The sequence below is a fragment of the Lepidochelys kempii genome, chromosome 2 (assembly GCF_965140265.1).
Source record: "Lepidochelys kempii isolate rLepKem1 chromosome 2, rLepKem1.hap2, whole genome shotgun sequence".
In the NCBI taxonomy this organism is placed as follows: Eukaryota; Metazoa; Chordata; order Testudines; family Cheloniidae; genus Lepidochelys; species Lepidochelys kempii.
The window spans coordinates 31,811,385-31,955,563 of NC_133257.1; the positions used below are offsets into that span (position 1 = coordinate 31,811,385).

At 40.0% G+C, this 144,179-nt stretch overlaps 1 long non-coding RNA gene across 1 annotated transcript; it reads right to left on the reverse strand.

Annotated features, from left to right (window-relative positions):
- Positions 1 to 25,965: 25,965 nt before the first annotated feature.
- Positions 25,966 to 87,621, reverse strand: LOC140905855 (uncharacterized). The gene is made up of 4 exons (XR_012156965.1): positions 87,578 to 87,621; positions 30,272 to 30,327; positions 29,907 to 29,978; positions 25,966 to 26,334 (listed from the first exon to the last, which is right to left on the reverse strand). It is a non-coding gene; the product is annotated as an uncharacterized lncRNA (long non-coding RNA).
- Between the last annotated feature and the right edge of the window lie 56,558 nt (positions 87,622 to 144,179).

The following is a 144,179-nucleotide window of genomic DNA, read 5'->3' on the forward strand; positions in this document are numbered from 1 at the left end:
TATTTCTCCATGTGACACATGTACATGCCCTTGCAGAACTCCCTTGCCTGAAGAGAGGCCTATTTTTATGAACTTTCTTTTGACTTGGAGATAGAAAGTGGCAACTTCTGTGAAGAAGAATTAATTTATTTTAAAAACCCATGGAAATGTCTCTAGGAAAAATTCATTATAGCTACAATTCACAGCTGTCAGAAAATGGCCCATGCCCCTGGTAGAGAAAACAAAAACTGACAAGTTCTAACACAATTTCTGGGTATTAAGTGTACTATTTAATTCCTTTCTGTTCAGAGTAACTGATATTATTTCAAAAGATAATAAAGACCAAGACTGTTATTTTGTCTCTTATGCAAAAATAAAACAAGGGATATTTTTTGCAGATGATCCAAGCTTAATAAAAGGAACAAAAATGTAGCTGTATGGAAGGAACACACAAATCCTTATGTGTAAGAGGCAGGTTGTGTTCTGAGTAGTACCTTACTCTATGTGTTGTTCCACTGAAGACAGGAGCTATTCAGTGTGAGTAAAAGAGGCAGAATCTGGCCCTTAGACAGAGAAAAATAGTAATCACCCCTAGACTGGAGCATGTCTGAAGCAATTTCACTCTGGAAACGTGAGCATATATTCATGAATGAAATGTTATTTATCATTCACTCAGCACTATTAAAATCTGATCTAATTCTCCTTGAAGTCAACAGGACTCTTTTTCACTCACTTACATGGAGCTAGATCAGGTTCTTAATTATGATATTTTTTTAAACAAAGCTGTCTCTTATCCTTGATTTTCAATTCTCTTAAGTGTTTGAATTTCAATATTTTTCAAAAGCTTTGTTTGAAAGTTATTGCATTTTAATATTTTAGGAGATCGTTTGTCCTAAATTTGATATTTCAACAAAAAAGCATATGCAAATATGAGAAACTTGTTCCTGAAAAAGCATAGTGAAAGGAAAAAGAAAAACAAAAAAACCCTTCAAATTGAACATCAGAGAGAGCAGTCCAGAAACTGTTTCACTTTTAATTTCCTGTCATGGAATGATTATTCATATTTACTATAATATTACAATCCTACATTCCCCATTTTTTTACTGTTTGTTGTCTGTCTTAGCTAACTAACAGTCTTGAAATGTTTTCTGTATGCTTTTTCAACTCCAGAAACTGCTGAATAACTACACAGTTACCCACTATTTTTATGATGTTCAATATTTAGTTTAAACTTTCATTTGTTGAATGCATGAATGATCTTTCACTTTTACAAGAGGGTGATAACAAAGACTACAGGAAGTAGATAGGGGATATCAATAAGAATTTTACAGCCCTAATGACCCAAGTCATTTCAAAGTGTGATATCAGTGAAAAGTGAAAACCCACGTACTTTTTATATTTCATATGCTGAAAACCACTGTTCTGTATGCAATGATTGACCAGATAGAGTGAGTCGTATATTTGTAGTAATATTTATAATGACAATTTTAAGTTCATTAGCTAATTCATCAGACCACACTAAAATTAAAGGAGAATTTGTTGGGATATTGATCACATTATGGTCTATAGACTGTTGCACTCTTAAAATATCAGCTGAAGTAGTGGGTAACTCGCTAATGACTAAAGGCTGTTTGGTGGCCAGTGACAATAATTATTGGTGATCTTGATGCCCGTTCCAAATAAACAGGTGAAGTATCCAGAACACAAAAAGTACAACAGGACCTTGCTGTCAGTCTCATTGGATAATCCACAGCTTCAATGAGCATAGTGTATGAACTAGAATCTCCACTCAGAGGTAGTTCTCTTAGGTTTAGGTTAAGGCATGGCGGTGGGTCAGCATGAAGCTTGTGTTCTCCACTGTCTATGCCACATCTGTTTTATGGGCAAACAGAGGACCATCAATGCAGAAGCTTTCACATTAATACATATTTCTATGCTAAAATAGAAGGAGAATATCTTAGCTATGATTACATTCAATCCTATTTACAGCTAAGGTCCATTGTATGTTTCATTAGAACCCCAAAATAATGTTGTTTCAGTTGACACAAATGTATAAAATGTTGTCAGAAATGCATTTGTCCCTGGAAACCACTAATATAAATCAATATTCTAGAATCAGCGTAACAATCGTCTGCCAGATTTTTTGCTATAATATCTTCTGTTTCTTAAATTCAACTGCTATGTGCTCAAACACAAGAGGGAAGCCGGTTGCTTAGTGGGACAGCATGGCTTAACATAATGATAAACCATTAGCCCTGCAGTTACATTATGAATAACTATTTAAAAAATGAAAGCCTGTACCTATGCATTGATATTATTTCAAATGGAAACCGAAGAGTAAACTATCTGTCCAACATGCCAATTTTCCACTTTCTGATGTTCTAAGAGGCCCAAATAAAGCTGGTAACCTTTTCACATTGGATGGAATAAAGATCTCTCTACTCCTAACTAGAGCTGTGCAAATAAAATGATTTTTCAGTTTGCTGACCAAACCGACAAAAAAGACACAAAAATTTGTATCAGTGAACCCGAACACATTTTTGGCGAACCAAAACAAAAAGTAATAATTTCAGGTCAAACAACATTTTGTTTAACCCGAAACAAAATGTTTCCTTTTGGTTGAGTGGTGGTATATTTTTTGTTTTTTTTTTAAATAAAATTGAAGTAGAGTTTGAAATGAAAATCTTTTCTACTAATAAAAAATGAACATGGAACATTTCATTTTTTTTCCCCCATCCAAAACCATTTGGTGAATTCACAAGTTTTTGGCCAAAAAAAAAAAATCCCTCCCTCCCTCCCCACAGTCTTCATATCCTTCTCCTTACCTCCCTGAAAGTCCCCCCACAAGTCACCTCATAATGTTTTCCTATGGCCTGGCAAACTCCACCCAATCAGCTCCCTTATCTTTCCAGATCCTGCCCTGAGCCCAGAAGTTCTGTCATTTTCACAAACTGATCTGGCTTACCACAAACTGAATATTTTAAGGCATGCAGTGAGCTTTGGGACATTTGGTCATAGGAAGAAGTTGAGAGGTCACTGGAGAAATCCTCAGTATGTTAATATGGTGTGTGGCTGTACTTTGGTATAAGAAATTTTGTTAGTTACTATTCACACATTTCCACATTTAATTTGTTCAGCTGCTTAATACAGCTTGCTTATACCACAGATAAGTTGTAAATGTATGGTGTGACCTCTTATTTAACAGTAATGGCCTCAGAGGTTTTATATTAGTCATGATTATATCCAACTGTGTTTAAATTAATAACGAAACAGATATGGTACTGTTTATTAATGCGCCTAATGGTCAGACTGGTTTCCTGCAGTTTAGACTATTTCAAAGCATGCTGTGATTTACCAACTTCAGAGTCAGGAACTGGAACATGTCCTTGTAACCTGTTTTTATCATTTCCTTTTTGCAGGAAACTTTGACTGATCAGTGAGCTACAACAGGAAAAGGCAACTAACTGAAGTTTTGTTTTTCATTTAGATCAATGATCAAGTTTGCTGGCACAAGCCTCTCTTTCTAATGCAGAACATGCCTGTAAATAGAAATACTACAACCACCATCTTAAATTAAACCAACAGGTAAAAATCATAGTTTTATCTTCCTCGCCCATATTAATCAATATTCTGTAAATCACAAACACCTTTAATTTCATATATCTCAGCTTTTCTGCAGAGGCTTTCAGGGTGTTATGCAAAAAAAATCGCACAACACTCCTGAGAAGAATTGCATTATTTACCATACTCTTTTTTCACAAATGTATAAAGTGAGCCCCAGCAAGGATAACAGCTTGTTCAAAGTCACACAGGGAGTCCACACAGTGGCAGAGTCAAGAGTCCGGATTTCCAGGTTAAGACTCTAATCACAGTCCTTCTCCTCCCTTAACCTCCTCCTGTTGCTGCTCCTCTGTGTCCCCCTGGCACATATATATATAACAAAACCTCACATCTAATAGAATCTTTCACTAGCCCCACAAATGCTTGCTATGGTGTTAAGTTTCCCATCTGTCTTCACTTCTGATTCACTGGGGCAGAACTCATGAGGGCATGTCTATGTGGAAACACTCAGGAAAGTTAAGGTGAATCAATTTAAGGTGTGAAGTCAATGTTCATAGATTAAAGCTCATTCCAGAGAAGTGGACTTAAATTCACAGTAATTTAATCCTTCTCCATTTACAGAAAAAATCCTTTTGGGATTTAGGAGAGTTAATTGTCTTAATCAATCTCCTAACTGCCATGTAACATCCTGACATCCTTGGTTTTTCAGGACTATTTTGTCACAAGGACAGAAATAGTAATTAAAACTACTCAGTGGACTTGACATTTTGATGGGATATTATGAAGGATAGGTAGTTAGTCCCAAAACCAATGGATAAGGAACATATACATTCTCCTTCATAATTTGATATACTTTAAGGGGAACGTATATGGGTTTTATCAGTAACTAATCCTGGCCAACCCTCCAGGTGCGCAGAGGCTGATTAATTGGCATCTCAGTGTTAACCCTTTAAAAGCATGTTTTGGGTGAACATGCCATCATAACAATGCTCCAAAGTAACAATTCACATTTGTTTTAATTAATTAGTTAATACATTTCACCCATTTACTATTTAAAATAATTTTAGAACATTATAGTGTTCAGATTCTTAAGACTGTTTGCTTCAATTAGGTTAGTTTTCCTTCTTTATTCAATATTTGGGAATGTTCAGACGAAAGTTTCCATTTGCATAAGTGTTAAATGTTGCTCTTCATACGAATACCAATAATCTCATGTGGACAGAGCATTTCTGCATGGAAAAGAGGAAAATTTAAAAAAAAATCAGAACTGTCTCAAATGTTTCAATTGTATAATCAGAAAAAAACAGTGTGATAAGTGACCAAACCCACACTTCTAATAATGGATAGATAAAGTGAACAGGTCAGGTGGGAATTTTTTTGCACAAACTGTTTGCTGAACCATAACAATGGGTGAATAAAAAAATTCAAAGGATTTGCATCATCACTGGATTTTTCACTTTTTGGCTTGTATAACTCCAGTGATTTCAATGTTTTATTGAGAACTGGGGATCCTATTACCTCCATCATCTGTTAAAAGTGAGGTTTTTAGAAAGTGCAGCTCATCTATAAAATTCTCCTCATATTCCTCCTCTGCACATCTGCAGGTTATATGGCAGAAGTTTGTTTTCAAGTGTAGGTAGTAAAGTATGTATCCAAACACTGTGGATAATTTGTGTATTTGTGTTTTACAAGGTATATTTGGATTTTAAAGGGTTCCAGGCACCTTTAATGTATCTAGAAAATGCAAATCAACTTATTATGGCCCACAGAAGACAATGGCAAAATTTTCATTGACTTCCATGGGAGCAGGATTGAGCATCTAGACAACAAAAATAAGCAAAGCAGCTTCTCTAATCCAAAAAGGAGAGAAAAGACTCCTATTCCAGCCAATGATCTCAGCCCTCAACATATCCATCTCATTCCTCAACTCCCCTCCCCCACTCAAAAAGCATAGCTAGATATAGAGTTTAAGGGGTGGTCCTACAATTGAAAGATTAGGCCTATTGTGGACCAAGACAAGGAGTGAATTACAAAGATTCAGAAGCTATTAAGAAAAGCTTCTCAGGAGTACCAAAGTACCTTTAATTATGGCATATGTGGCAGTAAGACATGGGTATAAGGTACAAGGAGAGGAAGGTTAACCCAGTGGTTTAGAGTACTAATTTGGGATTTAGAAGACCTTGGTTTGGTTCCTTCCTCCACCATACATTTCCTGTGTAACCTTGAACAAGTCACTTGGTCTCTTAGGCCCTGATCCACAAAGGTAATTAGGCTCCTAACTTCTACTGATGTCTGTGGAAGTTAGGAGCCTAAATACCTTTGTGGATCTGGGCATGAAGTTCCCATCTGTAAAATGGGAATAACTATACTTTCTAGTTCACAGTGATATTATGAAGATAAAAATATTAGAGACTGTGAGGTGCTCAGGTTGTATACACTGAGGGCCATGTGAGTACCTTTGATAGGTACATAGGTTGCTCCTCTAATTTCAGCATTATAGATTTTATCATTTGAGAGTTTCCCCACAACACAGAATAGTATGCAAATACAATAGGGCAGGTCTATGTTAGAATATTTATTTCAATCAAAATACAGCATTAAAGGCAATTATAATAAAATTAACCATCAAATTAAATGAAATGTTAAACAATAATAGTTGTGTTTTCCTGTCAGAGGGGAAAATAACATAACAATATTTCAAATGACAATTAGTTTATATGCACCTGAACCCATTATACTTGATATAAAGTGACAATTGACAGCAATTTGTATTGACAGACCTTGATTGAATATAATTACTTTAACTAGGAAACATTCTGAATAAATTAATCACAGTGTAATGCCATTTCAGTGTTACAGAGCTCCAATATTCAGAAAAAAAGAAACCATCACATTTTTAATTAATACATTTTACCCTTTTGTTTACAAATGTTGAACTATGTTTGTTAAATTAATTGAATTTTAGCTCTTCAATAAGTGATACACTGGATGTTAATTAGGCATTAAGGCAGTTACAACACCCCTATTATTTTAATTATATTCAAACTGAATTGTGAAGACTGCATGTTCTATACCAGGACTATAAAGTCTATTATTGGGTCTACTCATACGTTAAAAAAAGGATCATGGGACTTTACTTATCTTTTTGGTAGGAAATTCTGAGGTACTGTACCTTCAGAGTACAAAACAGTTTGGAGACATTTCCTAAAGCATTGACTCATAGTGTTACATCCTGGAACACGACTTTGACAATTAAGAATTATAATATATTCTTATAATATAGGAGTCATTTGACCTTTTCTACAGGTGCCATTGTGGGGTTAACCACACACCCCGAGTATGAGACAGCACGTAGTTGTGCTGCTCCACAAGCAGATAAGGGACTGAATTGCAACTCAGAACAATTCCGTTCCTGTCTCCCTTGCTCCAAAGGGGGAAGTAATCTTTGTCATCCATTCACCTGGTGGAGTCTAGTTCTATCTCCACACCAGCAGCACTCTGCTAGCCAAGATATTTGGCATATGGAGTCAGGGCTTGGCTCAGTCATCACTCCTGCCTACCCCTCTCCCCACACACCTGCCTGGGAAGGTGGAAGAGGATGATTATCTTACTATTGTAGGAGTACCCTGTTCAGGCACATGTGGTGAACCACAATCTCACCCACATTTTGCTATTAATTACCATAGCCAATGGAACATGGTGGATATCTCGCTAAGTCACAGTAACATTATTTCAGCAAAAGTAATATTCAAAATAGTTCATTCCAAAGGTTAGATATAAGGGAACTGAACTGCCACAGTTCTGGGGTGAACTGCACCTCTGCCCCTGTGCAGTCTACTCAAGGGCACCTCTTTGGGACTCACCCTCCAGCCATCACCTCTCTAATGGCAGGGAGCTGTGTCCTTCTCCCTTCAGACCGAGGATTTAAGTTTGCAATTCACTGTGATTATCCCTGCAGATCTGGCCTTAATCCATCACGTTCTATTTGCTCTTTCTCAAAAGACAGTGACAGCATTTGTCAGTGACCAGCCTATTTTCACAGAACACAGTATATTTATTTTTAGGGCAAAAACATTAGAGAAAATCTATCAAAAAACAACAATCTACACATATGCTAAGCTTATCAGGTGTCACCCATCTTCCATGTGGAAATCCTGGCTGGTTCCACTCCTTCACCACCTTCCTGCAGGTTTTGCCATCTTGGTTACAGTCCCATGTCAGCATTTGGATCATGAGGGACATTCAGCCATTTCAGGATGACTCTTTATACCACAAGCTCTCTCTTTGTCTTCTCACCTCTTGAATTTGATCTCAACCAGGGGCAGTACTTTGCTGAAATTGTTTACCTTGCCCAGGATCTGCAGAAAGTTCCCACCCCACACACACTGATTTTAGTTTCTAGGGAAGCTCAGTACCCCCCACTCCCACCCCCACATGGGATTAGATTACATCCCCACACTCCCAAGACCACAAAGATACATATAACATTTATAGATACAAAAGTTTATGACTAAACCCTGTGGGCACAATGCAATATAATAGTCTATCCACATTTCCAAGACCTTGCATTCATCACACATACCAGCAATTCCACTTCTAAACAGGCAAATGACACAGGAGTTAAGAGCATGGCTTTGATGTCAGATAAGGCTTTTCATTCCATATGCTGTGTACTTTTGGGCACAAAAGAAGTTTAACCTATTTATCTTTTTTCTTCCACCTGCCACAAGAAAAGGCCTTCAAGTTCAGAGGAGCTAAATGACCACCTAAAACGAATAACAGTGTTTATCAATCTATATGACAGCCCCTAAAGAGATCAAGAATTTTTCACACCAAGTATTTATTGCAGCACCTCTTGCAAAACAGATTATGTCTCAAAGCACTGAGTTAGAACCCAATCCTGTCATGTTCTGAGCTTTTTCTATGGAAGTGGAGGAGGCTCAGCACATTGCAGGACTAGGACCTAAATGACCATTATATCCTTTACAATCACAAAGCACATTTGGCAGGGATAACATCTGAGCTCCTTTATTTCATTCTTGCTGATTCTTTTAAACGGGTACACTTTCTCTCTCTCCCTTTTTCTTCCCTTTTGAAAGAATTTGCTGTTTAATTCCAAAGGAGAGCATAATGTGCTCTAAATAAATTGAGCATAATACCAAGTTACCTTATGAGAGATACTGTTTTTCAGAGTTGTTGTGTATGGGAAGTTTTGGTTCTGAACCTTTAAGTACTAAGGGCCAAGATGCTTTATTATCTGAATATACTGGATATTGGAGTTCATCCTGACTAGAACTTGCCAGAAATGCAGAAAGAGGACAAAAAACTTAGGTTAAAACAAGCCCAATCTGAATCAAGAAATAGGCAAACTATTAGAACAGAAACCACGTAAATATAAAACTACAAATGCTTCAAATATACCAAAATAAGACTTCTGTCAACAGACCCACATAGATAGATCAGCACTTCCTCTCTCATTCTACAATCTATCTAGATAGATAGATAGATAGATAGATCAGAATCTCAAAGAAACAAAATCTTCTTTGAAAATTTATTTTTTAACATCAGCACAGGGGAAAAAATAACGCAAACTCTCCAGAGCAGACAAACTACATTGAACTAAACATAAAAATATAAAGGAATATTATAGATATCTCAAAATACCTAAAAATAGGAAATCCCCAGTGTAAGGCTGAATAGTGGAAGAATTAATCAGAATATTCAAATATTATACTCCACATACAGAAATTATACAGCAATATTATCTTCCTTCATGAGTCCTTTATATTAAAATCCAGGTAATACCCCAACATGTTTGAAAACTAAAGACTAAAAGATCACTACTAGACTAAATATAACCATTATAATAAACAATAAACCCAGACCAAGTGTGATTTATGGTAGAAAACCTCACAGAAAATAGCTGACTGCTGTATATATAAACAGACACATATAACATGGGAAACTCAAAAGCAAAAATAGATCCAATAACAACATCCTGTAATGAAGACAAGGCTTTTCATAGACTTAAATTGGAGAATTTACAGTGACTGTCACTATTGGATGTTTTTGTGGATACAGACTAATACGGCTACCCCCTGATACTTGATACCATGCAAGGCACTAAATTTAGCCGTATGGTGTGGAAATCCCATCAACCTCAACAAAAACTCGCACAGATACGGACAGACATCATCGTCCTCTCCAAGTGCAAACAGATGGACATTGTACCAAACGGACTGAAGGTAAAAAATCCATTGCAATCAACATACTGCACTGGCTATGGTGAGAGACTGTGCCACACATTCTCAAAGAAACTGAGGAACCACCTGATCAGCATCTGCGCAGCAGACAGGAGAAGATCAAGAATGAGCTCTCAAAACTGGAGACTCTCATACAAAACCAACCTTCCTCACAAACTTCCACGCGGCTGGACTTTACAAAAACTAGAAAAGCCATTTACAACACACACTTCACTTCTCTACAGAGGAAAAAGGACAGAAAACTATCAAAACTCCTATATGCACAGGGAGCTACAACAGTGGTACCCTCAACTCACCTAACAATAATGTTACTCTATTCAACCACACACTTAGACCAGCAGAAGAGTCTGTCCTATCTCGGGGACTCTTTCTGCCCCACCACCCCTAAGAATATGACACAGTTCTCTGGTGATCTGGAAGCCTACTTTCGTCCTCTCCGACTTAAGGAATATTTTTAACACACCCACTGAACAGTGCACTGACCCACAGGAACCCTCCTACCAACACTACAAGAAGAAGAATTCTGTGTGGACTCCTCCTGACGGTCGAAATGACAGACTGGACTTCTACATAGAGAGCTTCCGCAGACATGCACAGGCTGAAATTGTGAACAAACAGCATTACTTGCCCCATAACCTCAGCCGTACAGAACGCAATGCCATCCACAGCCTCAGAAACAACTCTGACATTATAATCAAAGGGGCTGACAAAGGAGGAGCTGTAGTCATAATGAACAGGTCGGATTATGAACAGGAGGCTGCCAGGAAACTCTCCAACACCACATTCTGCAGGCAACTATCCTCTGAGCCCACTGAGGAGTACCAAAAGAAACTACGCCATCTGCTCAAGAAACTCCCTGCTACAGCACGGGAACAAATCTACACGGACATACCCCCAGAGCCCCGACCAGGGGTATTCTATCTGCTACCCAAGTTCCATAAACCTGGAAACCCTGGACACCCCATCATCTCAGTCATCAGCACTCTTACAGCAGGATTATCTGGCTATTTGGACTCTCTCCTCAGACCCTACGCTACCAGCACTCCTAGCTATCTTCGAGACACCACCGACTTTCTGAGGAAACTACAACGCATTGGTGATTTTTCTGAAAACACCATCCTGGCCACCATGGATGTAGAAGCTCTTTATACCAATATTCCACATGAGGATGGACTACTAGCTGTCGAGAACAGTATCCCTGATGAGGCCATGGCACACCTGGTGGCTGAGCTTTGTGACTTTGTCGTCACCCACAACCATTTCAGATTTGGGGACAACTTATACCTTCAAGTCAGTGGCACTGCTATGGGTACCCGCATGGCCACACAGTATGCCAATATCTTTATGGCTGACTTAGAGCAACACTTCCTTAGCTCTCGTCCGCTAGCACCCCTCCTCTACTTGAGCTACATTGATGACAGCTTCATCATATTGACCCCCGGGAAGGAGGCACTTGAAGAATTCCACCTGGATTTCAACAGTTTCCACCCCATCATCCACCTCAGCCTGAACCAGTCCACACAAGAGATCCACTTCCTGGACACAACAATGCAAATAAGTGATGGTCACATAAATACCACCCTATACCAGAAACCTACTGACCGCTATACTTATCTAATGCCTCCAGCTTCCATCCAGGACACATGACACAATCCATTGTCTACAGCCAAGACCTAAGATACAACCAAATTTGCTCCAATCCCTCAGACAGAGACAAACACCTACAAGATCTTTATCAAGAATTCTTAAAACTACAATACCCCACCTGGGGAAGTGAGGAAACAGATTGACAGAGTGAGACAGGTACCCAGAAATCACCTACTATAGGACAGGCCCCACAAGGAAAATAACAGAACACCATTGGCCATCACGTACAGCCCCCAGCTAAAACCTCTCCAGCACATTATCAACGATCTACAACCTATCCTGGAAAATGATCCCTCACTCTCACAGACCTTGGGAGACGGGCCAGTTCTCGCTTACAGACAGACCACCCAACCTGAAGCAAATATCACCACACCACAGAAACATTAACCCAGGAACCAATCCCTGTAGCAAACCTCATTGCCTGCTCTGTCCCCATATCTACTCTAGTGACACCATCAGAGTACCCAGCCACATCAGCCACACCATCAGAGGCTCATTAACCTGCAGGTCTACTAATGTTATATATGACATCATGTGCCAGCAATGCCCCTCTGCCATGTACATTGGCCAAACCAGACAGTCCCTATGTAAAAGAATAAATGGACACAAATCGGACATCAGGAACAGTAACGCATAAAAGCCAGTGGGAGAACACTTCAATCTTCCTGGAGATTCTATAACAGGTTTGAAAGTAGCTATACTTGAACAAAAAAACTTCAGAAACAGACTTCAAAGAGAAACAGCAGAACTAAAATTCATTTGCAAATTTAACACCATTAATTTGGGCTTGAATAGGGACTGGGAGTGGCTGGCTCATTACAGAAGCAGCTTTCCCTCTCCTGGAATTGACACCTCCTCATCTATTGCTGGGATTGGACTACATCCACCCTGATCGAATTGGCCCTTGTCAACACTGGTTCTCCACTTGTGAGGTAACTCCCTTCTCTTCATGTGTCAGTGTATTTATGTCTGCATCTGTAACTTTCACTTCATGCATCTGAAGAAGTGAGGTTTTTACCCACAAAAGCTTATGCTCAAATAAATCTGTTAGTCTTTAAGGTGCCACCGGACTCCTTGTTGTTTTTATGGATACAGACTAACACGGCTACCCCCTGATACTTGACATTATTGGATGTGTTTTTAAGAGAAGCTTTTGTTCCTTAGCAAAAGTAAAAACCATTAATGTTTGGATGATATTCTACAAAAATTACTCTAATAGTGAAAGAATGAAGATCACCTTATCGTTCCTCACAGCCACTACCCGTAATATGGGAGTCTGGAATTTTGTTTTTTGAGACACTGAAACTTGCATTGATTAAAGCAGATTGGAAGTTTGTATTGGTTTGTTTTTCTAGCTATGTTTAGCAATGGATTCTCTGTTCATCTGATTTACAGATACATCTGGTACCATGAACTATCATTCCACCTCCACAGAAATTCATATTATTAGTTGGTTTAAAATAATTAAAAGTCTGTGCAGCTTCAGCTACACAGGTGTTCTTCTTTGTTTTGCTTTGTAAATAATAAATTGTCCATGGTTTACTTCTAATTAGATTTCTATTGCCTTGAGCATGTCCTTCAGCAAGTGCAACCGGCGTACTGGGAGACTGTAATGAGCAATACTCAAACTGATGGGCATACTACCGTTAACTGTTCACAAACCTTGGTGTGAGTGAAATTCTGGACATGCAAATGTTCCTGTGAAAACATTTCCAGTCTAGGCCTATTTCATTCCAGCAAGGAGATCATTCTCAGAGCTCTAAAATGAATTCTGAGTATTTGAATAAAATGTGTGAATACTCATTTTGATGAGTTCAGGGAAAATCCATAGCTCAGATATGTTTGTAAAAAATATTGTGACATGCAAGTCAGATTCTTTCGATCCTCATACGGGATCTCATGATCATGTTCTTTCAGGACCCAGTTTCACTAACAGAAGGAAGCAGCATTTGTCTGGGAAGTGGGATCCAGGAAGATTCCTTCAGTTCTTCAAGGCAGCAGAGGTAGGACAGGTCAGAGTTGTGCAAAGGAACTAAGCAAACTCATCTATCAAATCTATCTCCCTGTCAATGCAGGATTTTTTTAGATTTTGAAAACCAGTTATTCTTTCACTTATACAAGTTTTACACCACTGTAACACCATTAAGGTCAGTACAGTTATTCTTGATTAAAGGTGGTGTAATTGAAGGGAGAATCACATCATTGATCTCAGACAAGCATGTGTGCATGGTTAACATGGATATAAACCTTCATTGTAACTGAATACGCTAGTAAATATTAACAAAAGTTGTATTTTTGCCAATAAAAATTAACCTTCCTGGTGCTTCTTCCTGGATGAGCCAGTGGACCTTTTTTTTAAAAGAAAGAGATATGCCCTTTGGTTTTCCATAATGTTAAGGGATGCCTTCCCATTGAAAGACTGTGAATGGCTAGCCAACTACAAAAGCAGTTTCTCCTCCCTTGGTGTTCCCACCTGAACTGCTAGAAGAGATCTCATCCTCCCTGATTGGAACTAACCTCGTTATCCCTAGCCTGATTCTTGCTTCCATATTTATACCTGCCTCTGAAAATTTCCACTACATGCATCCAACAAAGTGGGTATTCACCCACGAAAGCTTATGCTCCAATACATCTGTTAGTCTATAAGGTGCCACAGGACTCTTTGCCGCTTTTACAGATCCAGACTAATATGGCTACCCCTCTGATACTAAACATTATTATGTACTGCTGATTATGGCTTCAGGAGCTTGGAGGATCTGGGCCTGCATGAAGCCTGAAACCAAGTCAGTGTATTTTGCAGAGCATGAAGAAGTATGTTGCTGCTCCCTGTATTCCTTTTAACCTGGTTGTATTAGTCAGTATTTCAATCATGAGCAAACTGGAAACTTAACTTATTATTGTCAAAATCTGAAAATGAGAAAGACTTTGCTTAATGTATAGTTGTGCTGCTTGTTCTGGAAAAATAGCAATAGTGAAATGGTCAGACACTAGCTTTCCATACTTCAAAAATTCTCACTGCGTGCCCAATAAACTTGGTTTCAGACATAAATTCAGAATGCTGATACAAATGATACATGCTCACCCAGTTACATGGCACTGACAATCCTGTTCACTAAAATTACTTACAGGGAATCAGACATTGATGCACCCTATCAAAAGTGTTATTTACAAACTCCTAGGATTATTATTAAACAACATCAAAGAATATAAAGAAACTCAGAATAAGCTACCCACTAAATATTATGCAGGTGCTATTCTACTTGTGGTTAAAAACCATCACCACAGGCAATGCCAACAATACTCAGTATCACATTAGAATTTGTAACTATATCCAGATACAAATCAAAATTGCTGTAGTGATAAAGCTGCCACCCAGTGACATTAGTTACTTCCTGGAAACTTAACTAAAACTCAAAAGCTTTCAATGACTTGTTTATAAATCAGGCTGAATACAGGCCTAAGTGTGTTTTTGAAAGATCATCAGACTTACGCCTTTAAGGGCAACTCCTTCCCCATCCTGTGTGATTGTGAAAGTGCCATTTGGAATGGAACTGGTGTGATTCTACTTGCAAAGAAGATCTTGAAGTGAGATGACCAAGCAGGGGATGCACACAGCAGCAAACAAGGTGCAGAGCAAGGGCAGGCTGGGAAATGGGAAGGGATGGGGCATCCACCATTACACAGATCCTCATATCTGCCCTCTGCTAGACAGCTGTATAAAAGACATAGGAAGGTATTGTTGATGGGGCAAGGCCAGATGGATATAGAAAAGTAGTGGGAGATAGATATATTAGCTCCAGGCTAAACAAATCCCTGGTACCAGGATAAGTGAAATGGCAGCTGCTCCAGGTCAATTAAGACACCTGGGACCAATTAAGAACTTTCCAGAAGGCAGGGAGAATGCTAGGTTGATTGTGATACCTGAAGCCAATCAGGGGCTGGCTGAAACTAGTTAAAAGCCTCCCAGTTAGTCAGGTGGGTGTCCATGTCAGAAGCTGTGGGAGGAAGCCTTGCTGTTGGAGAGACTGAGTAGTACACACCATATCAGGCACAAGGAAGGAGGCCCTGAGGTAAGGGTGAAGTGAAGCTTAAGGAATTGAGGGCTGCTGTGGGGGAAGTAGCCCAGGGAATTGTACATGTCATGTTTCTAAAAGGTCAGCTACCATAGCTGATACTATTAGGGTCCCTGGGCTGGAGCCCAGAGTAGAGGGTGGGCCCCTAACCCTTTGCACCCTGATTAATCACTGAGACTGGGAGACAACAGAGACTGTGCAAGGACAGATAACTTCTCCTCACCTCCCTTGCTGGCTTATGATGAAAATGGCTCAGTAGACTGGGACCCTTGTCTCTAGAGAGAGAAGAGTTACTTGGAGGGTCACAGTGAGCCTCTGAGGCTAGCGAAATCCACCAGGAAACACGGGACCCACGGAGGCAAGGACAGAACTTTGTCACAGTATATAAACAGGTGCTGGAATGAAATAGCACTTCTCAAGTGGCTCTGCAGCCAATTCACAGCTTGCAGGGGAGAATTCCTCTCCTGCTTTCCCTGTACATCTCCCAAGCACTCAGCCTGGCTACTTAGGCTAGACATTCTTTCCTCTGAGAGTGGTATTCCCAGAAACAAGTTTGGGAGGAGACTCTTTGGATTCATTTACCTGCTTAATGCACCACAGAAAATTAATACCAGAGTGAAAAAAGCTACCTCTCAACCAAAACATGACCATTTGTCTATGTCTGTGTTTTCTCAATTAACAGTTTTATACCAGCTCATTTTGTACAGTGAATCTCCATCTCTCTGTCCAATCTATACACTCTAGACAAGAAAAATGACCTACAGTGCACACTGTTGATTTTTGTTTATTTATTTAAAGGGCTTTGTGAATTATGTTGATGTTGTACTGAACAAAGGGTATGGATGAATTTCTGCCATAACTCATTGATTGTTTGGTTTGTGGTGAGATTAGCTTCACGTACAAACAAGCTACACAAAAGGGCAAGCCTGTACTCTTTACTCAGACTCCTCTGAAATTCAGTGGAAGGTTTGGCTGAATAAAGGTGGATGGATAGAATGTTAAATATTATCTTATATAAGAGATTTTAATTTCACCTTCTCATCTTCCAGAACCACTTCAACAAATATGGGGAGCAGTTCATTTCATAATTCTGAAAGATTTGTGGATGGCACATACAGAAATTGATACATTATCTACTGAAATATATCTTGCTATATAAAAAGAATGCACTTCACATTGAAATAGGCTGCATGGTGACTACAATTAATAACAAAGAGTGAAAAATATTCTTTTGAAAAAAAATCACTCATTGGTATATTAACTATTTGTTCTAATTGAAAATGCCTTCACATTTAGAGAGAGTTCATCACGTATGGATGGATCCTGCACCCACTGAAGTCCATTACAAAACTCCCATTGACATCAATAGATGTATGATAAATCCCCGCTCCCCTCAGTGTAGCTGATCACTTACTGAATTAGGCATCATCCTTGTTTAGCATCTGAATAACACCACTACTGGGCTAGAGGCCTTATCCAACTCTTAAATGAAACCAATGGGAAATTTTCTTTTGATTGCAATGGGAGCTGGCTCAGGACTTTAATGCTTTAGAGAGGAAAGACAATATAAGATCAAATTGGAGTGGCTGGGTCCTGAACAGTTTGAAAATTTGGCAAATAGTCTGCTGTCCAAAGAGCTTCCAAATAATCATAGAATCATAGAATATCAGGGTTGGAAGGGACCTCAGGAAGTCATCTAGTCCAACCCCCTGCTCAAAGCAGGACCGATCCCTGACTAAATCATCCCAGCCAGGGCTTTGTCAAGCCTGACCTTAAAAACTTCTAGGGAAGGAGATTCCACCACCTCCCTAGGTAACGCATTCCAGTGTTTCAACACCCTCCTAGTGAAAAAGTTTTTCCTAATATCCAACCTAAATCTCCCCCACTGCAACTTGAGACCGTTACTCCTTGTTCTGTCATCTGCTACCACTGAGAACAGTCTAGAGCCATCCTCTTTGGAACCCCCTTTCAGGTAGTTGAAAGCAGCTATCAAATCCCCCCTCATTCTTCTCTTCTGAAGACTAAACATCCCCAGTTCCCACAGCCTCTCCTCATAAGTCATGTGTTCCAGTCCCCTAATCATTTTTGTTGCCCTCCACTGGACTCTTTCCAATTTTTCCACATCCTTCTTGTAGTGTGGGGCCCAAAACTGGACACAGTACTCCAGATGAGGCCTCACCAATGTCAAATAGAGGGTAACCATCACGTCCCTCGATCTGCTGACAATGCCCTACTTATACAGCCCAAAATTCCATTGGCCTTCTTGGCAACAAGGGCACACTGTTGACTCATATCCAACTTCTTGTCCACTGTAACCCCTAGGTCCTTTTCAGCAGAACTGCTGCCAAGCCATTCGGTCCCTAGTCTGTAGCGGTGCATTGGATTCTTCCGTTTTAAGTGCAGGACTCTGCACTTGTCCTTGTTGAACCTCATCAGATTTCTTTTGACCCAATCCTCCAATTTGGCTAGGTCCCTCTGTATCCTATCCCTACCCTCCAGTGTATCTACCACTCCTCCCAGTTTAGAATCAAATTCTATTACAGAAAATAGTGGGAAATACCATTTCCCTTTCCCATCTCTGCTCACTTGTTTTGTCTGCTCTTTTCTTAGCCCTTTGTCACAAATCTCGATTACACTTGTACTTATCTTCCTCTTATTCCTCCGGTGTCTGTGTTCCTTCTCTTCTTTCTTTCTGTGGCTATAATACATTGTCCCAATAACATTGTCAACAAGTGTTAAAGATCTTGTAATCCTTACATCAAGTTATGTTTACTCTTTCTAAGAGTATACTCCAAAATAAAGTATTTGGGATGCACACATGTATTTGTGGCTGACAGTCTGGGTGTACACTAATGGTTGTATATATCAAACGTGTTTCTTTTTCAGCCATGCTACAGCTGAAAGGCAAGGGTGTGACATGCCTGTTCTTGGACTGACATTCATGCTTCATGATATAAGTGCTGTAACCCTTTGCTAAATTTTGCATAAATTTCTGAAGAAGAGCTCTGAGAAGCTCAAAAGCTTGTTTCTTCCACCAACAGAAGTTGGCCTAATAAAATATATTACCATAGCCATCTTCTCTCCCTCATATTTTGCATACACAGTTTTCATTTTCTTATGTTTTTCTATGTTGTTTATATAAGATGTCTTTTTTTAAAAGACTCATTATGCTTCTTTCAAAATCAAATTCTTAAAGATATTTCTAAATAAGTAATATATATTACAGTTATTTGGAGAAGTGATTATCATTATTGGAATTTTCTCTGTGTTGGCAAGGTAAATATGTACAGGTTTCCTTTAGATTATGAGATTAGGATGATACCTGTCCCAAACTGCCTAAAATAAATTACATAGATCTAAATCTTTGGAGAATTCCCAAACCCACAGAAGTAGCTTGCGTGCTAATGTTTGGAGACATGTATCCAGCCACCTTCCCTGTGGCAACACCTCCAAGGAGGCTACTGTCCATCTGTTACTCTCCCTATAGGCTAGATTAATTCTCTCAATCAAAATGAACTTTTAATGTGAAGTTATTTTATACCTAAGCGAGAACCAGAAGAACATGCATTAGTAGGAAATAGGATAAAAATGTCTCAACTTGTGCAAAACTATGCCTTCCCTCTACCATTCTGCCAATGGGACTATAATTAATTGGGTGCAGTGGTCATTCTTAAAACTTGCCAGTTGCCTTATATAATTAAAGGTACTTTCTGTTCAGACCAGAAGCAGGATTATCATTAATTAACCATATAGGAGAGGACTAGAAATTTCCAAGAAGTACCCCTTGCTACCATAATCCATACAGAGGCGGTTCTAGGGTCAGATGAGCAGGGCAGTCCCTTCCAGGGGCCGCCATTTCACTATGTTGGCTGGCTTCTTCTTTCTTTTCTTTTTTTTCCTTCCCCATCAGATTGGTTGGCTGTTGGTAGGGTTCTTTTTTGTTCCCCTCAGATTGGCCAGCTGTTTCTGCCCTGGGGTGAGGGAACCAAAAACATTTTATATCTGGCCTGCAAAATGGCTAGGGCCACTCGTGGATTAAGAAGTTATTCATTTTGTGCAATAATGATGGTTTGAGATGTATGTGTCTATGAGTGCTCCACTGTAGGTATGCTTGCATCACTGAACTCGTGGGCAGAGAACTTCAGTAACAGTGTGTCCATTAGGCCTATAAATGCGCTGTCTCTCCTCATACCCTGCCATGAGGCTAGTCAGTGTGTGCAGGCTAACCCCCCCCCCCAACCTTCCCCACCCCGTTCTCTACTGCAGAGTCATTGACAAGAAGTCCTCTCAAGTAGACAGGAGAAGGGTGGTTGAGGAGCACCCATAGGGGACACATCTCCAAGAACCATCATTACTCCACAAGGTGAATAACTTCTTCTTCAAGTAATATCCCTATGGATGCTCCACGGTAGGTGAGTCCTGAGCAGTATCCCCTCTGGAAGGATGGGATTTCCGAGTTGGGTCAGTTACAGATGACAGAACTGTGGAGCTAAAGATGGCATTGGAGGTGGAGTCCCCAGCGATGTCATGCATTAGTAGGACCTCAGTTACACGGTGGTCCCTTGAGTGCCAGAATACTGGCAGTGCTGACTAGCTCGGAGCCACGGTGGGTGGAGGAGAGAGGGGGGCAGGATGAAGATCTCGTCCACACCAGTTGTTCAGGTACCAGATGAGGAGTTGGTACAGATGGACTTTGCGTACCGGTGGCACCTGGGAGTGTTTGCTCCCATCCTTTTCCCTAGGTGCCGTTGACTTGGTGCTTATGCCCATAGGGTGGACACAACAGCAGTACCTGCCACTGTAGTCTTCCTTGAGCCATGGTACCAGGCTAGGCCTGTCTCAGTGCCAATGGTATGAAGGATACCAAGCGTGCAGGGGATCATTTGTAAATGGCTCTTGGTTCACTGTGCGAACGTCTCATTTTCTTTTTGATTTGTGAGAGGGGTGAGCATCTGATTTCTTCACCCCCTGGCCCTTGGATATTATGGGCTGTGGGAAGACTCACATCTTCATGGAAACTCTTAGTGTGGGTCCGGAGAAGGTCTGAGAGCTGCCTCCATGAATATAATCTTTTGCCTCAGCTCTCTGTCCTGGAGAGACCAAGGTCTAAGCTGCTGGCAGAGAGTGCACTTTTGAGGAACATGTCCTTTCCTGAGGCAATGAATGTACCGTGACTGCATGTCTGCAAGGGTGATAGCCTCATTGCAGATGAGGCACTTCTTGAAGCCGGGAGAACCAGACTTGCCCTGGTGGAGGGAGGGCGTGAAAGAGCTCACAACGAGAAGGGTAGAAAGAAAGTACACTAAGTATATTTTGTGTTTTATTTTTTGAAATATAAGGATAAAAATAAAAGATACTAGACTAACTACTACTAAAAACTTGGTTCTAGACTTCAAAGAAAGTATGATGCAATAGTTATTAATGTATCACTAATAGTGCCATCTCTAGCCAGGGACAGCTGAAAAGGTAAAGGAGGTGAGCCTGCACACGCTGATTAGCCTCAGGGCAGGGCATGAGGAGAGGCAGCGCATGTGCAGGCCTAACAGACAATGCTATTGAAGCTCTCCAATCAGCAGTGCAGGGACTCAAGCAGCACATCTATAGTGGAGCACCCATAGGGTCACTACTTGAAGAAGAACCATAGTTTGGTCACCTATAGATAGAACTACTTTAATGAGCTCTACACAGGGGCAAAACTTCCATTGACTTCATTGAAATCTGAATTTCACCCTTTCAGTCAATCTGGAAACTTTAGCTACTTCAGAAATTGATGGCTCATGTGGTAAATTGTGTATCCATGGAAGTACAAGATACCAGTTAGAGCTGAGTGAATATTTGCTTTTTAGGTTTGATGGCCAAAACAAAAAATCCACCCCTACCCCGCCTCCAAAACTATTTTCCTCCAGTTTTTCTTGCTGAAACAAACAAACAAAAAACTCATTCTGATGAAACAAAATGTTTTGAATGTTAGTTTGAAATAGCACTTCATTTAGAAAATTCAAAACTAAATGCTGAAATGGTTTGTTTTGACATTTCCAAAACTAACCATTTCGACATTTCTGAAATTTGTTTTCCAGGGGTTTTGTTGTTCTTTTTGGATGAATTCCCTGAATTCAAACCTGAATTTGGCAAACAGGTTTTGTGCCCCTGGAAAATATTTTTTGGCATATTTACTATTTGCCCTCCCAAAAAAGGGTGCTCAGCTCTTATACCAGTTCTCCTGTCTGTAGTGACTGCCTGTTTGTTTCTGGTTCATATATAATGTATTGATTTCTACCTACATAGCACTTGACAGCATAGAGCTCTACTACTTGAGTTAAACGAAAATCAGTGTTAGATGCTAGCGACAGAGGTGGGAGGGTATTAAAATAACTTCTTAGATTTATTTGCTTTTTTAAAAAATCCCCTTTTTTGCATTCCTCTTAGGCTTTGTCCATCTTTCACTTACATTCTGAGAGAAAAATTTTTATTTTTGTGTGAGCTAATGATAATCCTAGTGAGGAAAATCACACAAATATGTATGCTAATGGGATCATAGGTGCTGACTCCATGGGTGTTCAGGGGCTGAAGCACCCTCAAACAAAAAATAGGGGGTGCTCAGCACCTAAAGGACTGGCCAGGGCTGCTGCCCCACCGCCCATCAACTGTTGAGTGGGGCCACCCATTCTTCTCTGCCTCCTCTTCGTCTCAAGGCAGGACGGGGCAAGAAAGGAGCGAGCAGAGGGTGAGAGGTGCTCCGGAGATGGGGAGGAGCTGGTGTGGGGCACCCACCAGCAAAACCAAAAGTTATCACCTATGAATGTGATCCTAACAGAGAAGACTAAAAGAAAGTCACCATAACCTTCAGAGAATATTAATTAGGAAAGTGTTCATTCATATATAAGGCTTTGTTTGTTTTAATAATAAATAACACTTCATACTTATATTGTTTTATGCAGTGTAGTTCTAAGATATTGGTCTCATGATATTAGAGAGAAGAGGTGGGTGAGGCAATATCTTTTGTTGGACCAACTTCTGGTGGTGAGAGAGACAAGCATCCAAGTCACACAGAGCTTTTCTTCAGGTCTAGGAAATGTACTCTGAGGGTCGCAGCTAAATGAAAGATGGAACAGATTATTTAGCATAAATAGTTAGCACAAAATCCAAAGGACCGTTCAAGGCAGAGTGGCCCTTTTAACACCACTGCAGTGTAAGACAAAAAGGGGGTTTAGCGGGTTACAAATTAGTAGGTGGTGGTAGTGGTTGAAGTTGTGGTGGAAATCTATGAGGAAGTTTAAGATGTCTGTCTAGGGGATGAAAATATCATTGATGTATCTCAGGTAGTAGGCATCCTTCAATCTCGAGAGACCATGGGTATCTGCCCCTGAGAGGTAAAGAATTTATTCAGTTGGTTTTATGGCAGCCATGGCTGTGGCTGAAGAGACACACTTGAGAGAGACGATGTCTGCCATATCTGTCACATTTAAAGGTGATGTTTTGACCCTTTGCACTCTGCCTTCTGAGAGCTTTTTTCTCCTCTGTGAGGCTGGACTGCTTCCTCTCATAACTCCAGAGACCTTTGTTAAGCTCTTGTTTCCAAAGGCTGCGGTCTTGAGTGTGACCTTCCCAGTTGTTCACATCCATGTGCATTTCTTTGAGGTCTTGCTTGCACACATCCTTGAAACACAATTTTGGGCATTCTTTGGATCTTTTTCCAGAGGCCAATTCGCAGTAGAGGATGTCCTTTGGGGTGTGCCCATCATTGATTCAGCACACATGCCAAGCCAGCAGAGGCATCTCTGTTTGAGGAGTGCTTGCATGCTGGGTATGCTGGCCCACTTGAGCATCTCAGTATTGGTGACTCTGTCCCTCCATGAGATGCCAAAGATTCGATGAAGGTAACACATATGAAAGCTGTTGAGCCTCTTTTCCTGATGAGTATAAGGTCCATGTCTTGCTCCCATACAAAAGTGTGATAGTAACACATGCACGATACACACAGATCTTTGTGTGTTCTGTCACTTTGTTGCTTTGCCAGACCCTCTTGCTCAGTCTAGATATTGTTATGGTGGCTTTTCCAATGCGGATGTTGAGTTCTGTTTCAAGATTGACTGTGATAGTTGACCCCAGGTATGTGAACTCGTTCACCACTTCAAGTTCCTCAACTCCTTGGCACACTGTTAGACTTATTTAGGTTTATCATAAGCCCGAAGTCTTGGCAGGCTTTGGGAAAACTGTGCATGAGGTTTTGGAGATGAGCTTCTGTGTGTGTTGTCACTGCTGCATCATCAGCAAAGAGGAGGTGTTGCATAAGGGCCTCCTGAGTCTTGGTTTTATATCTGAGTCTTGCAAGATTGAACAGTTTTCTATCAGACCTTGTGTACAAGTAGATTCCCTCAGCTGAGGAACCAAAAGCTTGTTTCAGTAGCAAGGGGAAGAAGATCTCAAACAGAATTAGGGCAAATACACGGCCTTGTTTAACACCTCTATGAATCCGGAAAACCTCGAGACTGAGTTGTTGTATTGAACTGTCCCATATATGTTTTCATAGAAGGATCAAATCATGCTGAAGAGCTTGGGGGGAAGTCCAATCTTTTCTAGACACAAATAGTCCACTTCTACTGATGAGGTCAAAAGCCTTTGTGAGATCGATGAAGGCTATGTAAAGGGGCTTTTTGGTTCTCTTCATTTCTCTTTTAGTTGTCTCAGTGAAATCATGTCAATGATAGACCTTTTTTTTTTGTTGCCTCCATTTTTTTTGTAGTTGTTTGCTAAAAAATTCCAAACATTTTTTGAACCAAACTGAATATTTTCCCTAATTTTTGTTTGCTGGCCAAACCAGAAAACCAGTTATTCACTGAGCTATACTAGTGAGTTTTTCTGGGATCTCTGTAGAATTTTTACTAGTCCCAGGCATATGAATACAACACTCAGATGTCCCTAAAAATACCATTGCTTATTATATTTAACTAAGGGCTTTAGAAGTTGATATACCCCAAAATATTGCTTGGTGCTGAAGTGTGGTGAAGCAGTCTACAGTCCTGAGGTCCTCTAACTACCTTTTAAAAGGTAGGTGAAAAGTCCTTCAGAGTAGCAGCTGCTTTTTAATAATAAGTTACCTGTTTTTATCAATGGCTCAGCTACTTCACTGTTTAGTTCCTTCTGAAGCCTCAGGTGAATATCTCCTGTTACTGATGATTTTTTTGTAATTTAGTTTCTTGAGCTGTTCCATCAGTGGAATTTGTGATACCGCTAACTCTGACAGTAGCTCATCTTCATTGCCTGAACAGTGTAACCCCCAGGTAGATATTTCCTCGTCATTGTCTGTGGAGACAAATGATGTAAACTAAAAATCATAAAGCTCCTCTGCAGTTTCTTTAAACTCTGATTGCTCCCTGTGTTCCACAGTGGTCTAATGAAGATTGATCTATGAGAGGAAAACCACTCCCAGTAGGCTATCAGCATTGTTTTGTGAGGTCATTATGGGATTCTTCCCATTCCTTACAAGCACACTTAGTGCTCAGAGAATTTGCCACTCAACTTACTGTTAATCTGAAGTGGACTGAAAGAAAAACTGATCACAGGAGCACTCTGCCTCTGACACCGAGTAACATGGACTGAAAAATGAAACTTCTTGTTTAAAGGACAAGAGAAAAAAGTACATGATTCTTCACTTCCTGATTCTCCACTCAGCCTCATGCAGGCCTGTCCAGATGACACCAGAGTGGCAATAGTGATCACAATGGAGCTCTCAGACACCAAAACTCTATTTACTGGAGCGTATGTCCAACTGGCATGAGAGACTGGTCAAACAGGAGCAGAATTGGCATGCAGACAGTATATTTAGACCTAACCTCTCTTTCTTTTTAATATGTATTCACACACTTATTCTGTTTCCACTCTGTTGCTGGCTTCACACTTCCTTTGTTCCCTTTTACACTTTTTCTACCTAAATCACTTCCCTCATCCCTCACCAGTAACCTTATCACACCAGTAGAATTACTCTAGAATTCACAACTTTCCATGTCCCAAGATAAAAGCTTGTTTCATTGGTAGGATAATAGGGGAAGAGGAGACATGGGTTGCATTCCTGGTTTGGCTACTGATCCCATGTGTGACCTTGAGCAAAGCAATTCGCTTTATGTACTTCAGTTTCCCCTCCCATTCTTTGCATCACCTATTTAAACCTCTTTGACCGGAGGGAGTGTCTCTTACTATGTGTTTGTACAGGGCCTAGCACAATGACACCCTGATCTTGGTTGCAAGCTCTAGGTAACACTGCATTATAAATAGTAAATAACAACAATAAAGTAAATCCTCGAATAGCAAAAAATAGCAATTCTGAAAAAAAAAAGAAGCTACAAAACACAAACACAGCATTGTTTTTACTTCCCAAATGGAATTCTTTTCAAACCAAACTATTTTAATATGGACTCACTCTGTCACACAGTCTTAGAGCCTTAGATAATAAAATGCATTAAAGAAATTTTAAAAAATTCAGCAGCTGGGATCAATTTTAGAAATATTTTGTGAGGCAGGTTCCCATCCCCAAATCAGCTATTCCTGTTTTCTGCAAGAAATTTAATATGCTTCTCTAAGCTTCAACTATTTTACTCAGAATCATTTTTATCACATGAATTAAAGCTACACTTTGCATAGATATGAATTGTCATTCCACAAGAAATTATTCTGGACAAAATGCTTTGCATTTTCCAAATGCGGAGATTGAGAAGCTTTTAAGTGTAAGCTGCAAGGCAGAAAATGACCTTATGAATCTCTCTATTCAGAACTCCATGACATCCTGAATGAGTTCAACAGCATGCAGATGAGAGCTGTAAAAAAGAGACAGTTGATTACAAAGCTTTTAAAGGTTACCATGAAAAACAAATATATAGTCCATTTATTTTTAAAAGTACATGGGCACTTTCAATGCTGCAGAATGCCTTTCTCTTGTTGTGCTTCATATAGCACTGCTATTCTAGGCAAAACATGTCAGGCTATAGAGTAAAATGCTGAGTAAATAAGTTTTGACACTCACTTCAAAATGTGTGGGGAAAATTTATGAAAATCATAGTTGTAGTTATTATTTCACAGTTCAAACCATTTTATTGCCATAATGTAAGTAATTTCTGTCTTTTCCAGAAAAAGATTATGCTTTATTGCAGTTCCACTGTATGTGTGATTATAAGTATGTGATTTGTCTTACAGAACACATTCCAAGGCCAAAAGGGACCACTGTGATCATCTAGTCTGACCTCATATGTAACAGAAGCCATAGGACTTCCCCAGAATAATTCCTACAGCATATATTTTAGAAAAAAAATCCAATCTTGATTTAAAAATTGTCATTGATGGAGAATCCACCATGACCTTTGGTAAGTTGTCCCAATGTTAATTGTCCTCTCAGTTAAAAATGTACACCTTATTTCCATTCTGAATTTATCTAGTTTCAACTTCCAGCCATTGGATCATTTTATACCTTTCTCTGCTACACTAAAGGGCCCATTATTAAATATGTGTTCCTAATATAGGTACTTATAGACTGTAATCAAGTCATCCTTAACCTCTTTGTCAAGTTAAATAGATTGAGCTCTTTGAGTCCATCACAATAAGGCATGTTCTAATGCTTTAATCACTCTCGTGGCTCTTCTCTAAATCTTCTCCAGTTTATCAACATTCTTCTTGAATTGTTGACACCAGAGCTGGACATACTCTTCCAGCAGCAGTTGCACAAGAACCAAAGACAAAAGCAAAATAACCTCTCTTCTCCTACTCAAAATTTACCTGTTTATTCATACAAGGATTGCATTATCCATTTTGGCCACAATATCACACTGAGAGTTCATGTCCACCTGATTCTGACACATACACCCCAATCTTTTACAAAGTTATTACTTCCATGGATTGTGTCCCCCATCCTGTGAGTATGGCCTACATTCTTTGTTCCTAGATGTATTTATTTTCAATATGGCTAAATGTAATGTATTGTTTGCTTGCATTCAACTTGCCAAGTGATACAGATCACTCTATCAGTGGGCTGTTCTCTTCATTATTAACTGCTCCCCCATTTTTTGGATCTTCTTGTACCCAATAGAGATAACTTTTGCATTTATTTTATTTAGCAGCAACAGAAGGAAACTACAGTTCTGTATCCCTCTGAGACATTGTCTTCAGCAGTCACCATAAGGCTTGAGACCTATGAACTTTGGCACAGATAAAAGACACAATGCTCCTAAGTTTTGGGGAACTGGGAATAGAGTTTAAGAGAAGTTTGTACATAATGACAGCAGGCAACCACAGAAATATTAACTACCACCAGCTTTTGGATATTTTAGTATAGAAACATCTGCAGATGTCAGAACACAAGAGTAAGATGGTAACTAATTGATGTATATGATAATAAATTGTGTTCATTAAAATACTAATCTACAGGAGAAGAGCACCCCTACATTAGTAGGGTGAGGAAATACAAATAAGGAAGAGGGGAGAAACTCCTACTTAATAGGCATTAGGCATAATGGTGTCGGTGTAACCTATTATAAAAGTTGTATCCCAGCCTCTGGACTTGAGGAGGGAAAAATATAGCTCAGGGGTGCGGGGCAGGGTGCGTGTGTATGCCAGAATGATGGCTACTGGCATAGGTGATGAGGAAGATAATGGCTAACATTTCAGGCTGTTTTTCAAGGATAGTGTGAGTAATTGGATGTTCAGATGAACATTCTCTACTATCTCTATCTACTTTGCTGGGTTGCAATGTTTGTGACTTTGCTAAACCTATTAATAACACTATTGCAAATACAGAAGGGTTCGCAAAGTGTGAGTGTGGTAACTGTGCACATTGGGTTCCCAACTGAAGAGTAATTTTAATAATACTGGGCCTGCTCTTGGAACAAGAACTTGTCAGACCTCAGAGTAATAACTGGGAATTCTTCCGTGAACAATATAATTGATACACAATCCATAGATCAGGTAACATTCTGACAACTTTACCAGTGATGGTTTTATGTTTTTTTCCAAGTCATTGATAAAAATGTCAAATAGCACAGGTCCAAGCAAACCAATTCCTGTATGAACCCGCTAGAAACATACTCACTCACTGAGTATGCATCCAATTAAGTGAGCTGTAGCTTATGAAAGCTTATGCTCAGATAAATTTGTTAGTCTCTAAGGTGCCACAAGTACTCCTTTTCGTTTCACTCAATGACGATTCCCCATATACAATTATATTGAGACCCATAAATTAGCTAGCTTTTAATCCATTCAGTGTGTTCCATGTTGATTATACACTATTCTAGTTTATCAAAATGTTGTGCTGTACCAAGACAAATGCCTCATAAAAGAAGTCTAAATATGTTATATCAGCACTATTACCTTCATCAGCCAAACTAATCATCTCATAAAAAATATATTAGGTTAGTCTGACATGATCTATTTTCCCTTTTCCCCTCTAACCCAGATAATTTTTTAAACCAATATTGTCATCTTCCTCATTTGTAGGATTGTAACTTTGGAGGCATGTAGTAAAGTGTTGTGAGCTCAGAGCTCACAAAAACTACATCGGACTGTGGCTGGGCTGCTCATGAAAATATTTCCTATGAGTTTTTGTTCTCATTAAAACCAGTTGCCTCACTTCTGTTCATGGTCCTTGTGTTCACTTTTCAGAAATTTCATTCAAGCAATTATCAAACTGGCAGGAATGTTCCGCAACACAGCTAATTGTAAGTGATTAGTACAATATATTCATAGAACGTGAATTTTCAGTATGTAATCATGACTATTTACAGAAATTCTGGTTTTAAATTGACAACATCAACTGGAGTATCAGCTTCTAATCAAAAAATTTTATAGCTGCTTTTGTTAGTAACTCCTAAAATCACCAGAGCAGAAAGACTGTAAATAGTAAATAGTAGATCAGTAAATATATTTTTCTCCATTTTTCCTGTGTAGTTGCATATTTGAAGTCACCTTTTTTCCTGTAGTCAGTTTCACTTTTTTGTTGATGATGAACTACATCCATCACATGCATTGCTCTAGCAAAACCATCCACATAGACTTCCCTAGGTTCTGACAACTGAAATAAGGTGAAATTTCCTTTTAAAATTTCACAATGTATTGTCGTGTGTTTTTCATATCACCACAAGAGGCACAGATACTAACTTTGATTTGTGATGATGTTTCCTATGTAAGGAATTTTGGTCCGAAGAAAAATTTACTCTCCCCCGCCCACCCAAAAAAAAAAAAAAAAGTACTATGTTTACCTCATCTCCTGAGTTAGTTTGTCCATAGTTCAGGAAAGCACTTGCACATGTGTTTAAGATTAATCATGAATTAGGATGATTTCTTGCATCAGGGCACCACTAAGTGAAATAGTCAGCATATATTAAGTTACTCTCTTCTTGCTCACCTCATCATCAAAGAATGATGCTTTCAGATCCACAGTTGTAATTAGTTGTATTTGTGGTTACAAGTAGCCTAACTTGCAGTCAAAGAAATGAAAAATCATTAGAAACAGAGAAGTATATTTTCACAATGTTGCAGATGTGCTATTCCCATTTTAAGAGTATCAGTATTATTTATGAATAATGTTGGTTAATGATTTTATATTTTCCAGTGAGAGAAAAAAGGATTATAGTGACATGAATTGGTCAGTGCTTTTGTGTACTATTGTCCTCAGTTGTTTGTCATATATCCTATATTACTAACATCTGACTTTATTTTTATTTTGTAGCACACTATGCTTTCGTAGCAGCAGAATCAGTTACAACTCACCTGTCACGGTGTAGTTCAGAGCCATGATATGTAGCAGAAAGACAACTGTCAGTTTCCTAAGAGATAAGGATCTGTTTGTTACCAAACATTTAATTTGTAAAATCATGAAGAGAAACTGCATCATTTCAAATACATTCTACATTTTAAAAACTAACCAGATACAAATTTACACTAGCAGCGGTGTTAGTCTGTATTCGCAAAAAGAAAAGGAGTACTAGTGGCACCTTAGACACTAACCAATTTATTTGAGCATAAGCTTTCATGAGCTACAGCTCACTTCATCGGATGCATTCAGTGGAAAATACAGTGAGGAGATTTATATACACATAGAACATGAAAAAATGGGTGTTATCATACACATTGTAAGGAGAGTGATCACTTAAGACTGGGAGTGGATGTGTCATTACACAAAGTATAACTATTTCCCCACGTTTATTCCCCCCCCCCCCCGCCACACTGCTCCTCAGACGTTCCTGTTAACTGCTGGCAATGGCCCACTTTGATTATCACTACAAAAGGTTTTCTACCCCCCACCCCCCTGCTGGTAATAGCTCATCTTAAGTGATCACTCTCCTTACAATGTGTATGGTAACACCCATTTTTTCATGTTCTGTGTGTATATAAATCTCCTCACTGTATTTTCCACTGAATGCATCCGATGAAGTGAGCTGTAGCTCACGAAAGCTTATGCTCAAATAAATTGGTTAGTCTCTAAGGTGCCACTAGTACTCCTTTTCTTTTTAAGTTTACTCTCCCTCTCTCATGCATCTCTATTGAGGAGATCTGGAAGATCTGAAGCTTGTCAGAGAGAACAATGAGTTATACCGTCTAATCAGGCACAGGATTAGCAGGGCTCTATGGGAACCCAGTCCAACTGCTAAATGGAGAATAATTACAATAACAGTATACACTTTTCTAGTGCCTTTTCTCCAGGGACCTCAAGGTCCTTTACAACCATTAGTTAAACATCACAATATGAGTTTGAGGTAAAGTAGATAAGTCCTACCGTACACCTTTTACAGATGGATATACACTAATTGTATGGGCCCCATTACTGTAATATTTGAGCCCATCACAATCTTATTTGATTTAGCCTCACAATACTCTGTGAGGTAGGAGAGTGCTATTATCCACATGGCGATGTGAGTCAGAGAGAGATAAAGAGCTAGATTCACAAAGAAACCTGGGCATGGTGACCCTGTATGTTTCCACATCTAACTTCTAAGTGACTAGAAAATCACTGGGATTCACAAAGTCTGAATTTGGCACTTTGGGTCCAATACAACGTATGGAGAGAGATAGGAACTTCAGAATAGGATTCACAAAAGCCAGCATGCTAAGCAGCTCCTCACTTTAGCTACCCAGTGGGGAGATGCTAAACCAAGGGATGTGCACTCAGCCCCACCCTCTCACAGAAACAGGCAACAAAGACCATTCCACAGGGCAGGTCTGTCCTAAGGATTAATGGGGCCCTATGCAGTATTATTAAACTGGTGCCCCTATGCCTGATGGCAGCCTGGGCTCACGTGTGTATTTTAGATTAGGGTGGTCTTTTGAAAGATTTATTTTAAAAGTATGTCTGAAGATCCAAGCATTTAAGGCTAAAGATGAATACTCAGTTTGTGCATCTAAAAATGTATGCAAGGATTTTTTAGAGATGTGATTTTATAATCTTCAGCAACACACTAATGAAATATTTTTAAAGCAAATTTTAAACTAAGGTTCTGTAGACTAACATGTTCTGAGTAAATATGATAGTAATGCACTGCTGTTTTTGTCAGTAAATTCAGAAACTGACAGTATATACCTGGGGATTGGCAAATGCCTGTTAAATGGCTTCATTGGCTCTTTAACAGTTTCAGTGTTGTTCTAATAGGTCTGGCAGGCTGGAAGCCTTTTTCACTTTTAAGTACTAGATCCCCTCTGGAGGAAGACTTGCCAGGCTGCAGTAGCTAGCTGTGGTGGGAGCCTGCAGGAAGGGTCAGAACAGGGATAGGAAGAGGCGGAAGGGTGGACACTAAGACCCAGGGTTGCCTCAAATTTTCAGGTGCCCGATGCAGCCACATACCTTGTGTATGTCTAAGGAGGGGCCTGCCACAGAGAGGCACCTCCCTCTGTTTGGGATTCTCAGTATCAAACCCTTTCTTGGCATTAGGTGCCTACATCATTCTGGCAAGAAGCTAGGTGCGAGTAGAAGGAAGAGCACCTCCCATATATCTTTTATCCCAATAGTTAGGGTGCTTACCTGGAATATGGGAGACCTGCCCCCCCCAATTCAATTCCCTCCTCCCACATGAGGGGGAGACAAGATGTGAACGTAGACCTGCCACCTCTCAAGTGAGTGCTCTACCCACAGGGATATGAGATATTCCAATGGCGAATTTAAACAGTTCAAGAATTCAGTCTTCCTGCCCCAGTGGTCTCCACCACCTATGGAAGTGCTCTAACCATCAGGCTACAGAGTCTCATGCTTGCATTATCTCTCTCTCTGATCTAAAGTTTTGTGCATTATTTATCCACTGTGAAACAGCTTCAACAGGAGAAGGGGCTGCAGTGTGCATGCTGAGAGGCAGAAACATAGGTGCCTAGGGAAGTGTTGCTGCAAAAATGTAGGCACCAAGCATCTTTAGGCACCTACAGAATGTGGGAGCAGCTTACTGGGGGCTTTGGGAATCCCATTGAGACCTGATTCTAGGAGTTAGTTGCCTAAAGTTTTTAAGTCACCAAATTAACTTACCCTAGGTTACACAGGAAGTCTGGGGTAGAACAGAGAACTGAATTCAGGTCTTTCACCATGCAGGCTACTATCATAACCACTGGACCATTCCTCCTCCCTAGGATTAAATGAATAAACAGAGATAGAGAGGTTGTACAAAGTCAATGGCAGAGCTAGATAGAAACCAGGAGTACCAGTGCCTTGGTATAAACAGTAGGCCATACTACCTCCTTGGGTAGACCTAAGGTTAGTGTACAGGGTGATGGGATAATTTTATCTATACACAGAGAAAAATAAGCCTAAAAGTCACACATCCAACCTGGAGAGCCTGATGTGCAGGCCCTAGGTTTCATAAACTGACTAGATTCCCCATCTTCCTAGCTGGAAGAGTCACAATTAATGCTTGAATGAACATGGGGAAAGCTGAAATGGAAAGCAATGGAGTGGAGAGCAAAAAAGAGAGACTTTAAATGCTTAAGATTCTATCTTTGGGGATATGATTTCCACAGAATATCAGTTCACAACAAAACCATGAAACAAATCAGAAGAGACAATTTACATTTAAACTAATGCAACCTGAATGTTAGGGATATGGAACAGGTTAATTTCCTTTTTATTTCCATCTGCCAGAATATCTGTGTAAAATTGAATAGTGCCGTCCATCACCATATTATCTGAGCATATTCCACATACAATCAACAGCAATAGTGAAGTCTCCAGTGGGCTTCAAGGAGTCTCTGTCACTTTCCCTTTTGGGGGATAAGAACTCTGCTTGGGGTAGGGATATTCTTTTTGATATTTTAGTGTTTACCTCTTTTGTTCATGATGCTTTGTCAGTGAGAGTAAGAGAACATGAGATTATATGGGTGGAAGGGAAGGAAGGAATAATAATCCCTACCTCTATCCTTCATCTAAATGAAAGTGTTGGTTTGAAGCAACAACTGCTTTCTTATTTTGAGCTAATCTCAGATCATCCTAAATTTGTATTGGAAGTAATGAGTAACAGTCCTTCTTTCTGATTGATTGAGTCATCAATACCTCTCTATTTATTTTTATCATGCTTTTCCAAACACTAACAGCAAACAGATTTTCTCAATCAGAATTTAGAGTAAGAAAAATTATCAAAGCAAGAAAGAACATAAGTAAAAACTCCATGGGGATGTTCCAAAGTGCACTGAAGCCAAGAGAAAGACTCCCATTGACTTCAGTGGGCTTTAGATCAGTAACTATAAGAACACACACTGTATGCAAGTCTCCTGTGGAACAGTAAGTAATAAATTGAACATGAAATCAATACCTGTCTCTCTGTCAAGATTAGCCTAAAGAACTTTAAAAGGTAAAGTATGCAGAAAACAAAGATATAAGAGTTGCATGGCTAAATATACCATACTTTGTGGGATAGCTTGTGTCTGCTTTTGACTTGTGTATTTGACAATCCTAATTAGTGCACTGTATGCTAGAATATTTCCCATAAACTTTTCAGAGTTCTTTATTAGGTTAACAACCTTAAAAATACATCAAAGTAGATATTACAATCCAAAATGGACACAGATGGACAAAGTTCCTATTTAAGGAAATTGTTTGGCAGGTCTTAAAACATATATACTTTAGCTTACCTGAGACGTTTTAGGAAATCAATTTCAGTTCTCTAGGTTTTACTCAAATTACTATAGAATCCTATCTGTTTTATCCCTATTACATTTGATAGAACTTTTCCATAAGTGATATGTAGGTAACATATCACTTGGTAGCTCCCAATATACATTTTAACCTTTAGTCCTCTGTGGTACATTGTTCCTGTATACTATAGACCTCTTTTTTACACTTGAAACAGGTGAACAATTCTCTGAGGTGTCTCAAAGATTGCTATGTTTAGAAATAGAGGACCTTGAAGGGCTCCTGATGTGTCTGTTGCTGAGAATATAAATTCTATATCTTCATAATTGGAATGAGGTTTCAGTACAGATATTTTTCCACACAGTTATACATTGTTTTCCCATAAGGGAGGCATAATGCCATGTGTTATTTTTATGGCTAATGCCATCACCTTCTAGGGTCAAAGGCCAGAGTGGTATATCACTTAATATACAAAAAAGTATGTGAACAAGTAATCTACATGAGTTTATGCATGATATTTTAAGTTCTAAATTATTAAATAGGATATGCTACATAGATGTGTATAAAGCAAGTCTTTAAATCTGTTTATAAAATTTAAGATAATTTATGTTTTTTACAGTTTTTCTCACTGAGAGCCAAATCATGGTACTTACTTCTTTACTACAGTAAAGGACTTCAAATAGAAAAAAAAGGTGAGGAAGACAGGAAAAACAAAAGTGGAAATTTAAAAAAGCACTAAACACAAGGCACATTTCCCAAGAATCCAAACTCAAGTGTTTTAATGACTGCTGCTGGAAAATCCTCCCTTTAAATGACAACTATGCACCCACAAAAATAAAGCAAAGAATACTTCAAGAGATGAGCTCACTTTCAAAAAATAAACTATTAAGAACGAGCTCCTGACTGCAAGTGAATAGCTGGAGATAGGCAGGGATAATGTAGGCATACCAGAAAGGAAAAAGAGAAGGAGTACTAGTGGCACCTTATAAACTAACCAATTTATTTGAGCATAAGCTTTTGTGAGCTACAGCTCATTTCATCGGAAAGTATCTGTTAGGACTGCAAGTGAAAAGAGATTAAAAAACAAATCACATAATGAGTGTTGATTGGCTACATCCCTGCACCCTTCACCATGCCCCAGACTGAGAGGTCTCACAAAGTTCAGAACATTCTCAGCACTTCCTTTTTCTTGTAAAATCCACAGGTTTATCATCTTTAACTCCTGATAGATTTTTTTGTAATAGTAATTGAAAAAGATTCTGTGTATGAGCTAGCAAAGGAAAACTGTAACCAGAAAACAAGATCACCTACTCTTGGTAAAAAGTCCCCAAGTTCAGCGTAGTTCACACTGAACATAGAGTAAAATGCCACTATCCAACCCTCTGGTGCCTTTCCTGAGATGGCAAATTACAAGGGAAGTGCTCTACTTACAGTCACAGTCGGCATCCAACATGATAGCACCCACCAACCGAAAGCAAAGCTGGATAGACAAAATACACAATAAAATATACCCAGCGCATAACCAAAAGTCTCAATAACATTCTAACAGATCTGTGCCTGATGGCATCATTGGCTATACATCTATGGCATGTGAGACCTCAGACCAAGAAGCCTGATTCTGCTCTCACCTGGGTATGAAAGAGGTTTAAGTGAAGAATCAGGCCCAATGGCTTTCAATTTAAAAAGCAAACATACAATAACCAAAAACAGCACTGAAACAGAACAGCTAAACTAAAGACCTGATCCAAAGCCCATGAAAGGCTTCCACTGACTTCAGTAGGCTTTTGACAAGGCCCTAAATCCCAGTTTACAACATGTGATTAATTATGAGTTGGTTGAGTTCAGGATCCTGACGCAGGGAAGAAAGGTAAGCAGCAGGATACAGACCCTGGACTTCAGGAAAGCAGACTTCGACTCCCTCAGGGAACGGATGGCCAGGATCCCCTGGGGGACTAAATTGAAGGGGAAAGGAGTCCAGGAGAGCTGGCTGTATTTCAAGGAATCCCTGTTGAGGTTACAGGGACAAACCATCCCAATGAGTCGAAAGAATAGTAAATATGGCAGGCGACCAGCTTGGCTTAATGGTGAAATCCTAGCGGATCTTAAACATAAAAAAGAAGTTCACAAGAAGTGGAAGGTTGGACATATGACCAGGGAAGAGTATAAAAATATTGCTCGGGCATGTAGGAATGATATCAGGAGGGCCAAATCGCACCTGGAGCTGCAGCTAGCAAGAGATGTCAAGAGTAACAAGAAGGGTTTCTTCAGGTATGTTGGCAACAAGAAGAAAGCCAAGGAAAGTGTGGGCCCCTTACTGAATGAGGGAGGCAACCTAGTGACAGAGGATGTGGAAAAAGCTAATGTACTCAATGCTTTTTTTGCCTCTGTTTTCACTAACAAGGTCAGCTCCCAGACTGCTGCGCTGGGCATCACAAAATGGGGAAGAGATGGCCAGCCCTCGGTGGAGATAGAGGTGGTTAGGGACTATTTAGAAAAGCTGGACATGCACAAGTCCATGGGGCTGGACGAGTTGCATCCGAGAGTGCTGAAGGAATTGGCGGCTGTGATTGCAGAGCCATTGGCCATTATCTTTGAAAACTCGTGGCGAACCGGGGAAGTCCCTGATGACTGGAAAAAGGCTAATGTAGTGCCAATCTTTAAAAAAGGGAAGAAGGAGGATCCTGGGACCTACAGGCCAGTCAGCCTCACCTCAGTCCCTGGAAAAATCATGGAGCAGGTCCTCAAAGAATCAATCCTGATGCACTTGCATGAGAGGAAAGTGATCAGGAAAAGCCAGCATGGATTCACCAAGGGAAGGTCATGCCTGACTAATCTAATCGCCTTTTATGATGAGATTACTGGTTCTGTGGATGAAGGGAAAGCAGTGGATGTATTGTTTCTTGACTTTAGCAAAGCTTTGACACGGTCTCCCACAGTATTCTTGTCAGCAAGTTAAGGAAGTATGGGCTGGATGAATGCACTATAAGGTGGGTAGAAAGCTGGCTAGATTGTCGGGCTCAACGGGTAGTGATCAATGGCTCCATGTCTAGTTGGCAGCCGGTATCAAGTGGAGTCCCCAAGGGTCAGTCCTGGGGCCGGTTTTGTTCAATATCTTCATAAATGATCTGGAGGATGGTGTGGATTGCATTCTCAGCAAATTTGGGGATGATACTAAACTGGGAGGAGTGGTAGATACGCTGGAGGGGAGGGATAGGATACAGAAGGACCTAGACAAATTGGAGGATTGGGCCAAAAGAAATCTGATGAGGTTCAATAAGGATAAGTGCAGGGTCCTGCACTTAGGACGAAAGAATCCAATGCACCGCTACAGACTAGGGACCGAATGGCTAGGCAGCAGTTCTGCAGAAAAGGACCTAGGGGTGACAGTGGACGAGAAGCTGGATATGAGTCAGCAGTGTGCCCTTGTTGCCAAGAAGGCCAATGGCATTTTGGGATGTATAAGTAGGGGCATAGCGAGCAAATCGAGGGACGTGATCGTTCCCCTCTATTCGACATTGGTGAGGCCTCATCTGGAGTACCGTGTCCAGTTTTGGGCCCCACACTACAAGAAGGATGTGGATAAATTGGAGACAGTCCAGCGAAGGGCAACAAAAATGATTAGGGGTCTAGAACATATGAGTTATGAGGAGAAGCTGAGGGAGCTGGGATTGTTTAGCCTGCAGAAGAGAAGAATGAGGGGGGATTTGATAGCTGCTTTCAACTACCTGAAAGGGGGTTCCAAAGAGGATGGCTCTAGACTGTTCTCAATGGTAGCAGATGACAGAACGAGGAGTAATGGTCTCAAGTTGCAGTGGGGGAGGTTTAGATTGGATATTAGGAAAAACTTTTTCACTAAGAGGGTGGTGAAACACTGGAATGCGTTACCTAGGGAGGTGGTAGAATCTCCTTCCTTAGAGGTTTTTAAGGTCAGGCTTGACAAAGCCCTGGCTGGGATGATTTAACTGGGAATTGGTCCTGCTTCGAGCAGGGGGTTGGACTAGATGACCTTCTGGGGTCCCTTCCAACCCTGATATTCTATGATTCTATGATCACTTTGGAGCTAAAAGAGATACCCATATTTGAAAACTGAGGCCAGTTTTAATAATAGGAGTTTTAGCATTTAGAGAGGAATGACTAGTGTACACTGATTCATCTACTGATCTTAACACTACAACTGCTTTAAGGATAATCCTGTGAGACCTATCTCTATCTGACAATGATCAGGCAAATTACACCTGTATCACGTGGTGTAAAAAATATCTGACAACAAAGGGCAAATTGAGCCACCCAAAACCCTCAGTTTGGAAGAGAAACCCACTGGCAAATGAAACCATTGACCATTACGACCTACAGTAGAACTTCAGAGTTACTAACATCTTGGGAATGGAAGTTGTTCGTAACTCTGAACAAGATGTCATGGTTGTTCTTTCAAAAGTTTACAACTGAACATTGACTTAATACAGCTTCGAAACTTTACTATGCAGAAGAAAAATTCTACTTTTCCTTTATTTTTTAATAGTTTATGTTTAACACAGTACTCTACTCTATTTGTTTTGGTTTTTTTGTTTGTTTTTTGTCTCTGCTGCTGCCTGATTGCATACGTCTGGTTCCAAATGAGGTGTGTGATAGGCTGGTCAGTTCGTAATTCTCCTGCTTGTAACTCTGAGGTTCTACTATATGTAATAAGTAAGGCTATGAGTCAGTCATGAGTATTTTTAGTAAAAGTCATGGACAAGAAACAAAATTCATGGGCCCCTGACCTGTCTATGACTTATATTATAAATACCCCTGATTTATACCCTGGGGAGCCGCTGCTCCAGGGGGGTGGGGTCAGTGGCACCTGCTGTTGGGGGCCATCCCAGGATCACCGCCGGGGGCTGCCGAGCAGCAGCTGCTCCAGCCGCCCCCCAGGACCACTGCTGGAGGAGTGAGGGGGGCTACTGATTGGGGTGGGGGACCAGGGAACTGCTGCGGTGGGGGCAAGGCCAGCGGCACCAGATGCCCAGGGCAGCCTCAGGACCACTGCTGGGGGCCGCTGAGCAGCACCTACTCCAGCCACCACCCCCGTCCCCCAGGACCACTGCTGAAGCAGTCCCTGGGGCCAGCTGCACCAGCTGCTGCTTGTGCTGTCCCTGGGGACGTTTAGGTCTGTCACAGTTCTCCAACAAAAAACTTCAAAAACAGACTCCAATGAGAAACTGTAGATTCGGAATTAATTTGTAAACTGGACATCATTAAATTAGGCTTGAATAAAGATTGGGAGTAGATGGGTCATTACACAAAGTAAAAACTATTTTCCCATGCTAATTATTTCCCCCTACTGTTACTCACACCTTCTTGTCAACTGTTTGAAATGGGCCATCCTGATTATCACTACAAAAGCTTTTTTTTCTCCCGCTCATAATAGCCCACCTTAATTGATTGGTCTCATTACAGTTGGTATGGCAACACCCATTTTTTCATGTTCTTTGTGTATATCTATCATCCTACTGTATTTTTCACTGCATGGATCTGATGAAGTGGGTTTTAGCCCACGAAAGCTTATGCCCAATTAAATTTGTTAGTCTCTAAGTTGCCACAAGTACTCCTTGGGTTTTTTTGCTGATACAGACTAACACAGCTACCACTCTGAAGTAAGTAATTAGTAAGTAGATGGCACTTCATAGAAATAATATGCCAGCATGAAGCTTTTGAATTATAGCTTTTGAAAACTCTCTTTAAGATATAAAACAAAAAAATCCCCTGAAGAAGAAAAAGTTCAAAAATAAAATATTCCTGTCATTGCATTTAGATAATGTTTTAAATACTTTTTTACTAAATTAACACATTGTAACCATAATGCTACATTTTAATATCAATAACATTCACATCAAACTCTGACAGCCAACACATGTTTTCTTCATGAGATGCTGCTCCTGTCAGAGCAGTCTTTTTTCTTTTGTGAACTACAAAGGAAATATAAATAACATGATACACTCTTGCCTAACAAAGGTGAAAATGAAAGATACTGAAAGTGTTCAAATGTTCTCGTGTGCTAATAATTTGTTTTGAGTCAAAAATAAACAAACACTTTCTATACCATTCACCTGATATATATTTATTACAAAGTTTTGCAGGAGCAATTTCCATTCTGATGTGTTCTTTCACAGATTGTGTTGTCAAAAAGTGAAGGAGAATGGAGAACTGAGGATCAAGAACAGATCATTTACAGATTGAGCAGGATAATCTATTCATAAAGTTAAAGAAACATACCATAACTTTCACAGCTATTATAAGGAGAGACGCTACACTAAGTAGTTTCCATAAGAAGATTCTATGAAATCACATCCACAAACTTTCATCCTTATAAATGCATACAGATTTAAATCAAAAGGAGACAGACAAAAGACTATTTGTATTGGCAAAAGACATGAGGTCTGAAAACACTGGTTAGTTCATACACCGGAAAAAAAAAAGAGTAGTAAATGTCTGAAAATTTATCTAGATCCACCTTAGATGGACAATAGTATACTGCAAACTTCAATCATTTAGCAATTATGCTAACTTTTACTCAAAAAAACAAAAAACAGAGACCCCTTTTCTAAGATATGTTGCTAAAAGCATGGTCAATATATACTACTGAGGATAGATGGGATGGAGAACAGCATTTTTGGAGAAACACACTCACTTTCAGATTCACACATCCATAAATCAAAATAAAGTTTAAGAAATACATTTGGCCTTAAGCATCTACTTGTGAATCATTCAAATATAAATTGTATGTAGCTGAGGCCTGACCTGGCATGACATGAGTAATTAACACATGGAGGGAGACCTCATTTCTTGAAGGATAATATTAGGAAGGTAAACAGATCATTAGTTTGAAAAAAGACAATGTCTGAGCCAGCTAAGATAAGAGGGAGAACATCCAGGTAACCATTTATTGACAAATGGACATGGTAAATTAGGAATGTAGAGATGAGGTAAAGGGTAGGTTGAGCATGGACAGTATATGGACAGAGCATATTGCACAGGGATTGGTACCTGCAAAGTAACCAAGCCAATCCAAAAATTTGTGATTTAATGCATAGTAAATGCAATGAGATGTGTAAATGTATGTAATGGGAGAGGGTTTCTGTATAATTTTGGGTCTGTGGTATGCCTGCCCCCTACACTTGAGTCTGATCAACATAGTGTGGTGTTTCTGTGTGCCAAGTAAAGGAACCCGAGTGATGAAATCTGGAGTCAAACTGAGTTTTTGGATCCCAGAGAACTAGGTGAAATTTTCTCCCAGAACTAGACAAGATGTTCTGGATAAGCCAAGTGGAAGAAGTGTTGGTGGGAACCCCAACAATGTTAACATCCCAAGCACTGGTTTTGGAATGGATGGTAAAACAGGAGTTACCATAACAGGTCCTAATACATGTCCATGCTATTATATAGCATTATTGATATAAAGGTCATTGTGACTTAATATCAGATCCTTTCAAGAAAAGTATTTTTGCACACTGTGGTTATTTAAAAAATGATACTAGGATAGAGATAATTAGGTGCTGGTGGTATTTTTTTTTGTTGTTGTTGTTTGATCATTCATAGTAACACCAAGAAAGAACAGAAATGCCATGCTCTGTAGGTGCTAGTACCAAACAAGCTATTTAAAGGCCTTTCACATGTGAAATATACAGACATAATTCTGGATTCTCCATAAAATACATGCATTAAAAGTTATTGTGCTCTCCATAAATCCCACCATCTCAGGGACATTTTTCCATCACAAGCCCTAATTTGGTATGAGGTTTTATAAGTCCAGTCTTTTAAAGTGTGTGCAGCTGATATGCTGCTTGCAAGTGATCACCCGAGATGTATTTTGTTTGTTTACATGTTACCAAAGCCAGAATGTATTATAGCACATTTATTCACTTGGACAGTATTACAATGCTATAATTCTCCAGGTTTATATTTTTGGTTCTGTGTCAAAACTGGAGGGTCAGGGTATATCTACACTGCAATTAAAAACTCATGGCTGGCCCATGCCAGCTAACACAGGCTAGGGATACGGGACTGTTTACTTGTACTATAGACATTTGGGCTTGGGCTGCAGCCTATGCTCTGGGACCATCCCACCTCACAGAGTCCTAGAGCCCATATTCCAGCCTGATCCTCTACACTGCAATTAAACAGCCCCTCAGCCCTAGGCAGAGTCAGCTGGCAGAGGCCAGCCCTGAGTTTTAACTGCAGTGTGGACATACCCATAAAGCCTGATTTTTTCTCACATCACTTTTACAGTGCTGTAATTCTACTAGTTTCAGTGGAGTTACTCCTGATTAATACTGATATAAATGAGAGGAGAGACACTTCTTTAGAATTTAAGGTGAATTGAGCTCTCTGTATGGGGAGCGGAAGAAGCAATGGAAACTGCCGGCTGCTTGGTAGCGCCAAGCTACTTTTTCTTTCTCAGAGAGGGAGTCAGTTATGCTGCACCTCTTGTAGGAATTCAAAGTTCTGCTCCCCCATTCTGGTATCAAGAGACATAGCGGCGTGCCCTCTTCTGGTCAGTTCTGCACTCAGTGTGCCTGAATGGGATCAGCATGAGCTGGACCAGGCTGTCAGCAGAAAATTGGGCAGTATGGTTTACTGGCCCACTTTGAATCTTGCCCATGTGGTACTTGTCTTCCTTTTGTTCTAGCATTGATCCTAACTGAAAACATGTTGGCTCAGGGAAAGGGTCTAATTTTAAGACAAAGGCCACAGATTTCAGAAGCTTCCAAGGTAGGACATCAGCTTACAGGCATTGAAAACATGAGTAACTACAAGTGGCGACCTCTCCTAAGAAAGGTTTCCTAACTTCCAGGCAATGTTGCTGGCAACTGATTGAATTGAAGCTTTTAACTCTGAGTCACTGGAAAAATGTAGAAGCATTTCTGATTTGGAAGAGGGGGGGAAAGGAAAACACCACAGAACATGACACATTTCTGATGCCCTGATAAAGGAGAACAAGATGTCAACAAAATATAATAGACATTTAAAACCCCCCTAAAGTCCTTGCTGTTTCCTTGAAGATGAACGGATTTTGAAAAACTTGACATTTCTTCCTGTACTTTTACTAAAAATTCAAATGTTTGAGAATCTTGACTCAAAGTTTTTATTTCTATTTTTCACTGATCACTGACACTTGTCTTAGCAACTGCCACATTTTATTTTTCAGAAGGGTTTTGCTGTTTCAAATGGCTCCAGTGAAAATACAAGCAAGAGAGGAAATCCTTGCCCTGTTGAAGTCAATGAGAGTCAGCAATGACTTCAGTGGGGCCATGGTTTCACTCAATGTACCACTTGCAAAGTCTCACATTAAAAATTATTCAAGTGAGACATTCATTTAAAATACTTAGAATTATTGTGAATATCGTGTATGATCTAGGAATAAGTGCATACATTTCATTTTAGACATAGCTGGAAAGCGTATTTCTGAATTACATAAGCGAGTAAATAGATTTGATAAAATTAAGGAACCAGAAGCTATGAATGTCAAAGGCTCCTATCTGGAAAGAGCTGATATGAGGTCATAGTTTCTTAACAGACAATTAATAAGATTTTTTTAACATGCTGATAATGTTCTTCTATTACATAATTTTATTTTAGGAGTTATGTGTTACATACACAAATAATAACGGTGGGTTTCTTTTTCTTTCTGACTTTTTACAAAGCTATTTATTTTTAAATGATTTTAACAGATTCAATCATTTTCACAGTACATGGCTAGTAGAAAACAAGGGCAGGCCACAGAGTTGCAGACACAGATCTGAATTTGACTGATTAAGAGCAAAACATATTTTATTGTCTTTATCAATTCTAAACCCTGAAAAATGGAGAAAGACCCGTATTTGCTTTGTGGCTGCCAATGCCCCCATAAAAACATGCTTAGAAACCAGTGAAATATCACTGAATTTTTGAATACTTCTCATATTAAAAGTAGGAGGTTGTTCAGATTTTTCTGAATCATTTCTTTATCCTTGTATATTCTTAAATAGATAATAACAGAACTTTGTCTCCAAGGATTTTGTCTTAAAATTAAGGGCCAGATGTTTCTGTTCTGAAATTGAACCTGCTGAAAGGGAAAACTCCACTGTAAGTCCTACACTCTACCTCCCCACAAGGTCTCTGCTCCTGCTTTGTAATAGGAGGGATTTGTGGAGACAAGGTAGGGCAGGGCATTGCATTATGTGGATCACTAAGATCCATGAGAGAAGTGGAGGGCTGCCATATGGTTGAGTAAATTCCTGTCCGAGAAGGTCATGCTGGCTGCATGCCAGATGTCAAAACAATTGGTAGGAGGTATGGTCCGGCAGATTTTCTGACAGAAGAAGAAAAATCATTTAGTTAGTCTGTATGGACCCTTCAGGGGGAGGGAAAGTGGTACTGTTCAAAATGTTTTGTCAAAATTAGATTTAGAAGAAGAACAGAGAGGAAATTGATGAAAGTTGTTTTCTGATTAACTCTAAGTGGAACCAAAAACTTGGGCTTAACTGGTGTGTGGTTGGAGGGCTGACTACTTAGGCTGATACAAGAGCTTTTTCAGCTCCTCTGTTCTGTCAGGAATACAGCATTAAGAACATTGCCCCACCAACCACTCGTTGAAGCCAGGGAAAGATTGAAATTAAACTTATCTAAATTAGTAAAAATGGAGCGGTGATGCTGAGTCCTAATGTTAAGATACATATAAATGTGCAATTGTTTATAAGTTATAAGGATTTAATAACTAATAAAGACAGTTTAAAGTGGTCACAGCTAGAAATAACAAGATGGTGGTTGTGGAATAATCCGGCCTATTGAAAACAGGCAGGTTAAGGAGTGATAAAGGTCACTCCAAAACCTGAAGGGAGGGGTCACTCGAGCATGGTGCAGGTTTTCAGTCAGGTTCAGCTTTGATTGACAGAGGAGTTCAGCAGCTGTGATTGGTTCATAAGAACAGACTAATCAAGGAAGGCTTAAAGATGATTGGTGGATGGGTATGCTAATGAAAAGGATTGAGGAAATAACCAATCAGAATAGGTCAAAACTGTATATAAGGCAGAGAACTGACTGGCTTGAGTCAGTCAATATAAGAACAGGTGGAGAAATAGGAGATGAAGAAAAAAGATTAGAAGAGAGCTGAAATAACTGAAGAAGGTAGGAACTGTGGCAGCAGCAACAGCTAAGAAGTGACATGACAGAATAGAAAGACCATTTGACAGAGCAGAGGGAAAAGAAGATGGCAGAGAAGTGAACATCATGGTCACAGTATGAGGAACCAATAGGAAGTATGTGTATGGATGCCTGGGATAATAAAGTTGGATGTTTTTGTGTGTGTGTGTGTGTGTGTGTGTTATTACTAACTGTACAGTTTTAATGTTTAAGAATTTGCTGTCAGCATCCTACATGGGACTGATCACTGTATGTAGAATGGATTCAGAGTAGCAGCCGTGTTCATCTGTATCTGCAAAAAGAAAAGGAGTACTTGTGGCACCTTATAGACTAAGAAATTTATCTGAGCATAAGCTTTTGTGAGCTACAGCTCACTTCACTTCGCATGCATCCTATGAAGTGAGCTGTAGCTCACGAAAGCTTATGATCAAATAAATTTCTTGGTCTCTAAGGTGCCACAAGTACTCCTTTCTTTTTTTGTATGTAGAATGTAACCATTTAAAAGCTATTTCCAACTGTATAGTATTGCAGTATTGGGTATTTTGATATGCATACCTGTTCAAATGGAATTTATATTTGTTTCTTTATATGCTTTTAAGGTTTATTGTATCAGAGAATATTGGAATATTGAATAAAGATTATTTTGTTTTTCAAAGAATTACTGTCTGAGTGTCAATCTTTCAATTACAAAAGTGTATACATGTCCTCCCAAAAGACAACAGAGTTAGTCTATCCTGGGGAAGTTTTCCAAGGGTTAGAGTGAAACACTTAATTAAATTCTGGCAATTCCTCTGGTGTGGCCTATCTTTCACCTACCAAAACAGACAAATTGACAAGTCACTGCTGATATAGACAGGCTTTTGTGAGGGTGTCTTGAGTCTGATTTTGGGGGTCACAAGACCAGTGGTATCAGTCATATCACTCTAAATTTAAATCCCCTACTGATGTTAATGGAACATCCATTATGCATTGTGGGGAGTATATATACCTGCATTTATATAACAGCCCTCAATTGTAATAAAACATGGAATTCAGCCCTATCATTCAAATGAGTTTGAAAACAGATTTAGGTAAAGTGGTCAGTTGTTGCCAGGGAGTTAATGGGTCAAGCTGTGGGATGGACTGCTGATTCCAACTATCTATCAGTACATCCACCCATCCACTTTACAACTGATTACTGCCTAAGAAGGAGCATCACAAATTCTCAAAACAAAAATCTTAGGATTTAAAATATCATATTCAGTTTGTTATCCAACAGAGATTTAGATATCATTTAAGTGCTTAGTATTCCTCTGTGTACTAAAGTGTATCATCTTTATCCTTTCAAGGCAGGTTCTATTCAACTGTTATTATTTTTCAGTATTTGTACATAGCTTACTACTAAAGTTGGAATCAGTAACATCAATAAATAAATATTATTCTTTTCATCTATTTCCCATGGATATGAGAAGACTCACTTATTTTAAATAATAGGATTATTTATAAAATTAACAACTTTACTCAAAAATAAAGTTATTCAAAAATGTTGGTGGAGGCAACTATGACAGGTTCTCCCCCAGGGTGCCAGCTGAAACTGGGGTACCACTGAGCCCCCCAACCAATGAGCCTGGGCTTCCTCTCACGCTGTGCTGCTGTGACAAGCTGCAGACCTGATCCCGGTCCTACACTTCCACCAGGATCCACACAGGTAGGGTCACACCCAACTGCAGTTACATGCAGGCTCTCTGACCAGCCACTGCATGAACCAACAATAGAAAGGCTACAACCAAGATAACGTCCAGCTCCCCAGGCATGCACCCCCTCTGGAGTACCCAAAATTATACTGTCCTTCACTGCACAGGAAACTTTACAGTGTAAGCTCATAGAGTTCACCTCTCCCTCAATGTGGAGAGGAAATACACCAAACCTGTGCTAAATTAAATTGAGATTTTTTTCCTCAGATACCTCACTTAAAGGCACACTAGGTTTAATTTAAAACATAAAACAGGTATATTACGTACAAAAGATAGATTTTAAGTGATTATAAGGGATAGCAAATGGATCAAAGCAGATTACCTTGTAAATAAACAAAGAGGCAAACTAAGTTTAACATACAAGAAAGATAGGAATTGAATTAACAATCTCTCACCCTGATTGATGATGCAAGCAGGTTGAAGATTCTTAAGGGACAAGCTGCACTTGCTTTACAGCTTGGAATCCCCAAGTCTTTCATACTCAGGATAGAAACCCCTTTAGCCTGCGTCCAGCACTTCCCCCAGTTCAGTCCTTGTTCCTCAGGTGTTTCCAGGAGTCCTCTTGTGTGGGGAGTGAAGAACAACAGATGATGTCACACCCTGCCTTATATAGCTTTAGCATATGGTGGGAACCCTTTGTCCCAAACTCAGTGTGTGGAAAAACACTGACATCCCAAGATGGAGTCCAGAATCATGTGGCTTGGTTACATGCCCTTGCATACCTGGCTGAGTCATAGCAGTCATTCCTTACAGGCTGTCTGGAATGTTCACAGGAACGTTAAGTTCTTCCAGGGTCCATTGTCTTTGCTGATGGCCCATCAGCACTGTCTGGCTTTTTCACTGTTGTACCAGAAAGGCTAGTTGTGGGTGTCAACCAGAGTAAGCAGGATTGAAATACAGATACACAGTCAATATTCCTAACTTTAGATACAAAAATGATACATGCATACAAATAGGATAATCGTATTTAGCAAATCATAACTTTTCCAAAGACACCTCACATCACCTATTTTGTACAAAATGCATCATCATTATGCCATAATCATATCATAATAATATCCCTATGAAGAATACGGGGTGCAGTGTCACAGAGACAATGAGGGAAGACAGCCAAACTTGAATTTTTCCAAAGCAAGCTGTTGTTATTTAATATTATCAAGGGATCAAAAGTACTGTGTTTGGCAAGGTGGTAAGGCTGCTGATTGCATAGTCATTAAAGGAACTCAAAGCTACCCATATGATATCCTTCCGGGATTTGTTAGGGTGGAACTTCCTTGGGTTGTCTGTATTTGATTTTACTACAAGCAAAATTCCTGTATGGATCAAAGACCAGAGTCCTGATATGTGTGTTAAGCTGTTAGAATTTAAGATTTCTATCTTTTTTTTTAAAATTTCTTCATGAATGTTGGCCTTACTGTTTGATCTTTCCTCCCTCCAGGCTATTTAACTGTTCTAAAACCAACTCCATGCTACAGTTCTATTGGGAATTTTTTTTTTTTTTTTGCTGGTAATATCTTTGTTTGATGTTTGTTTGAAGTGCACTCTTGTTGTTGTATTGTCTGTCTGAAAGAATCATTTAATGAATAAATCCCACAGCTAAACCTTTTCAAATTATGCTATTAAAGTAAGTTTTGAAAAGGGAAGAACTCTTCCCCACCCTCCCACTATATTCAAATAAATTTGAGGTTCTTATTCAAATGAATAAGTAAAACAAAGCTTTCAGAGTCAGGTATACTGGTGGAGGCTATGCCATAGGAGACAGGTCTCTGTTAAGGGTGCGCAGAGGTGTACCAGAAAGCAGTGGTTCTCAAACTTTTTTTTCCACGGACCAGCTGAAAATTGCTGAGGTTCTCGGCGGACCACTTAATGATCTTTCCAAATGTCATTTGTACCATTAGCTAACTATTGTAAAGCTTTGAATAGAAGTACTTCATAAAAAAACTTAATAATAATGAACTTTTTTGTTCTACAAATAAAAGCACACAACTGATATTTTAATCTCAGTAGTCTTACCTTTCTAAAGCAATGGATGTGCCCTCTCTCCCCCACCACAGCAGCCACAGAACTGAGGCCAAGGCCACCACCTCACCTTACATGTGTGTCTTCTCCAGGGTACAGGAACCTAATTTGTGGAACCATGACTTTGTGCACCTTAGAGAGAACTATCCACGGAGCACCAGAATGGAACTTGTGGACCACAGTTTGAGAACCTCTGCCATAAGGAAAGCACTGGGGGGCATTCCCTCTGAACTCCCTGGTGTGTTGGGTTGAGTACAACATACTACACCCCTTTAACCAAAGCTTGATAGTACACTGGGAGCTTGGGGGAGAAGGGGCTCTGTTTTTTCTCACCCCTGCTCCGTCCCTTTGGGGAGCATCTCAAGAGTTCTAGTCATCTGAGCACAGGAAATGCAAATCTGATCTCACTAAGGGCAGAGAAGTGCCTTCCTGCCTCGTTTCCTGCTGCACATCTGTATAAGGGCTGGCCAGAATCTAGCCCGAAATCATTCTCTAACAAAAGAGGGGAGATCAGTACAGAAAGCTCTGCCAAGTGATAGTCTAAATAATACTTAGTTCTGACATGAGTGCTGAGGACTGGACTAAATAACCTCTTGGGGTCCATTCTAGTCCTATGATTCTAACTACTGCAACCAATCTGATTTTCTGTCAGAGAGGTTTTAAAAAGTAAAATCGTAGGCCAACCCCCCTGCATTCAACCTCTCAATCACAGGAAGCAGAGACTACATAAACTGCACAAATCCAACATGTATACATGGAAAGAGGGAATGCCACTCCTGAAGCATTATACTTCTCTTTGGGAGGTACTGGGGTGGAGAAAGGAATCCTTCTTGACCCTAGCAGTGATCATTAGCTTGTAATGCTGATGCATGGGAGATGATTATTTCCAACCCTTGTATTGTGATGGACATAGGATATCTTGACTTTAGCAAAGCTTTTGATACGGTCTCCCACAGTATTCTTGCCAGCAAGTTAAAAAAGCATGAATTGGATGATTGGACTATAAGGTGGACAGAAAGCTGGCCAGATCATCGGGCTCAATGGCTAGTGATCAATGGCTCAAAGTCTAGTTGGCAGCTGGTATTAAGTGGAGTGCCCCAGGGGTCAGTCCTTGGGCTGGTTTTGTTCAACATCTTCATTAATGATTTGGATGATGGGATGGATTGCACCCTCAACAAGTTTGCAGATGACACTAAGCTGAGGGGAGAGGTAGATACGCTGGAGGATAGGGATAGGCTCCAGAGTGACCTCGACAAATTGGAGGCAGGGGCGGCGAGTTGTATGGCCTGTGATGCCCAGGTTTGAGCAAATTTACAGCCCAGGGAGCCTGGATCCACCAATGTTCTGGGCCGGGTCTCTCCCCTGGCCCTGCCTGCCGCCCCTCTGCAACTCCTCTGAGCGTCTCTGCCTTCCCTAGGTGCGCTCCCTCACCAGCTGCTGCCCGTTACAAGGGGAGGTGCCAGGGGGCAGGCTGAGGCAGCTGCTGTGCTTGCGGAGGGAGGAGGGAAGGAGGCACAGAGCAGCCCTCCCCCCCCAGCAGGTGACTCCAAGTCAACTCCGAGGGTGGGGGGCTTATCCTGGCTCGACCTCCTGAGTAGCACCCTGATGCGGGGTGGGGAGGACTTGGGTGAGTGTTGTGCCGTGGGAGGGGAAGGGTCCACCGTCCCCCAAAGCTCGCTGTTGCTGGTGGGGACAGGGCTGGGAGGAGCCCTCCTCTCTGGCCCCCTCGCCAGCTCCGGGGCAGCCTGCCTGCTGCACCCCAAACTCCTTATCCCTGGCCCAAACCTACACCCCCTCCTGCACCCCAACGCTCTGTCCCAGCCCAGAATCTGCATGCAGCACCCAAACCCCCTTCCACACCCCACCCCACACGCCCTCCTGAACCCCAACCTACCGCCCCATCCCAGAGCCTGAACCCCCCCCACACCCAAACTCCCTCCCAGAGCCTTAGGCAGGTGCGGGGGCGGGGCAGGACTTGGATCCATTCTGGGCATCACCAAAAATTATACAAACCTGCTGCCCCTGATTGGAGGATTGGGCCAAAAGAAATCTGATGAGGTTCAACAAGGACAAGTGCAGAGTCCTGCACTTAGGACGGAAGAATCCCATGCACCGCTACAGGCTGGGGACCGACTGGCTAAGTGGTAGTTCTGCAGAAAAGGACCTGGGGATTACAGTGGATGAGAAGCTGCATAAGAGTCAAGAGTGTGCCCTTGTTGCCAAGAAGGCTAACACATTTGTGCTGCATTGATAGGAGCATTGCCAGCAGATCGAGGGAAGTGATTATTCCCCTCTGTTCGGCACTAGTGAAGCCACATGTGTAGTATTGTGTCCAGTTTTGGGCCCCCCACTACAGAAAGGATGTGGACAATTTGGAGAGAGTCCAGCAGAAGGTAGCAAAAATGATCAGGGGGCTGGGGCACATGACTTTAGAGGAGAGGTTGAGGGAAATGGGCTTATTTGGTCTGCAGAAGAGAAGAGTGGGGGAGGAGGGAATTTGATAGCAGCCTTCAACTACCTGAAGGGGGTTTCCAAAGAGGATGGAGTTAGGCTTTTCTCAGTCGTGGCAGATGACAGAACAAAGAGCAAGTTGCAGTCGCAGAGGTCTAGGTTGGATATTAGGAAAAACTAATTCACTAGGAGGTGGTGAAGCACTGGAATGCGTTACCTAGGGAGGTGGTGGACCCTCCATCCTTAGAGGTTTTTAGGGCCCAGCTTGACAAAGCCCTGGCTGGGATGATTTAATTGGGGTTGGTCCTGTTTTGAGCAGGGGATTGGACTAGATGACCTCCTGAGGTCTCTTCCAATCCTGATATTCTGTGATTCTATTAAGGTGAATGGCAAAAGTCATATAGACTGACCTGGAGCAGTATCAGGTTCAATATGTAAACCATCCATTGGCAAGACTAAATACAACAGTGAACTGTGCGAGCTGTTAACACTTAGGTGCATTGTAGAGAAATGGCTGTTTGAAGAGAACTGTGCTAATGCAAACTAGGAACCTTTTAGTTCACACCTGCACTATTCACATAAGGGAGTAACAGTGCAGCACTTCTGCGCACACTGCTATTCATACCCCTTTAGTTCAAACTGCAGGGCACTGTAGACAAGACTTAAGAAAGGTTAAGTCCTTGTTTGGTCTAGCTCTCAGAGAGGTTTCATTCTGTCCTCTGTTCTGGTTGTGTTTATTGATATAGATGAATAAATACCATAAACTGAAGTTTCTGATAGCAGCAACTTGCTTGTCTGTGTTTTAAATTAATCTTCTATACAAAGAGACTATAAACAGGCATGCAATGCTATTAATCATGCTGACCTTTCTAAATAGTAATAATAATGGTTTAACCCATTTTTTTTCTTAACACAGGATAGGAGACAGAAAATAATTATTTTTCTACAAGCTTTTCAAAACATTTTGTAACTGTTTCAGTTGATGCTGAAAGGAAAAAAAACATTTATTCTAAATGAAAACAATAGTCCATATATAAGTAGTTGTTCTATGTAAGTGTGGATATATGCACTGAATGCTATGAATTTGTCAAGGAATATTTTCCTTTTCATCCAGTCTTCCAGAATTACAAATTAAAGCCATTGTTAGGTTAAAAATAGTTTGGAGTTTCCCATCTCTGAATAAGATTCACTTATTTCCCATCTGACTAACTTAAAGTGAGCTTAGCTTTATCTTGGATGCCTCCAGTAATGCTTCCCCCAAACCCCATGTTCAAAAATATTTGTTGTTTTCAGTATTGCTGTGTGAATAACTTAAATTATTCCATAAGTACTTGTTTGGATTTTTAAATACATTTGGTCCAAACACCTTTCATATTCACTTTTCTACTTCATAAAGTAAATTTCCAAGCATATGAAAGATTTGAAGAAATCTAATTTTAGAATCACAAACATACACAGGTTCTGTCAGGGAATAGAAACACTAGTATGAGCACGGCTATGGTACTCGCATGGACCCACAGTATGCCAACATTTTTATGGCTGACTTAGAACAACGCTTCCTCAGCTCTCGTCCCCTAACGCCCCTACTCTACTTGCGCTACATTGATGACATCTTCATCATCTGGACACATGGAAAAGAAGCCCTTGAGGAATTCCACCATGATTTCAACAATTTCCATCCCACCATCAACTTCAGCCTGGTCAAGTCCACACAAGAGATCCACTTCCTGGACACTAATAAGCAATGGTCACATAAACACCATCCTATACCGGAAACCTACTGACCGCTATACTTACCTACATCTCTCCAGCTTTCATCCAGACCACATCACACAATTCATTGTCTACAGCCAAGCTTTAAGATACAACCACATTTGCTCCAGTCCCTCAGACAGAGACAAACACCTATGAGATCTCTATCAAGCATTCTTAAAACTACAATACCCACCCGCTGAAGTGAAGAAACAGATTGACAGAGCCAGAAGAATACTCAGATGTCATCTACTCCAGGAAAGGCCCAACAAAGAAAGTAACAGAGCACCACTAGCCATCACCTTCAGCCCCCAACTAAAACCTCTCCAGCACATCATCAAGGATCTACAACCTATCCTGAAGGACGACCCATCACTCTCACAGATCTTGGGAGACAAGCCAGTACTCGCTTACAGACAGCCCCACAACCTGAAGCAAATACTCACCAGCAACCACACACCAACAACAAAAACACTAACCCAGGAACCTATCCTTACAACAAAGCCCGTTGCCAACTCTGTCCATATATCTATTCAAGGGACACCATCATAGGACCTAATCACATCACATCAGCCACACCATCAGAGGCTCGTTCACCTGCACATCTACCAATGTGATATATGCCATCATGTGCCAGCAATGCCCCTCTGCCATGTACATTGGCCAAACCGGACAGTCTCTATGCAAAAGAATAAATGGACACAAATCAGATGTCAAGAATTATAACATTCAAAAACCAGTCGGCCAACACGTCAACCTCCCTGGTCACTCCAATGAGAAATTGCAGAATTGGAATTAATTTGCAAACTGGACACCATTAAATTAGGCTTGAATAAAGGCTGGGAGTGGATGGGTCATTACACAAAGTAAAAACTATTTCCCCATGCTAATTTTCCCCTACTGTTACTCACACCTTCTTGTCAAGTGTTGGAAATGGGCCATCCTGATTATCACTACAAATGTTTTTTTTTCCTCCCGCTGATAATAGCCCACCTTAATTGATTACTCTTTTTATAGTTGGTATGGCAATACCATTTTTTCATGTTCTCTGTATATATATATATATATATATATATCTTCCTACTGTATTTTCCACTGCATGCATCTGATGAAGTGGGTTTTAGCCCATGAAAGCTTATGCCCAAATAAATATGTTAGTCTCTAAGGTGCCACAAGTACTCCTCATTCTCTTAATATGAGACGTTACTCACCAATCAAAACTAATCAGCACTGTCTGAATGCCCCATAATGAATACTGGGAAAGAAAGTGTTTACAAGCATTTCATGGAGCTAAAAATATTCACAGGTCCCATGTCTTAAAAATCTTATTAGTAATTGCCACACAGCCCTGGTAAATCTCCCCTTCCTGGACACTCACCAGGCTTCTGGGTTTGGATTTCACAATGTTGGGCCCCAAGTGCTTTAAGTTTTCAGAGTCTGCGTGGAGTCCAGGCCCTGCCTCTGGCTGGGGGTTTATAGACAGATCCACTGTCTAGCACCCTTTCCTGAGAGTTAAGATCTTGAAGTCCACAGAACTAGACCCTGATATACCAGTTGCTTTAAATACACTCTTCCCAGAGCTCCAACATTGTGGGCACTCTGGATTACATCTTCAGGGACACTTGATAGGTGTAACTATAGTCTTACAAAGCTTTCTAAACACATTTACTCTGTATTTTGAATAGCACTAAAGAGATAAAGATCCAAACAAAAAATAATAAAACCTACATGCATTTCCCTTACTCAGTTTCCTCACCACTCTTCACTTAGGTCAGAATCCCCTAGGGTGTCCAGGATGATTCTCCTGCAGCTCATGGCTTCTCCTCTGAGTCATGGAGTCAGTCATGTGCCCTTCAACAACCTCCTGTCTCTTTTGTCAGGTTATCAAAGTCCCTCAGCAGGCGATCCATTGCTTAGTTATCTCCCACCTGGAGTTCAGACTTCAAACATTGATTTGCCCCAAGTGGCAGCCATCTCTGTGTCCACGGATGTTCTATTTAATGGACTATCATTAAAGTTTAATAACTCTTCACTTGGCCCTGTTCCAGGAACAAGAATTTCTCCTGCCACATGCTGTAGCTTTAACCAGAATTCACTATCTGTACATAGACAAATCATAAAAATCATCACAGCAATTTAGATAAGGAAATTTGATTTTTAAGAATAATCTATATGACTTTTAACCAAATAGTGTTTTCTAAACTAATCTGCCACCTGATTCTCTTCATTCTTACACCAAGTTAATAACATTGACGTTGGTGTAGTTACTCCAGATTTACACCAATGTGAGACCAAACTAAGCACCGTAATTTGCTTTTTACTAAATTGTTTGGTTACTATTTGCATAGAAACATCCCCTTATTGAGCTTTTCACAAATTTAATGGTCTATGTTATAGATTCATCCAAGGCCAGGAGAGACCATTGTGATCATGTAGTCTGACCTCCGGTATAGTAAGGGCTATAGAACTTCCACAACAATAATTCAGGAAGCATATATTTTAGAAAAACATCCAATCCAAAAAATCCAATGATTTTAAAATTGTCAGTGATGCAGAATCCACCACAACCCTTGGTAAGATGTTCCATTGGTTAATTACTGTCATCATTTACACCAATTACTCTCACTATTTACACCATATTTCCAGTCTGAATTTATCTATCTTCAGCTTTTTCTGCAAGATTGAAGATCCCATTACTAAATATTTATTCCCCATGTAAATACTTATAAATCAAGTCACCGCTTAATCTTCTCTTTGTTAAGCTAAATAGATTGAGCTCTTCAAGTCTATCACTATAAGGCATGTTTTCTAATTTTTTAATCATTCTCATGGCTCTTCTCTGAACCCCCTCCAATTTATCAGTGTCTTTCGACATGATATGATGTCATTGATATGACATGATGCAGACTATGTCAGAAACATTCTAGTCCTACTCCCTTCTAGCTATCAAATCTGAAGTAGACTATGATGAAAGTGAATAATATTAAACTTTTTAAAAAACATAAAATATGGAAAAGTTCTGTTTTATCATAGCTGCAATATTTTGGGCTCTACTGGTCTTGTACTTAACTTACAAATACGCAGCAATATAATGATTCATGTCATATTTGGTCCAGTCTTCACACTCTTACTCAATCCACTGAGGTGAATGCAACTACTTGTATGAACAAGAACTACACATATGAATAGAAGTTTGCAGGATTTTTCCTTTAATATATCTTCTCAATCTTTTCCCTCCCAATCCTACTATTTTACTGGTGAAGGAGGTAATACTATTATAAACTATTATTTCAGTCACTGTCATGTGTAATTTCTATTATATTGCTATGAACTGGGTGGAACCTTGTTATGAGTTGAATGAAAACCCCCACCTAAGAAAAAAGGAGCACATGAACTGCTGTAATAATTGGGCCTACAGATTTTCCTTGCTTGTGAGCTCCACTATAAGAAGTGAGGGGAATTCGTAAGATGACGGAATAACCTGTAATAAAAGTTGATCAGGAAAGGTATAATGCAAGTAAGAAAAACTGAATTAGTCCAAAAAAAAGGCCTACTGATACAACTCAAGGGCAGTGTTAAGGTCATGCGTGTTAAACAAGAAATGTGGATTCAAAAATTAATGAATCAAAACTGGTGTGTCAGAAACTAGGTCTAATTGATGGACAAAATTATGTGGGCATGAGGGATTCCACCCACCACTCCCCTTTGGGGTCCTTAAGGACAGACTTGGGGAGATAAACTGGCTACTGGAGCAAGTTTCACCATCATTGCTGCCACCCCTGTCATCTCCTGGCATCCCAGGCCTTCATCATCCTGATCCTGAGAGATCTCCTGAACAGACTGGGCCAGCGAGAGGGACCCAGATGCCATTGCCACCTCTACTAGCTCTAGCTGAATCCCAAACACCACGTGGGATGAAACTGGATGGGACTTTAACAACAACTGCAACAACAGTTCCAGCCCATCTCAGCTAACGTCTTCTCGTTTCCCCAAAAGGACCATTATTACCACCTTTGATAAGAGACTGTCGAAGGTGTTTTTTTTTTAAATGTTCCCTCTAAAACTAGCTCCAGCTAAAGAGATAGGGAACAAGGGAAATTGTTAAAATGAAAGCCTTACTTAATACTTTACACTTCAAATGCTTGAACTGTTTTTCCATCTTTTCTTTATTTTCAATACAAGGTTAAAAGGATTTTTAATGGTGTGTTTGCCATGTCCCGCAGCAGACTGAGGTCTCTGTATAAAAAACCGTGGACCTTGTTGAACACTGTTTAATGTTGGACAATGACTGGGTTATGGTAACATCTTTGGCCCCTCTAGTCCATGTAAATTAATACAACAGAACCTGCCCATGAGTATGGGATTCAGTAAGTGTATGTGGGAGGGCAGTACAGAAAAAACTGGGAAAGTGAGACAGGGAGAGACAGCCCAAAGGAGCAAGCTGAAAGCACAGTGGCTGACTCTGGAAGAAACCTGGGGACAATTTTTGTGTCAGGATGCAGGCTGCAAAGAGGATTCTTAGCACTGTGAGCAAAAGAAGCTGTTTCTTGCTAATTGATTTCTTCTCTGCTCAGAGGCACAGAACTTTGTACATTCTTTGTAAGTAAACTAAACTGAATCAAAGAAAAATACCAGACTCTATCAATTTCTACTTCTAACTGTAACATCCCCAGGGCTCTGAAACTTTGACCAGCCACTCAGGTCAAAAAGGGGCAAAATTATGCTTCTCAGTGACATTAGATTAATAGATAATTTTATACCTCTTACTGAAGTGGTTCTTATTAACAATGAACTCTTGAGCCTTTTTCTTTGAGCAGTGAAGTTCTTAATGTGCTGTAATTGCTTTGACCTTTAACAAGACATTCTTCAAGAATGCTTTCACTTTTCTGACATTCCTTTAAAATACACAACTTGCAATATGTCTAACTGTATAACTATTCCAGCTTCTGTTTGTACTTCAGAAACATGAATAAAGGCTCAAGAACCTATTTTTTGGCTGAGGCATGTGATACCAATAGAATTACGGACATCTGTAGTAAAATAAATTATGGCAATTGACTTCTTTATTCAATGTTGGTTGATGGATAGGACTGAAGTGGAGATGAGAGACATGAACTGGAAGATTAAGACATCCATTCTAATATTCAGGAGTTATATCTTGGATGGTCGCATAGGCCCTGATTCAATAAAGTACTGAAATATAGTCCTAACTTTAAGCATAGTGAATATCCCACTGACTTCAATGGTCCACTCATGTACCTAAAATTAAGCATGTGCCTCACTAAACTGAGGCTTGATATATTTTCTCATAACTTTATTGCTGGCTTATGCATTTGATATTTGTCCTATTGAATTAGGGATATCTATGGTATACATGTGGAAGTCAGTCAGTTCCAACATATTACAATTCTATCCAGAGAATAAAGTCCCTCTTGTTCCATTTAAATATTTCCTTTCATCCTTGTTAGAGTTATTTTATTATTTACATGCACCTAGGGACAGACTGAACCTGGTCCTTGGCCATGTTATATTAATTTAGATGGAAAAAAGGGATGCAAACAGTCAAAGGGGTTAATATGACCCTGTTCCTGTCCAATATTAAACAGTTTGGTATACAGAGACCTCAGCCTGCTTAGTACCATGGCAAACAGTATTGAAATACTTATAAATGTTTTATTAAAAACACATAAAAGAAAAAGACAGTTAAAACATTTAAGATGTAAATTGTTAAGTATTCGAACAACATTCCTTGTCCCCTTTAGCTGTAGAGAACTTTTAGAAGGCGGGAAAAAACACAACCTTTTCTGACACTGTCTTATATGATAACTGTCGTTTTGGGGAAAAAAGGGGAAGAGTTAGTTGAAACAGCCTGGAGCTGTCATTGTGGCTTTTGTTGTTGAAGTCCAATCCTGTTTTCTAGAAGACAAAACAAACATGCACAGGAAGGGAAAGAAAAGAACAGCAAAGACAGAATATGCAACTTCTCTCTTTGGTGTTCACTCTCACCTGCAACCTCAGGGCTGGCAAAACACATGCACAGCACACAGTCTTATCCGCCACTCCGAAGCCTGGCAAACTTGTATCAGCATCAAGATGTTTGGGCAGCTAAATGCAGTGCCCTTTCTGGTCACCTGATTATGACACTGTTGCAAAATATACAGTCTTGGCCAGCTAAACCAGACACTAAATAGAAGGAAACAGGAGAGAGGCAGGAAAGAAAAGAAATGAGGTAGAAAAGGAAAGGACACATGGAGCAGGGGATGGTTGGGATTTAGCTGGATCCAATACAGGTGGTGGTGTCATATGTGTTCTTTTCTCTGGTCTGGTCTGGTTGGAACATCTCTCAAGATTAGGATGAAGAAGGTGTGGAGAAGTGGCAGTGGTGCAGCTATGAAAAGCTTCCCCTTCTCTTGTCTTTCAGTCAGTCAGTGTCACACTAGCCAGCTTTCCCCACACTCTCTCTTCTTCAGGACCCCAAAAAGGAGTGACAGGCAGAATAGTCCATCTTCTCATGATTTTGTTCCCCAATTAGGCCTAATTTCTGAGGCACCAATTTTGGTTCATTGACATCCAATCCCACCCTTTTTTTTTTTTTTTTTTTTGTTTACCAGGCATGATTTTAACAGTTTTTTAATTATATTAGTAGTATTTTAATTATATTATATTGCTAATTCAGTCTGTCTCCCTTTTCCACTCCCCCACCCTCAGCATTTATTGTTATTGGTTATTGTGACTTTTTAAAAAACTTTTGCTCAGTTTTCACTGTTGAGCTCACAATTAGGGCAAATCTGTAGGCCCAATTACAGCAGCTCTTATGTCACCCACAGAGAAGCCTTGGGCAACTTCAGTCTATGAACACCACCGCTCCCCGTACTCTATTAGCAGCCACTGGCATTAGAATCCCCCACTCCCGCAATGTCTTTCAGAACTGGCTGGCCATGAAAGAATGCATGGTGCACCATGGTAAATATTGTGGGAGAACTCTCACTCTCCCTGTAGAGCAACATATCCCCCTGAGCACAAACCCCAAAGGAGTAGAATTAGTTAGATCTGCATCCAGAAAACATTTATGATTGAGTAATGTGGGGAAATTTATATTGAAACCATGAAATATGAACATGCCTTAAATACTTCAAGGGATTTTGCTTTGTGAAGAGATCGTTTCAAGGGTTATTTTATGCCATGAATTTTTAAGCATTTTCTAGCAGACTTCACAGAGAATTCTGCTTAAAAACAAATTACATGGTATGATCTTCGATGAGTCAATTCCTGGATAAAAAGTATGATTTATATGGACTTTCTCACAACCAATCTATAAAATATTTTCTGGTTTTGTTTTGAATTAACATTATCTTTTTTGCTACTGGATCAGAGATGGGGCAGTGTCAAGAGATTTTGTAATGATATATTTAATTTTATTTTTTTTTTTGTTTTGACACATTTAATAAATGTGGGGCTATTGGAACTTTGTTCAAATCTTTCAGATGGTATTTATCTTTTGTCATTCTGTTGAGAATCTCTTCTTAAGTTTCCCCTTTTTTTCATTGATGCTTCATAGATTATGTAACATTTACTTCAACATCCTGTGTGGCTTTCTATAGAGCCAGTGTATTTATAGTCACTATATTGAACAGCTGATAAAAACAGGCAGTAATGTAACCAAATGGGAATTTCTTCTGTCCTTTGTTCAGTGTCCCGTTGTTCAATAATTTATAATATCTGATATGAAGGAAAACTAAAATATTGGATCAAAGATGTGAGTTAATCATTATGGATTAAAGTAAAATGACAAAATTAAACTACTATATCTGTGCTCCACATATGAAAAGATGTGTAACAAAATGGCTAAAACATTTACAGTAGAAGTACTTCTTTAAGGGGAAGTGTCCTATATGGATTGAAAAGGGAAGCTCTAATTTTGACTCTGAGCAATCTGAATTCTCTCTCTAATCTTAAACCTGCAAGCATACTGGAAAATTTTCTCAGTGTTTTAACATCCATTGCTATATTTCCTTATAATTTGTACTAATAAGACCTAGGGATCAAGGCTTTTGCCTGAAAGGGATATTTAGGCATTTTACAATTTCTGGATGAAATGGGAAGATTTTTTGCAGCATACATTGAACTTAATGATTTTAGTAAAGATTTGAGCTCACATAATAGCCCCAAAAGAGATTAGTGTATACATACTTTTTTTTTCTCTATGCCATTGAAGAGTTACATACAATTTTATTTCAAGAGAAAGTATTGAGTTCTTCTCCTTTTGTCAACAGTATTCAAATTAAATTCAGTGACAGCGGAAAGATGTCAATAAAACAACTGACAACAGGTAGGGAGATCACTTCTCCGTGTTGGGTTTTTATCTCCTCATTCTTTAGATTGAAAGTCTAACTTTAATAGATCCTTACTACAGAGGGAAAAACTAAACTGTGAAGGTCACTTGCATGCCCCAGCAGGGAGAACAATTTTTCTTTAAGTATATGTTGACATTTAGTGCCTGAACTATTTAATTCTTTCAGGCTTCAGGAAACTGTGATTGTGCTTTTCAGAAAGTGTTATCACTAGGATGCGCTGTGGGGATGAGCACCTTGGAAATGCCAGAAAATAAATACAAACGAAAGCACTTTCAAGGACTATTGTGAGCCATCATTGCTAAAAGAGCAGCAAGGTTCTGTTTTATTTTTTAATCCTAACCATGCTTACTTTGATCCTATTATAGACCCATCAACACTTTCATCTCAAGCAGCTGCACATGCAAAAGCAGAATTTTCAGAAACTATTATATTTAGTCAGTACTAGAAAATCATGAAATTTTTTAATTCACCAACAAGTGCAGTTTCAGGGAGATTAAAACTATCATAAATTCAGCTCAAAATTGGCAAATAGTTTTGGCCAAATACAAAATGAGAAAAAGTTCAAAACCCAGGCAAAAAATGGTTCATTTTGACATTTCCTAAATGTAGTGTTTTGACTTTTCATTTTGAAAAGGATTTCAAAAGTTAGCTAGATTTGTTTGAAATTTTGTTTTAAAAGGACAAAATACACATACAAAGTGTAAAGAAATGAAAGGTTGAACAGGTTGAACAAGAGATTTTGTTCAACCGGAAATGTTTTCCTTGTTTGTTTTTTTCCAGCAAGAAAAATTAGAGAATTTCAGTACCAGTTTGAAACAAACACCCCAGGATCTTTCCTGGAAAAATCAGTTATTCACTCAGTTTTAGTCAGTACAAGTAATGCCTAGATATATTAGTTATAAAAGCTATTGCTAGGGTTGAAAGACTTGATTTTTTAAGTTCAGTTTTAGTGTAAGCTGAAGGGGCAATGTCCAGAAAGAAATGTCAGAGAAACAGGCGGAGATGCAGGAGTGGATGGAGGAAGACCATCCTGGGGCACAAAGATAGATTTCAGAGTAACAGCCGTGTTAGTCTGTATTCGCAAAAAGAAAAGGAGTACTTGTGGCACCTTAGAGACTAACCAATTTATTAGAGCATAAGCTTTCGTGAGCTACAGCTCACTTCCTCAGATGCATATCGTGGAAACTGCAGCAGGCTTTATATATACACAGAGAATATGAACCAATACCTCCTCCCACCCCACTGTCCTGCTGGTAATAGCTTATCTAAAGTGATCATCAGGTGGGCCATTTCCAGCACAAATCCAGGTTTTCTCACCCTCCACCCCCCCACACAAATTCACTCTCCTGCTGGTGATAGCCCATCCAAAGTGACAACTCCAATTGTGTTTATCCACAATTTATCCAATTGTGGATAAATTGGAGAGAGTCCAGCGAAGGGCAACAAAAATGATTAGGGGACTGGAACACATGAGTTATGAGGAGAGGCTGAGGGAGCTGGGATTGTTTAGCCTGCAGAAGAGAAGAATGAGGGGGGATTTGATAGCTGCTTTCAACTACCTGAAAGGGGGTTCCAAAGAGGATGGCTCTAGACTGTTCTCAATGGTAGCAGATGACAGAACGAGGAGTAATGGTCTCAAGTTGCAGTGGGGGAGGTTTAGATTGGATATTAGGAAAAACTTTTTCACTAAGAGGGTGGTGAAACACTGGAATGCATTACCTAGGGAGGTGGTAGAATCTCCTTCCTTAGAGGTTTTTAAGGTCAGGCTTGACAAAGCCCTGGCTGGGATGATTTAACTGGGAATTGGTCCTGCTTTGAGCAGGGGGTTGGACTAGATGACCTTCTGGGGTCCCTTCCAACCCTGATATTCTATGATTCTATGATTCTATGAACTCTTTACACAATGTGCATGACAATCAAGTTGGGCTATTTCCTGCACAAATCCAGGGATGTGAGAAAACCTGGATTTGTGCAGGAAATAGCCCAACTTGATTGTCATGCACATTGTGTAAAGAGTTGTCACTTTGGATGGGCTATCACCAGCAGGAGAGTGAATTTGTGGGGGGGGGGGGTGGAGGGTGAGAAAACCTGGATTTGTGCTGGAAATGGCCCATCTGATGATCACTTTAGATAAGCTATTACCAGCAGGACAGTGGGGTGGGAGGAGGTATTGGTTCATATTCTCTGTGTATATATAAAGCCTGCTGCAGTTTCCACGATATGCATCTGAGGAAGTGAGCTGTAGCTCACGAAAGCTTATGCTCTAATAAATTGGTTAGTCTCTAAGGTGCCACAAGTACTCCTTTTCTTTTTTTAAAGATAGATTTGTGAGCCATTAACACAAGATGGTAATTGAAGGCAGGTGAACAGATAAGATATCGTATCCTGTGTGCAGACCTGAGAGAGGGGAGGCAGATAACTTACTAAAAAGGATGAACCAGAGAGATAGGAGGAGAGCCAAGAGAAGAAGGAGTCATGAAAGCCTGGGGAAGACAAGATGTCAAGAAGGGAGGTATGACTGATGTGGCCATACTTGGGGTAGAGATCAATGAGAATGGAGTAGTGAATCTTACATTTTAGCAGGAAGGGATGATTGGAGACCCTAGTGGGACAGTTTATTTGGAATGAAAAAGGCAAAAACCAGAAAGAAAGGTGTTAGACGTGGAAACTAAGGCAACAATTGCAGTTGGCTCAATTGAGTCTGGAGATTAGTGTTGGAATTATACATTTTTTTCAAATAAAAAGGCTTTTCCATAGTCAATGACCTTTTTAGAAATACAAAATTATTTTTGTCAAAAACTATTGATATAGACAAAATCTTTCCTTTTCACAAAAGGAAATCATGCCTCACCTCCTCCCACCCACTCCTACCCCCACTATTTATTTTAAAAATATGGGTTTTGGTAAATGAAAAATGTTCAAAATCATTTTAATAACATTCTTAATAATGTTTTCTATAAACACTTCAAATAAAAAAGTGCTTCACAATTACCATGCCCACATATATAAATATATTATTTTATCTCCAGTAAAGCTGGTTGAAAAAATGTGATGGGCAGTAACTAGAACTGCAGTTAGGGTCAGGGGATTGGTTGACTGATTGAGTGATTTATGAATGAGGATGGAGGAGACCTGCTCATGCTTGTATTGTGAGGGACAGTATCAGAAGAGAGTGAGAGATTAAAAGGTAAAGAAAAAGAAGGTCTGTGAGTGGGGCAAGAGGAGTCAGGGTGAGATCACTGAGAGAAGTGAGAGTGTTGGAGAAGGGGAGATGCAAAGTATCAACAGTGGTGAGAAGGGAGAAGGAAGAGGGTGTGTTGGGGAGGAGGAAGTTGCAGCTATATTTCTTTCACGTCTTCTTATTTATCTCACCATTAAACTTCTATAATACGTAGTGTTTTTTACTTTTTCTGAGGGTTACAGTTGCTGTAGAAACCAGTAAGGGTCAAATTTTGAAAGTGCAATTTTCCCCCTTAATAGCAGTTCCGTATTTAACCATTTCAAAAGTTAACAGTATTAACCATTTCAAAAGTTTTTGTAGGATTTATACAGGCATGGATAATTGTAACTTTAGTCATTTCCTAAATAAAACTATTAGTATGGGTAAGACTTTATACTTGGGATTGTGGATGTGGCCACTGTACTTGGTGTCCATGTGTTACTGGAGCCTCTACATTTGAGAAAAGCACTACAGATGATTTTCACCCTGAGCTTGAAACTGTAGCAACAGGAGCTGAACCATTGCAGGTTAACGCAGAATCATTAATTCAGTTCATAGAAAGAAAAGGCTTTAACAGAGAGGTATGCCTGACTAATGCATTGACCTCACATCATGCCTCCCAAAAGTTTCATGGTTTGCACACAAGGGCATCTCCAGTCATGCAGCATATGGAAGCTGAGGGTGCTCAATACTCCTCAGGAGGCACTCAGCATCTCACAGAAATGAGCCTTTTAATGGTATCCGACATGTCTACTTGTGTATGAAGAAGTAACTCCTTCCACACTCATCTAAATCAACCAGTGTAGTAGAAAGCAGTTTTGGTCCCTTGTCAACAGCCCATTCTATTATAAATCTTTCATCGGAAAGCTATTAAATAATGCTTAAGGAGGCTAGTATTTAGAAAACTGGCATCTTCCATATACTGCCTGCTCAATTTTTTTATCTAAATGTGAAGTGTGCACATGGTGCTAGAATGAATTGCTTCAATTTTTTTCCCCAACATATATTATAAAAGAAGAAATCAAAATGATGATATATTCTTCTCTGCTAAAGATAGATGTTGTAATAGCAAGGATCAGATGCAGATTACAGGTAAGACAACATGCTGACAATATAGGGGCACTGTGAAACATGTTAGCCCATTCTAATGTATGTATTTTGGACAAGAATCTCTAATGATTCAGTTAAAACCACATGCAGAAAGAAGTTGAGGATTGAACCAATTTTTTCAGCTTTCAAGTATAATAATCCTCCAGGTTATATACAGAAATAACTTTTTGGGGTGGAGGACTTGGTGACATAGAGCTGTGGTTCTCACACTTCAGCCCATGAGCCACTATTGAGCTACAGAGAACTTCCATGTAGTCTTCTGTCCCACGAGTGAACACTGAGGCTTTCTCCTAGTTGATCCACAGCGTAGTCCTTGTTGTGCATCCAGAGGCCTTTTTACCAACCAAACTGAAATCAAACAAACCAAAGCCACTACTCTGTGTATCTTCCTTTGTTGGGCATTTCTTCTGTGTAAATGTATATGAGGCCAAATTAGCAAATTATATGCAAACTAAAGGTGTACAAACAGGCAGACAGGCATAACCAGACTGCAAAGCAGCCAATAGAGATCAGCACAATGAAAGCTACAGGCAAAGAAGGGGTACTTGATACTAATAAATATAATGCCCGATATCCAGGGAGAGGAAATCACTGAGTTTCTGAGAATTCACCCTCATCTTCACCCTGAATTGGACAAAACACTGGTTAAACCAGCCAACTGTATTAGCATAATTCAATGAAGTACAGATGCTGAAATAAGTAATTTCAACCTATTGGAGGCACCACAGTCACTACTGGCTTACTATCCCGTACTCTCTCTTCATTCCCTCACAAACATGTTGACCAAGAGGGATGACAGAACAGAACCCAGCCAGATCCTAGAGGAAGATGAATAACCACTCAACTCCAACTCTGGGTATCATCTCAGAGAAGGAAGAACTATGCCAATGACACTTCAGGGTCATGGTACTGAAAAGCAACTAAGGAATCAGTTGTAGACAATTGGGGCCCAATTCTTTACTGGCATCTTGTATAATCATTTAAAACCTGTGCAAAGTGGATGTAAAATACCACCAAATCAGAGTGCAGCCCACATAGCATATGATGCCCCTAATTTTCCTCTATTGCAGACAGTACATCATCAGCCAACATCTCCAGTGAATGCCAAATACCACATTTGTGATCTGGTGTTTCCATCTTGCCTTAAACCCTATGACTAAACCTTCAACTGACTGGGTTCAAGGAAATCTGAGCTATTGCTAGGGTTGGATGACATCACTTTCTCTTCAACATTCTCTAGAAAGAGGAGAAACTAGAAAAAAACAACTGTTTTGATGCTGGGGTTTTTTTTACTACTTTCTTGCCAAAGGCCTAGGCATTGTTTCTCCCAGAGAAAATGGTTGATCTGACTGAAAAATTTTTACCAAAACATTTTTTAATTGATTTGTTCAGCTACATGGAAATTTTTTGTAGAAAATGTTTGATTGATTTTGGGGGATGGAGTGGGGGAGGTTGAATAAGCATAAACCAGAAAAAATAGTTTTTCAATGAAAACCTGAAAACAAAAAGACAAACATTTTTTGTTTTTACTATCTCTTCCTCCCTGCCCCCCTCCCCGCCCAGGGCAAAAAATAAAATAAGGATTTTCCCAATTCTAGAAACAAGACTCTCCTCATGAAGGCAGAAATTGAAAATACTCAGTATGTATTTATTTATTTATTTTCAACAATGTATTGGGGCTGTACAATATTCAAATATGAGCACAGCTCCTAACCAGAGTTTGGATCCACTGCCTTACCTTTATGTAAGGATGGATATGGGTCCAACTGTTAGTTAGTATAACCTTGAGCTCTTCCAGAATTTGCAGAATCTCACTGAGTGGTACAGGTTGAAACTCTAGCAAATAAGGCCCGATGTTTGTTCATTCCAGAATCAGAGATCTCCTGACACCACCGTTAGTGCTATGACAAGCACTAGAAACAGAAAATTAGCAGGGTAGACTTGCCTTTGCAGGGGAAAAAAGGTGGGTACAAAATTTTCATTGCTGCTTAAGAAAAAAACACCAAGTATTTCTATATCTATACCAATATCTCACATTCTGTACTTGGTCAGCTGGCTGGTTTCATTTCTGTCTATTAGGCCATAGTATGTTAGTATCTTCTCCAATAAAGCTGCACATTTCTTTAGAGATTCTCTGCTTGCTTGAATGATGTTCTTTGTGTGAATGCTCACAGTATTTTACTTGATATTAATTAACATGATGTTTGTGAAAATTAAGCCATACTGGGTCAAATTCTTCAATTCTTAATTGTGTTAAAACTCCAATTAAAAACTAATGGTGGGAAAGAGCCTGCTTGAATAAGGACTGCTGAATGACTCCCGTTGGAATTAAAACTATTAAAGAGTGCGCAAAAAATTACTGCTCTATGAATATTAAAAGTTACAACTGTGCTAATAAGCAGTTTTATTCTAGAAGTCTTAACTAATGTGAACATCAATATAGAAGGTGTGCTGGCATATCCAGTCAATTAATTTAGAATTGGGTTATTGCTGTACTAATGAGTTGACGATTCCACTGCCTTTCTTAATTCCCCACTCTGTTCTTTTAATAATAGATCTTGGGCCTGATCTTTATTCAATGTAAGTCAATGGCAAAGCTCCCATTGGCTTCAGCACAAGTAGAATTGAGCCCACAGTACGGTCTGCTTTTTGTGACAGCATTAGAAAGGGACTGTGAATTTCTCATATATGTATAAACGATTAAAAACCTAACGGCAGGAATTAGAATGCTAATGGGTTTACAAGACATTTCTATTTTAGTACAGTAAAGAGGGAGAGGAGCTGTGGAGAATATAAACAGGTTACATATGACTCCATCAACTACTGTCAACACCCTAAAGAGGTTGACACAGTAACTGGGAGTTACCAGGGCAAAACGGAATTTCCAGCCATTCCCCCTTTGCTGTAGCCCTTGCCTACAGAGTAGCCTTGGGAGGGAATGGCATGAGAGTTGCTATAACATCTCTACACCATTGGAGGATCCTTCTTTGCTGGGATAATTCCCCCATGGCTGGCTAAAGCTTTGGAACCACAACACAGCATCTGCCCCTTCCCATTTTAGGACACTAAACTACTCTACATATTTGGAAACGCAGTACAATTATTATCTAATTAACAATGATATGGTTCCATATTTGTTGCATATTGCTTTTTCTCCCATGTGTATGGAATTTAAAGATATGGGATGAAATCCTGATTTACTGAAGTCAACAGGGGTTCTCCTACTGACTTCAAAGAAACCAGGATTTCACCCATGAACTAAAAAACCTTCACATGCATGGAAGTTCTTCTGTCAGTGCCTACCACTTGTTAAAATATTATAGTTTTGTAAAGTTAACAGAAGTTTTTTATGATATCGCATTGCCTATAACTATCACAAGTAAATGATTTTAGCAATTTCCATCTATCACCAATTACAATCAGGAGTATGAACAAATACTCTATTCCAAGTGATTGCAGAATCCTCTATCGACTCCCATTTTCCCTGTTTAGTCTATCAAAATATTTACAATTGATACATTCTGGTTATGAAACTCCATACTATTTGAGGGAGCAAGGATCTCCCAATACATGAAGACCTAAATAATACTGAGATTCCCACTCAAATCTAGAATACTTTTTGGCTTTCAGTGCAAGAGTTCAAAGACTCCGGGTTTGCCCTCTGAAGGTCAATGGCAAGAAAGGTGGATGGATGCTAACATTCCAAACAAACTTTTCATGATTGACCCAACTGCAAAACCCAATGCTTATTCCCTCCCAAGGAAAATATAATCTACTTTGAACTGTACCCACACATCACATGGCAGATGTGGCTACCTCCTCCATAAAAGAGGTACTGAAACACAATCCTATTTGTGGCTGAAGAAACAGATTTCAAACTGTGGAAAATCTTGTTAACTAATGTTCCAAACAATCATATCCTGGTGGTATGTCTGCCATCCACTCTGCAACACCTGAAGCAATCAATTGGATCACCAGCTTAAACCTGAACATCTAACATTAGTTGTTTTAAGCCATAAGGAATAAGATGAATCTCTTGCTTTTTGAACAATGGCAATAATTGAAACTGGCTGTTGAAGAGGTTATTGAGAGTTCTTTAATGTTTAGCATTCCTATCACATTTTTTCCCATTTCAAATTACAATTCATATTTTTTAGAGTGTTCTCTGCTGTTTTCAGTAACCACGTGGAAATGGTGACTAACCAGATACGAATCTTGCCTTGACTACATTTCTATTCTGTACTATTCTGGTTCTTATACCATGCCTACTCCACATGAAGGGTCAAATCATAGTCCCTTTATACACAATGGGAGCTTTGCCATGGACTGCAGTGGAGACTGCAGGCCCAAATTCTATGAGACAGACACTTTCCAAAGGTCTAGTTAAGATAGGTATATTGTTGTATTTATTACGTTTGCTGACAAATTCATTTAGAATTTGCTAAAATTTTATACAAGAATTTTATTTGTAAGTATTTGTAGCACAGCATACTGTATGTTACTTCTGATGTACTGAATACTGAAACAGTTTGTGAGTGGAGGAAAGTACCACAGATGTGTGTCATTTATTTAGGATCAAAAAGCAATTAGAACAAAAAGGAAAATGTAATTCTCAGAGAGAACACTTGTGGCATAACAAGGATATCACAGAGCTAATAAATGAAAGTAATATAGATTTCCTGCATCCATTCTGGCCCTTTTAAAATATTTGGATGAGACTGCAAAGTCTGAGGCTTATTCAGATACAGCGTGGTTTGAAGGCTTTGCATCTATCTTTTCATATTAAATTGCTCCCTATAGAAATATGCTTAGCATTCTAATTATACAAAGGAGCATGATTTCTCAGCATATAACCAGAATAACTTTAATCCTCTTCTTTCAAACTAACACCCCAAGAATGTTGGGGCAATACATTATTTAAGCTGATGTGTTGGTTTTCATTAAATGTAATCATATAATTTTTGAGGTTTGATGAAAAAGGACACCACATTCAACATGGATCAGAATTTGACCTATGGTGAGAAATGCTGCAGATAACATGGAAATCAAATTTGGAATAAGTATAATTTGAAGAGCAGAATTTTTTATAAAGTGATGAAGAAAAAAAACCACAAACTTGTTCCATAAAAATATCAATTTGTGGTGTGTTTTTCTCTCAACACAAGAAGTTAGACAATACATTTGAGAGATATTGTGTAGTTTTGGTACTTATCTGACTAGTCCTTTCAAAGAGGACAATTGGAAAGTGCTAGTTTACACTCCCTTTACTGATGTACAATGTTTAATCCGAAAGATCCTTTAAGCAAACTAAAGGATTTGTAAACCTTCAAAAAAAAAATCTGCAATATATGTCCCTTTATAACTAGTGAATATTTTTCCTCATTACCATCCTCCCTAAAGCTTCATGTATACTGTGTTACTCACAAGAAGTGAATTATCTTTTGTGAAGTGGGGGGAAAGGGGAAAACAAATGAAAATCACAAATTAATGGCATAAAAAAAAAGACATCCACATGCTAAAATTGACAAGCTGCATGTTATTATTTCAACCCTTCACTTTCTATACCCCTTCCTGAAGCAGTTTGTTATTCTCAATCACTATGTTACATCTACAGTAAAACTAGACTTCAACCCTGCAACTGATAGTATGCAACAAGCCACTGGGGCTCCATGCAGGTGGATTGCTGCACCTGCAGAGATCCCTATTGACTTTCCTAATGCCATCAGTTGCAGGACCCAGGCCTTGCAGAACAGGAGCCAAGTAATGTGAATTTGTTACATCTATTACAGCAGTGTAACAGGGCCCCACTGGACTAAGTGCTGGACAGACTGTATAGAGTGCACAATACTATATGAATAATAATAGTAAATCCAATATGCCATATGCACCAGAGTGCTGAAACTGTGACACTTCTTTACTTAGTATTAATGATTTAAGAAGTCAGAGAAATAACCATATTAATTAAACTACCTGATACGCTTTAGACCCTGACCAAACTGCCCTCAAACCTAGCAAAAGGGCCCACATTTTCAAAAGTCCAGCAGTGTCATGCCCTTCCCCTGGACATCAGTACCAGGTGTGGAACAAGATACTGATATGTAAAATAATTTAAAGTAAATATATTCCCATTATTCAGTGATTTGTCGGCAAAACCTATCTTTAAGCAAAACTAAAGCTTTAAATGATGAATAGCCTGGTTGAAAGCACATTAAAGCCAACGGAAATCTTTCATTGGCTTCATATACTTTGGATCAGGGCCCACAGCAAAAAATTTCATAACAAGGACACATTGTTGCATGCACAGTCCAGTAGAATACATATTATAATGTTGCTCTGGATATTTGGCTGAAACAACATCACAATCCCTTGGATGCTTAATAATAGCTATCCTCTAAAGGTTACTCATGCTACCCTAATTGCCTGTTTTGAATCCATGTTTGCAGTTCTCAGTACTCACTGTGTGGGGTGCATTGCAAAATATAAAAAATCAGGAGACTTGGCCGGCTCTCGCCATGGTGCTGAGTGGTTGCTCTGCATAGAGCTGGATTAGTGGAATCCCCACTGGATTCAGCACAAGCATTTTAACAGCCCTTGTGTTTTAAGTGAATTGTCATTGGACCGGAGTTGCATGCCAAGCAAGTTAGATGTAACAATTCAAACAGCACAGTTTAAAAAGCACAGCAGGCTCTCCTTGGAAAAATATACTGCAACCCCTTCATCCAGTCTACACTGGTACAGGGATGGCAAAAGGGGAGAGTGGCTCCTTTAACAGTCCCCCCATGAGGGACTGGGAGAGAAGGTTCACCCATGGGGTGGGAAAGGCATCACCTGAGTGGGTGGGTGGACCTGTGGGGTTCAGATAAACCATTGACCCCCATGTACGTATGGGAGGGTATGCAAACCCTATCCCTCCAGCCTGAGTCCCCACTCAGATCTTATTAGCAGCTCTCACCCTCCCACCACTGGCATTAGCATAAGACAAGGTTTTGTGGTCTGCTGTGGGAATTGCACTAGTGATCTTTTTAGGGACTGGGAAGGAATTTTTCCCCTCACCATCAGAGTGGCTGGGATGTGGTTGTCTTTTTTAGCTTTCCCCACAGCAGTTCCAGGGCACAGTGGGATAAGTCAGGATATAAGGATGAAAGTTATCAGAGCTTAGCAAGTGGCTAAGTGTCCAGTGCAGGTACTAGTTCCATAGGGTGTCTGATTCCCTGATAAAATGGATTTGGAAGTGGACTTAGAGGAACATCATCTACCAACGCTGGGGAATGGGGTGAGAGCTCCTGATGTCTGATATAGTAAGAAGATAGCCTCATTAGCCCAGCCCTTTAACCATCATATGAAGAGTTCCAAGCAATGGTCTGGTTAGCAGCTGGGGAAGGGTGGGGAGCTGACAGCAGCCCTCCACCAGGTGGAAACAATTAAGAAAGGAATCATAACCAGCATGGAATGCCTTATTGCATTCAATAGTTTTCAACTGAGTTAAATTAATAAAGTCACTGCCCAATTAAGCCACATCCATCATATCTTGTCTTTCTTCCTGAATCTGGCACAATAACACCAGAGGTGAGGGTCACCCTGTTGCAGTGTAAACAATGTTTTTGATTTGTCACCATAGGATACCATCCATAGCACTATAGTATAAAACAGGCATGTGATATTTAATATGGCAAGGTTGGTACTATGGTCTTTTAAGTGTACATGGACAGAGAAATCTTTTGGCCTCAAATCTTTTCCAAGCCACCCAAATGACTAGTAATAGCTACATCTCACACCTTCAGTCATCCACCTTCCAACTTCCAGGGCCAGATCCTTAGCTATTGTAAATCAGCATAGCTCCACTAAAAACAATGACGTTAACTTGATTTACACCAGCTGTGGATCTGATCCACAGAGACTAAGGGAAGCACCATACACAGATACAGGTCACCTGCTGACCTAATTCTGTACCCACAAGATAAATGCTCAATCATATCCTAAGGTGGGTGAGGTAATATTTTTTTATTGGACTAACTTCTGTTGGTGAGAGAGACAAGCTTTAGCGCTTACACAAATCTCTTCTTCAGGTGTGGGACACTTACTCAGGCTATGGCTACTCTAGAGAGTTTACAGTGACACAGCTGTACTCTGTGTAGCCACTCTATAATTACTCCAGCCCCCACAAATGGCTGTAGCTATGTCGGCGGGAGAAGCTCTCCCACCAACATAGCGCAGTTCACACTGGCGCTTAAATCAGCATACGTTAGATCACTCATGGGGTGGTTAATTCACACATCTGAGTGACATAATTTATGTCAACTAAGCTGTAGTGTAGCGATAGCCTCAGAGTGTCACACCTAAATACAAGGTGGAACAGATTGTTTAGCATAAGTAGTTGTCAAGGTTCCTTCCCCACTCTGAACTCTAGGGTACAGATGTGGGGACCTGCATGAAAGACTCCTAAGCTTATTCTTACCAGCTTAGGTTAAAAACTTCCCCAAGGTACAAACTTTGCCTTGTCCTTGAACCCTGCCACCCATGCTGCCACCACCAAGCGTGTTAAACAAAAAACAGGGAAAGAGCCCACCTGGAGATGTCTTCCCCCAAAATATCCCCCCAAGCCCTACACCGCCTTTCCTTGGGAAGGCTTGATAAAAAATCCTCACTAATTTGTACAGATGAACACAGACCCAAACGCTTGGATCTTAAGAACAATGAAAAATCAATCAGGTTCTTAAAAGAAGAAAGATAAAAGAATCACCTCTGTAAAATCAGAATGGTAAATACCTTACAGGGTAATCAGATTCAAAACAGAGAATCCCTCTAGGCAAAACCTTAAGTTATAAAAAGACAGAAAAACAGGAATATACATTCCATTCAGCACAGCGTATTTTACCAGCCATTAAACAAAAGGAAATCTAACGCATTTCTAGCTAGATTACTTACTAACTTAACAGAGTTTCTGAGACAGGTGCCAGCGAGGTTATCTTAGCTTCTTAACCCTTTACAGATGAAAGGGTTTTGCCTCTGGCCAGGAGGGATTTTATAGCACTGTATACAGAAATGTGGTTACCCTTCCCTTTATTTTTATGACAGTAGTTAACACATATTTCAAGGAACCATTCAAGGTGAAGTGGCCTGTTAACACCCGACCAGTCATAGGAAGAAAAGGATTTTTGTGTAAGCTCAAAAGCTTCTCTCTCTCTCATCAACAGAAGTTGGTCCAATAAAAGGGTATGTCCACACCCACTTGTTTCTCTAATATCCTGGGACTGACATGGCTACAACACCATGGCATACGACCATCTCCTAAAGCATTTTCATATACAGTACCAAAACAGAAAGGTTTGTAGCTGCAAGCAGATATAGTTAGTGGTGGCCTAGGGTAAAGCATGTGCTATATGGTAAGTGCGGTTATGCTACAGGTACTAATTGTCTATTCTTTTTCATCTGTGGAGGGCACATTTTTTCTGCAGGCACAGCTAATTAGCAGCATAATTAATCTCCTATTTAGCATACCTGGCCAGTCTGACCCTTAAATTAAGCCCCCCAAAATGTCCTTGTAGCCATATTTCCTTCCTACCTTATCTTCCTCAGGGAAGCAGGACTCCAGGAAGCCTAAATCTGTATCCCAGAATTAGATACATTTTTTTTCACATTTCAAAATCTGTTTGATGAACTGAGTGTACAGAAAAATGTACATAAGAAAGAAAAAAATAGGAAGACAAGGTTAGAATAATAAGTCCTGTGATAGGGCCACCATGGTAGGAACTTAAGATAAACAGAAGTTGAAGGCAGAGCTGCAAATCAGAAAAGACAGAAATGACATACATCCAACACTCCCAAAGGCACAGGCCAAACAGACTATCCACCATGAGTTGACAAGTGGAGCATCAAATCTGGACTTTGCAACAGTATGAACAAAATCCTAGATACTACAACATGTAACAATTGAGCTCACTGTGCATGCTTTGAGAAATAGCTCCAGTGCATGTGTTTGTGGGTGAAAACCAGCATGTTCTTAATAAAAGAAGGTTAGTCTCTGTCCTCATCCTACTGTAGGAGAGTGGATTCACCTCTTGTGCACCCTCCTCATGACTAGGCATGCCTTTGCAACTCTTTCCTCTCTAGCAATTCCTGCTTACAGTCCCAGGACAGTCTCCTCACAACTCAGCTCTCCAATTGGGACATATTTTAGTTCCTCCCCTTCCAGAGTAACAGAAAGTACAATCTGATGTCCTTACATCTGTTCCTCAGCCTCAATGCTTAGCTCTGTGGGGTCCTAACATCCTTCTCTCAGAAATTTAAACTGTCCTCATCCCCTTCTATTAGGGGGCTTCATGACACCTATCCAGTTGCTGCTATGGGAACGCAGACCCATCCTCTACATTGCTTTCCAGTCCAGGCACCCTATGATGAGCCGCCAAGGTTTGCTCCTTCAGGCACCTTGTCACTACTTTGATGGATGTTTTCCTACTACTAGCCTTTCTTCAGGATTTTTCCCCCAGTTCCTTCCTGGGATCTTTGTAACAATCATGACCTCCCAGGGCTTTGCCGCTGAAGTCCAGTTTCTTCCCTTGCATCAGGATCAGCCACAGGAGCTTGCTCCAACCTGTACCTTCCAAGTACCTTCCTTGCCACAGGTTTCCTTACTGGCCTACAGGAGACTTCCTATTCACCACAGGTCTCTTTACTACCAGGGGAGTAACTAAGGAGTTCTTCCCTCTCTCTGCAGCTCCCTTCTGACCTAGACCTTCTCTCTTTATAGCATCACCCAACTCTTCCCCAGCTGGGCTTCATCTTTAATTGGGGATGGCCCACTCTCCAGGATCATCCAGGTAGGTTAATTGGCCTCAGGCTCACCTTAACCCTTACATCACCTTTGTGAGGTAAATACCTCATCACACATATCGTAATATTTCACTGTATTATGTCCTCCTCTATAACCATGCAGAGGTGTTAACTGTCTGCCATACACTTTCAGTCTCCTCAAAGATTCTCAGACTCATGTAGACAATCTCTAACACCATACGGAAAAAAGTCCCAATCCTGTGAGATTCTGTGTGCCCTCAATTCCCAAATATGCCCACTGGGAACTCACTTTTCAAGGGAATAAATGAGTTCCCAAGATTCAAGGAAATAGAGAATTGAGGCCCAGAAAATGATAAGTTCTCTGTACCTGCGGCCAGGGTATTATGTTAATTTTGAAACCTCCCTAATATTTGTACAGTGTTGCTGGCTTAAAATGTTAAGAAGTAGGCAGAGTTTTTGACAAAAAATAGTTGCACAACATGCTCTTGACATTCAGTGCAAAAGTCACCCTCCTATGCAGTTTCAATAAATGTAATGAAAGTCATGCTGAATATGCAGAGGCATTATTCACAAATATGAAAATATGAATCATACCCTTGTGCTCACAGGCATTATTGCAAGTGAGCTGGAATGAGTAGATATGACATTGTTACCAAGATAATACCTTGAAGTCTAATCTTATTTATGAAAGCTTCATTGTATCAATTAGCAAAACTGAGTTAGCCAAATATAAACCAGCACCTTATGATATACCGTGGAAAGATTATTATAATACATTTCTTTCCTCCTATAATAACAGCATTTTTCCTTTTTAAATAGGCCAGTAAATATTCTTTAAAGGTGGAAATGCTTTGAATGACCCTTCTCCTCCTCCTCGTTGTCCATGCAACATAATATTAATCCACAGATTCCCTGTAAGGAACAAGTCTTAGGCAATATTTATTTAATTTCATCTGGAGGATATTATTACAGTACAATGCTAATGCAAAGTGGATTTATTAACTGGATGCTTTGATTTATTTTGAAGATCAGGTAGTTGGTACAGTGTATGTAACCCATGTGTCTAATAGGGAGATATCTCTTTAAGAGATCTGTAGAGAAAGGGGAAATTGGGAGGGAAAACTATTTTTTTTTATTTTAATTGTATACTCTGAATGTTGTTTGGTTTTAGCCAAACTGTTTTAGTTAACCTGTGGCAACCAGTATGGTTCATCATCTCTTCTCTTATTTAAATGTGATGATGGGGAAAGAGTCATTTATATTTTGCTATGATCAGTTTTTGTGTTTTTCTTGTAACAGTTTTTTTTTTTAAATCTATATACTTAAATTGACTGGTTGGTTAATTAGTTAGCGAACTAGCTAACTAAGTGATTTCAGCAGAGGAGGAAGAGTCTCCATGGATTGCAGTTGGAGGTTTCTACAAGCAAGAGTGTTGCAGTGTTTTTGATGCAACAAACTGTATAGATTTTGCTGATTGAAGACTATAACTCAGACTCAGGTGAACACAACTTAAGCTTTTGGGAACTCTGAGTTACTTCTCACTGTGTTTATGTGGGGACTGACCTATCTAGATTTAATTTATTTTCTTTATGTATGTTCATGTATATGTGTGAAGATAATGTATGTGGATTATTAAGTAGCCATGTGATATTGTAGAAATTATTGTTATTTTTTGTTGTTTCTTTATCTTTATAAAAGTTAATTCCTCTTGTTCTTTTTGGACTTGAATGTGTAGAGGTTAACCTGTGCAATCCTTGCTGAAAATCTTCAATGACTAAATTCTGGGTCTCCTTGTGCTTTTCTATGGAAATTGTTTTTAAGTACTAGGAGAAGGGCAGTAAATTCACTTTAGCCAACCCAAAGTTTCCATGTAAATGGAACCTTTATCCATGGATGGATAAAAAAAATATTTTGGGGGGGCGGAATAAAAATTCAGATAGTATAATTCAACTAACAAAATAAACTTTTTCTTTTTAAAAAATCAGTTTAAAATAAAACCTTAATTTAATACAAAATATATTAAGGTTTAAATTTATTTTAATCTATTAAAACATTTAAATAAAAAAAAATGTTGAATCCACAACTGAAGCTCTACCAAAAACTTTGAGTTAAAGGCTGATTTTCTATATGAAAAAAGAATCAGGGGAAAACATCTAACTATTGAGGTCAAGCTTTATAAATATGGCACAATAGATCATATATTGTATTAAGGGCTTGATCCTGTGGTGGACCCAGAGACTATGCTATTGGGTACAAGAGACTGGCTACATCATCCCAGGCATTGGGACTCAGCCTCTGACTCCAGGAGACACCATCATGTATCTCATCAGGTCATGGACTAAGCACACCCTTGGTGGTCTAGTACTCCTATTTTATACCTTCTCCCTACCTGGGCTCTGATTGGCTCAGTTATCAAATTATGAATATTTATGACTCCATCCACCATGGAAACCTACTCTCCACCTCATGGAAAAACACTGATGTGCTCTGTAACCAGCAGCCCTTGCTTCTGGATGGTTCTGGGCACTTCAGGTAAATAGCCTTGCTCTGTCTCCTTGTATGTGTACACGGACAGAGATACAAACAAACATAAATCTGTTAATTTCTCAACTGCCTCCCTCTCTGTCCCTAAACAAATAAAATGCTGCAGCACAAAAGGCATGCAGATTACACAAGCAAATGCCTTGGGTTGTGAGTTCTTTTGTTTTTCTGGGGATGGGGAAGTTATGTAGCAAGAGAGATGGAACAGAATGTGGAACCAGAAAGGAATAACACTGGTGTCAAAGCAGGACACTGTGGAGGAAGGAACAATATTCTTGAGAGTGGAACCTCTAATATTGACTTCAACAACTGGGAACTGGAGGGGGCATGGCTATAGGTTGTGTTGGGTTTTTCTTAAAGCCCTATTTGAGAATATTTTCAAGAAATTCCTGTACCTCTGAGACAAAAAGGAACACATTAGAAGTATGATCAGTGCAACAAAGAGATTTAAGGCCTGGTTATCAGAATGAAACAACATTATGAAAAATGCTTCTCAAAAGGCAGAGTCTTTGAAGAAGATAATGTGGACATGTCTGAACAATCTGGTTCAACTGGTTAGTGAACTTGGTTTTGCACCATTCTTATGGCCTGCTTACCATGTCACAGTATGCTAGTAAATGATGACTTAGATTATTGTCATAAATTTGTATTTTGGTGGATTACTTATTAATTTCATATTTTTTTCAAAATATCATTATGTTGTGGGAGTATATATCAATTACATTTTTACAGTTACTGCTGAACTTCTGAAATTTTTTTATTGCTCACTATAATCAGACATCCTTGGTGAAGATTTCCTGTTTAAAAGTAAAACTGTATTAAGTATTCATGAATTTTAACATAAAAAGTCAAGCTGTTTGGTATATTGCTAGAGATAAAGTTTTAAATAAATGTATATAATCCTTATGGTTTGTTAATAATTTGCCTTGTGAAACTTGGTTTAGAATAAAATAATACAATGTAAACAGTGGGACAAACAGCTGAAATAAGAGGAATCTTTCGTTTACAATCTCATTTTTTTTAAAGCAGTGCACTGAGTAATGGTGATTCAGAGTGGGGACTTTTTTTTCACAGTCCAGTAAGGGATTCTGAACATCCATCATCTGCAATGCCTTCAGTTTGCTGCCTATTGCTGATGCTATTGAAATTTGGAAAAAAACATCAAGAGACACTGAAGAAATATCAAACAGCAAAGTTAAATTGTGGGCAGTAAAGAAGTGGGTGGATCATTACTCCACTTCATTTTCTTGCCAATATTTCCAACCCAAAGAACCAGGGTAGATGCCTAACTGCTGAAGATGCTGCTGCTGCTGTAGCTGCTATGACATTGGCAACTCATCAATCATACCAACCATAATAAATTTCAGAGCTGGAAGTGAACTATTCGAGCTGTACATGTTTGCTGATGAGGCTTTAAAGAAAGTCACACCACAGTGAATGGGTGGAAGTCACTAGCTAAGCTAAGCATTCTGGAACCTGAGTTTGTTGAAGTGCTAAACCAGCTTTTGACAGCAGTAGCCTCTTCTGCAGGCAAGGAAAGAATATTTCCTTCATTTGGACGACTTCAGTAAAAGTTCAGAAATCATTTGGGAGTTGAAGAAGCAGGAAAACATTTCTTTCTCTTCCTGTCTGTGCATAAAAATGAGGAGGGAGGAGATGAGATCTGTTAGTTTTAAACATTTGAAGGACAGTGTAAGTAACTTAGGAGACCATTGTATCATCTTCAAGAGACTTAAGCAAATAGGAACTTTAAGAGCCAGTCACTTTCACTTAGGCATATTTAAAATTTTTCTCATGCTGACCTGAAATAATCAATGACTAATTGGGCATGGCTGGCAAGACTGGCAGGGAGCTGTTGGTAGGGGAGCCTTGGCCCTCCTACTCCACTGCGTTCTGACCCAGGGCCCTTTGGGGCTACCAGTGATCTGGAACCAAGGATGCTTAAGGCTGCTCTACCTGGGCCACTTCTTATCTCCTCACCCTACTTCCTAGGGCCAGCTCAGTCCCAGACTTTCCCCAGCTGGAGTAGTCCACATCAAGAAAGTAAAAAGGGATTTCCAATGTCCATGGTTCATATGTAGGGGAGAGGGGAATGCTGCCCTCTCTAACTGTTTCTGGGGTGGGTCTTCCCTGCCCTCAGTGAGGGCCCTAGAGATGTCAGCCTTCCTTCTGCTCTGCGCTGCTGGAGCCGCTGGTTGCATGTCTGCTCTCTTCCAGGTCTGCCACCAAATAAGCTGTTTCCCTGTCTTTTAGCCCAGCGGTTCTGAACTCGGGGTACATGTACCCCTGGGGGTATGCAGAGGTCTTCTAGGGGGAACATCAACTGCTTTAGTTATTACCTAGTTTTACAACAGGCTACATAAAAAGCACTAGGAAAGTCAGTACAAACTAAAATTTCATGCCAGACAATTGGTTATTTATACTGATCTATAAACTATACACTGAAATTTTAGTACAATATTTATATTCCAATTGATTTATTTTATAATTATATAGTAAAAATGAGAAAGCAAGCAATTTTTCAGTAATAGTGTTCTGTGACACTTTTGTATTTTTACGTCTTATTTTGTAAGCAAGTAGTTTTTAAGTGAAGTGAAAATCGGGAGTATGCAAGACAAACCAGCCTCCTGAAAGGGGTACAGTAGTCTGACTACAGCCTATGTCAGCAAAACTTATGTTGCTCAGGGATGTGACTATTCCCCTCTTCTCCCCAAGTGACATAAGTTACACTGATTTATGCACTCGTGTGCATGGTGTTACGTCGGTGGGAGAGCTTCTCCTGCCAACATAGCTTCTGCCGTTCACAGAGGTGGGCTTTTTCATGCCGATGGGAGAGCTCTCTCCCGTCTGCATGCAGCATCTTCAGCAGACGCACTGCTGCGACTCCCCTGTATCAGTACAGCTGCGTCACTGCAGCACTGCATATATAGACAGGGCTTTAATTCCTCCACCAGATGAAACCCTGGCTGTAGGTGTGGCAGGACAGTGCTGGCTGGACCCAATGTAATCCCTTAACCTCTTCCTGCCCCATGTGGGGTTTGTATACCCCGTCAAAGTATCCAAAACATTTAAGATTGTTGTGTTTAGCAAGAAAATTATTTGTATATGCTGTTTTGTGTGTTTTATTAAATTCCAGTTACCATGATAATGCACTTGACATGTTAATTATCTAGTAAATAACCCCCAATATATCATTCACCATTTTCTAACATACTAAAATGTACAATTAATAAGAAGCTGAAAATATTAAGCCATATAATTTCTTAAATGTGTATAGTTAAAGTGTACCCCCATAGGTAGCAAAAAATTTACTAAATCTAGTTCAAATGTTGTATTTAGTTGTAAATCAACATGTTTAAATTGTTGTATCAACCAATGAGAATGCACCTTTCTTCAAAAAATAAGCGATGTACAAATGGAAAAGTTGATTAAAACTGATAATTTAAATGAAGGCTTTCCACTTGGTGATTTAAATCACTGATTTAAACTGCCTTGATTTAATCCATTCCACCTGCTATATTCACACATACACACACACACATACACACACACACACAAAGAGATGTTGAAAAATATTAATGACAATGTAGAGTTGACAAAAACAAAGAAATTCAAAAATAAGGCTTACCTAAACCCATTACATCTAGTTATTGCATCTCATATGATATCAGAAGTGACCCAATCAGAGTTCCCATGGAGGTCTGTAGCAATTAAAATATCTTTAATGTTTTCAACTGGAATAGCGTACTTTCACCTGGGGTACTTCATTTTTGGGTAATTGTGTATTTGAGCCAGCTTTGTCATGTAAAAAAAACAAATAAAGTGAATGCGGGTATGCATGCCTCATATTTAAAAGAAAATGAAAATACTGATGTGTGATCCATCTTAAAAGATATGCTTTATTTCCCCACTAGATTGTAGCAGCAGTCATTACATGCAATTTTTTTAATTCCAATTATTAATCATTAATAAACTATTGTAAGTGTAGTCTGCTCTATGGTAAGAGCTCCATCCGAAACTAATAATAGTCTTCTGACCCAATAAGTTTACAATTTAAAGATGCCATGGAAACAGACAAAGAACAAGACAGAGTATACAGAGAATGGCATGAAGAAAAGAGCTCTAATGCGGCACACAAATTGTGGGGGGTTTGCTTTATTTCTTCACAAATTGCAGGTAGAAGGAGTTTGGTGTATATTAGCAGGGGCTTTGGAAGTTATTCCAAGTTAATGAGGCAACAGAAGAGTCTTGAAAAAGTGATCTCGGTGCAAGTTTTCCTGAGCAAGAACTGAGTGAAAACTGGATTCTGGAGCTGCCTGGAAGACAATGCCCATAGTAAGAAGTGCTGTGGAGCCACTTCGGGGTGAGCACTGTTAGGGAGCTTATTCCTTCACCCACTTACTTCCCTGGTCCTTCTCGCATGAACAGAGAGCAACAATACCTGAAGTCCAAAGGTGCAAACAATTCGATGTTTATTGGGGTGAACTTCCAGCAAGCATGATTCCAGTTTCCTTCCTTAGTATCCTCCTTCCCAGCTCTGACACCACAGAGCCTTACACCTGTGTCCCTGTTCCCATTCCTGCCCTTAGCCAAACATGATTCCAGTTTCCCCACTCCCATTCCCTGTTCCCATCTCCCCCTTTAGCAAAACATGATTCCAATTTCCTTACCCGCATTCCCTGTTCCCATCTCCCCCACACACACCCACACACCCACTCCCACTCACTTCCTCATTGACTGCAGGCTATATAGTAAAACTTGAAAAGGAGTACTTGTGGCACCTTAGAGACTAACCAATTTCTTTTTGCGAATACAGACTAACACGGCTGTTACTCTGAAACCAGTAAAACTTGAGTTCTGCTTAGCTATACCTTAACCAATCATTTTCCTGAAATTTAACTAACCAATCCTAACATATTGTAACATGATTATGTAACCAATTATATCCCACCACCTTAAATAGTTTACACCCAGCAAAATTAATTATACAACAGACAGGAACAATCACAGAACCAGACAGAGATTATACAAACAATAGCAAAGTGGGAACTTTAATGACAAGACCATACAGAAGTGAGGATTTCACATCCCAGCTATTGATGAGTGAGTTCTTGCCAGACAGGATGCTATCAAACTAAGTTTCCTTTTGCATTTTCTAGGCACTTCTCTTTCTCTGGAGGCGATAGGCATTATCAGGACAGGATTGTATTCCTAACAGCCCAATAGCACCTGATTTCAATGTGACTAGTTTGGAATGTGAGGATGTGACTGGTCGCTTCCTAGCTTATGGCTGCCTCTGCTGCTTAGCCAAAGGCCTTAGCCTAACCACAGGGCCTCAGACTGTCACAGTAAGAGAAGGCCCTTACACCGGCAGACAGTGATTTTGATTCTTTCTTTTATACGTCTATAACTAGCCAAGTGATAAGAATACACCTACATTCTTAGAGTATAGGCCTTTACAGACAGGCCTGAATATCTATATCCTAACAAGCACCAGGAGACATTTTGCCCTAAGGAGGCAGAATGTCTCCCAATGCTTTTGGAACACAGCTGCAAATGCCCTTATACTGCTTTTCTGTGCATTGGGGAGGGAAGTGTAGCCACTCCATCACTCTGCCTCTACTCCCACCCCACTCATCTTTGTGTCACCAAGACAGAGCACTCTCTGCATCCTCCTGGGAGAAAGCCCTGGAATTCTGATTGACTCTTAGGTAGGTTGCATAGACTTTACTATGCATTGCCCAGCCTCATGAATTGTGCAGATGCCCCTGGTCATGATGCTGATGGTGCCATGCAGTGAATCATACTGGGGGATAAGGAAGTCTATTGCAGGAGGAGCAGAAGAGGAAAAAGAAACACATAAGGAACATTTGGGGCCTGTATGAAACATGGAAAGAATATGAAGGCAGGAGGTTGTTTGGGCAGGGATGGTGGCCTAACATCCACTAAAGTCTTTGATGAGAATCCTGAAAGTAGAAATTATACACTGTACTGACAGGTCCATCTGCTAACAAAAAACTGGCCATAATATGCCTAAATTTGCTCCTATGATTCAGTCATCCAGTCACTTGTATCCATTACTTCCTCACTCCCAGCACACACTTTCCTTGGAGTGGCATCAGTATCATGCCTGTGATCTAAATCTTGAAAAGAGGAGAATGTGTCTGGGGATTAATTAAAATGTTTATAGTCTGAGTTTCTTGTATTGCTTAAAAGGACAACAACAAAGAGCCATCTCTGGGGATAATATTTTGTTTTTCTTTTAAAACATTGCTGTAGATACCAGCTACAATCAACAGAGGCATCCCAAGGGCAGCCACTAATATCTGAATTACTGAATAAGAAAAACGTGCATTTTCCAAATCAGCTCTTTCAATTTGGCTTTTGATTTCTATTGAATTTGTATTGTAGTTCAATTGTATTGAATCAGTATTACTTTTTTTCATCTATTGAGTGCATTCTTATATACGATCATTTAAGTACATTTATGATAAAAGTATTTGCATTTGGGACGTCACATGAAGACAGTTATCAGACATGAGTATTGATTTTTTTTTAAATTCTGCTATGTAACTATCAATCTTTTTTTCCAGTTGCTTCTGTTCTTTTCTTATTGGTTCTTTTCTCACGTGGCCAGATGCCAGCTCTTGGAGCATAGGTTTTAAATGTGTTCCATCATCTTGAAATTTTCTTCTCCATTGTTCTTGTCACAATGAAGTATATTATAGCTACAATTGTGCAGATTTTAGTGGGAAACTCTCAGGTGTTCCTTATTTATTACTTTGAAAGGGACCAGTCTCCTGCTAAAGTGCTTCTTAAAAAAACGTTTATCCCTTCTTAAAACAATCAAGGGCCTGATTTGCAACCCCTTTTACTTGGAACTGCTCTGACAGGGAAAGGGAAGGGTGATATTGTAGTTCGGAGCCCTCGGTTCAGTTTCCTGCTCTACCACAGATTTCCTTTTTTACTTTAGGCAAATCACTTACGATTTTCAGAGATTTTTAAATAATTTAGTCACTTAAAGATGCAGATAGCACATTTGAAAATCCCATTAGATGCCTTAAGTGCCTATATTCCTTTGAAAATATGGCCCTTTAAAGACTGAGTCAATGGAGTTGGATCAAGCTATTAAACTCTGTGCTTCAGTTCCCTATCTGTAAAATGGGAACAACAGCATTTCCTTACTTCACAGTGGTGTTGTGAGAATACATTTGTCAATATTTGTGAGGCACTCTGATTATTGGGAAGAAACAAGTGTAGTTCGTAGTTTAAGTAATATAGTAATAATCAGTGATTTCAGTGGGGTTATGCTGATTTACATCGACTGGGAATATGGATTTAATTAATGACTATGTCTTGTCCAGTGCAATTTCACTTGCTTTCATTGTAAGCAGAATTAAAACTTGAGCATCAGACTGATGGTGCGGGATCCGAAGTTCAATACTGTTGTTCCATCAAGCAGAATTAATGGTTACTAGTTTAATCACATGGATAGCGCCAGACTAAGGAACATTGAAGTCAAAATGAAACAGTGCTGAGTCACACCCTTCTGTATCCACTAGATTAAAATCTGCACTCTCTCACACCACTTTCCCCTCTCCTCCTGCCCAGAGGCATCTTCAGCAGTATTGTAACAGACCACGAGATATGTGACACAAGTAACCGTATGCTAGAAGTAATAGCATGTGCTTTACAATAGTTTACAATTTAGAGTTAGTCCAGTGCAAAGTCAACGGATGCAAAGTCAGCTACAAATACCTGCCCTCCCCCCTCTCCCCCCCCTACACTAGCATAACATTTTAGGTCTGAAGCAACAAGGTAATAATTAGTAATATTTCCACCTACTTTAGGAACAAATACAGTAATATGGCAGCTTCCGTCACTCTAATGGGGCAGTGTGGGTGGCAGCTGCTTTCACTAGAGGAAAGGCTCTCCCCACCTCATTTTTGGCCCTCAGGGTAAGATGACAGATCCTTCTGACTGAAGTTAACCATAAACTAGGAACATCAATGAAATTACTTGGCATCTTCACCATAGCAACCAAGGGCAAAGTCTAAATCACAGGTTTTTGAAACTGAGGCCAAATAAATAAAAGCAGAAGTTTTCTGGGGCTTCAGAGTATCAGACCCCAGCAGCTAGTGGTCAATGGTAGGAATGAGTTATTTAGCACAACTCTCTTGCCTCCTGGAACGAACCGCTTAGTGTCTGCCAGCCCCCTTCCTGCTGGATTTATGTACTGGAATCCAGGGCCTATTAGCAGTTAGCCAGGAAAACTTTCCTTGTGGGATGCTGACATTTGTAATTGCTAGTTGCTGTTGTGAGGTCTCAGGATGCCTGAGAGACAGTTTTAATATTCAGCTTTTCTAGCACCATATGTAGGACCATCCAGATTGCCACAGTCCCCTCAGAGCCCAAGCATAGCGTCTTCTTGTGACTGTGAGTTTTATCCAGGCCTAAGCCAGTCAGGTCTGTCATGTTGTAACAATTTTGTGCAGCTAAATCATGACTCTTGGATCATGCTCTGAGAGTGCTCAACCATTGTGCTATTAAAAAAACAAGAGATGGAATTTTAAGTAGAAATCTATTGACCCAGTTCTGCAACCCAATTCATCGGAATATTTACTAACACAAACAATTCCACTGAAGTCAATGGAACTGTGAGTAACAGCTGCAGCATCAGGGTCATGATACATATTATCTATTTGTTTATAAAAATCACGGGATCGGAGTGCCAGTACAGAGTATTAGCTTTTCCAACTCAGGGTTATTTTGCCAAAGCAGGGCAGTCTAAAACAGATTAAACCAAATGTCCTCAGGAAATCTTAATTTAGTAATAATTGGTATCCCTCAGAGCTGATTCTCGTTATAATAACCCTATCTTCCTTAACAATTAGAAACAGTGCCACTTAAGTAGGATCCCTTGAAGATCATGCTTTCATTTATGTATTGCTTCTGTAAACCCAAAGTGCATAACAGTGCATTTCAGTGGATAAATACGTAGTCCTTGGGTGTTTCCTGTATCCTAGTGCAAAAAAATATTGAAAAGGCTTGATGTGCTTTTGTTGTTGTTGTTTTTTCATTATCACACTCTTTCAGACACCTAGCAACTGGAATCTCTGAGCTGAAAAAGCTTCTCATTAAAACACTCCTAGATTTTTTTTCAAGGCTCCTTCATGGAGGGTATTTTTTGAGTTTTGATCTTTTCTCCCAGCAGGTTGTCTACACTCGCTTGCTTCCTCCCTTTTTTTATTTCCCCTTCTCTACTTTTAATTCCCATCTGATTTGCTCTAGCTGGTGCAGCACCCCATTCCCTCTCTAGCAATTAACAAACAAGCCTTAATTTGTTGTTTTTTATTTTTTTGCTACATAGGGACATTCATTAGCCTTTCCTTTCTGAGGGTATTATAACAATTTTTGAAAGAAAATAAGAAAGGAATTACATCAGTTAGGGGCCAGACTACATATTATGCACGTGCACCATAGTAAGGAATAGTGCATAAATGCACGATCCCAGGCACAACCCCTCCTAAGGCCCCCCATTGCACTGGGAGGAAAGGGAGGATAAATTATCACTGCCATTTAAAGTGTGTGGCATACTCCCCTATACACTCTGCACAGCATCAGTTATATCAGCTGGCTGGTGCATAGACAGCACCACCCTACTCCACCCTACTCACTCTCCACTGAGCTGCTTCTCTAGGTCTCAGAGCTGTAGTTGTCCCTTGTTCTCATGCTGACTGTGTGTGGAGGAGTCTCCTCTAGCTTCTGCACTGCTGCATCAGGCTTAGGTACAATATTAGCCTTAAATAAATAAATAGAAATTGCTATAATAATGCTAATTAAACCATCATCATCCATGGAGCTTTACTGAAAAATCTTCTGGAACTATCCAAACATTAAAATGAACATGATTATTCGAGATACCATAATATTTTGTATTGCTAGCTGACTGTCCACAGACTACACCATAAAGTTATAATTAGCACTGATCTTGCAGATTGTACTGCACTGACCCACAGTATCAGTACCTAACAGGCTCTGCCTTGAATAATTCAGCTTTTTCTGGACACTCAGAAATGCCTATGGGCAATAGCTTTTCATGAGACTTCTTGTCCTTCATCCCTTGGACACAGGTTATGTGTCAGCTGCCTTGTACTGAGAGAACTAAGGAGATTATTGCTAGGACAAGTATAGTCAGAATTAAGAGGTGGAAAAAAACCTAACATTCTATTAGTACACTGCAGTATTGAATGACATAAGTCCTTTGAACTTCTTGGGATACTCACACTATTCAAACAACAGGTGAGAGGAGGTGAAAGCCTTTTTCTATAGCTTTGTATGTTTCTGTTTTGTGGTACATTTAACAGGACATAGTAGGTGGCTTATGCACTAATGAAAAATAGAGATCAGATGCTTTGCAAAGTTTAGAAGAAAAATGTCAGTACAGTAAGTACTGACAAGATACCTTGTAAGATCTGAACATGGGGCTTTCACATTTCAGCCACGAGTACGGTTGAAAAGCAGAGATATGCACCACATAAACTACTGAAAATTAGATTTTATAGGGAATCATTTATGTCTGTTTCCATCACACACCAGCCAGTGTGCACTAGCAGATGTGCTATTGTATTCCTTCCAGGTATTCTACTACTTGTATTTAAAAGGTTGTTCTCACTATAGCTAGAGAGGCGGGGGTAGATCTGTTGACTACAACAGACGTAAGGACTAGTGTAATTCTAGTCACTTCACTCTACTAAAATCAAATGGAGATACACAGTGTACATGAGACCTGAATCAGACCCCAGGAGTTATTGTGGGCTCTGACTGGCTCTCCTTTCTTAAAGTCACAAACAATTTCAACTTCTTTAGTTTTAAAGGGAAAAGCCTTCCAACTATCTAATTGGGGGGAAAGGAGCTTTCTTATTCTAACAAACAATTGTTTTGTTTTATAGCTGTTGTTTCCCTATCCATTAAACAGAATATGTGCATATCCAGTAATTAATTGGATGCAATTAGACAGTTCATTGAGGTTCTAGAGATGTTACCATTTGTAGTGATATTTCCATTTTAGCAACAGGAAATATCTCTGAGACCCATAATCTCTCTAAAAGTGGACATTTTAATATATCCTCCATATAAACATTCACACCAGCACAATGACTGCCTAAAACTCCTCCCTAGTTTAGTGGTCTTCGTTTACAGAGAGCATCTGAAAAGGAAATATTCCTAAACTATAGTCTGATTCCCATCATGATATATGGAATCAGAGCTCTTCTTAAACAGGAAGTGCTTATTAATGAAAACTAGAAACTGTAAACACATACAAATAGACTTAGAGCTTGTCTACGCTGCCCCACAGTTCAGACTACAGGGAGGTGAAAAGCAGTATGAATATATTGTTGCTCTGTAACTCCCCCATATACATGTTGTGGGAACAAACAAAAAGGTTCCTAGTTCACTTTAACAGAGTCTTCTTGACACAAGACTACATTAGTGCAAACTAGGAACCTTTTAGTTCACATCCACAGCGTTCACATAGGGGAATTACAGCACAGCACTTCAGCACTGCTATTTGCACTTGCATAGTCTGAACTGCAGGACAGTGTAGACATGGCCTTATACACAGCCCGAGTTCCAGCATTCTCTCCCTTTTTTACCAGGGACTCTGTGCATCACAAAAAGACATTTAGTGGCTGAAGAATATATATTATTGCATATTATGCATATACTTACCCATCTCCACCATTTATTTTCTATTCCTTGCAGTGAGGTTGGTGTCTTTGGCTCTCCAGTCTAAGGTAGTAGTACCAGTCACATCAAAAATATAGGGTAGTATAGAAACCCTCAGAAAAGTATTTTAAATTTCCGAGAACCAGCTCTCTGAATAGAGAAATTTAATTTAATTTAATTCATAGCATATTTTCTCTATGGGTGAAGTTTACCCCAGTGTACAGGCCCTATGCAATACAATAAAGGCCAAAGTATTTAGGGGCCTAGAGATGCAGCTAGGTATCCTGTGGGGAGAGAAAGAGGAATAAAAACATGTTGTTTTTTGTAAATTTTCCATTTTGGTTTTGATTTGATTCAGTCTTGTTCTTTGCTATGGACCCATTCAGTGATTTATAGCAAAGAACATGACTGAATCAAATCAAAACCAAAATGGAAAATTAGGGAAAATGGGTCCCTAATCCCTTGGATACTGGACTAACTTAATTTCTGATTTATCTCCATTGATTTCAATGGAATTATTGCAGGGATTATTTCTGCCCAGTTCGTTGTCACATACGCTTGCCGTTTTGCCTGTTTGCCAAAATTGTCACCAGCAACCGAAGTAGCTTACAGTGAGGGGAGGGGAGCGGGGGCAAGAACAAGCTCTTTTCCCCCCTACCTTCCGTACTTAAGTGGAATGCACTAGGGAAAAACCATTTTTAGTTTCAGCCGAGGGCAGCAGAAAAGGTTAAACCACCGCTGCTGACCGTACTTCAGTGGGAGTTGCCTTTGTGCTAGATCTTCTTACAGTTCCAAGTTTGGCATGTAGCTGTAGCCACCGGATGCTGCTGTTCAGTTTTGCAGAAAGGTGGATGGCTTTTTGTATCAGGTTTTAGCATTATGTGCTACACATATGCCACACAGGATTTTACTGGAAAATAATAAATAAAAATGTTTGCTCTTTCCTAGATCACCTGAGGAATTTGTTGGGAATATGCTGTAAGAAATATTATAATGACTGTTTTGCATAGCTATAAATACTCTTATTCTGTTGTCTTTATTTATTGAAATTCTTTAGATTTAATTGGAAGGGTCTATTCTAGCTCCAGGCAGTTTTAAAACAACTAAAAAGTTCTATAATTCAAACCGCAGAAAGTATCAATGCATCCTTAGTCACCATGCAGAACAACGATAATATTCTCCTGCAATAATCATCATTTCTCTCCATTCTCTTCCGTCTACACCTCACTCCATCGTCTCCTCAACCACCGCCAGCATGCACTGCAGCATGCCCTGAAAGTCCAGCACTATGAGCCAGGGTGGAGCAAGTATTCTCAAAGAACGCTCTGCCTCCGCCCTTCTTCCTTTTAAATCAGGGAGCGGTTAGCTTGAACATTTCTGCTTATTAGAACCGGAGTAGTACTGGCTGGGGAGAAGAGCGGTCTGTCAGCTAGGCCGGTTCCAACCAATGAGAGCCTTAAGCTAACACCTGGAAGCTGCAGTGAGTGTAGATTACTGAGCACAGGTGTACTGTGCTCTCTATGGGGGACAGTCACCCCTGTGCAAAGGACCAGCAGAGGATCCCTGCCTTTCATAAGTCCCTACAGTAACAATCTAATAAGATTCCCACACCAAAAACCTAGCTAGAAATGGTGGGTGACTCCTCTTGGCCAGAAGCATCGATATATTTTTGCCAGCACTTTAGTTTTGAAAATTTGAGTGACATGTAGAAGTATTTCACTTTCTGTGCCTCCAGATATTAAAGACAGCATCAAGTTAGCACAGTGCTGGAGGTCTTCTAGATGCATAAAATCAATATAATTTTATTGGATGTTAAGTGTTCCATTTTCAGACTCTGAGGATAACCATAGTTACAATACCTTTCTGCCAATCCACTAGGGTGTTGTCAGCTCCAAAGATCACAGAAAATCTTTATCTGTGATCTTATTTTTTCCTTTGCTCCATTGTTCCTTTTAGCCTTTGAATTTTGTGCTCCAGCACTTGCCAAGAGTGAAACCTTTAAAGATAGGAGCAAGTTTTTGAACAGTGTGGCAGCAGGATATACATTATACATACAAAGAGTCCTATGGATGCTGTTTTGGGAGATAGACTCTGACTCCTTGTAGTGCACTATAAAGTGGCAGTTTAAAATATTTTTGTTTGTTTTTAAGGTCAGCAAGGATTTCACTGTTAAGCCAAAGTTCCCAGTTCCCTCAGCCTCTCCTCGTAAGTTATGTGTTCCAGTCCCCTAATCATTTTTGTTGCCCTCCACGGGACGCTTTCCAGTTTTTTCACATCCTTCTTGTAGCGTGGGGCCCAAAACTGGACACAGTACTCCAGATGAGGCCTCACCAATGCCGAATAGAGGGGAACGATCACGTCCCTCGATCTGCTGGCAATGCCCCTACTTATACAGCCCAAAATGCCATTGGCCTTCTTGGCAACAACGGCACACTGTTGACTCATATCCAACTTCTTTCCCACTGTAACCCCTAGGACCTTTTCTGCAGAACTGCTGCCTAGCCATTCGGTCCCTAGTCTGTAGCAGTGCATGGGATTCTTCCATCCTAAGTGCAGGACTCTGCACTTGTCCTTGTTCAACCTCATCAGATTTCTTTTGGCCCAATACTCTAATTTATTTAGGTCCCTCTGTATCCTATCCCTACCCTCCAGCGTATCTACCACTCCTCGCAGTTTAGTGTCATCTGCAAACTTGCTGAGGGTGCAATCCACACCATCCTCCAGATCATTAATGAAGATATTGAACAAAATTGGCACCAGGACCGACCCTTGGGGCACTCCACTTGATACTGGCTGCCAACTAGACATGGAGCCATTGATCACTACCTGTTGAGCCTGACAATCTAGCCAGCTTTCTGTCCACCTTATAGTCCATTCATCCATCCCATACTTCTTTAACTTGCTGGCAAGAATACTGTGGGAGACGGTGTCAAAAGCTTTGCTAAAGTCAAGGAATAACACGTCCACAGCTTTCCCCCATCCACAGAGCCAGTTATCTTGTCATAGAAGACAATTAGATTAGTCAGCCATGACTTGCCCATGGTGAATCCATGCTGACTGTTCCTGATCACTTTCCTCTCCTCTAAGTGCTTCAGAATTGATTCCTTGAGGACCTGTTCCATGATTTTTCCAGGAATTGAGGTGAGGCTGACTGGCCTGTAGTTCCCCGGATCCTCCTTCTTCCCTTTTTTTAAAGATGGGCACTATATTAGCATTTTTCCAGTCATCCGGGACCTCCCCCCATAGACATGAGTTTTCAAAGATAATGGCCAATGGCTCTGCAATCACATCCGCCAACTCCTTTAGCACTCTTGGATGCAGCGCATCCGGCCCCATGGACTTTTGCATGTCCAGCTTTTCTAAATAGTCCCAAACCACTTCTTTCTCCACAGAGGGCTGGTCACCTCCTCCCCATGCTGTGCTGCCCAGTGCAGTAGTCTGGAAGCTGACCTTGTTTGTGAAGACAGAGGCAAAAAAAGCATTGAGTACATTAGCTTTTTCCACATCCTCTGTCACTAGGTTGCCTCCCTCAGTCAGTAAGGGGCCCACACTTTCCTTGACTTTCTTCTTGTTGCTATTATATTTGAAGAAACCCTTCTTGTTACTCTTAACATCTCTTGCTAGCTGCAACTCCAAGTGTGATTTGGCCTTCTTGATTTCACTCCTGCATGCCTGAGCAATATTTTTATACTCTTCCCTGGTCATTTGTCCAATCTTCCACTTCTTGTAAGCTTCTTTTTTGTTTTTAAGATCAGCAAGGATTTCAGTGTTAAGCCAAGCTGGTCGCTTGTCATATTTACTATTCTTTCTATACATTGGGATGGTTTGTCCCTGTAACTTCAATAAGGATTCTTTAAAATACAGCCAGCTCTCCTGGGCTCCTTTACCCCTACATCTGGAGTACTGTGTCCAGTTTTCCGCCCCACACTACTAGAAGGATGTGGAAAAATTGGAAAGCGTGCAGCGGAGGACAACAAAAATTATTAGGGGACTGGAACACATGACTTTCAAGGTGAGGCTGAGGGAACTGGGCTTATTTAGTCTTCAGAAGAGAAGAGTGGGGGGGGCGGAATTTGATAGCAACCTTCAACTACCTGAAGGTGGGTTCCAAAGAGGATGGAGTTAGGCTGTTCTCAGTGGTGGAAGATTACAGAACAAGGAGTAATGGTCTCAAGTTGCAGTGGGGGATTTTTAAGTTGGATATTAGGAAAAACTTTTTCACTAGGCAGGTAGTGAAGCATCGGAATGCGTTACCTAGGGAGGTGGTGGAATCTCCTTCCTTTGAGGTTTTTAAGGTTAGGCTTGACAAAGCCCTAGCTGGGATGACTTAGTTCGGGATTAGTCCTGCTTTGAGCAGGGGGTTGGACCTCCTGAGGTCCCTTCCAACCCTGATATTCTATGATTCTATAATTAACTGTCTCAGTCAACACAAAACTTGTAAAATGAATGGAAACAGTAAGAGATGCCTAGAGTTTTGTTCCTATTACGATCTCCATGTAACAAACTCATTCTTCCAGACAAAGCTGTAACACGTGTCTTGGAAACATCCCAGATCTGGCCACTGGCATCAACTGGATCTTATCATCACAAGGCATGCCAACCTTAACAGCATCCTCATTACCCACAGTTATCAAAGTACTGTTTGTGACACAGACCACACTCTGTGGTATGCAGCAAGGTCAAACTTCAACCAAAGAAAATACACAGATCTAAAGTAAAGGGATGTCCTCGTATTAACATCAGTGCCATAGTGGACCAAGAAAAGTCACAGCAGTACAAGAACATACTACAACAAGCCCTTGACTCCAAAAGGCTAAGAGCAGAAGAAAAGAATTCAGTGTACAGACAAAGTGATCAGAGTGATAGTCGGCAAATATTTTAGTAGTTCCATTGTTTTTAGACCTTTGTTGGTGACTTAAAAACAAACAACAACAACAGAAATCCCACTTGCCTTCTTCTGTTTACTTAAGGTTTTTCCTTTCAACTGTCCCACCACTGACTGGGAGAGACATGCAGCCTTCAAATACTCAAAAGGCTGCCATAAAAAAGTTGGAGAAAAGTTGTTCTCTCTTCCCAGCAAGGGCAGGACAAGAAGCAATGGGATCAAACTGCAGAATAGCAGATTTACAGTAAATCTGAGGACAAACTTCCTAACTGTAAAAACAGTAGGACAATGGAAAAGACTTCCTAGGGAGGTTGAGGAAGCTCCGTCACTGGAGGTTTTCAAAAGGAGGCTGGATAGCCATCTGTCTTGGTTGGTTTAGACACAAAAAATCCTGCACTTTGGCAGGGGGTTAGATTAGATGACCCTTGCAGTCACTTCTAACCATATGATTCTATGAGTTTATGACATTTATTGTCAACCCTTGAGCAAGAGGAAGGTGACTGTTCCTTGTAAAGAAATTTCTTCCCCTGAGGTTTTAATACCTGCTACAAACATGGCTATAATGATTTAACAACAGAGGTATTTCGTTCTATAGCATTTATCTTTCATTAATAAGTTATTTACCAATTTTTCACAGTTTTTTTAAAGATAAGTGATTTTAATTATAAAAGTCGCTGGTCGGAAACCTGGCACTACATGTTACACTTTTTTAAAAAGAAAGACAATAAAAGCTTGCATGATTTCATGCCATTTTAGTATGTATGAATGTATTCTGTAACTCCTACAGAGCAGATTAAGTTTAGTATTGACCACACACAGTGTTAATGTCTATTCCATTAATGTTCACTTTAATTATAACTACCATGAATTCAGACAAGATTTAATCAGTTTTACTGAGAGAGTCTAAGCGGGATATAAAGATTTGCTTCTGTCAAGGTAAAGAAATAAGTTAGGAGATAAAAGTGACCAAGTATATACAATTTATGTGGGATTTCTTAAAGCTTTTATAAGGTTCTTCAGAAGATATTAAGAGAAGAAGTAACTAACTGTGGGTAAGACACAAAGTGCTTGCCTGGATTAAATACAGAACTATGAATCAAAGAGTCGCAATAAATAATTGCTTTTCACAATGATGTAAATTAAATAATAAGATAACTGAAGTCAGTGGGATAGACCATCTTACACCCTCAGTCAAATCTATAGGAAGAGGCTCTGGTGATCCTGTGACATCATCCCATTGGAGTTTGCCAGAGGAAATGGGTGTGAGTCCTCCCCCCACATTGGGTAAATCTCCCAGGGGATGTGGAAAAACTGAGAAGTGAACAGAAAGAGGCAGAGAGAAAATATAGGGTTAAAGAAGGGGGTAGAGTGACAAGACAAAGGGAGAGTGAGTGGTGTGGGTGGAAGAGGAAAAATAGTGAGAAAAATTCTAATAAAAAGGCCACATTACATACATTGTATGGGACAGTATGTATGGCTGCTTGTGCCAATCTAACTTTTAGTGGATGGGTGTGGGAAATCCCAGGGAAAACTCTTATCAAACCTGCAAAAATACTGCAAAGTGTTTCCAAAAACTAAGACTCTAACGAACCCATTCCTAATTATTATTGATAATCTGTATAGTGCCTCCATGTGAATGAAACTTTGTAACTATTAGGCTCTTAAATATGGTACACAGGAATTCAAGGGGACAAAGCAGTGAACAAGTAAAAGAAAAGAAGCACAAGTTACCCTTGCAGACAAGAATACAAAATAGGGCTGGAGGAATGGTTTTGGGGGAAAACAATAATTCAGGTTTAGCAAACATATCATTGTGACATGTGACACTGACATCAGCAACTGCAATTGTGTGGTACCAGTGTTTGAGAAGAGCTATAAGACAGGAGCTATATGTAACTTATGAGGTGACATAAAAATCAACCTGGACTCAATTTCTTTATAACACCAGAGCTCATGATCATGAGCCTTCTGAGTGAACCTGGTCTGATCTGTGTCCAGCTTCAACACCTTATTGCCATGAAGCCAAGTGAAATGCAGAAGTGCCAGCTGAGTTTTGGGATTCATTAGAACGCTAGTCTCAGAGCAATCCCCCATGAAACAAATCCAAAATATTGTTTTGCATGAACCACAGATGACAAAGCCTGACAACTTTTGCACAATGCTATTTGGAACAGGGGAAAAGTTTGGATTTACCACCTTTAGCGGATGAAATTCAAACCCAGATATCATCAGGTTCAGCCATACTCCAAGTGATATGCAGAATTAAAATAGTCTTGAACTTGTGTCTCTTCATTCGTTATACTTCAGCACAATGATCACCATTAAATAATTGCAGGAACTAAGAAACACCAAGTATAATTAAACACTATGAAAAGTCATTTACCTCCAAATCATTTAGTATATGTCTCTCTAGTTATGAAAAATTGGGAACATTCAGTGTTCACACTCTCACTATTATACTGTACTTCAGTGAACTAGAAAAATCCTTGAAGTGTACACAAACAAGAGTAGTGGGTGAATCTAGACTTTGAGTAAAAAAACCTGTCCTTTGTTATAAAGATATGGTATTTATCTTCAATTTATAAATATTTCAGTAAGCAGGCAACCTATGCATGATAGTTAAAATGTAACATAATGGTCCCTGTGTTCCCCCCAGTTTGATGCCAAACAGGTATGGCACAAGCAGAGGAAGAGCAGATTTCTTTATACTAACCCTGTACTTCAGTTCTGACTTGGAGGAAATACATCTAGTGTTAGGACAGATCAGTGTCTACCAATGGTGTTCTTGGAAATGCTGCTGAGAGTGAAAATAAAATATTCTAATAGGATGAACTTGAGCTCTAGTTTGGAGTTCTTACGAGGAACCTGAGTCTTGCACAAGGTGACTCTACGCTGAAGTGACTTTCATATCTTGGTTTTGTGAAATGGACATCTGCCAACACAAACAAGTGTTAATTATAGAAGTGTTAATATATATTATAGCCTGAAGAATCTTACATACTCTTTAGACTCTCTCACTGCTGAAAGAACTCAGGATGGAGGAGGCAGGGAGGATAGCAATAGTGAAAAATAAAATTTAAAAAGTTACAATGTTGGGTTAAATTCATGCCTGGTTAAACAGTAGTTCCACCAAAGATGACTTTAACCCATTATCCACAAAAACACAGACTTGCAGTATTTCTTCATCCCGTGGCTCTCTGATACCCTAAGGCATATCCCTGCTAGCCCTAGCCAATTAGAGAAAGGCATTAGTGTAGATATGTAATCACACATGGAATGTACCACCTGTATCAGCTCAGTTCGAGCCCTATCAGCAATCCATTTCAAACAACATAGCTACCAAACAGCCTGGTAGTGGTAATGGTAATGACTTTGGTCAATAATAAACTAAGCCAAATTGGAGCAAGTTTCCCGGTGATATAACATTCCTCAATCCATTGCCAATAATATAAACTATCCACTCCACAATATCATTTATATTTACAGGAGTCTGATTAGGGGTCTGGAACACATGACTTATGAGGAGAGGCTGAGGGAGCTGGGATTGTTTAGCCTGCAGAAGAGAAGAGTGAGGGGGGATTTGATAGCTGCTTTCAACTACCTGAAAGGGGGTTCCAAAGAGGATGGCTCTAGACTGTTCTCAATGGTAGTAGATGACAGAACGAGGAGTAATGGTCTCAAGTTGCAGTGGGGGAGGTTTAGATTGGATATTAGGAAAAACTTTTTCACTAGGAGGGTGGTGAAACACTGGAATGTGTTACCTAGGGAGGTGGTAGAATCTCCTTCCTTAGAGGTTTTTAAGGTCAGGCTTGACAAAGCCCTGGCTGGGATGATTTAACTGGGAATTGGTCCTGCTTTGAGCAGGGGGTTGGACTAGATGACCTTCTGGGGTCCCTTCCAACCCTGATATTCTATGATTCTATGATTCTATGAGTGCAACTGTTATATATCTAGCTTCAACATAAGTCAATCAGTGGACCCCTATCTCCCACACTTGTGCATGCATGAGCAAGACCCCCTAAGTAAAAAGTAGGTATCAAATACGGCAGGGCCTAGAGGCCCCAATCAGAATCAGGGCCCCATTGTGCTTTTCACTGTACAAAGATGATAGTAAGACAGTCACTCCCCCAAAGACCTGACAGGTAGAATTTTTCAGAAATGCTCAGCGTTAGCATAACTGCTCCCACTGACATCAGTGGAGTTTGACCATTGACATTAATGGGAGCAGAGTTACACTGACATTGAACGCTTTTGAAAATCCCACCCTACAAATTTAAAACAAGATGCACCCCGTGATGGTAACAAAAAAAGAATCAAAGGGAATGGTGTTGGGGGAGGAGAACAAGAGCAACAAGGATGGCAATATGTGGTTAGGTAGTCTAGCCATGTGCCCAACTGGAAGATTTGAGTAGTCGATTCACCCACATGATAAGAAATATTAGTGTTCTCAGTAATCTCTAATAGTGATCTGGCTAGTCCTATATAGCTGTTCTTTCCTCTAACTTTGTTATTTGTTCGGGGGGAGAGGTGAGAGAGAGAAATGCTTTCTTTTGGCCTAGGAGCTTGTATACCAATCTTCAATCTCATTTATGGCCAATTTAACAAGCAAATGCTGGCAAACACTTATTTACTTATTTACTCTGCAGTGGTGTGACTGTGCCACTCTAATCAACTTTTTGTCTTCTTGGCATTATCTTCAATAAATAGGAGTAGGGATGCTTTGTGTTTTTGTGAATAGAAGTTACATTTTAAGTAGTTTACAATTTTCCTTTTGACAAATGAAAATGGTTGTGACCTATAAAGTATTTTTTAAATGAAGTCTCATCTAGCATGCTGGGATTCACTTGAAAACTGATTGCAATAAGCCAGGAAATTAATACAAGAATCTGAATCTTAAACTACTTCACCATTCCGCCTTTCATCAATACATTTCTATAATCCACCATAGCATGTATCATTAAAGGTAAGGAAAATGCAACTACAATTCAAATGGCTTAAAGTACTCTCACAATCACCATTTTCATTTGGGATATCACATTTAATGATCTCTAGAATAACTGAAATGTCCTGTTGATATTCGATATGGTAAGTGATTGGACACTTATCTAAAAATAAATTTGTTGAACCAAACGAAATGATAAAGCAATCAAAAAAGGACATGTTAAATTGTAATTACAGTATGATAGGCATTTGCTTAACTGTATTGAATAGCTGAATAAACAGAGGTTTTTATGGCCAATAAGTGGTCAGCTTTCATGCATACAGAGTAAAAGAATAAAATTAAGAAAGTTATACTCTGCTGCTGAAACTCATGTAGTAACCTCATGGTAAATGATAAAGTACAGACAATCTGGATACAGACTTGATTTTCACGACCAGGTGAACTTCCAAAGTCTGAAACCACATGAGAGGAGGCTCTATGTAGTGACCACAGTATCTACAATAAGAAATGTGCTATGTAGGTTGTTTGGTCATGATTTAAAGCTGCAGACTGCAAAAGTTTCTGGAGACACAAATGTTTCAGAACATCTAACAGTGATCCAATACAGCATAAATCTCAATCTTACTCATGGTGCTTAAAATAAAGAAAAAAAAATGCTGTAGCAAAATATAACCTTACTGTAAATTCAAGAAATGTCACAGTTCTGCAAGAAAGTGCACTGGAAATCTGCCCTTTAACTAAAAAAAAATATGACATTTTCAGGTTGGGGAAAATAATTTTTGAGGTGCTTTTTGACACATTGCTAAAACATGGTGCCATTTAATTCTCTAGCCATTACTAAACTATGTACTCTTCAGTGTAGAGCAATGTCTTTCTGGGGACAGCGATTCAGTGACGACACAAAGAATACAGTCACATTTACCTTTAGACCACAAGGGGACTGGTGCTAGTCTGAAAGGATCCATCTGTCTTCCAAAATCTTCAGAGCAGATCTTTTATCCTGATGTGACATCAGATAAATCTTTCGGCAAGATTTTTTTGGCTTGAAATAAGTTTTCATGAGGAAATTGTCTATGTTTGCCAAAGAGTTATACCTTTAGTGTGATGACCATGGACAGATCATAACTCCTCTTGTAGTGCTAACTAGAGTTAAACTGTAAGCAGCACTGCACCTATTGTGAGGTCTCAGATATCTATGGTCAATTGCTCTCCTGTAGTTCCATCATTATGTTTCACAGGTGAGCCAAAACCATTTTAATCACATTTATAGAAACCAATCCCATCCAGTACAGGAAATAATCACAAGAATCTAAATTGAGTCTGTGAAGAGTTGTTTTCATGACAAAAGAAGTATTTCAGCTACTATGGTGGGTCCCAATGTATATTAGTTTTACACCAGTATTCCCAAAATACAGTAATTATACTATCACATGGCAGACCACTTTTTAAAAAGAAGCCCATTTTGAATCCCATAGGGCACTGCACAGTGTGGTCGTATTTTCAAAGTGAGGCACGGCAAGGACCAGAAAAGGTTTAGTTGTATCTTGTAGAAGCTACACAATCCCTTGGACTCAGTGCATCACCTCGGTATGAAGTGAAAGAGAAAATACAAGACAATAATGATCCTGCACCGTACACCTTGTAGGGTGCTTGGTAAATCCTACCAAACCAGAAGGATAATTTTTGCTCATTTTGCACAAGAGTAAGTGATGACATCATGAGTGCAAAACAGCCATTCAGATCTGGAAGCATTTAACAATATCACCCATTGTTCACAGGGTGAGTGACTGAACGAGGTACAAGGCAGAGAGAACTAGGCCCAGAATTTTCAATATGAGTGGCCATAGAAGGGGCAGAGGAATAGAAATATCTCCTGGGTTTGGGTTGTGACACTCTTTGACCAAAAGTATTTGGTCAGTCATTCTCACCCCCAACAACCCTATTTCATTGTGTTTGTATTACTTAATGCTTGCCTGCACACAAAAGTGTGTAGTTCTACACCAGGATAGTTAAAGTGTAACAACATGCCTAGAATGGATGCTATATAAAAGGGGTTTATACTAGCTTATTCCAGTAAGACACGGGTGGGGATCCTTTTTTCTATCACAGGCCATTGGCCCACAGAAAAAAATCAATCGTGGGCCACACACAAGTAAAAAGCAACTTAATTTAGGGGTTTTTTGAGAGAGAAATATAAAACATTCAACTCATCCACCTGGGCGGGCGCCAAGGCTTGGGGCTTCCTGCGCTCACAGCTCCAGGCCCATGGGGTGGGGCAAGGCTCGGGGCTTCCCGTGGCAGGGTGAGCCAGCGCTTGCGGCTCCATCCTCACAAGCGTGTGCCAAGACTTGCCGGGGGCCAGATGAAATTAAGCAATTAACAGGATCTGACCCGGGAATTGTACATTCACCACCTCTGCTGTTGGAGAAGGTAAATAATCCGTACTAGCACAGAAACCTTTATACCAGTAAAACTACACCACATTGGGGGGGGGTTGTACGGTTATAATTATATCAGCTTGGAAAACAAACATATACTTGTACAGTACAAAACTGTCTGTAGACAAGGCTTTAGTACTCAACTGTTCAAGGTACAAGTGAGTTCCTACAAGTTTAAGACGCTTGGCAGCTTGCAGGATTAATTCCTTGAAGAACTGCAGCAAGCACCAGATGTGTGCTTTACAGAGAACCCAGGGGCATTGTTTACTTGCACACGGACCCTAGAGGAGGGTAAAACAAATTCAGCAATGTTCAGAGCTAACAGTCTTTGAAGCTACGCCCATGTTTATGTCTGATATAGGCAGGTTTAGATAGGGACATCTCACTATGGGGTGGGGTGGCTCTGCACTGCTCCGGGAGAAGTTCTAAGAGAGGTTTTCCCTTAGGAAGCATAATCTGTCCCAGAGCTCCAGGTGCACCTGGAGAGCACACATGCTGCATCCCTCTGTACACCCAATCAGCTCCACAGCTGGATGCAGAAGTGGAGGCGCCACGGCACCACATGCCCACAGTCGAGCCTTGTAAAGGGAAATTAACATCCCCACGAGCACACAGACACAGCAATCCTGGGCTCCCCAGAGTATAGCTATCATAATGAGTCGCACCATAACTCCCAATCACTGCAGCCACCACTGAGAAATGGAGCAGGAAATGAAGGGAGAGGGGTAAATTTCATCCCCCAGAGATTGTTAATAGGTTCAATAAATTTAACCAAACAAATACTGAAGAAAAACTTCAGACAGAATCTGGGGATTCGGAATATACATTAATAACCCATCTCAGACTTGAGCCTGAACACCATGCTAGGATTCTACTCTCATGAAAAGGGCCATGGTATCTTTGATGAGCACAGTGGTTCAGGAACTCATATTTTAGGTCTCATTCAAAACCCCAGCATCATGCTGAGGCAATGGTTTAATCTATTAAATCATTGCCTATTTAATCAAAAACATTTTCTGAATCTCCCTTTGTTCCACTGGAGCTCAGCCATAAGCAGGCTTAACACAAGGTAACAGTTTGTATCTTTTCTTAAGATTTGGCTTCAAAGAGCTTCATATCCTTCAGTGTTCTACACCAGACATCGACACTTGATTGAAAATGATGAACAGAATACCCTATTGATGTATTTCTAAGACATCACCTGAATTATTTTATGCACCCTGGATTCACTATAAATATAGTGTAGAGCAAAATTATATTAAATACCAAACCCCACATGCCTATTGACTGAGAGACACTGAATATGCCATGTGACCATTTTCCACTCATTTTCCCCCATTTTCCCCTCACTACCCCCATTTTCCACTCTGGAAAGATCGCTCTATCCTGATTAATTATAATTTTAATTAAATGAGATCTAAAATGGTTGAGACAGGATCACTGGGGTGCAGCCTGGGACTGCTGTGCCCCCTTAACTCTCCAACCCGGGCTGTCTGTCACAATGTTTTGCTAAACCCTCCAGGCACAGTGATCACTCAGCACTACAACTTGTGGAGCCCCACACCCAGCTAGATTGCATGAATGCTCTCAGAGCCACTCATGAATCACACAGAAAAAGGCACCAGCCAAATCTCCCCAGCTCCCAACCTTGTACCTTAGGAATATACCACCTTGCACTGCTCAAGACGAGCAGTGCAATTTTGTTAATTGGTTCATCACTTCATCAATGGAAAATGGATATACACTAGCCTTTGTAAACCTGAGCAGATTCACAAAACATTTCAGGCAAACTCACTGGTAAAGATAAACAGTTAAACAAAAGATTGACCATAAAAGATAGATTTTAAGTGATTATAAGTGATAGGCAAAAAGTCAGAGTGCTTACCAAATTAAAATAAAATATAAGCACGCAGTCTAAACTCTCAACCCTATTAGACTGGGTAACATCTAGATTAAGCAGTTTTTCCCACCCCACTGGATATTGCAGTTCATAGTTCACAGATTTCACCCTTGAAACCTGGCACAGTCCCCTCTGTTGGAGTCTTCAGTCTTCTGAGTGTCCTTGTTGCTTGCAGTTCAGGTGGGGAAAGGAGAAAGGCCAAGCAATGAGCCCTGGTGTCCTATTTTATACCAGGAATCCATGTGCTTGGAGAACACAAGTCCAGGCATTTCTGGAGGGCATTGCTGAGTCACAAGATGAATCAGTACCCCTGGGTGTCTCCTGTGAGTGAGTCATTGAATTGTAATTCCTCTGCTGGACAATGACTGGTGATGTCTGTTCAGCACCCATCCAGGCGTTGGTTACCTCTTCCCTTTTCATTGTCTCTGGAGAGCTAGTATCTGGGTGCTTCCCAAACCCACAGACAGTTTAGTGAAAACCATACAACACAATTCTTTAATTTCATATGCAATGATGATATACATATTTAGATAGAAAAATGACTTTCAGCACATCTTAACTTTCCCCTGATACCTTACATGACATGCTTTATATGCACGATCACAATTATATATCAATGAGAAATATGGGGGTTACAGAGCTCTCCCCTGAGGTATAGCGTGTCACAATGGTAATCTAAAAACATTCATGGGTAGTGTAGACAAGTGGCGTCCTCACAATGCCCCCTAGTGGTCTCAAGGCAGCCCTGCACACAGCCCCTCACTTCAGTTTCCCTTCTTGGATCTCCAAATCAACACCGCATAGGGTTTTTCCAGTCCAGTCACAACAGCCCTCCTTAGGGTCTGATCTATTAACTTAAAGTTCAGAAATGAAAATAAAAATCTTCCCTCCAGCCAGCTACAGCCCAAACTCCCCTGGTCTGGTTATAGTCCTTACTGCCCTAGCGGACTACCCCCCACCCTTCCTATCTGGAGCAATTCCTCTCGTGTTGGGGTCTTGCCTATAGGCACTAATCTCATCACAACCACTTCCCATCTTGCTACAGTTATCTTCTCCTCTTCATAGGAAATTGTCTGATTCCCCTCAGGTAGGGCTCATTCTGTAATCAGGGTTGACTTGGTCCAGGCTCTTCAGCTCACCCTGTTACAAGTAGATCTGACCTTATGGATGCAATTCTGAATCCTGACCATTACCCTTTATTTAGCAGTGTCATAGCTTCAATGAATCTCTTGAGGTTTGGGGTTTTTTTTTAGTTTTTATATCTAAGCAACAGATATCTATCTGAAAGAAAAAAGTCTAAAAATATACAAACAGAAGAATTTCAATTATTAGATATCAATGGGCAACACCAAATATGCTTTGATAATCAGGAGTTGAGGTAATTGGGTGCAGCAGACAGGGAGTAAACAGAAAAAGGAGAAGAGGCATTTCATTAGAAAGGGAAGTTTGGCTGCTGGGATTAAAAATAGGGGTTAGATAATTGGGTCTTTAAGGGTACTTTCCTGTTCAAATACTGTAATATCAATTAAAACCCTTACAAACCCAAGAAAAAATGGATGAAATACCAATTAAAATGTACAGTGCACTTCTATTTACACCATAGAAAATACTTATTCCCAAATTAAAAATCTGAATATGTAGGGACAGAAAATCAAAATAGTAAACATCAGTTCTCAGAATTTAGCATGTAAAATATATATTTCCTGTTTGCTTTAATACTATTAAGTGTGCTGAGAGGATCACTTCAAATAACTATCATCCCTCTATGCTAAAATGATTTCTAGAAGCTAAAGCAAGTAGCTGTAGGGATAAACTCAACAACATGCAAAATTCTCAGAATAGGTTAATGTATTCCAAATTCCCTAACATGCTAAAATAAGTCTCCTTCTCCTTTGCTGGTTAAGTCTCAAAGGTACTTGAGCTGTAGGTGTCACTGAACCACTCATGCTTTAAAGAAGTAAGTACTGTGCCAAGAGAACTTGATGCCAGATCCAGGATACTTTTAAGAATATCTCATCTATTCTAAAATAAGTTGTGTTGCTGTATGAAAAGGAAGATGACCATTTATATCATTGTTGCTACCACTGTTCCACAAGTCCACTAAATGCAAAGTATGTTGTGTAAGGTATCAATGGAAAAGTTGTGATCTGCTAACTATGACATCACATTTATATACATGTATCATCTTTGTATATGAAGTTTTGAATATTTGATATGTAACCTCAAACATGTTTTGTTCTTGGGTGATACCCACAAAGTAGATTTACATCTAGTCTAGCCCGTCACAGAATCATAGAATATCAGGGTTGGAAGGGACCTCAGGAGGTCATCTAGTCCAACCCCCTGCTCAAAGCAGGACCAGTCCCCAATTTTTGCCCCAGATCCCTAAATGGCCCCCTCAAGGATTGAACTCAGAACCCTGGGTTTAGCAGGCCAATGCTCAAACCACTGAGCTATCCTTCCCCCAAGTCCTGTGTTGATGGGCCATTCAAGGGAATCAACTATTCAATGAGCTCTTCCTGAAGATGCCTCAGACAGCATGGAGCCAATGGTTCTCCCTATGATTCAACAAAACATGTAAGGATGTGTGATGTGGACATGTGACCTAAGACTCCATCTTTGCCAGTAACTTACCATGCACATGGGCTGCAGGCATTTTTTCGGTCAGTAACTTTCCAGGCACATGTGAGAGTATAAGTTGTAGCTGAAATGTCTCCATTTTCCTGCACCAGTTCTCTGGATTGTGCATTTCTAACAAAAGGAGTTTTTTGAACAATGGACTGAGGACTTTCCAATATTTTGGAAGTTTCCAGAGAGATATTTGCAGACCAGCAGACTCATCCATCACTGCTAAAAATCTGATTTAAGGACTTTGCAATCATTTACAATGTATATGATCTTTTATCCATTCAATAACTGCCTTCTTTTCTTTTTTTATTATTAAAAAATTATTAGTTACTTTACTAAGGCTGATTGTGTGATGTTTGGATCTGAAATATATATTGTCCTAGGGGCAAATATCTGATCCTTTGGGATTGGTAGAACCTCACATAGAGTGAATAGGGTTTTCAGTAACCTTTCACTATACTAGACCAATTTGTCTGGATGAGAATCAGGGCCTGGAATGCCTAAAGGGGATTGTATTTTGGCTTCTTGTTAACTAGTGTGGTGCTTCAGAAGCTCATTTTGTTACTGGTTTGGTGAATCTAGTTTTTGGGGTGTGCCTGCCCTGTTTCTTGAAGTCTGCCCTGAGTGTGGCATCTCATTGTGGTCCATTCTAGGCACCAGTCACATAAAGAATAGAAACTCTCTCCATTGACACCTTCTTGAATGTGGAGAATTACTATTCTGTGAACCCATTATAGCCAAATACCCATCTGCATTTGTTGGCAACCCTGACAATAAAGGGAATAACAATGGTTTATTAGAGAAATTGAACATATATTTTCTTATAATTTCTTAGGAATTCCTAACAGTTTTTAAATGTAGGACAAGACTGCAGCTATTATATCTTGACATGTCTTTCCTTTCAGATTTGCCTTTGAATTTTCTCAGTTTAAAATTATCCAAGATCTTTTTCATGTAAGCTTCATTTATCTATGTTTTATTCCTAATGTCACTGTATCTTTTCATCTCTCTTCTTGCGCTATCCATATCAGTGGACGTGAGCTACCTATGATTCATTACTGCTCATGACAAATCTGTGCAGCATGTTCTGTATCAGGGGCTCCAATTGCACATAAATATGACCAGGCATATTGTACCATAAAACAGGCCAGCATCCTTCCCTCAGCGCTGGCTGATTCTCCATACATTGGAACTGATGCGGCTATTGCACCATCCCTGCTCTTTCCGCTGTGTGTCCATGCTCCTTACTTCCGTTCCCCTTCTCCTCCCCACGAAAGAAGGACTTAGAGCTAAAGGGCTCCCTCCTCCCCCCCTCCCAGCCTATGAAAAAATGGATCAGCACAGCTGCTCATTCCCTTGTGCCCTCTGCACCTGAAAACTATTGTCAACTCCCCTTGGAAGCTTCACTCCTTCCCTCATAGGCCTCTGCTCCTGGGAAGTTTCCAGAGGCTTGAGTTTTGCTGAACTCGACATTCTGGAAGGGCACAAGATGTCACTGGGCAGCCTTCATGCTAAAAACCAATTCCTTTTTTTGTCAGTACATTTATAAATGAAAAGTACAATAAATCTGCTTTTTTTAAAATGAAAGCTGAGATTTCCTTTCCCGTGGCCCAAAGACCCTCTTGTGAACACTCTGAACAATACTCCAGTTTGTCAGTGGACTGTATGAAAATGGATCGGGCAGAGTTAAAGATGTCTGCAAATGACCTTAAGTCTGTCAGAAATGTTGATAGCACACACTGTTCCTGAAGCTGTTGCTATGGTAACTTTTCTTCTTGAAACAGTTGAAATAGTAAGTACTCCTGACTTCTGCATGACTTTCTCACTTTGAGAAAGAGTCTGATATATCAGCATGGAGTCCTCCCACCTGAAACCGCAGGGCTTCCAAAGGCATTTCAGCAGTGTACTTTTACAGCATTAATGACTGGTGTTTGCTGCAGTCTCAGTGCCTCTGAGTGATTGATATTAGAAAAAAAGAATATGGGACTAGCTTTTCCCCCCTTCCATGCTGCTCTCATATTTATTCTTTTCTGTCAGAATGAATACGGAGCCCTACAAAGAATGAGTCCAGTAACTAGAGAACTTCTCTTAATTTCTATCAAGACAAATTCTGTCTAATATAACAAAGTTATTTAATGTTTTTCAGCCTAACCTACATATGATTCCTGCAAGTTTGGCTACAGAGTGTCTACAGAACCTCACTCAACAGTCTCTTGGAACTTCTCCCAGGAAGTTATGCTGCTGACCAGAGCAAGGAAAGATGTCAGGACTGTCCACCGGCTCAGATATGGAATTTGGTCAAACACTAAAGATGTCAAATGAGCAAGCTTAGACTGCAATGACATCCAAACGTGTAGCAGAGGGCACTCAGGACTGAACAGATAATGGGTCCCACAGGTCATAGAGTTTTAATTAGCGCTGGTCAGGAATTTTTCAATAAAATGCATCTTTTCTCAGAAAATGCAGATACATCAAAACCAGGACTTGTAGTGGCAGTGTATTTGTATTGACACAAAATTCATCAGTAAGGACAAGGATGGAATTTCTGCTCAAAACCACAGAGATTCATAACCCAAAGGTACTTTAGATTTTTCCTAAGCAATCACAATTTCCCAGATAGCAACATTGACTTGTACTCCATTTTTTCCATATATGGTTAACTAATAGAGTGGTTCTGTTCTTTGGTGATTTGACCTCAACATAGTCAGAATGCCTACATCCTACTTCTTCAAGACCAATCTTTCACATGCAATACAGCTTGTTGGGACACCACAAACTGTAATGGATATAGACTTGATAATCATGCTACCCTTTGTAGCCAGACAGCCAGCCCCCCCCCCCCCCCCCCTCTCAGACCAGCATTGCTGGAAACACAGGAGGAAGCCGGAACAGGGCACTTAACATATATTCCAGCACAGCCTTTGAAGCTGTGAAAGCACAAGTGTGCTGCTACAATGTGCCTCTGGGAACAGATAGGACGATTAAGCTCACAGCAGGCAGAGGCCCTGTGACAGACATGGCTCTTAGCCCCTACTAAATAGCGTGATGCACACACACCAACATCCTAGGTGGGAAAATATTTACCCTAATAAAAGAAATGTCCAGTAGTCGACACTTATTGTTTCTCTCCCTTGCAAGTGTAAACTACTCTTGCGAAAGCTGGCGGCACCCCGACAGACCAGCCTCAATTTGGCATAAGAAAGGAGAAAGAGAATAAAGGAGTACAGAGGTATAAGTAGGGGACCTACAGCACCATGATTTTTGAGTGCTTTTCACTATCTATCTGCTGGTCAGATAAGTGACAGCCTCCCAAGGCTTCTGCAGCTAAGAGGGTCCCTAAGCCTTGTCCCTTATTCGTCTTTCCGCGGAATTGAGTGACCGATCCTGGCTTGGCACCGCTGGAATCGAGAGATGCAAGGAGGGTAAGAAGCACCCACACCTGATCTCCTATCTTTAAAAGTGTACACATATTTTGAAATAGAGCTCTATACTTTGTTTTCTTTCTTTGGGATTGTGGCTTCAGTTTTGTAACTTGTTTGTGTGTGTAACATCTCTACATTTAAATAAGTAGGCACTAGCAATTTTGTAACCACATGATTAGAATCTAGCTTAATAAATTTTGGTAACCATTTGTGCATAAGCCTGACTTGTTTTCTCTGGTTTACTGTAAAGCAGCCAACACAATTAAAGAACTTCAGCCGTTTTGGCTCTAAAGCCTGGCCATAAGGTGAGAGTACTTAGAGCCTAGCGTTGAGTTGTGCTGCCTCCACGGGGCAAACTCTTGGGGCACCTGTCAGTCAACCCTGGCTGCCCGCTGTGAAGGAGCTCTGAGCTCTAGCAGTTAAAGTCACGGGTGTGGAGAGGCTCTTAGTGCTGCCATTGGGGCACCTGTCAGTCAGTATTGACTGCCCGCTGCGAAGGAGCTCTGAGTTCTAGCAGTTAAAGTCACGGGTGGTTAGGACCTTGGGGCATCCGTCAGCCTAGCCCGGGCTGCCCGCCGCGAAGGGACAGTGCGTCCTAGCGGTTAAAGTCACGGATGGTATAAACGGGCATAGCTGGCACCTCACCAAACATCCTTGGCCGTCGGCTAACACCCTTCATCTCTGAATTTGGCCCATTCACATAACACAAAGTCCTAGAAAGATGATTGGAAAACCAATCCACCCCCTTCTGGGTTTATTGACAAGATTCACGAGAAAACATAAAAACGCCTGCCCAGCCTTCCTAGGTAGATCTCAAACCTTGCGGCCGGGTTCTTAGTCATCTCCTCACGGAGGCTTTTCTCTAGCAGACTTGCTATCCACACTACAGCCTTCCTAGCTTGCACTGCCAAGCCCTCTACCTGGGACCTAGAAGGAGATTCTCTGTATAGACTCTATGTCTTTCTCTCCTCTCCACCAAATAACAACTCCTAGGTGTTCATGCCTAGAGTCAGTCTCTCTCTCTCCCCAGACTTCTCTTTTCTCCTTCCCCTCCCCCAGCCTGATTTAGCCATATAGTCCATCTGTCACATCACTTTGCTCATTTTCTCCACCTGTGGAGGTGCACTGTGCATGTAACAACTGGGGCTGGATACATCTTCCCTTAAAGGGGCAAGTCACGCTGTTATACCCTAAGTATTAAAAAAAAAGCCATTTATCCAAATCTCTATCATAGAAGACATTATTAAGATTAGTAATTTTCTCCTTAGGTAAGACTTCCCAAAAATGTTCATGTCATTTGTCCACTATAGAAGCACTAGACTTTTTTTACAGCCAGCAGGACTGGAAATCTGATAAGCAAAGAGACAAATCATCAACAGCGGGTAAAATTAATGTAGGTAATAATATGAACTTGAAATTTCTGCCATTTTCTTCTAATAATTGTCCAATATTACTTAGAAAACTGGGATGTATCTTTTAGTTTTAAATGGAGAATTGATATTGGGTAATTTCATAAGGATATTAGAGATAGCCAGAGTACCTTGATGATTAAGTTACATAAATAATATACATCCTTAGTCATATAAAATTGGAAATGGTTATTTTCTATATAAAATGCAGTTGATAACAGAAACATGAAACTGTAAAACTGTATTTTAATTTCAAATTTTGTATGCATTGTGTCCTAGTATAATGTCTCACATTGTCTCAAATTTTAAATTATGTGAAACAATCTAAAACACAATTTATTATGACTAGTACAATGGAAGTTATTAACTGCAGCTAGAAAATATATATGCAAATAGTGAGGATTAGATTGCATACAATACATGAAGAAAGAATATTAAAGCTCTGCCACACCTCTGATATAATAGCCTTGTGCAAAATAATTCTTAAGCCAAACTGCATACAAATGTATATCTTATGAATTTAATATATACCAGTCTACTGAATTAGGCCCATGATAAAACCTAACGTTATTGTATCAAGATTGTGCCTGGCCTTTTGTTGGACATTTCTATTAATGTTTAATTCTATCTTGAGAACTAACTACTGCACTAGGAAATTGAATGAAAAAGAACAAAACTAGGACACATTGCAAACACCATTTTGGGGATGTAAAAGCGGCAAAGAGTCCTGTGGTACCTTATCGACTAACAGACGTATTGGAGCATAAGCTTTCGTGGGTGAATACCCACTTCGTCAGATGCACGTAGTGGAAATTTCCAGAGGCAGGTATAAATATGCAAGCAAGAATCAGGCTAGGGATAACGAGGTTGGTTCAATCAGGGAGGAAGAGACACCTCAACTGCTAAAAGAGGGCCTCATCCTCCCTGATTGAACTAACCTCGTTATCCCTAGCCTGATTCTTGCTTGTACATTTATACCTGCCTCCGTAAATTTCCACTACGTACTTCTGACGAAGTGGGTATTCACCCACGAAAGCTTATGCTCCAATACATCTGTTAGTCTATAAGGTGCCACAGGACTCTTTGCCACTTTTACAGATCCAGACTAACACAGCTACCACTCTGATACTTGACATTTTGGGGATGATATTTGAGACTAGCTATTTCATGTCTATATCAAGCTGTTGAGAGACTTGGGTATGATTGTTCTGTCATTTTGATAGGTTAGTACCAGCATCATATCAGCTGATGCTATTATTTTAATAATCTGTCACTTGAAAAGATACCATTTTATTTTTATTATCACTAAATAACAGCATATGTCTCTGAATGCTCTTCCTTTCCTGAGCACGTCCTAGAACTGAGATATGTAGCACATTACAAAAACTCTACCTTGTGAAACCATTTTTAAAGTAGAAATGTGAAGACAACTACAAAGAATTGCCACTAGCAACATGCTAGCTGAAAACAATATTTTACCAGAACCAAGATTAAAAAAAAAACCAAAAACAGCTATTGAGAAGCAGGCTAATGATTTGAACATGGTGCTTACTATATGCCCCAAAAGCATTGAGACAGGATGTTATATAATATAAATGGTGTTTGCAGATAGTCTTAAAACTTACATGTGAACATGGCTGTTTCTCCTTTTTAACGTTTCTTCCTCTTTCAGGATAATGTTTTTATGCAACTATATGGATCACATTCTACCACATTTTTCACGCTGAGTAGTTACAGTTTGAGGCTCAGTAACTAATTTAATGTGCAGTCATCAGCAAATGACTTCACACTACTATTCCTTGGTTTCTCCAATTATTAAATAAGAGTAATAATAAGTAGAGCTGGACAAATTTTTTTTTGCTGAAAAATGCAGATTTGGCTTGCCAAAAATATTTTCTGAATTTGTGTCCATTTTGATTAACTATTTCAGTTGAAACAAAAAAGGAAGTGTTGAAATGATTCCCTTCTACGTTATCAAAATGAAGCATTTTGGTTTTTTGGGCTAGATTCACTAGGGGATTTAGGTATCATTCACAAAGCCAAAGGGGAAGGTGCTAATATCCCCCACTACCACCCCATCCATACCCTATTTGTCAGTGGTTAGAGCACCCACTTGGCTGTGGGAGATTCAGATTTGAATCTCTGCTCTGCAAAGGGACTTGAAAACAGGTCTCCCCCTTCCAGAGGTGAAAGTAAGCTGGTACTCCCCGGTATGGCATACCGGCAAGAGCCAGTACACCTTACCTGACCAGCTTCCTGGGGCTTCCAGCAGCTGGAGCCCCAGGCCCTTTAAATTGCCACCAGAGCCCTGCTGCTGGAGCCCCCAGGTAGAATAGAATATCAGGGTTGGAAGGGACCTCAGGAGGTCATCTAGTCCAACCCCCTGCTCAAAGCAGGACCAATCCCCAATTTTTGCCCCACATCCCTAAATCGACCCCTCAAGGATTGAACTCACAACCCTGGGTTTAGCAGGCTAATGCTCAAACCACTGAGGTGGCTGGAACCCCCGGGGCTCCGGGGGTGATTTAAAGAGCCCGGCGCTCTGCTGCAGTAGCGGCGGCTGGAGCCCCCATCCCTTTAAATCACCGCCAGAACCCCACTGCCGCTACTCCAGGGCTCCGGCAGCAGAGCTCAGGTGGCCATTTAAAGGGCCTGGGGTTCTAGAAGCCCCGCCTCTTCTGGTTGAGGTCACGGGCCCTTCCGGTCGAGGCCCCACCTCCTGCTCAGAACACTGGAGTACCATTAAGTCCTTTAAGTTACTTTCACCTCTGCCCCCTTCCTAGAGCCCTGACCACTAGGCTATTGGGCAGGGTGTCTCTCTCAACTGAACTGCAATGAAATTTTTCTAACTTTTTCTGTTAACTGAAAAAAAAAACAGTTTCAGTTTGACCCCCAAAAAAGATCTCCCCACCCCAGAACTGCTCGTGAATCTAAAAATCAGTTATTTGCACAGCTCTAATAAAATGTAACAGATGTGCTGTCACTGCTGTGAAGCTGAAATTATATTTGTAAAGGACATTGAGCTCCTTAAATGAACGTTGATAAAAAAGGGCACAACATTTATTACTTCCAACATAGTATTACATTTTCTTTTCCTCAGTATCATCCCCTCACTTATAAAACAGATGTAACATCTAAATCCTTCTTCTCCTTATAGTCTCAGAGCATAATGTAGTAAAATCTCATTTCGTGGACAAGATAGTGATAGAAAGCTAAGGGAGGTGTCATTTGATTAATAAACATCTACAGAATCATAATTTCAATGGTTTCACTGTCTGTAGCACAGCAGAGTGGACTTGCTGCCCACTCCCAGCTCCAGGTCCTCCGGTTGGTAGAAATTTTGATAATACAATGTTGGCAGAAATGGTTTGAGTTGGATAACATTCCCAAGCACACTCTCTCTCTCTCTCTCTCTGAAACACAGTGGTACCAGGCATGACAAGCCTAGAACAATTGTGTAGATATATATTCAAGAAAATGTTTTAAAAAATCAACTTTTTAAAAAAATATATACTTTAACCCAAGGAGGCATTTCTTACATCAAAAAGACGTTGATCTTGGCTAATCCTAGTGAAGTAGCCTTGACATGTAGGATAGAAAACATGTATTCATCAAAGTCATCGTCAGTGTCATTTCCATCTAGGGCCCTACTATGCCACACATTGTCACACTGCTCCTCATTTGCATGCACTCACACATCTCCATACAAGGCAGGGTGCTGGCCAAATGTTTGCAGAGTGGTGAGCATCTGGTCTTTGCATGAGCATTTGATTAACTGAAGAATTGATCTGGGAGTGCATAGTATTTCATACACAACTGGTATGAAGACTCCATCCTCTAAGACCCATCCATGTCTGATAGGGGAGGGTAGTTTTCATAAGTGCTGGAATTACGGGTTCTGGGGTGCTACTGCACCCCCTGACTTGAAGAAGTTTCCATCATATACAGGTTTTGCAGTTTGGTTCAATGGCTCTCCGCACCCCCACTGTACAAATCATTCAAGCACCCCTGGTAGTTTTGGATACAAACTATCATCCTAGAATCATTTCATTGCTTGGTAGTTTGCTATCTTGACAGCAGGAATATTTTTTTCTCCATTTATCTGCTTCTTGAAAAGATCCACAAGCGTAGCTCTGCAAGTGTTGTAATGTTGGTCTTCAAATGGTAAACTTAGCATATGAACTCCTCCAGTGCATTTATGACCTCATTAGTGACTGTCTCAGCTGTTCCAAGCAATCAGAGTGAGGAGTCTTCAGAGGTTGAATCAAATGCCTTCATTGGTCTTTCCAGACAACTTTACAGTAGCTTCAGAGCCTGAAAGGGAATGGAAACCTGATCCAAGTGTGAGGAACAGGTCCTGAAATGGGGACTATACAGCAATTCTGTTCCCCAGTACCAGGCAGAAAAACAAAATCTTACCGAATTCTTGAGTAGCATCTAAGAGAAAGTACTAGAACGTCTGTGTTTTGTGCAAAAATCCTGAGTTTAGTAGTACCTCTCTCTGTGGCACTGATAGCACGCAAGGTAATTTTAGTCTCAGCCTCTTCATCTGTATTATGAAGAAACACCACTGAACAATGCAAGACAGCAGCTTCATTAAACCATGTGACAATGAAATTCTTTGGGCAACTCTTTGCATGCTGCAACATTTTTCCTGAAAAGTATGAGGTTAATTCGTCCTTCTTGTGAGAATGAGACAGTAGCTTCTGCACTATGACATTGTTGATGTTGAAGTACATGACACCTAATCTTCACTCCTTAGTTGTTTGGGTAAAACTGCTAAATATAAATAAGATTATTTTAGGTCTAAATTTTCTAAAGGAGCTTGTGATTTTGGGTTTCTTTGTATTGGGGTGTCCACCTTGCCACATCTTAAAGAAGAATCATGTTCAGAAAGCGCCCACACTCTGAAAAATCACATATTCTTTTAATTTCTCTCTCACGAGTTGGACACCCCAAAATGCATAGATCATGAGGCCCGAAAAGACCATTGAAATCATCTTATCTGACCTGCTATCTAACCCAGGCCATAAATGTTCCTGAATTAAAATTAATTTAAATTGAGACACCCCAAATGACTAACCATTTAGGAAAGATGGTAAACATTTTCCAACTTCACAACTCACTTCACTGATTTAGTAATTTTTTTATTGTTCTTCTCCAAGTTCTCTCTAATTTACCAACAAAACTCTGGAATAGAGATATACAGAACTGAAAGTTTTATACTAGTTGTAGTCTTCTCATTGTCTTATAGAGATACGCTATGAACTGTGAAGCTGTGACAGAATTGTAAATGAAAAATCTCATTGACTTCAGTTGGCTTTGAATCAGGCCTTTTATAAGGGCTAAATAGTACTTAATACCTCTTGTATTTGCATACAATTGCATATATTACCTGTTACCCTGTCGTTCTCTCTTTCATTCATATGAATGAAAAAACTTTATGAAGATATCACAATATATACACTTACAAGTATAATACTTATTAAATTAATACACATTAATCTATAATCTCTCTCTGTGTGTATATACACACCTCTTACCCTGTCATTGTTCTCTCTTTGAATGAAAGAGAGAACAATGACAGGGTAAGAGGGACAGGGTAAGAGGTGTGTATATACACACAGAGAGAGATTATAGATTAATGTGTATTAATTTAATAAGTGTTATACTTGTAAGTGTATATATTGTGATATCTTCATAAAGTTTTTACTATAATTCCTCCATTCCTTTAATAAAATAATGCTACTGGGTGAAATATTTAAACCTTAATTATTAACATTTGCATCACTTCACATTTTACATTAATAGGGGTGGTTAATAGACCTACTCAGCAGTTAAAAAAGATATACCCTATGTTTTTGCAAATCTACCCCAAAAGAGTCAAAATTGTTATTTTTTCCTTACAGGAGATAGCTAGGGGAACAGAATGTGAAGAACTGTGAGCATTTTGTTTCCTTCTAATTTTTCTGTCTGGTAGTTTTTCAAAAAGAAAAAAAATGGTTTCCTGGAGTCCTGAATTTTGTTTCTGTCTAATTTACCGAAAGAAAAATTGTTTTCAAGATTTTGGGCAGTTTGTTTCTACAATGTATATACATAATTATTATTTTCCTCTTAGAACCGCATACTTTGCTCACTTTACATTATTTTAGTCTTCAATGTTTTTTAATCAAGGAATTCTGTCCGCGCTGGTTAATCTGTTCACTCTGTCTGCAACCAACTGTCTGTCCCATTCCTTTTGACCTTGAAAAGTTTGTACTGATTTAGAAGATAGTTACTGTACTCTAACTGTAAAATCTGCTCAACATGTCATGGAACTGCTGCAGTCATTTTTTTCTTCTGAAGACAAGGTTGTGAGTGAAATATCTTTTATATAGTATTAAAAATATTCTTATTAAGTAACAAATATTATGAGGTCTTTTCAGCTCACATAATTAGCAGACAGTGGCATTCAGAGGCCAAGAACAAGGAACATTTTTATTTTGTTTTTAAATATGTTGTGTGGTCATTAGATGACAAATGGAAAATAATAAATAAAAGTTCATTTATGCTGATTCAAACATTTACATTTTTTTTGCAAGCCACTGTTTAAAAGGAAAGCATCCCTTTTGCTCTCTTGTGCCTTCTCTCTGCTTGGAGTCTTACCATTCATTTAGGGACTTCTTTTTAACTCATTAAAAGACTTATCTGCAATAATGTACTTTTTAAGTCTTTATTGTGACCTTTTGAAATTTTTGCATATTATGGATTTCCAACTATTTCAGTGGGTTTGTGCTCTGAGTGGAATTTTGCCCTGCATAAATACCAAACTATGATAATAAAAGAGGGATTATGATGGTCACACAAAAGTCAGTGATCCAAATATGGTTATGAAGATTCCCATTTTTTGATCACATAAGGCTCTCATGCTGAACTCAGTCAGAGTACTCACATAAATACTGCTCAATGCAAGTTGAGCCCAAAATGCTGCCAGGAAGTATGTATTCTGTATATTATTTCTGTAATGATATATTGTGAACAGAGAAAGTCATTACAGAGAGTGACATTTCAAGTAAATCTCCTGAAGTATTCATTACCCATTTTCAGTACACAGCATAACTAGGATAGCAAGTGATATGATCAAATCCGCAAGATAGAAGCTTCATAGCCCAAAATCCTAACTATTCTCACTTCTAAGGCCCACCACGCTTTTCATCATGTTTCTCTTTGACAGAGTAAAGGAAGAGGACATTTATCTCTCTAAGAACTAGAGATCTAAATATATATATATATCTCTAAGAACTAGAGATCTAAATACATATATATATATATATATATATATGTATATATATATACACAGACTTATGGCTAATGTTTAGGATTCTCAGATTAGTGAGAATAGATAAAGTTGAAGGATCCCATTATGTGGGGAAAAGCATTCACATTGAAATGGTTTCAGGCATTTTATATCAAACCCAAGTGCCTGACAGAGTAGAATACCGAAGGAGCTTGAATTTTGTGGGTTTAAAATAGGGCTGTCAAGTGATTAAAAAAATTAATTGCGAATAATCACGCTGTGAAACAATAATAGAATACTATTTATATAAGTGTTTTTGGATATTTTCCACATTTTCAAATATATTTATTTCAATTACAACACAGAATACAAAGTGTACAGTGCTCACTTTATATTTATTTTTTATTATAAATATTTGCCCTGTAAAAAAGAAATGTATTAAGTGTATTGAAAAAATACTAAGTACTGTAGTGCAATCTCTTTATCATGAAAGTTCAACTTACAAATGTAGAATTGTGTAAAAAAATACATTAAAAAATAAAACAATGTAAAACTTTGTAGACCTACAAGTCCACTCAGTCCTACTTCTTATTCAGCCAGTTGCTCAAACAAACAAGTTTGTTTACATTTGCAGGAGCTAATGCTATCTGCTTCTTGTTTATAATGTTACTTGAAAGTGAGAACAGGCATTCTCATGGCACTGTTGTAGCCGGTGTTGCAAGATATTTACGTGCCACATGCGCTAAAGATTCATATGTCCTTTCATGTTTCAACCACCATTCCAGAGGACATGCGTCCATGCTGATGATGGGTTCTGCTCAATAACAATTCAAAGCAGTGCAGACCAACGCATGTTCATTTTCATCATCTGAGTCAGATGCCACCAGTAGGTTGATTTTCTCTTTTGGTGGGTCAGGTTCTGTAATTTCCACATCGGAGTATTGCTCTTTTAAGACTTCTGAAAGCATGCTCCATTCACCCCACTCCTCTCAGTTTTTGGAAGGCCTTTCAGATTCTTAAACTTTGGGTCGAGTGCTGTAACTATCTTTAGAAATCTCACATTGGTACCTTCTTTGCATTTTGTGAAATCTGCACTGAAAGTGTTCTTAAAATGAACAACATGCTGGGTCATTAACTGAGACTGCTATAGCATGAAATATATGGCAGAATGCAGGTAAAACAGAGCAGTAGACATACAATTCTCCCCCCAGGAATTCAGTCAAAAATTTAATTAACACATTATTTTTTTAACGAGCGTCATCAGCACGGAAGCATGTCCTCTGGAATGGTGGCAGTAGCATGAAGGGGCATGCGAATGTTTAGCATATTTGGCATATAAGTACCTTGCAATGCCAGCCTCAAAAGTGCCACACAAACATCTGTTCTGACTTTCAGGTGACATTGTAAATAAGAAGTAGGCAGCATTATCTCCTGTAAATGTAAACAAACTTGTTTCTCTTAGCAATTTGCTGAACAAGAAGTAGGACTGAGTGGATTTGTAGGCTCTGAAGTTTTATAATTGTGTTGTTTTTAGTGCAGATATGTAACAAAAAAAATCTACTTTTGTAAGTTGTGTTTTTACAATAAAGAGATTGCCTTATAGTACTTGTGTGAGGTGAATTGAAAAATACTATTACTTTTGATTATTATTTTTACAGAGCAAATATCTGAAATAAAAATAATATAAAGTGAGTACTGTAAAGTTTATATTCTGTGTTGTAATTGAAATCACTATATTTGAAAATATAGAAAAACGTCAAAAATATTTAATAAATTTCAATTGGTATTCTGTTGCTTAAGAGTGCGATGAATCGTGATTAATTTTTTAAATCGTGATTAATTTTTTAAGTTAATCAGATGCGTTAACTGTGATTAATCGACAGCCCTAGTTTTAAAATGTCCTTCAAACACAGCATGTAAATATTCAGGAAAAATCCAGTTAGGTTGAAAAATTGGGCAAGTATAGAGCAACTATGGAAAAGAAGCAATGAAGGGGAAAGAGAAAAAATTGTAATGGGAATAAAAATAGATACATAGGGCCAAAACATCTAGTCTGGCCATACTGTATGTTGTGCAAGACCAGAGGATGGGCACCAAAGATGGGTAACCTTTGGAGCCTCTGAATCCTTGGGCCAATTCGAAAGAACAAAAGTCAGCAGCCTAAGCAGCTGATTAGAACACAAGTTGGAGTGGGTCTAACTTGTTCATAGTGCAAAGTAGTCCCAAAGGGACTAAAATTCATTATATGTACACCATACACAGGGCACCCACTTGTGCCACACTCTTCTATGTCAATTGAAAGTATACCAGAGACTTCACTTTAGCTAGAAAAAACATGATTGGTTTGAATGTTGGTGTGATTAAATCACCCTTAAAAAGGAAGATTTACATTACAGATGAAAAGGTTTGTGAATTCAAGCTCATTTTGTAAACCTGATGAATCTCAAAACAATTTGAGCGATTCACAGATCTTTGAAGTCCATGAGGTTCACGCATCCCTAGCATCTTTGGTACTTAGGATAACAGTCATACAAAATAAGGATGTTTGCCAAGCTACCAAAATACAGATATTGGAGCACAGTCTGTTCTCATTTACAACACTATAAATCCGAATAACTCAACTAAAATTAGTGTAGTTACTCCACATTTACACCAGTTTCCTGCAGAAGTGAGCAAAACCTTGGACATTAACTATAATCTGCGTCTAAAATAAATACAAGCATGAACAGTTGTAACTGACTTTATTAAATATTATTCTGCTGCCAAACCTTTTTGAAAACAAACGTACAGGAAGCAGGTGTATCTACTGCCCTGTTTTACTTCTGAACTGCTCTCAGCAAATAGATATTAAACATTTGGTATGGTATAGTTACAATATATTTTCCATTCTACCAGGACAGGCAGCAGACTCACAAAGGCATATTTTTATATTTAATTGTAATTGAAGGAAAACATCAAAATATACTGAAACTCTCTCTCTTTCTCTGTGTCTATATTATATATTCCCAAGTATTTCCTCTCTTGGCACACAGAGCCAATGTAGAGTATGACTGTGTGTGTATGTTTCTCTTGCTTCACCTCTGGCTTGCCTCATAGAAACACTGATGCTTACACAGTTATCATGGTGAACTCTTCCCCAGTATTTCTCTACATTAGGCTAGTGAGAATATATAGATGAGCTCTCCCAGGGCTTTGGCTTCATTGACTTCAATGGAGCTAATTCTAATTTACACTAGTGTAAAATAATATCTTCACCTCAAAGTTAGCTTGGGCTCTCAGTGTTTCCCCAAGCCCCATCCAACTGCACACAGAAACCTCTCACCCAAGTTTAGCTGTGCTTTCAACCCAGGCTAGCTGGCATGGCTAGGACATAGATTAGAGCCTGGATTCTGCTTTCACTTGGGATGGTAACCAGCTGACTTTGCAGTGAGGATGCAGGCTAAATCACTCAAATGCTAACAGTTTTCCAATGCCTTCCCACAATTCCTTGTATCCCCAGAAGGACAGACAAGTTAAGCAGCTGGCTTCCATCATATTCTCCAGACAGTTCAGAAGTGGCAGTTGGCAGTCATGCAGTTTTGTTTGAACTTGTGTTTGACTGTTAGTCACTAGCTGCCAGATGTCTTTGAAGAGCAGGAGAGAAGTAACTAAGGTTGGTTACACAGGAACAGCTAGTAATCCACAGGAGTTAATCATTCTCAATAAACAGGTTCAGCCCATGCCAAAAACATTTGTCCAAAATATTTTAATGGGACATAATATAGTCCCAAGTCTTGGAAATTGCTTCCAAAGAAAAATGCATTTCATAATGTGACACTCCTAATTCAGGGGTTGGTTGGTCAGGTAGTGTTGCCTAGTGGTCAGGGCTAAGGCCTGAGACCTGCAGTGGGGTTGTTGGTAGATGAGCCTAGGCCCTCCCACTCCACCAACTCAGGGCCTTTTGAAGGCTATTCGTGATCTGACAGCTGAGGCTGCTTAAGGCTGCCCTTCCTGGGCCACCTCCTGTCTCCACCCCCCTTGTAATTGTCCCAATAGTCACCATCCTGGCTGAGGTGGTGCAAAGGGTGCCCGCTCACCATTGGCACCTTCTGGTGGTGGTGTGCAGCATGGTAGCTCCCTTTCTCAGATGGCAACTGCCTCCTCCTGTGGTATGGCCCAGCCTCCTGGGCCAATTCAGTTCAAGGGCTTTCCTCCAGTGCAGGAGACAAGTCCAAACAAAAAATAGAGGGGATTACCAAAGTCCAGAGTTCAGATGAGGGGGAGAAGGTAATGCTTCCCTCTTGGGTTGTCTCTGTGGCAGCCCCTCCCCTCCCTCAGGGAGGGACCTTTGGGCAGTTGTCTTAAGGCAGTGGTTCTCAACCTGCAGCCTGTGGGCACAGTTGCCAACTTTCACGCAGTAAATAAGCACCCCGACTTTCACAATAAGCCCAAAATCAAGCTAATCCCATCTCAAATCAAGCCAATCCCTACGAACCCCAACACTCTACGTGACTAGATCCCCACAGCATGCAGTCTGGGAGTGTGGTGGGTCCACTGTGCACCCCTGACTGTCTCCCCTCCTTTGTCCCTGCTTGCCCCTTGCCCCTGCTTGCCAGGAGATGATCAAATAAAAGAAGCAACAAGGGACAAGTCAAACAAGCAACAAGCTACAAGCCAAAAACTAGCCAACAAGCAACCCCCAAGCCAATTAAGCTAAAAACAAGACCAATTTCTGTGTTTTTCTTTCATGAGTTTGGCATGTCTGCCTGTGAGCCGCTTGCGGCCCAATCAGCACACACGTGTGGCCCCTGTGACATTCTCAGGGCCATACAGATAGTGTATATATATATATATATATATATATATATATATATATATATATATATATATATATATATATATAGTGCGGATGTGGCCCTCATAACACGTAGAGAGATGCATATGCAGCTCAAAATGGTAAATAGGTTGAGAACCACAGTCTTAGGGAAAGATTTCTGCCTTCCCTCAGCTCCCCTCTGCTGGTTGCAGGCCTGCTCTCTTCCCTGGGCTGCCACCAAATGAGCTGCTCCTCTGCCTTTAACTCCTCCTCCAGTTGTAGCATTTCCTACAGGTGTGGTACCGTGGGGCTGGCTGGGCCCAGAGTAGTTCCTTAATACCATGTTGCTCACAGTGGGGTTTGTCCATTCTATCACACATAAGTATAACAGCTGAGAGGCTTCTGTAATCCCCAAAGGTGAGTAAATATTTTTGTTTTTATATTATATCTTATCAATAGAGGTCACAAAAGCAACTTGCACATAGCAAGTTCTAAGAATGGATCACCATTAGCTCATACACCATTAAGCATATCTGCAAACAGATGTTAAATTTGTATATTCTAAGTCACAGTACTTACTTAATCTTTCAGCTGTTTGGGGAAAAGAACATTATTTTAATTGTGTGTGTGTGTGTGTCTGTCTGTCTGTCTGTCTGTGTGTGTGCAAGGCCTAGAGAAATGGGGTCCTGAATCCAGATTGAGTAGTACCTGGAGACTTCAATGCCCATAAATAATCAATAAAGCTTACTGCTTCTAATCAAGATGGAAAAGTTGCAAAACTAGTCATTACTACTGTACAGTATTACAGTACCACATGTTTCCACCTGGCTAGGCCCAGAAGCAAAGGCTTGGAAAATAAGGGAAAGAAAAAGTCAACTGACTATTTCCGAGCTTTCTAAAATTTTGGTTCACTTTAGCAGATTAGTAGATATTTGTGTGGCAAGGGCGGTCTTAAATTTTTTGCACTGGTTCACCAACTGCCAATTCTGAGTACCCCTAGAGCCCATCTCAGCATTATCATCATTCGGCTGCACAGGTGGTTTACTGAGATGGTATCTGATGATGTGAGTACTCTCTCAGAAGTCCTGTGTCCCTTGAATGACAACTGCCAGCCTGAAAATGTAAGAATCTTTAATATCTCCCAGAATCTTGTACTTCAAAAATAAGGTCACAGATGCATGAGGTTTAGATCACTAATGCACAATGCATCCTTCACAGGTGACCTTTTCTTTTTATGAGGTTAAGAATTCCGAGGACGAGATGCTAAGTCATATAATTCCTATATTAATAAGCTTTTTGGACATTAACTATCTTTTTGGCAGAAAGCTCCTTTAGCTCTGTATGCTAAGAAAAATCACATGTTGATACTATGAATTCTGCCTAAGAAGTCAGATCTTCTTTACCCTGGAAAGGAATCTACAAAGCTGGTATGTTAGAAGCTGTGTCCTGAAAGCATTAAGCTTCCTTGGGGGCAGAGTGCTGTGAATACACAGAAAAGAGCTCTGCCCTGGAGGCAGTGCTTGTTTTTGCAAGCAAAGCAAAGATTAGAATTTAATCTTGGAGGCTAAATTACATCATGGTGATGAAGAGGATTCTTCCAAGAAGGTGGTTCCTGCATCACGGGTGAAGTTGATATCTGGAATTCCACCATAAAACAAAGCTACAACACCTCAATATAAAGATAATTTTTTTCAAAAGTATACTTTTAGGAACCTGTTTATTTTAAAGCATTGTCAGAACACCCTTATCCTGTAAAAATGTTATATTGGATACTTGGTATCTAAAACAATTCAGGTACCAGAGTTAAACCATGAGCAAAATATATTATCATTCCATTTCAGTTCAGATGTGTATTGTACTCTTGGCACATCTGTAATTACCATGCTGGGAATCCTTCCCTGCCAAACAGTGCTCTATTATTGTGATGGTAGGTATTCTACCTAGAAAAAATTATTTACCTTGAAAAAAAGCTAGGTTATTGATGCCTATGAACTCTACCCAAGAAACAAAAGACTGTGTATTTCTACAACAATGAAGATTAGGTCAAGAAAGCATCTCCTCCTTGGGAGGTAAAGCTATTTAATGTTAGGTTAAGAATTCTACCCAGGAAACAATTATATCAGCAACATGATGAAAGACAGAATTAAATCTTCCCACTGAAGGAAACTGTATTTGGAAAGCCAAACTGCATCCATACATTTCTGTGAAGGTTGCCCTGGAATGGATCCTATATCATTATAATAATGGGACTTCAGCCCTGGAGGTAAAAATATATCATTGTGATGGTTTCAGTTTTGCTTTGGAGACAGTTCTACATAGTATTGTTGCCCTCTACCTGATATACAAGTCACACTTTCCCTTATGTAGCTCCAATAAGAGCAGTTTAAGTTCACATTGAAAGTTGAAACACAAAAGGACACATCGTTATAACACTGAATAATCGCTGATATTATCAACAATATTTATCTGAAGTACATAATTAAAAGGTATGTTGAAATATGTTCAGCTTCAGTTAAGCATTAATTACTAAAATAGCTCTTCAGACCTAAGGCGGTCCTTTACAGCAAAGTTATGAAATCTTTCATACTATCTCTTTGGAGATATCAAAAGAATGAAATTAATTATTCACTACATTTATTAAAGGAAACTGTGTAGAAGTACAGAGGAGTATTAAAGCTGCTCTTTCTCTTGAGCTAGCAATACTGCTGAGGAGCTTAGTTAAAAACATGCATGGAAAATATGATTGTGCCTACTAGGCGTTTTTTCTAGAAATCAAGTATTTCAGCACCCAAGCCAGACTATGACAGAATTACAAGGGTGAGCGTGAGGATTTTCTCTGCTGAAGATGATCAGTCTTCTTTATTATGTTTAAAAATACCTTCCTTGGGAAAAAGTAAATGAGGCATCCCTATCTATCTTAGTTACCAGTAAAGGGCCAGATTCCAACAGACTTATTCACTTTGAAGGACAGGTTGACTTCAGTGGAAGTGCTCCTGGAGTAATGAGACTATTCCTGGAGCAAGATGAAATTCAGTGTGTGTAAGAGAATAAGAATCTGCCCTGAAAAGAAGAACTGAGCATCAGAACCCTTCCATTAAACAATTATTTTTTCTTCACTACCCCTGTTTTCTGCTGGGCTTAGTTTAGAACAATATTAACTTGTCCAACTAGAGCTGGCTGTCTCTCTCTCCAACTGCATCCTTAGTCATTTTAGTGCTAAAAGAGGTTTTAAATAGCAATGCACTAGAGGCCAGATGTGTATAAATTCTTAGTTCTTTCAGATAATACTCAACCTTCGTGCCAGGTGTATCTTCAAGAAGCAGCACGGTAGAGCTAACTCTTTAGATCAAAGACTAAAACGTTATCACATTTTAACGCTCTTATTATGAGATCTTTCTTCCCAGTTTCATAATCTGATACTATGCTGCCTATGTTTACGGCTGTATCTGTGAAAAAAGTTATTGGGATGTCAGAGAAAAAGTACACACATTTAATCACAGAGGTCTAAATTCATCCCTGGTGGAACTTCAAAGACGACACTAGAGTTCTGCCAAGGATTAATTTAGTCCAGTTTTATTGGATGTGATGACTGGTTTGTGTGTGTTGCCTTCCTGCGTATTGCTTCCTTTTCTCTTACCCTGTTTGTTTTCTGGTTCCTGAACTTAGTGTTTGAGTGTGTGTGTATATAGCATTGGGTGTGTACAGTTACTCAGGGCTTGTTGCTACTTTTGGACTGTTATGTTTTGTTCAGCCGGTGACTAACTTAACTAGTTCATGTGTTGTTATATGTTTTGATTGACCATCTACCAGCCTGTCTTGCTTCAATTTCCTTGTGTTTTGGGATTGCTGTTCTGGGATGCATCTAGAGTGACCAGACATCCCGATATAAGCGACTTTGTCTTGTATATGCAACTATACCCTGCCCTCCAGAAAAAAAAGTGTTCTGATTTTTCACATTTCCTACCTGGTCACCCTAGGTGCATCAGAACTAACAAAGGACTATCCATTACAAGGCTAGAGCTACTTTTGGAAGGCTTTGCCGGTGTAGCTGCATTGATCTACTCTACTGGCAGAGCGCCCCTAGAGTGGATGCAATTTATTCCAGCAGAACTGTGCTTTTGCCATTATTGTTTATTCCAGCCCCTCCGAGCAAAATAAGCTATACCAGCAAAAACACAGTTTTGCCAGTATAATTGCATCTACACTAGGAGCTTTTGCTGGCACAGCTATGTCGGTCACAAATTACACCTTGTCAAGACTCCTTCCCCACTCTGAACGCTAGGGTACAGATGTGGGGACCTGCATGAAAAACCTTATCTTTACCAGCTTAGGTCAAAACTTCCCCAAGGTATAAAATATTCCACCCTTTGTCCTTGGATTGGCCGCTACCACCACCAAACTAATACTGCTTACTGGGGAAGAGCTGTTTGGAAATGTCTTTCCCCCCAAAATACTTCCCAAAACCTTGCACCCCACTTCCTGGACAAGGTTTGGTAAAAAGCCTCACCAATTTGCCTTGGTGCCTACAGACCCAGACCCTTGGATCTTAAGAACAATGAACAATCCTCCCAACACTTGCACCCCCCCTTTCCTGGTAAATGTTGGATAAAAAGCCTCACCAATTTGCATAGGTGACCACAGACCCAAACCCTTGGATCTGAGAACAATGAAAAAGCATTCAGTTTTCTTACAAGAAGACTTTTAATAGAAATAGAAGTAAATAGAAGTAAAGAAATCACCTCTGTAAAATCAGGATGGTAGATACCTTACAGGGTAATTAGATTCAAAACATAGAGAACCCCTCTAAGCAAAACCTTAAGTTACAAAAAAGATACACAGACAGAAATAGTTATTCTATTCAGCACAATTCTTTTCTCAGCCATTTAAAGAAATCATAATCTAACGCATACCTAGCTAGATTACTTACTAAAAGTTCTAAGACTCCATTCCTGGTCTATCCCCGGCAGAAACAGCATATAGACAGACAGAGACCCTTTGTTTCTCTCCCTCCTCCCAGCTTTTGAAAGTATCTTGTCTCCTCATTGGTCATTTTGGTCAGGTGCCAGCGAGGTTACCTTTAGCTTCTTAACCCTTTACAGGTGAGAGGAGTTTTTCCTCTGGCCAGGAGGGATTTCAAAGGGGTTTACCCTTCCCTTTATATTTATGACACACCTTATGACTCCTTTGGCCAACATAGCAGCTATGCTGGCACGAGTTTGTAGTGTAGACCTGCCCTAAGTGCTCTGGAGCAATGTATTTGCACAGTGGGAAAATGTATTGAAACCAGAGTGCATATTCATGCATAAACAGGGAGTGAGGGAAAGGAAGAGGCATTGTTTTCAAGCTCCATTGCAGACACTGTATGGACTCTGTAGCTGGCAATTACAGTCATTCTTCCTAAGGGCTAGATTTTCTTTACCTTTGTGCAGCAGTGCTGGGTGGGAGGGAGGGATCAAAGATGTTGTATTAGCCAGTGAGTGGGGGAAAAGCAGATGCATAATTACAGCAAACATACCAAATGAATTGTAAAAAATGGCTGTGCTGTAATTAAAAATCCTCTAAATCATCTATGTATATATTTTTCTTTGACATCAGACAAAAAGCACAACTGCCAGTTTAGTGATATCAGAAGATTTTTTATTTAAAATGGTATTCCCTCCTTGACTGAAAAACTGAAACTTTCTTACTATTGTACAGGTTTCAGAGTAGCAGCCGTGTTAGTCTGTATTCACAAAAAGAAAAGGAGTACTTGTGGCACCTTAGAGACTAACCAATTTATTTGTGCCACTAGTACTCCTTTTCTTTTTACTGTTGTACAGAAGATTTCAAGAGGATTTAATACTGCTATGGACAGTTCTGGAGATGGCATTGCCCCAAGCAATGGAGAAAACAGGCACCCCTATACTGCCCTGTCAGGAATTGGTTTACAATATTAATTTGCTTCTCCTGTAAGAACTGTAGTGGATCCACATTACTGGGCATCGTCTAGAAATTATTTTTCTAGAAGGGTTGATGATCAGTTACAGTTTCTGATAATATTCATAAAGCTCACCTTTCACAATTGGAAAGTAACAGGTTTCTATTTAAGACCAAATTCTGCCACACTTAAATGTTTGAAGTTAATGGGACAACATCTGGAGGAAAGTAGTGCTCAATATGCATAAGGATAACATAATCTGAGTTTAATATCACAAATTTAAGCACTCAGAAGTCAGGAAATGCAAAATTTAAACTGCATAACTCTGTCCCAGGATGCATAAGCATTATGATAGTCTTTCATTATATGATCACATACTTTTTCCTTTCTCCAATGATATAAACTAATATTTTTTCCACTTAAATATATGTGTAATATCTTGTATTTTGTGTCATATCTGTCCAAAATATCTTTATTGGCTCAGCTCTTTCTACCATTTAGAAGTTATCTCTCTTTCTAACTCTCTATAATAACCCTGGACAAGAATATATTTTGCCCTACATGCCCGTGAAAACCTTGACCATTATCGGCAATTATGGTCTATAGATTTAGGACTAAAATATCACTTTGCAGTCTGCCTGAGTAAGGGGCAGTGAGTATCTATAAGCTATATGAGCAGACCAAGGAGAAAATATGATTCTGAGTCACAATCCTCTTCATTTCTCCCCTTCCTCCTGCCCCGCCCCCGCCACACACATACTAGTAGAGAATTGATTTGCTTATCAACGTGATTTGAGATCAATTCGTGAGGAGTCCAAATGTAATTAGTTATTATTAAAGAAGAGTTATAGAATTCAGATAATTATGAAGGCCAGTGCTGTAGCGCCATTGTGAGTCACGCACTGCATCCTTCTTAACAGTGCACTTAGTGAGTTTAGGAAAAAGAAAAATGTACATGTTTCTGTACTTGATTTTCAAATATTCTTAACTCTATCAAGTTAAAAAAGCATTCCTCCAGGACAAGGCCATACATTGATACTTCCAAGTCTTAGCTGTTTGGTGGTCTGTAGGACTTTCAAAGTTTGCAAGGTTTTCTTTTGGTGGGGAGGGGAGGCACGGGAAGGGTTTGCCTCCCAAAGAGAGAAGTGTATTTTTATTTTCCCTTCTCACTGAAAAACAACTGAAGTGTTTCTTCATATCCTTTCCAAAAATACTGTCTTCAGACAGAGGCTAAGCTTGGAAACTTTCAGACAGAAGGATGAATATTTCAAAAGGTATGAGTGATTAAATATGGGATTTTAATTGAATTGAATTGGCCTCGTTAGCACTGATCCCCCACTTGGTAAGGCAACTCCCATTTTTTCATGTGCTGTATATTTATACCTGCTACTGTATTTTCCACTCCATGCATCTGATGAAGTGGGCTATAGCCCATGAAAGGTTATACCCAAATAAATGTGTAGGTCTCTAAGGTACCACAAGGACTCCTTGTTGACTTTTTAAGTAGATCAGCAAGTTGATACAGCAGTTTCTACCAGCAAGCTCCCTCCGTCCTGAGCCCTGTTGTGTCCACCCCCCCCGGCTCTGTAGAATGGGGTAAAGGAGCAGGGGGGTCAGGAGCAGGGGGAGGGGGACACCCTGACATTAGCACCCCTCTTTTCCCCCTCCCCCCGCCCTTCTGCACAGGAAGCAGGAGGCTCCTCGGTGCAGCTCCAAGGCAGACGGCAGGAGCAGCACACAGCAGTGCAGGGAGGGACACCTGAACTGCACAGCAATTGATAGCCTGCTGGGTGGCTGCCACACAGGGAACTTAGGGGAGCTGATAGGGGGGCTCCTGGCCCACCCTGGTTCAAAGCCCCCACCAGCTAGCTCCAACAGGCTGCTCTTTCTGCACACAGTGGACAAAGCAGGTAGCTTCCAAACAACATTATAAGGGAGCTTTGCTCAAATTTAAACGAGCATGTTCTCTAATTGATTAGCAACGTAACAGCAAAACAATGTTAACTAGGATGACATTATCTGTACTGGGAAACAACCAGGAGTTACTGTACTGGGAAACAACCACCCAGCTGTTGATCAGCGATTGTACAGCATTCCAGGTCTCTCATTGGTTATGTCAAATCTAGTCAGAATTACTTCTTCCTTCTGCATTAATTATGTCCTAGTCCAATAAACACCTGCATTTGGCTTGGAGCTTGTTTAACTCAGTGATAAATCATTTATTACATGACCCGTCAAAGACCTCCAGAGGTAGAGGCCCCAGATGTAACAAAAAAGAAGCCAGGATCCAACCTATGCGAGGAGAGGGGAGAAGCTACTCCAAGTAGCAAGCACCAGGGAGCAGGCTTGAGTCACACTTCGGGGGAGAGCCTACAGTTATATGTTGGGGATGCCTGTGAGAAGGAGGACAATTTGTGGGAACCAGTTGGTGCTTACACCTGGTTTCATCTAGCTTTGAGGTTTGATGTGAATCTTTCACACAGTCTTCTGTTACTATGTAAATAGGAATCTTCCCTCCAGTTGTCATAAAAATGTTTATTTTAAATATGTACTACATATGTATTTCAGGCCAAAAACTAGTATTACTTCAACATTAAGGTGTTTATGCTCTCACAAGTCAGGAAATGCAAAGTTGAACTGCAGTACTAGATTGTGAAAATGGGAGGGCTCAACAGGTCAGCTTCCTATGTGTATTCACAGTCATCTCTGCTTCATTTAACCATTAAAAGAAAATGTCAACTCTGCAGACACAGTGCAACTCTGGGAGAATAGATTGATCTCTTTTGGCTTGTGCATAATCAACATATTTTTTAATTAAGTTCAAATTCCAGGGCCATCTTTAAAGCCTGTTTTCTGTAAATTAGGCCCTTGATTATACCTGTTCAGCACCCTAGGCAATAGAGTTCCACTGGTGAGGACAGTTGACACCTGCGCAGAGTTTGACTTGCAGACAGTTTTTTATTTGTGAGGATGCTTGAGCCAGAAAGGTCATAGCTTTGCTTTAAGACCTCGGGCTGAATCTGCAAGGTTGGCAGATAGAAATAAACACATTTTCTTTATAAAATTAGTGAGTCAGCTATGTAAATTATTTAAATATCATAATTATAGAGCCTCATCCATCATTTGTACAAACTCCCTTTTTTTAAATAGAAACTGTCCATTTGGATTGAACTGAAAAAGATACTATGTGATTTGTTGTACAAATTATTTAAAACAAAAACAAACAAACGAAAACCTGAAAGAGCAAGAGGAAAGTAACATTTAAATGACCTTTACCAAATGATCACACAGGCTAAAATAGTTCAGATTTAAAGTAAATGGGATGATCTCTGAAAAAAATTCAAGTCTTACATCTACAACAGGGTCATAGCTTAGTTCTGAATTTAAAACAATACAACAACATTCAAAGTATATCACTTCTTACTGAGGCCTTCCCACCAGTACGCTGCCTATGAATCATGAAGTGTAGCTGAAATGTTCCAATATTTCCAACTTTGCAGATCATAAACCAAAAATACCATTGAAGTAACTTATTGTTTGGTTATTCTCTCTAAGCCTTGGATGATCTTTTATCAGCCCACAAAATCTTATATCTTTTGTATTTTTAATGCAACACGTAGCTCAAGTAACATTTATGATGAGGAAAAAAGAACAGTCAGGCTAACTTAGCATTCACATTCAGTTGATGAACAGTAGCAAGGAATTGCTACTGTTGAAAATGTCTGATTGTTCTGCAAGCCAAAACAATATGTTATTGCACAGGACTGAAACATCTCAGTAAGAAGACAGCTTTATTCAATGGTGGACTTCATGAACAAAGATCATGTATGTGTTGCATTAGCACTTTCTTCCACACCAGTGGAGTCCATGTGTATACCCAGTGGACACATTCAGACCCTTAGGATTGTGTTAGCTGCTCTGCTTAACTACATCCCACCAGTAGTTGGCACATCCCCTTTATTAAAAAGGGAGGCATCAACCCAACAAAGGACTCAGTGCGGAACAGATCACAGCGGCGCCACACCATAGACCAAGCCACAGCTCATTTTGAAAAGAACAGACATGCTCATGAGGCAGAGAAGCGACAAAGGAGGCAAGAAAGGGCACAACAGTCCAGCCAACAAGTGTGTTTCCTCCAAGATTGCACGTGTCACATCTGTGGGAAAATCTGCAGAGCACAAATTGGGCTTCTCAGCCATTTAAAAACCCACCAATGAATCCCCTTGGAAGACATCATCCTCGCATCAAAGGATAGCTGAAGAGCTGACACCACTATCATAGTATGTCACCATCCTAATTGGTACTATCATACATTGAGGCTTAATGTTCAGAAATCTGGAGATTTTATGCAAAGGATTTGTGGCGATAGCTTTTTTTATTAATGTGCATTGCATTATTTACAGCAGTGACATAAACACTAAAAATCATGGACTTAACAAAGACAATGGTTTTGTGGCCCATTACAACTACTTGTAACACCTTCTGCTGCCTCCATTGTCCTATGCCTACTGTCCCCATCACAGGTCATTTGGTTGTGTAAACAATTTTTTCCTTATTTTTTAACCCCTTGACTTGGATGATGGCTGTAACTAAACTTTAATAATTTTCCTAAGCTAAACAAACTTCACATTTAGATTAAAAATGGGGGATGGGAACTGTAGTATAACAAGGGAAATCTCAAAATGGCTGTGTTGTCCCATTCTTGTACAGCTCCCCAGATCAGACTTTAGATTTAGAAATGAGTTATTTGGGTCCATCTTTATCTTTCTCGTTTGGTCAGTCCAAAGCCATTGTGAGTCAACCTCAGTATCTTCAGGACGTCTTTGATAGTTTTTGCCTCCAGTCACTTTGACCGCTATACCTCTGCGGTGGCCCTTCTTAATTCTGCCAATTATACAAGAATAATGAGATCATCTGTCCTAGTTTTTGCTGGGACAGTCACAATTTTTCATACTATGTCTGAAGACAACAACCACCCCTTATATGCATGGTCGGAGGGCAGGGATGCACAAGGAAACTTCTCACCCATGAAAACCGTGTCATACTTGTCTTCCTTGTTCAGAAGGGAGTGTGCATGCCCTATGCATGATATTCCCTAAGTGGGAAGGATAGAGAGCAGGCATGGCCAGCGCTCCACCACTCTTCTACATCAGCCTACATCAGGGACAGGCTCACAAACGATGAACTATCCTACAAAAGGCAGAAGTGCTTTATTACTGGCATATATCAATCACTGTCTGTGTTTCAGTCTACTGTTGTATTTATTGATGGCAGATGATACTGAGGACTTAGTGGGGCTAAGCCCCACCACTTGAACCACTTTTCCTATATTTTATTTAAACAAACAAAACTCCTTTGTGGCAGAGCAGGACAGTGGAAAGTGCAGTTGGGGTGGGGTGTGAGGAAGAAGGAAAGGAGGGATTGGAGTGCTGGCAGCATCTCGCCTCTTCGAAATAAGGCTCTAGCATGAAGTCAGGCCAGCAGATGTCTATAGTGCTGACCAAGATGTACCTGAAACCCATATACTTTTTTGCAACAATAGAACAAAAATCTCCTGGTGGTTACCCAGGTGTAAACTTGAAGTGACTTCATTGATTTCAGTGTCTCTTCACAATCAAGATTAAACACTTGGAAACATTCAAAACTTCCCTCCAAAGTAATGAGAGACATCTGTCCACTAGTAATCTGAAAAAAATGTATTTTATTTTTAAATAGAATGTATAGTTCAGTTTGGCAAGAAAGCATATTTTAAAATTGATTAAAATAGATTGTTGTTTTATTTTAAAAGTACCTAAAGTAATGGGAACCTTTTTAAAGAGAAAAAGTTCATCCTCTGAACTTGTCTGAGTTTCAGTCCAATGAGTTATAGAACTTCCAAAGAACTGTATTACAACCCTTTGAAATATATCATTAAATGTGTAATGGAAACTTGACAGATCCTTGTGTCCAGTGCAGGCAAACTGTTTGATGCTACTAAAATAATCCCAGTTTAACAGCTGCCCTTAACAATATGGTTTTACTGTTATTGGTCGTATATCTTCTATGTAATACTCAGTTCAGATGAAAAATCTTTTCATGTCCTTCATAGCATGATGATGGCAAGGCCAGAAGCACTGTATCTCATCAAAAAGGAAAGCTCCAAAGAGAGTGGCTTTTTTCCTGAAAGCAGATGTTGGTACATAGAGCCACACTGGCTCCAACTATAAAATGGAAACAGTATTTTCATAGGGCCAAATGTAGCTGCTTCATAAGAAGAACTTATACTGATATTAATGTTGTTCAAGAACAGTGAATGGTCATGAAAACGCTCCATCTGATAAACAATAATCCATGATAATGTCCAGATATTTTCCAGTGTGCTATGTGCAGGATAAGATACAAATAAAAACTTGGTCCCTTGTCCACAAGAACTTGTACATTCAAAAGACAAAGATCAGAGAAGAACACACTCATGAACATAGGCCCAGATTTTCTGGACTAGCTCAGCTATAGGATGTGAGGAAAGGGCAAAAGGTGGGTGAAAGGTATATCTGTCACTTTTGATCTTAGGGCTGGTTTGGCTCCTAGTGAAGTATAGGACTCAGAGATGGTGCAGATTGTACTCTTCCACGGCAGGCTGGGGAACTGGAGAAAGGATTGTGCCTTTTGATATACAATCCCTCCCTGTATTCACCCTGAGATTGTGTCTCCATTCCTCCCAATGCATGCTTGTGCCTTAAAGACAGAGACCAGCCATGTACGTATTTCAAAACGGATTTTTAAAATATGTGTAATTACTTCCCACCTCTTATATCTCTTTAGTCTGTGATATCTTTGGGAAAGAATCTTGTACCCTCTGATTGTAAAAAGCCAACCAGAATGGGGCCCTGATCTGTTCTGGTGCCTCTAGTCACTACCATAGTACAAATAATGTTTTTTCCTGAGATATTGCAATAATTTATGATTAGCACTAGTGTCTCTAAGTGGGAGCTGACATTTGGTCACTGCTTCATAGGCAGGAACATCATGCTGAAATGTAGGTTAACACACCAAAAATGCATTTTACCAATTGAATATCAGAAATTTTCAAACTTTTTGTAATTAATTTTAAGGCGATTAATAGACTGGATCAGACTTTATCCTCCTTCCCCCCGTACCTCTGGAAAATTTGAACTTTTTGTCGAAAAAATGAGGTTTTGGCAAAAAAAAATCCAAATTTTTATTCTGAATTTTTGAATTGAAACACTTTGGCTTTTCTTAATGGGAAAATTTCTTTTTGTTTTGTGGAATCAATTTGCATGATTTCATTTTGGGTCAGTTCAGTGTTAAACTGTGTCATCCTGAACAACTGTGTTGCCCCAGAGGCAGTGTCGTTCAGGTACCTCCTGCCCCAAGACTACTTTATGGGCCAGGCTTTGTTTTCAAATGCTCATTTTTTTCCCAACAAAACTAGAAGTTTTCTATGAAAAGAGGATAATTTTCATTAAGAATGTCATTCCATTTTCTGTCAAAAACAGTTTCAATGAAAAAATATGTTGACTAATCCTAGAAATTCTTTATAACTATGTATGTTACAAATTTAGTGGGGTCGGGACCATATCTTATAGCTTGGGGAGATGCAGTTCTTACATCTGCAAAGTCAATATATGTGTGAATATAAAGATGGTAACCTTGAATTAGTATGTCAAAAAAGTAGCTTCTGATTTTATTAATTTTATTGTAGTGAACCCATGTAGGGTTTTTAAGCAATTATTTATAATTAGATGTTATTGAATTTTTTTATAATATGTCACAAGTTGAGTGTCACTTCCCCCATGACAAATGTAGCCCAGGGAATGAGTACAGGGAGCATGTGACTCTTTTTCTAAAGAGGAACACAGCTCTGCTGTTTGGCTGCATGTTTCCCCCTGCTACAGCTCCAGTACACTAGAGCAGTAGCGTACAGGAACCATAACGACTCCTGAGCCAGCTGAGGGATAATTCCCCCAGAATAAGGCATTATGCAAGATGGTTGTAGGCTGTACTGTGCAGGTCCCCAGAAAGCCCTTGCATAGGGGAGGTGCTGGGGCTGGGACAGTGGCAGCCTATTACTCTATGCACTGTGTGGGATTCTGGGCAGTCCTGGGTATGTTGCCTTAATTTAGAGCAACTCCTGGGCTCTATCAGAAACACTGGGGGAATATTTTGGCTCACAGATCAACTCATAATTAGGAGGACACAGAGAAGCTTAAAGCCTGCAGGAGGTGCAACTCAGATTCTAACCCAGCATGTATAAGGGAGTGGCATGGTCTGATATCGATATATGCTACCAGTAGGGATAATGTCATTCATTATTAATTATGTTGGGCTAATGGCATAAGCTTCACTGGATGCCTTATACTTTTTCTGAATTCTCTGTGCACTACTCTCCCCTCTACTCCATTATTTTGTGACTAGTGAATGATATAACACCCAGACATTGCTTGTGCAAAGTAGTATTTCTTGCTATATGACTTGAATACTGATGATTGATCTTAATTGAGGTCTGAAACACAGTGTCAGTTTCAAATATTTGAGGTTGGTGAAGATACTCAAAATTTCAAAGAAAAACAATTAAGTACAACATAGTAATAGGACATACCAGTGACCTTTCCCTCCATGTGACTTCTATTGTCAAGACTCCCTCTGGAAAGAGTTGCCATCAACATTCACATTCGATAAGTTAGATGTCTTCAAGTCAGCAAGGCCTGGTGAAATGCATCCTAGAATACTCACGGAGCTGACTGAGGAGATATCTGAACCATTAGTAATTATCTTCAAAAACTCATGGAAGACGGGAGAGATTCCAGAGGACTGGAAGAGAGGAAATATAGTGCCAATCTATTAAAAGGGGAGTAAGGACAACTCTGGGAATTACAGACCAGTCATCTTAACTGCAGTATGCAGAGAGATAATGGAACATAATCAAGCAATCAATCCGGAAACACTGAGAAGATAATAAGGTGATTAGTAACAGTCAACGTGGATTTGTCAAGAACAAATCATATCAAACTAACCAAATAGCTTTCTTTGACAAGCCTTGTGGATAGGGGGGAAGTGGTAGATGTGCTATATCTGGACTTGAGTAAGGTTTTTGATACTATCTTGCATGACCTTCTCAAAAACAAACTAGGGAAATATAGCTAGACAGACTTACTGTAAGGTGCATAAGTCATTGGAAAACCATTCCCAGAGAGTAGTTATCAGTCAAGCTGGAAGGGCATATTGAGTGGGGTCCCCAGGGATTGGTCCTGATTGTGTGACTGCCTAGAAAGGAGTACTGAGGAAAGGGAACTGGGGGTTACAGTGGATCACAAGCTAAATGTGAGGCAACAGTGAAACACAATCATTGTGGGATTTATCAGCTGGAGCGTTGTAAGCAAGACACGAGAAGTAATCCTTCCACTCTACTCCACACTGATAAGGCCTCAGCTGGAGTATTGTATACATCAGTGGTTCCCAAACTTGTTCCACTGCTTATGGAGGGAAAGCCCCTGGCGGGCCGTGCCAATTAGTTTACCTGCTGTGTCCTCAGGTTCGGCTGATCGCAGCTCCCAGTGGCCACGGTTTGCTGCTCCAGGCCAATGGGAGCTGCTGGAAGTGGTGCGGGCTGAGGGGCATACTGGCCGCCACTTCCAGCAGCTCCCATTGGCCTGGAGCAGTGAACCACGGTCACTGGGAGCCACGATTCGCCGAACCTGCAGACGCAGCAGGTAAACAAACCGGCGCGGCCCACCAGGGGCTTTCCTTGCAAAAGAGGCGGAACAAGTTTGGGAACCACTGGTGTACATTTCAGGAAAGATGTGGACAAATTGGAGAAAGTCCAGAAAAGAGCAACAAAAATGATTAAAACATGACCTATGAGGAAAGATTGAAAAAAAATGGGTTTGTTTAGTCTGGAGAAGAGAAGGGGACATGATAATAGTTTTCAAATATATAAAATGTTGCAACAAGGAGGAGGAAGAAAAATTGTTCTTGTTAACCTCTGAGGATAGGATGAGAAGCAATGGACTTAAATTGTGCAAGGGCATTTTAGATTGGACATTAGGAAAAACTTCCTATCAGAGTAATTAAGCACTGGAATAAATTGCCTAGGGAGGTTGTGGAATCTCCCACATTGGAGATTTTTAAGAACAGGTTAGACAAACACCTGTCAGGAGTTGTCTAATTATTGCATAGCCCTGTCTTGAGTCCGGGGACTGGACTAGATGACCGAATGAAGTCCCTTCCAGTCTGACACTTCTATGATTCAATGCACTTTGTATACATTAAAATATGATAGTGTACTAATCAGCCACTTTATTATTAATGGTTATACTGATTCCAGTCCATTTTACTTATTAATATTGTTCTTGGCACATAGCAAATCCCAACTGTTCCTAATGAATTCAGTCTAAGAGCTCAGCCCTCTGTGCTTTTAGTATGACAGTGAGCATGGCACATGTCGGCAACTCCCTCTCCAGCTATGTTCAGCTAAATACAAAATAGATAGAAAAAAGTATGTAGCAACATGCTTTATATTGCTAATGCATTTTGGCCAGTCCTGTGCATTGTGTAAAGCATTTTAATTGTCATTAATGCAAATAGTTTGTCCTTTCCTAATGTCTGATATATATTACTGGCCAGTCATTCTGAGGTGTATTTGCATATGCTTGTATTTCATAGTATCTTTGCTTTGGTTGTCTGCTAGTGGCGGCCTTGATAGCATCTGGAACGTCTTTATAGCATGGATCGTCTCTTAATAGAATGATTGTGTCATAGACACTTCCCTTCCCATTCACAGCTTTGCAGACCACTTCCTCTCTCTCTCTGATGGCTGAACCCAATCTCTGTGGCAATTACAAGTAATTGCTTATATAAAAAAGGAACATTTGAACAGTATTAATGAATGTGTAACTTCTTTTAAGTTGATTTAGCAGCTGGAAATAACAGGCCTGGCTGTGATACAAACTTAGGTTCCTTTACACTTCAGACCAGTGAAACACTTTACACTACATTTTAATGTAAATGAAATGCCCGTCCCGTTCTCCATGTACTACCAGAAAGTGTTTCACACAAGCACAAGCCACCATGGAAACCACTGGTTTATGCTTTCTGCAGCAAGTACTAAGTGGGGAAATTCTTATAATCAGATCATCTTTCACTATCATCATGGTCCAAATCATAAAAGTAAAGGACTGGCAATCATGAGATTTGTGTTCTCTCCTTGCTATACTATTAATTTGCTGTGTACAAGGGCAGTTATTTGACCATCATGTGCCTTGGTTCCCCATTTGTAAGACTGGGAATAATATTTAGTTACCTCACGAGAACTGTGAGGACTTACTTCATTAATGTTTGTAAAGTGTTTGGAGAGTCTCACATGGAGGGCACTATAAAAGTCCAAACATCAAAATCCTCCAGAGGAGAAAATGCTGTATTGGAACATCAAACAGGGTTCTTGTCTTTTATTAAGGTAGCAGTTGTTTATGATCAAAATCAGACAATAAATCTAATTTACAGAGTGAAAACATGAGATTTTGCCTCCTACTCCCCAAGTCAGACTCATTCTCATCCTGTTCCTATCTGCACCCAACATTAGAACAAAAAGCCACTACAATAGAAAGTGATGTTGGTCATACCTCAGTGATCATGTAAGCACATACATATACTGATGAGTCTGGAAATCTCAAAGAAATCTGACAACTCAGTTTTACATGTAATAGCTTCTTAGGTGTCTCAGTGACAACCCATTGGTTTCAGGGTATTTCACTATGCCCATGTTCTCAGTTCTGTCACTCAGCTCATTGTCTTCAAGGGCATTACATTTAATTCAGATCATGTCCATCTTCTTCGTATAGCTGCATCAATCAGTTTTAACTGAATGAGTGACTGTTATGCATGTCTGTATTATGTTATAAATAATACAATAGTGATTTTAGGTCTACTGCAAATGATTTAATGCAAGCTTTGTGTCTAGTCCATCTTTGGACTCTCTCATCTTAATTTTCCTCCATTCTAAAAATAAAATCACACCCTGCTGGTATGGTATAAGGACTTATTTAGAATATAATGGTACAGTAGTTCAACAAAAGCTGGAACTCTACATTAGCAGTGTGATCACAGAAGCAAAGAGATTTAATTGTGGCAATTATATTAGATATTCTTTGCACTGTTTTAAAAACTAATGGCCCTCTGCATGGGATCAATTAATCAGATAATCCTGTTTTCTGTTGTAATTAGCGTTTCCTGTAACCAAGGGTAAAAATGTTGACTCACTGCAGGCATGTCCCAAGGTGGCTAAGCATGGCATGGCAACTCTTTCCTCATCTAGTACCATAGGCGTAGTTTGACTTTTATGTCTTGGGAGGACAGCTCCAGTCAGGCCAAGGGGGCCATGCATGGGGGGCGGGGGAATTCCATGCCTGCCCTAGGCTTGCAGTTTGGGGGACAACACCCCTTAACCCCCCCCACCCATGCTACATCTATGTCTAGTGGCCCTTGTCAACAGTCACTCAAGTCCTGTAGTGGTCTCTCTTCTTCTGACTTGTCCATCTGGCCAAGTCATGCTTTAGTCCTATCCCTTCCAGGGGGACAGGAAGTCCAATGTCCTTACACAAAATTCTTCATACCCAACTCTGGGCTTTGCTGTCCCCACAAAGTTCTCTCAGGGTTTTCAGTTGTCCTTATCCACTTCTCTGGGGCCTTATTCCACTTTCCTCAACTCCTGGTAGAGAAACCCAGGCCCTCCCATTACACTGGGTTCCAGTCCAGAGGCCCTATAACCAGCACCATCAGACTCCTTGCTGCTGCATTGCTGGACTTCTTCCTGTCATAACCTTTTTCACACCTTCTTTCCATGGCATCTCTAAGTTCACCCTCTTCTGTCATGTCTAGGGTTCACAAGACTTTCCCCTGGAGCCCTCCAAACTAAATGTATACACTAACCCACTTCTGCCCTCCATGGGCTTGACCTTTCATCCCTCTCTGTTCCTCAGCTGAATGCCCCAGGAGGTCCAGATCCTGCCCAATTATCAGGGATCACCACTAGTGCTTGCTCCTCCCCAGTGGCTGCTCTATATGTTTCGTGGCCTCTTGCCAGACTCTGCTATTCAGCAGAGGCTCACCA